The 142545-nt window shown below is 51.7% G+C and overlaps 2 protein-coding genes across 3 annotated transcripts; both read left to right on the forward strand.

Annotated features, from left to right (window-relative positions):
* Window positions 1-400: 400 nt before the first annotated feature.
* On the forward strand, window positions 401-36483 carry LOC127225333 (nuclear factor of activated T-cells, cytoplasmic 2-like). The gene is made up of 7 exons (XM_051188754.1): window positions 401-666; window positions 20170-21205; window positions 23948-24186; window positions 27414-27457; window positions 27800-27907; window positions 28477-28549; window positions 36239-36483. The coding sequence occupies exons 1-7, from the start codon at window positions 537-539 to the stop codon at window positions 36481-36483; spliced, it is 1875 nt and encodes a 624-aa protein (XP_051044711.1). The 5' UTR covers window positions 401-536.
* A 17469-nt stretch (window positions 36484-53952) lies between these two features.
* Window positions 53953-110620, forward strand: LOC127223216 (nuclear factor of activated T-cells, cytoplasmic 2). Of its 2 annotated transcripts, XM_051185722.1 has the most exons (8): window positions 53953-54145; window positions 55084-55256; window positions 66769-66909; window positions 80323-80378; window positions 80795-80921; window positions 82689-83384; window positions 100501-100586; window positions 106638-110620. In XM_051185722.1, exons 1-7 carry the CDS (start codon window positions 53955-53957, stop codon window positions 100542-100544), a joined length of 1428 nt encoding a protein of 475 aa, XP_051041679.1. In that variant the 5' UTR covers window positions 53953-53954; the 3' UTR covers window positions 100545-100586; window positions 106638-110620. The 2 variants fall into 2 exon arrangements, with proteins under 2 accessions (XP_051041679.1, XP_051041676.1); XM_051185719.1 differs by lacking the exon at window positions 100501-100586.
* The last annotated feature ends 31925 nt before the right edge of the window (window positions 110621-142545 follow it).

Consider the following 142545-nt stretch of genomic DNA (forward strand, 5'->3'; position numbering starts at 1 on the left):
GTTCCCACATGGCTACAGTGGCTGCTATGCAATGGGTGGCATGTGGTAGGTGGCCCAGGCCTGGTAAATTGAGGTAGGGGCTTGCAAATTAGAGACTTGGAACAGCACCACAGCTGTGGGCATGCCAGAGAAGACCGGGCACCCCTCCCCAGCGATGGAGGGGAAACCGGAAAACCTTAGTGAGTGGTCCCTAAAGTAGAGCTCTCCAGCCGCAGCTTCTGGTGGGACCGCTGGTCAGACAGTGGCAGGTGAAGCAGAAGTTGTCTGGGCCTGTCGCTCAGGCCAGACCGGGCTGTGCCCCTCCCCGTCCGGGTGGCGCCCCGCCCCTCCAGCCACCGCCGTCCCGCCCCCCCCGCCCCCTCCAGGCTGCAACAGGTGCCTTGAGCAGGAAGCTCGCGCCGCCACCCGCTCCCCGGACGCGTCCAGGACCCACTGCGCCGTGAGCCATCCCTGGCCCCGGCGTGCGCCCCAGACACGGTGACCCTGGTCCACGCGAACCTCCTCCCCTCACCGCGACCCTACCAGGCCCCGCAGCCATGGACGCCCCGGAGCCGCAGCCTGACCCCGACGGTGGGGACGGTCCAGGCCACGAGCACGGGGGCAGTCCCCAGGACGAGTTGGACTTTTCCATCCTCTTCGATTATGACTATCTGAACCCCATCGAAGGTCGGTGGAGGCTCTCCCCTGCCTGGCCCTCGAGCCCTGGCGGGGACAAGGGCCTGGGGACCCAGCGCAGGGCTGCATCAGGGACTGCCCCTGCCCTGGTGACAGGGAGGTTAGCGGGAGACAGGGGCTGCACAATCGCGAGGGGGCGGTTTCCAGTTCCTCCTGAGGGTCGCTGTTAGCATAACAAAGAATGGTCAGGTTCCCAGGACACTCCGAGGTAGTGGAAACGATGTCTTTGCCCTCTGAGAGAGGATTTGGTGGAGGGGCGTGTGCCCAAGGATGCCAGCTACACAGTCCGACAATGTTACCTCCGAGTCTGTGAGAAAGTGGCCCTGAGGCATCCTGGAAGCCGGTTGTTGGGGACTTTGTGTTGAAACTAAGGAAGAAGCTGTGTGTCTCATGCTAGAGGGTGGTTTGCCTGGGTGTCAGGAGGCTGGCCCATTTCCTCTTTGAGTTTACAGACACCGCAGGTGGACCAGCACAACTTACTAAGTGATCTTCTACCGGGCCCTCAACCTTGCTGTAGTGGATGGGGCGCCTGGGCAGGAGGACACCGGCTGTTTCTGTCTAAGTTCAGTCTGTGCCTTCATTCGCTCTCTTGCTGGGGGCTGGGCAGTGTCAGCAGCCTTCTGTCAGAAGTAGGAGGAGGCTCTAAGCCCAGCCTCACGTTTTCTGGTTAGAAAGCTTGTTGTCTGGGAGCAAACAAGAACCTAACCAGGTTTCCTGATTTTAACAGCCCAGCCCATGCTTGCACCAGGCTCATGGGCAAGCCTGTTGGCCGCTTCCAGATGCCCCGATGGCTCCAGGCTTGCTGGCATCTGGTGCCTGGTGCGTAGGAAGGGCTGAGTTGTTGGCTGGGGAAGATGTCGGTTTGCAGAGTCCTGGTGGCATTAACCCTTTCCCCCAGCCGGGTCCTAGTGGGCAACCTTTGGGAAGAGACTTGCTTGGTGACAATTTTGTGCTTTGGCTAGAGATGATGGCAATAGTGGAAGAGCCAGCTTTTGTGTTTTGAGTTCCATTCTGGGGACAGCCTTCCATTGAGAGGGCACAATTAGTAATCTGTAAGCCATCCACACAGACCAGTGGTCTCCATGTTCATTAAGATTAAAGTCACAGACCCCTGCCAGGTTCATAGTCTCTCTCTCTCTCTCTCCCCCTCCCAGTGAGGGTGGAGGGTGAGGATTTCCGGGGAAATAGTTTCCAAGCCAAATCTGGTGGGAGGTGCTTTTTATAGTTTTTCTTGGCAAGCCAGGCTCGGTGGCCGGCAGATGGGTAGCTTAATGACCATGGGAAAGCCTAGTAACCTGTGTTGTTGTTTTAATAATAACCTTTATTTTAGGGGTTCCAGCTTCCCATTTAGAGAGGCACTGTGACAGTAACCCAGAACTCCCATGTACCCAGCACCCCATTTCCCCTTGTTAGGGGCCCGGGGTGTTAGCATGGCATTATCTATTCAATATTGATGTTGGGCATTAAGAAAAGTCCGTGCTTTTTTAGTGTAGTGTGTGTGTGTGTGTGTGTGTGTGTGTGTGTGTGTTAAAAGCCTTGAAGTACTGTGTTAGAAATAGGTGGTATAGCTATGTTATTTACAGTCTATTTAATTCATGTCTGTGACAGGGTATCACGTAGCATAGGCTGTCCTGGAACTACACAGCTTCCTCGCCACAGCATCTTCAGTGCCGGGGTCACAGGCCTATGCCACCATGTTTTAATTTAGGTTTATATGATCACAGGAGTGTGGGCCTGTGCTCTTCTTATGTTAAGGCCACACGCTGTCAGCCCAAGTCATTGCTGTTGACCTGACCTCCCCTGCAGGGAAGGACCTGTGAGTTTCCTTCCGATGACTCCTTTCCAAACTGTGTTCTTAGGAGAGTAACTGTGTGACAGAGACCCTTGCTCACAAGGGCAAGTGATGCTCTAGGAACAAAGCTGTTGGGAAAGGGTGTGGGGCGGGCAAGCATCAGGGACGGGACTTCCTGAGTCTTGAGAGGCAGAAGTGAGGTCACCTCTGGGTGCTACCCCTCTCTATTTCTTCTTGGTAGGACTCCCTGAGAGCTAAGCTGACCTTTATCCTGATAGGAGGCTTTGGTCTAGGTTGATCGTGTCCTAATGATGTGTCTTAGGTTAGCTGGACACAAGGCTGGCCAAATGCATGGCAGGAAAAGTGTCAACATGAGACAGAGACTGTATGGGAACTGGTGAAGGCCATAGAGGGGTTCTGGGAGGTCGGATGGTTGGCAGCAGTGGGTTATGGGCTGGTCCATGTGATATAAAACTCTCTCACCCTAGCATGCGGGCACAGTTTTTGACAGAGGAAAACTCAAAGTCACAGAGAGGTGGAGTAAGTTTCTAGAAAAAGCAGAGCTAGTCAATGGCAGAGCTGAAGTCTGAGCCTAGGCGCTGAAGCACTGTGGGAGGGTTGTCATTCCTCCACAGGATGGGAGACACTTGGTCCATGGGCCCATGGCAAGCAAGGGACCAAAGACAGGATGAGTGGGCTAGGGCAAGACATTTCACAGTATTTTGGACCCTTGTTTGCTTATTTGTAAATGGCTAAAATAATAGTTCTATCTTACCGTGCACTTTGAGGAAGCTAATCCACTGAAGTTAAGCACAGTGGGGTTTGTCTCTACCATTTATTAAACCCTTTCTTTTACAGTCAGCATGAGTCAGTCACCCAACTAATTTCCTAAGCAGCTACCCTGTTAGGTCCTGGGGTCACCCCAAGGCAACACCCAGCTGTGCCCATGCTTAACTAGTGTCCCCAAACAGGCCCCTCGTTTTGTCTTTTCTTGGCTGGTGCCTGACATGAAAGATTACATCAATGTGGAGGTTGTAGGCATCTTTTGTTGTTCTCAGAAGGGACTTGATCGGTATAAAAGACATGTGAATGTCTATGAGAGAAATATGATTTTATTGGTTTATACGGTAAGAGGTCATCTAAGTATACACGTATATGCTGTAAGTAAAGTCACCGCTCCCAGTGTATGCTCTACTTGGCCACTATGTGTATTTTCTTGTGGTGGTGCTGTCAGTTGGTTCATGTCTTTCCCGGCAACACTCCTAAGTGATGCTTTTCGGTGTTACTCTCATGTGTGCAGTTGGCCTTTACTTCCCCTCCTTTCTACGCTGAGGAACTTGTGGGGGTCTGTTCTCTCCCTTCGCCACATGGGTGTCAGGAACCAAACTCAGGGCGCTGGTTTTGGTGGCAAGCTCCTTTGCCGGCAGAGCCATCTCACCAGCCCTATTTATACCCGCTGTTTCCACAGGAGTCGGTTTTGGTAAACTGTATCTAACCGGGTTTCCAAGTTTATTTGCCTGGAGCTGTGTCAAGAGCACTCTCCTTTCTCTCGAAGTGGGTGAGCTGTCCAAGTTTATCCCACATAGAAGATAGGACTGGGGTTATAGGCCCTGGCAGCTGCTGATCACACCCCAGAGGGAGGGGAAACATCTTGCTGGTGGTGACCCCTTACGTTGGAGAGGCCCCGGGCATGCTTGGGCTCAGTGGATCCTTCCTCCTTCCAATTTGGGATTCCCCTGGAGTCTGTGGTCACCTCCAGAAGTATCATATCACCCGGGTGCTGTGTTGGGGACAAGATATGCCGGCGGGCTTACTAACAGTTTTGCCTCAGTGGGTCTGATGCATTCCCTCTCTTGAGCCCCTTTTGGCCCAAGACCCCTTACTGAGGTCAAACAGAGGTTTCTGATCATCACTTGCCGCTTTTCAGTCTGCTTCCGCCAATCTTATACTGCTGTGCTCACACTCTTTGAAAAGCTGATGAAAACCACAGAGACCACACATACACACACGTATGCATTAAGTGGCTCCATGAACAACACATGTATGTCCTGAGCACAGAGTACACAATGCACACATGCACACACACACACACACACACACACACACACACACACACACACACGCACTCGCATGCATGGTACCTACCAGCATCCCCCAGGACACCAACCCCCACCGCCATGTGGACCAATCCCTGATATCACCTGCACTTCAGCTCGAGAACACCTGCTCCATTTGTGGGAGACAATGAAAACCTCACCCTTCCAGCAAACACATGGCATTCTGGTTTTGTGCCAGGCCAAGTGGGTGTGGAGATCAATGAGACTTGGTCCCTGCTTTTGCCTGCATCCCCGGGAGCCAGTATGGGACACAGCCTGGTAAACAAATGGGGACAAATGAGGTGCTGTGATATAGTAACTGGCTTTTTTTTTTTGTGCTACTAAAAATAGGACTGTATACTAAGTAACCTGGCTTGTTGCTGGATGCACATGACATTCAGAGATGCAGAGATGTTGCCCTTTGGGTCAAGTTAAGGACAAGCCATAATTCACCTACTTCAGACAAATAAAGGTCTCCAGGTGCCCCAGGAAAAGTGGGCAGAGGCCAGGTCAGAGAGGAAGTGGGGCTGGAGTGGCCCCCGTCACCCTAGCTTGAAAGGCTCACTGTCCCTTATGGTTCTGCTCTGACCTGGAGTAGAGACACACACAGCCTGAAAACAGTGGCTCTCAGATGGGCTCGGGCTCTGTAGCCCCAGCGGGTGGTGAGCCAGGTACAGAGGCAATGGCAGGCCTCTCTGGAGTCTGGGCACCTGAGGCCCTAGTCTTCCTTCAGCCTTACAGTACACCAGAGCGTCACACCCAGAGCTGCAGGCGCCAGCTGTGTGAGCAGGCCTCATGCATGGCAGCACCTGTATGTGACTCCTCTCTTGGGCCCACACAACAGCAAAACAGGATTGGCGAAAGTACAGGACATAAGGGGGAGTTTGCTCCCTGCCTTTTTTTTTTTTTAAACCTCTTTCTTTTCTCTTCCTCTCTCTTTCCTCCTCTCTCATCTCATAGAGCCCAGGTTGGCCGCAAACCTCCTCTGTAGCCAAGGATGACCTTGAACTCCCAATGCCTCTGTCCCCACTTTGCAAGTGCTGGGACTACACGCATGTGCCACTACACCCAGTTTAGGAGGTACTAGGGACAGAAGCCTGAGCTTTGTGTAAGCCAGGCCAGCCAGCACTCTATGGAGATCAGCCATGTCCTCCAGCCTCTGCTTGCTTCTTTCTCTGTCACGGATACTTCCTGGGGGCACCTGAGTCCTTCCCGCTGACTGTGCAAGTCAGAGCATCCTGTATAAAACTAGAAGTCCTGGTGTGGCTTGCTGGCTATCTGGAGACTGGACAGAGCGGAACTGCCAGGCCTGCGGCCAGCAGATCAGTGCCTGTCGCTCAGATGGATGCAAAGTTGCTAAGGCCCCTTCAAGGGCTGCTGGAGGTCACATGATTTTGGTTCCTGGCTCTTGTTTCTTATCTGTGCCATGGGCTGGTGAGGACAATGGACCTCGCTGGGGCAGAAGTAAGGGTTCAATGAGGTGTGGTATTCTTGCCCTAGCAGTCCCGACTCTGTGACTGTGAACGGGCCCTGATAAATCAGGGTGTCCTAAGCATGCCGGCTCCTGGGGAACAGAGAGCCTTCCTTGGGCCTTGATGTATTCTGAACTAGGAAAGCAGATGGGCCATGAGGGGTGTGGTGTCTGTTGGCTGCCCGGCTGCACCCGGAGCAACTCAGCTAACACAGAGGTCTGTTTGCTTCTGACTCTAAGCCCCTGTCCACTCTGCTCATCCCTGGAGCCCTGCTGGTTGCAATTCCTTCCTTAGTTGTTCACATTCTGTGGCTGGAAAGTTCTGGAGGCCACTTTCTGGGTGGTGCAGGCTGCTCCCAGGTGTTGTGTGTTGAGCCAGGCCTGGAAAGGAACAGCATTGATAATGTACCTCCATGATGGGTGCCCTGTGGCTTTCCCCTAGAGGGGACTTCCTCCCTCTCTAGCACAGGAAATAGCCTCAGGCTCCCAGAGAGCTCATGGCCAACTCATTTCCCTGGCTGCTACACCCTTAGAGTTAGGGTTTTGCTGACAGTTTCCAAACTGAGTCAGGGCATCAGGTAGGCCTGGAGCCTGTGCCGTTCTGGGATGGGTCAGGCTGCCTGCCCTCCACCCAGAGAAGAGAGGAACTGCCTTTCGCTTTCCCTCTGACCTTCTGTTACTAAACTTCCCCCCAAATATGCAAAAGTAGGGACGATGGTACAATGGGCTGGCACGTTGTTAATGCAAAGCCACTTCATCTACATCTCCCATGCTGTGGCATCTCCCCTCAGGGCTGTGAGTCTAATCCGGCTAGTGTTTTATAGTCAATAGATTAGAAGATGTCAGTCAAAGATATGGAGCCCTGAGAAAAATTCAACAGTGGCTGCTCTCAGGGAACCTCAGGCATTGGTCCTTGGGGCCACCAATAGCAAAACCCTTGTGTAGTGCACACACTTTAATCTTCAGTAAAGATTAAAAGCTAATGCCTCCAGGGCCAGAGAGATGGTACAGCAGGGAAAGGTGGCCCCTTGCTAGCAACATGAGCTCAGTCCCCAGGAGCCACGAGATAAAAGGAAAGAAATGACTCCCTCAAGTTGGCCTTTGACCTCCACGTGCATATCAGAGCACACACACTAATAATAAATTAAAAGCGGCACTAGCAAGATGGCTCAGTCGATAAAGGTGCTTGCTCCCGAGCAGGACAACCTGAGTCGATCCTAGGAACCCACGTGGTAGGAGAAAACGAACTCCTGCAGGTTGTCCTCGGGCCGCCACGTGTCTATGTGCGTCCTGCACAAACATGCATGCACATACGTATGCGAGTGTAAGATGGTGTAAAGAATCTCTTTTAAAGGAATTTATTTTTGAAAAGTAAAAATGATGTTTTCAGGGTTTAGCACAGGTTTTTGTTTCTTTGTTTTTGAAACAGGGCCTTGTGTGGCCCAGGCTGGCCTCAAGGTTATTGAGGAAGACTTTCAGCTTCAGATCCTGTTGCTTTGATCTCCCAGGTACTGGCATATAGGAATGCACCTCACAACCGGTGTTCTAGTTTTTGGTTTTTTTTTTTTTTTGTTTTTCTTTTGCTGTGATAAAAACGCGGACCGGAGCCAGCTTGGGGAGGAAGGGCTTTATTTGTTGGGCTTGGTGTGCCAAGTACAGCCCACCACTGAGGGAAGTCAGGGTGCTGGCCCAGGAGCTGAAGCTTTGGAGGAAGGAAGGCCCCCTTCCTCTGGCCTGCTCTGCTACCTTTCTTACACAGTCCAGGACTACCTGGCTAGAGGTAGCTCCTTCCACAGAGACCAGGCCCTCCCACATCAATTAGCAACCCCACAGACCAATCTGATGGAGGCAGATTTCCGTAGCTGGTTCTCTTCCCAGGTGAGTCAGATTTGCAGCCCAGATCATCCACCACGCAGGGAAAGCTGCTGATGAAACTCGGGCCACTGCATGACAGGGCCACACTGGCTAAGTGAGTCACATCCCCAGCCCCTAGGTGTTGTCCACCCAAGGCTTCTGATGCACAGTTGGTTGAGTCTACAGACAGACAAGGCAAGAATACGGACAGCCAATGCACAGAATTGATGCTAAGCCTCAAACAGTTAACACCAGCTCTGCAGCCTTCAAGCCTCACTGTTTGTTTCCCAGGGGTTTTTGCCGTTAATTTGTTTGTATCCAGACCTAAAGACCCTTGCATTGTGAGTGGCCGACTCAACCATTGCTCCCTTTACCCTTTGATAAAGTCATTTTTCCTAATGCTTATCTAATGAAGAAATAAGGTCATTATTGTCACACACCCCCCAGCCCCAATTCCAGAGCTGTCCTCCCTGCCCTAGATATTGCTAGATATATCACCCCTGTGATTTTTTTTTTATTTTCCTTATAGGTCAGCATGTAGTTTGTATGTGTATGCATGCATTTGCGTGTGCGTTTGCCTGTGTGTGCACGCGAGTGTGAGCCTGCATGTGAAGGTCAGAGGGCAACTTTGGGTGACTTTCCTGAGTTGCTGACTTGGTTTATTTTTGAGGCAGGGTCTGTCACTGACCTGGAACACACAGGCTAGCTGCTCAGCTAGGCTCCGCCTGGCTTTGCTTTCCAGTGCTAGGATTACGAGAGTGCTCTGCCACCATACCTGACTGTTTTTTTTTGTTTTTTGTTTTTTAAATGTGGTGCTGGGCTCAGCCCTGCAAGCACTTTACCAACCGAGCCATCTCCACATCCCTTGGCATTTACTTCCAAAGCCCAGTGCCCTAGACTTTTAATGTGTTTTCTCATCACCTTTTAGCAGGCTGAGCTGGAGGAGAGCGGGGAGAGTTCCTTTTCCTGAGCGGGCGCTGGGGCCCAGACTGCCTTCTAATCTAAGGATTTGGAAAAGGGCCTGTTTTAGTTAATAAAGTACATTTCTCCCAGCCAGCCCTGCCCTGTGAATTTTAATTGAGCTATGCCTGATCGAGCTTTCGGAAGGCAGGAAAGTGGCCTGCAAAGCATGGGATTTGTCAGGGCCTTATCCAAACAGAACTGCTGGAGTGTGCTTGCAGAAGGGGCTGCTCTGTGAGGGGAAACCTTAAAGCCTGAAATGCTGGAACTAGCTGTCTCCTGAAAGGCCCAGGGAAGCTGGTGTCTGCCTAATCCTCAGAAGGTGGGCTACAGGTTTGGAATCCACAGGGGTGATGTCACCTCTGCTGGGTGGATTGGGAGGAGTGTCTTAATGACCAGGTGTGTGTGCAAACATGAGTGTATGTGTGTGTGTGTGTTCGCTGATTAAGCATGCCCACCTCTGCAAACATGGCACCCATGTTATATGCAGGGGGAGGGGTATAGATAAGACACATCCCATCCGTAAGGTGTTGCTGTCTGGTCTGAGTCCCTGGTAGAGGGTTCCATGGCCTCATGGTCATCACAGGGGAGTTTTGCACGCAGGGGACAGGCTTTTGAAGGCCTGGGTATGAGTGAGGGGGCTCAGCTCCTGGAGGAGGCTAGGGTGGGCAGAGGCTTCAGGGAAGCCAGTGACTGTCTAGGCCCAGCCCTTCCTCCTGGCTGCCATGGAGTGGCTGGGCTCTGTCGTGGCAAGTCCCATTTCTGTGGGGGGATTATCTGAAGGCTATTTTTGGTGAATTCTTCTGACCAGATCTTCCCTTCTTTTGCTGAGGAAGCTCTCTCACTGGCTCTGCACATTGCTCTCCAGGGCCCGTGGAGGGAGGGTGGCCAATGAGGAAATGGAGGGGTATTCACACGAAGCAGTACCCCCACCCCCCACTTCTGAGAAAGAAACATACTGAGCCATACAGGAGAATCTTAGACTTAATGCTGAGCAAAAGAAGCGAGGCAGTGTGTGTGTGTGTGTGTGTGTGTGTGTGTGTGTGTGTGTGTGTGTGTGTAAAGCATGAGGCAGCTATTCAGTATGACTGTGACACCACATCATCCATGTCTATTTTTTGCATGTGTGACCTTGGGGGATTCCCTGCACACGAGCCTCAAGTTTCTGCATCCCTCGAAGAGAGGTGTTAGTAGTACCCGTTTCCTGGCTTGTTTTAAACTGCCGAACTGGGACACATGCAGGCTGGCGACTTAGTGGACAGCAAGCAGGAAGGTGACTAGGATTCCTGAAGGCGGGAAGACCTAAAAATGCCTCAACTGCCAAAGGGCTCCTGGCCCTCTCTCTGTTCAAGGGAGGCCTTGAGGCTTGCAGGGCATGTATGATGTTCGCATGTTCGTCATCTTCCAGAGCAGCCCAGGACACCATGCTTTTGCAAGCACCCCAGCTGCTGCTCTGCTAGACTCCTTGCTCTGGGATCATCCCCTCCTGTGCCAGCATTGTGGGTGCTGGCGCCTGGCTTGGTGGCAGACTGCCGGATGTGAGGCAGTACCGAAGCGGCCTCTGTCTGTCTGGTGAAGGCAGACGGCTGTCTTCCCTGAGACAAGGTCAGAAAAGACAGAGGGTGCCAGGAGGCCTCTGCCAGCACCTCCATGCTGGTGAGACAAGCGGGTAAACGTCCCCTAGCCTTCTCCGGTGTTCTTGGATCCACTGATCTGGGTGGAATTTCTCAACTTTCAGGGCCTGTCTGTGTGTGTCACCTCCGAATAGAGGGTGTGACAACCTGGGTCCTCTCCTTCACACACATGACTCATTTACGGGGAATGCTGCCACGGCTGCCCTCTGTGTGCAGTGAGGGACAGGGGACTGGGGGTTTGGGGGACGTTGAGAGTCCCCTTCATTACTTAAAGGCCATTGGGGACTGTTGAAAATGCCTCTCTCTGTAGGCTGTGAAGGCAGGCATATGGGGAACACGCCGCCTTCCTGCCCTGCTGTGGGGCTCCTGCAGTTTAGGGGAATCACAGGCCTCTGTCCCTTCTCTTTGCTGTCAGTCTGTGTTGCCTGGCTGTGGTATCTGGGCACTGCCATGGCAGCAGACTGTGGAGCCTCAGAGCCAGACCTCAGCTGTGAGCTCAAGGAGTAGCCTGGACAGGGACCCCCGCCAGATGCCAGATCTGCAACACATGATGCCGTGTCTCACCCCCCACAGGCACTTGCTATAGGCTCCCTAGTGAAGTTTCTATTTTGGTCATTCTGTTCCACTTCCTAAAAATTCTGCCTGCCTGTACTTTTAGACACTTGAAAGATTGTTTCCGCAATGCAATGTCCCTCCCTGTCTGTCTGTGTGTGTGTGTGGTGTGTATGGTGTGCTGGATGTGTGTGTGTGTGTGTGTGTACGTGTGTGTGCTGGATGTGTGTGTGTGTGTGTGTACGTGTGTGTCTGTGCTGGATGTGTGTGTGTGTGTATTCTGTGTGTGTTGTATGTGGTGCATGTTGTGCGTGGTGTGTGTGTGTGTATGTGCTGTGTGTGTGTATGTTGTATATGTATGTCTGTGAGTATGTGGTGTGTGTGTGTGTGTGTGGTGTGTGTATGTGCTGTGTGTTCGTGTGTGTATGTGGTGTGTGTGTGTTGTATATGTATGTGTATATGTGTTGTGTGTTGTGTGTGTTGTATATATATGTCTGTGTGTATGTGGTGTGTGGTATGTGTGTCTGTGTGTGTATGTGATGTGTATATGTGTGTGTTTGTGTGTGTTGTGTGTGTTGTATATGTATGTCTGTGTGTATGTGGTGTGTGTGTGTATGTGAGGTGTGTATGTGTGTGTTTGTGTGTGGTGTATATGTGGTGTGTGTATGTGTTGTGTGTGTTGTATATGTATGTCTGTGTGTATGTGGTGTGTGTGTGTATGTGGTGTGTATGTGGTGTGTGTGTATATGTGTTGTGTGTGTGGTGTGTGTGTGTATGTGGTGTTTGTGTTTGTGCTGTGTGACTGTGTGCATGTGTGTTGTATTTATGTGTTTGTGTGTGGTGTGTGTATGTATACATGTATTGGGGCATATGTCTGTTCATGGTGTGTGTCTGTGTGTTGTATGTGTGGTGTGTGTATGTTGTGTATGTTTGTATGTGTGGTTTTCTTTTGGGGCAGGGTCTCAGGTTGACCTGGAGTTCACTATGTAACCCAGGCTGGTCTCAAACCCCTCCCCCCCCCCCCCCCAAACCCCGGGGCCGTGGGGGGCCCCCTTTCCCCCTTTTTCCCCCGGGCCCCCCCCCGCCCGGGCCCCGGGGGGCCCCCCCCCCCCCCCCCCCCCCCCCCCCCCCCCCCCCCGGGGGGGGGGGCCCCAGAGGAGGGGGGGGGGGGGGCCCCCGCGCGACTGGCGGTTGATAACCCCCCCCCCCCCCCGGGGAAACAGAAGGACTGAGAACATTCTAGGAGAAAAGAGTTGGGATCTTAGGTTGTCAGGCTGACAGGTTTTGTCCGGGGGAGGGGGGTTCTTTTCTCTGTGTCGTAGTTAAGGTGTTACCATTCCATAAATAGTCTCTTTCACGAGAAGCAGGGCTCGGAACTGGTTGCGGGGGTGGCTGAAAAGAGCGAGGTTGCCTCAGACAGTCTTGGCTCTGCAGTTTAAAAGCTGTGTGACTTTGGGCAGATTACTCACTTTCTCTGACCCTCATTCTCCCCCTCTGTAAACCTGGGAAAGCTACATTAGCTGTTTCCTAGTGTTCTTGTGAGAACACCCTGCTGATCTATCTGGGCTGTGTGTGGTGGTCTTTGGTATAACGCAGACTGGGGCAGGTGTGTTGACTCTTAACACTTCTGTTATGACAAGTGGCTTATTGAGTCACTAACACTTTGGCTAGAGTTAGTGGCTGCACTCCCAGGCAGCTGGGGGATGGGGGTGAGGGGCACACATCCCAGGAGGCTTTCTCTAGCTACTTCACACACTTCCAGAGGTCAGCGCAGTCTGGGATGCCAAGAGAATTCTTGAAGTGCTGACCAGTCTGTTTTATTTATTTATTTATTTTTTTGAAATTCCTTCCTCTTTTACAAAATGCGTTTGAAGAGGTTGGGGCTAGCGTGAGCCACACTGTCAAATCAAATAGAGAAACCATCATAAGGAGGTCAGAACTATTGCTTAGAAGATCTCCCTAGTGTCTGATGTGTAATGTTTGGGGCTTTGTGTGGAGTAGAGGAGCTGCCCTGTGTGTTACCGACGAGGACAGTGTACTCAGGTCTCATGTCAGGGGTGAGGCTGGGTCCCCTCTGTGAACTAAGAGGTGCCGAATTTCCTGTGAGGAGCCTCCCACTCGTGGTAGGCTGTCTAGGCTGCTGGCAAGCAGTCTTGTCCTGCAGGTCCAGGGAAATTGGCAGAGGCTCCCAAGTCTTCTCAGGGCCCAGATGCTGAATGAGCCCTGGAACCCAGTGAGAGGCAGCTTCAGGTGTCAGACACAGAACCAAATGGCCAGCAGAAGCGAGCAAGGTGTGCAGCTCCTGGAGGTGGCTGAGCAGCTGAGGATGCTTCCTCAGGCTCCAGGGTGTGGCCCACTTCAGGCAGACTCCACCTCTGCAGAGCCCAGGAAGTGTGGGTTGGAGCTGCAAAGCCCAGAGCCATGGGCCTCAGTCTCAGTTGGTCTCAAAAGGCTAGGGGGCAGTTGGGTGGCCAGCTGTTGGAGTGGGTGGGGCAGCTGCTCAGCGCCACACCAGCTCCCGCTACAGAGTATAGTTAGGTGTAGGGATCCAGAATCCCCAGCCCAGGGGAGGTATGCACGGTCGGGTCCCCTAAAGACTCAGGATGGTTGAAGACAGCTCGCTGTACTCCATTTCCTTGTCTGTAGCAGGCAAACGGAAGTCCCTGCGCTCCTGCACATGTGAGGGTTAAATGCTGTGCTATGTTCGATGTGCTGACTCCAATGGCTGGTGGGTCCACGCCCAGTGCTTTAGCTACCCCACCGCTGCATTTTTTGTCATTAGTATAATGACGATGATGATATAATGAGCTTCACAAAGCTCACCTTCTTGGGTTGACTGACAAATTGGTGACTCTTTAGCAGTGGAACTTAGAAGCTACTGTGGCCCAGCCTGTCTAGTCAGGCAGCTCTGTCTTAATAGACAGTCGGTGGTATAAAAGAAGGGAGCTGGAGGAAGGGAGGGAATTCTGGGCAAGAGTAACATTGAATGTAGTGTGTGTGTGTGTGTGTGTGTGTGTGTGTGTGTGTGTGTGTGTGTTGGGGAAAAGGACACGTTGAGGACCCAGAGCAGCCATGGCTTCTGCCTTCTTCCTTCCTTTGGGGACAGACATCTCAAGCATAGGCCAGGCATCTCTCTTGGCAGGTGGCATGGAGGTAGCCCACAATGGGTGCACGGCGCATAGAGCTGTCTCCTCTTTAAAAAAATATTTATGTTCTGCCTGTGTGCCACGTGTGTGCCTGGTGCCCTCGGAGATCAGAAGAGGGTGTCAGATCCCCTGGAACTGGAGTTCCAGAAGGTTGTGTGATGCCATGTGGGTGCTGGGAATTGAACCTGGGTCCTCTGGAAGAGCAGCCAGTGTTTTTGGCTCTGCAGCCCCAAGCTCTCTCCTTCCAGATACTGCTTCCTCTTTGAGTTGGGAGGAATGGCGTCACAGTGCTGTGCTACCAAGTCTTGAGAGCCTTCCTAACCTGTAGGTTCCCCTCTGCTGCCAGCACACCTGCACGCGGGCTCACTTGGCAGGGTCACAGACAACTGTGCCGTCTTGATGGCGCTGGCAAAACAAGATGCTTAGTGCTTGACAAAACCCAGCCACCTCTGCCTGCCACACAGATTATACCTCAAAGAAGAGGCATGTGGGAGGGAAGAGGCTTAGAGCCTCTGTCCACATGGCTGCTTGAATGAAGTCACCTTTTGGGGGGTGGGGGGTGGTGTGGTGTGGTGTGGTGTGGCGTGGGGTGGTGTGGCGTGGTGTGGTGTGGCGTGGGGTGGTGTGGCGTGGGGTGGTGTGGCGTGGTGTGGCGTGGGGTGGTGTGGCGTGGTGTGGCGTGGGATGGTGTGGTGTGGCGTGGTGTGGTGTGGCGTGGGGTGGTGTGGCGTGGGGTGGTGTGGCGTGGGGTGGTGTGGCGTGGGGTGGTGTGGCGTGGGGTGGTGTGGCGTGGTGTGGTGTGGCGTGGGGTGGTGTGGCGTGCTACAGATTAAACAGCCTCACATATACCGGGCAAGTGTTCCATCACTGAGCCACACCCGTAGCCCTCTTTACAGGGTCTCACTAAATTGTCCATGCTGGCCATGAACTCACTCTGTAGCTCAGGCAGGTCCTGAACTAGGCAATTGCCCCTGCCTCAGCCTCCTGGAGTGGAGTGAACATTCCTTTCAAAATAGAAGTTTAGATGTGGGGCTGAACAGATGGCTCAGTGGTTAAAAGCACGTGCTGCTCTTCCAGGGGACCAGAGCATTCACGGCAGCTAGCTCACAACCATTTGTAACTCCAGCTTCAGGGAGCTCAGCTGCCCCCCCCCCCCGGCCTCTGTGAGCACTTGCGCTCACATCTACACACACACACACACACACACACACACACACACACACACACGAAGAAAGTGGAGTTGAGCAGACATAGTAAGTACACAATACACATCGACAATGCCACCTACAGCTGAGATCATGCAAAGAAGCTGTACGGAAGCCCCCCTGAGAAAATCGGCAGCAAGGTGTGCCGATATGCTGAGACACGCTGGCTTCCCATCTGGGCTATGGGCAGGGGAGAGCAGTGAGACCCAGCTGTTTCCAAAGAGCCCAAGAGTGGGGATCCCAGCCGCTCACAGAAAGACTTTAATGGCTTGCCTTTTGTGAGATTTGCTGTCAAATCCCACAGAAGGCAAAGGCTATTCATTACCTTCACACCGTGTTTGCTGTTAAACATTTATAGACTTGGGGAGAAGGGGGAGGGGAGGAAACTGCCACCAAGATGGATGAAACCAGTATAATAAACACTGCAATAGTAGGCTCAGTGGGGCAGGTCGCTCCTCAGAGCTCCTGGGCAGTGTGTGTGTGTGGGGGGCGTGTGTGTGTGTGTGTGGTGTGTGGGGCGTGTGTGTGTGTGTGTGTGGTGTGTGTGTGTGTGTGGTGTGTGTGTGTGGTGTGTGGGGCGTGTGTGTGTGTGTGTGTGTGGTGTGTGTGTGTGGTGTGTGTGTGTGTGGTGTGTGTGTGTGTGGTGTGTGTGTGTGGTGTGTGTGTAGTGTGTGTGTATGTATATGTGTGTGTGTGTGTGTGTGTGTGTGTGTGTATGTGTGTGTGTGTGGTGTGTGTGTGTGTGTGGTGTGTGTATGTGTGTGTGTGTGGTGTGTGTGTGTGGTGTGTGTGTGTGTGTGTATGTGTGTGTGTGTGTGGTGTGTGTGTGTTTGAGTTGTCTTCTTGAGACAAGGTCCTATTCTGTAGACCAGGCTGTCTCTGAGCTCACAGCATTTCTCCTGCCTCAGTCTCCCGAGTGCTGAGATTGTGGGCACTACCACACCCCATGAGAGAGGTGTGTCCACACTGGCTCTAGTTACAAATTGTTCACAACATCCTGAGCCATGGTTTGAGGCAGAGAGTTCTAATATGGACGGAATTTCTGTGCAGGGCTGGATTCTTGGTTTGGTCTGTTTGTAGGGAATGGGTTCTCAGATAATCATTGAACATGGATTTGATGCTGATTGGCCCATAGATTAGACATCTGTGCTGTGCGCTATGTGCCAGGAAGAAGGTAGGTAGTTAGGGGTGTGTGTGTGTGTGTGTGTGCGCACAGTATCAGCTCAAGTTCAGATGCACCTTCACCCTGGCTGTGCATCATATAAACTCCAGCCCTGCAGACCTGAGCTGGAAAAATCAAAGCCTCGAAGATGACGTGCTTTCCTGAGGCTCTAAGTGAGGCTGTGGGGGCCTGGAGTGGGTGGGGACTTTTCTTCCGCCACTAGCCAGTTAGTGGCGGAGCAGGGCTAGGTTCTGTTTCCCTCCCTGTCAGCAGAGTTTCATCGTCACATGTTATGTTCCATGTCACCCCCACCTCCCGCCACCTGCTCCACAGAAGCTAATTATGTTTGGGAAATTTAAGTTTGTTTTCTCTGAATAATACAGAAATCACAAAGTTTCCTTTTTACTGGGCTGGGAGATGGCTCACTGGTTAAGCGTGAGGACCTGAGTTTGGAACCTAGCACCCACATGAAAGACTTGGGCACGCTGCACGCCCCTGCAACCCCAGTGGTGCTTGGTGGCCAGCAGCTGAGTTCGAAGTTCAGTGAGATGCCCTGCCTCAAAGGGGGCAAGGTGGTGACAGAGAAGGGACACCTGATGTCTCCCTCTGGCCTCTGCATGAGCGTAGGTGTGCACACATACACATGTGTGCAAGCCCCCCACAGATGTGCCCCTCCTTCTTACACAAGCCACCCTGTGTTCATCTTGTCCTTTCTTCAACACTGGGTCTCAGTGGTCACTGCTGCACGGCACAGAAGGACTTTTTCTGGTCACTGTTGCAATGGACCAGAGCCTCCCCTAGCCCCAGAGCTGCAGACACTACCCAACCGCTTACACCTTCCTCACCAGATGCGAGTGTCCACATAGGATGCGATTCTGAGAATGATGTTAAGGGCCCTGGGACACATTTGGGATTTTGATGGATGCTTCCTACCCAGTGACTGCCAATTCCCAGGTGGCTTTTACGGGGAGGTGTCCCTTTACTGGGGAATGCTGGCATTCCTCTCTGTTGAGGGCCCACCATGTACCAGCTCCCATTCAGGTGGCAGCGGCTCAGTGTGCCTCAGGAGAGTCCTCATGGCACCTCTGGTTAGGAGAGAGGCACCTGCTGGTCAGTAGCTGGTGCTACAGTTTCTTCACTAGAATTGGGAGACATCCGGGCTTAGGGTGGGCGCCCCTGGGAAGATAAGCTGTGGGAGCACAGAGTCAGTGGCAGAGCCTGTGAGCACGAATGAGCTTCAGTCCCACAGAGATGAGTGAATGGAGCTGTTGAGACAGAGGGAGCAGCAACTGCGTAGTCCTGAGGCCAGAAGGAAGTGTGTGCTTCCCCCAAACCCCATTTTACCTGCAGCCCCAAGAGGGGAGAGGCTGAGTGAGGGTGGACAGACAGACCCTGGCCATGCTGGCCCAAGTCCTCATGTTAAGAGCAGTGGGCAGCCCTTTGGGAGCACCCACTCATCTGGGATGGGAGCACTCATCTGGGATGGGAGGAGCATCTGGGCATTTTGAGGTCAGTTCAGCCAAGCCGTGAGTACACTTTCATTATTGTGGCTCAGAAAAAAGGGACAGAAAGGTCAAGGATCACCACGATGTCTACCCTAGCTCCCCAAAACAGGAGACCCCATTCCTGGCTTACAGGACCCTGGACATGATTCATTTATTAATTCTCCCAGTCACTCCACAAACGTTGTGGAGGCCCGTAAGTGCCAGGTACTGTGGCGAAAACAATACTAACCCACAGAGCATGTGGACCCGACCTCGGCAGAGCTTACAGTGGAGAGTAGAAGTACCAACTTCCATAAAGGGCCAGAGAGTGAAGATTTGAAGACAGACCCTGCCAAAACTCTCAGCTCTCCTGTTCCCGCAAGGAAGCAAGCCCTAGGCCCTATGCGAACAGACATGGTTGCGTTATCAGCAGACAGAATGTGGGTCCTTGGGGGCGTGTTTTGCTTGACCCTGGTTTATCAGGACAAGTTCACTGAACACATATGTATCAGAAAGGGCGGGAGATGGTAGTGGGTGTGAAGGAGAAGGGGCGGGAGGGGGATTGCAGGTGATTTTTTGGGGGCAGTCTGCGGAGGCGCTGCCAGAGCAGATACGTGGACTAAGGGAGAAGAGGCAGCGCTCAAAGACTCTGAGCAGGATGTGCCGAGGAGAGGTCAGCGGGGCTGTCTGGGGGCATTGGGCACAGGTGGAGTGGTGAGATGGGAGGGTGACAGGGACAGACTGGGCCCATGATGACCTCAGGACCAATATAAAGGACCAGAGGAAGCACTGACAGACGGGTTGTAGAGTGGGCATTGGACAGAGGGGACTTGGGGGTTTGGCTGAAGATGGACATGCACAGGGCACACTGAGGCTGGTCTGTGTGCCGAGAGGTCAGGATGTGTGTTGGCTGGGATAGGAGGTGTAAGGATCAGGCATGGAGATCAAGGGACAGAGTGAGGTGACTGAACAACGTGATCTGCTGGAGTGACAGGTCCTTGAGATGGGACAGCAGAAACCCAAGATGGCTGCTGCTGTTAAAGAGTGTTTAGGTCACCTGTACCCCCTCCTACTAACATTTGGGGGGCGCTGTAGCCATGATCCTGACTTTTGGGGATTGAGGGATCCTCTGAGAGGGTTCTGAGTCTGTTAATTCCACATATTTGGGGATTCTTGTCCCCTCTTGGGGCCACATCTGTAAAGGGCCGTGAAGGAGCAGGGAACCCTTGCTCTAGAAAGCCTCTCATACTTGGGTGTGGACACCTCAGACAAACATAGTCCCCATAGATCCTAGAGTCCATGTTGTCTTGCTCTGTGTCCTGTGTCCGCATCATACATGTTCATACATGTGAAGTGATGAGGCCAGCTGCCGCCCTGGAGAGAGCAAACTGTAGTAATGGGGTTGTAATCCACACTCACATGAAATAATACCTCAGTTGGGAGGGAGGCTCAGAGCGTAGGAGAGTGAGCTGGAGTGCTCTCTGTTCAGCTGTGGGTCTGGTACCGTGAGCTATGGGAGATACCAAGTTCACTTTAACAGCTTTCACGGTGTCTGTGTGCATAGACACAGTCATGCAGGTGTGCCTATACATATTCATGCATGCGTACAGAGGCCAGATATCGATCCCTTCCTCAAATGCTCTCCCCTTATTGCTTATGACAGGGTCTCTCCCTGAACCTGTAATTAGTTGATTTGGCTACACTACTAGGCCAATGAGCTCCTGGGATCCCTTCTCAGCCTCCCAAGTACTGTCATACCTGACTCTTATGTAGGCTCTGGGGATCAAACTTGGCTTCTCATAGTCGCATGGCAGGCAATTTACGGAAAACCATCTCTCCAGCCTCTAAAATGCACTTCTGAGGGGGTGGTTTGAAGTCTCAGCTCGGAGGCTACTAGGCCAGCCTGCCTTCCATACTGCAGCCAGCTACACGGCTGGTGTAGCCAACATTTGTCTTCTGGACTCTAGAGGGAATCTGGGACAAAGGAGCCTTCATTTTACTTGTGGCAAGCTCAGGGTTTGGCACAGCAGGGTATTAAGACCAATCAGTGACAGGATAACCACGTCCACCCATGACTGACTCTGCACCCCAGTTCTACTTTAGAGGCTTAAAGACCCCCTCCCCCCTTCTCTTTCCAGAAGAACCGAACGCACATAAGGCCATCAGCTCACCCTCCGGACTCGCATACCCGGATGATGTCCCGGACTATGGCCTCAAGCCAATCAACCCCCTCGCCAGTCTCTCTGGCGAGCCCCCAGGCCGGTTCGGAGAGCCGGATAGGATAGGGTTCCAGAACTTTCTGAGTCCGGCCAAGCCAGCAGGGGCTTCGGGCCCGAGCCCTCGGATCGAGATCACTCCATCCCACGAACTGATGCAGGCAGGGGGGGCCCTCCGTGGGAGAGATGCCGGCCTGCCCCCGGAGCAGCCGGCCCTGGCCCTGGCCGGCGTGGCCGCCAGTCCGAGGTTCACCCTGCCCGTGCCCGGCTTCGAGGGTTACCGCGAGCCGCTTTGCTTGAGCCCTGCTAGCAGCGGTTCCTCTGCCAGCTTCATTTCTGACACCTTCTCCCCCTACACCTCGCCCTGCGTCTCGCCCAATAACGCCGGGCCCGACGACCTGTGTCCCCAGTTTCAAAACATCCCTGCTCATTATTCCCCCAGAACCTCTCCAATAATGTCACCTCGAACCAGCCTCGCCGAGGACAGCTGCCTGGGCCGACACTCGCCCGTGCCCCGTCCTGCATCCCGCTCCTCCTCACCCGGTGCCAAGCGGAGGCATTCGTGCGCAGAGGCCTTGGTTGCCCCTCTGCCCGCAGCCTCACCCCAGCGCTCCCGGAGCCCCTCGCCACAGCCCTCGCCTCACGTGGCACCCCAGGACGACGGCATCCCCGCTGGGTACCCCCCCACGGCTGGCTCTGCTGTTCTCATGGATGCCCTCAACAGCCTGGCCACCGACTCGCCCTGCGGGATCCCCTCCAAGATATGGAAGACCAGTCCTGACCCGACTCCAGTGTCCACTGCCCCGTCCAAAGCGGGCCTGGCCCGCCACATCTACCCTGCTGTGGAGTTCCTGGGGCCTTGTGAGCAGGAGGAGAGGAGGAATTCTGCTCCCGAGTCCATCCTGCTGGTACCACCCACCTGGCCCAAGCAGCTGGTGCCGGCCATTCCCATCTGCAGGTGAGTGGGGCTTTGAGAGCTGTGTGCGCACGCCCCAGTGCGCGCTAAGAGCCGGCTTTTTTTTTATTTACACGGAAGAAGAGCTGTGTGGAGGCACCTGTGAGCTGTGCTCGGTGATAAGGAGCCCCAAAGAACAACCACCAGCACAGGGCTCCATTCTCAAACAGCTCAAGAGCCTGGAAGGTGGAAGCAGAGTTTGGCCCACGGGGTCGAGGCTTTGGGGTGTGTGCAGACTGAGTGTGTCCTGGCTCTGCTGTTGGTTGCCTGTGTGAGTGTGGGCACTGTGCTGACCTCCTGTTGCTGTGCCAGTGACAGACATGGATAAACAATTACGATTCTCTCATGGAGCACAGGCTTTCAAAGGCTGGCCGGTACAAATGCCTAAATGCCAGCATTCTTCCCTTTTTATGTATCGCTGGGGTTCTGACAGGATACGTCCTCAGCTGCTGCCACTAAGAGCACCATCTGTGCATATTCACTATGTTCTCTTCTAAAAGGGCCCTGCCCACTTCCCATCCCCCTTCTTCTCTCCTCCCCTCTCTCTCTCCCTCCCTCCCCCTCCCTCCCTCCTCTCTGTCTCTCTCTCTCATCTTGATAAAGCATTGGGTTGAATCGAGCAGGTGAAGCCTGGATGAGCCTGTCAGAACCTCACAGGCTGAGCTGAGCGGGAAAGAATACACTTGATGGATGGATGGGCTCTGCCATAAGTGTAAATCAGGATGTGTCATAGGGACCAAGCATGTGCATTTTAGAGAACCTTTGAATGAGTCAGTCTTTGAAATAAATTTCTTGTCTGCCTATCCACCCACCTATTCATCCATCCATCTACCTGCCCATCTCTCCATCTATCTACCCACCCATCTCTCCAACCATCCATTCATGCATGCATGCATCCATTCATTTATCCACCAGCCTATCTATCCATCCATCCACCTATCTCTCCATCCATTCATCCATCTACCCACCTATCTCTCTATCCATTCATCTATCTATATCACCCACCCATGTATCTATCTTGTCTAACCATCCACCTTCTCTCCCATCCACCCATTAAATATTTTCTGAGATCCTACCCAATGTTAGAGCTGCTCTAAGTCACTCCGTGGTGAGACTTGTCTCAGGCCCATTTAAAAATAAGTTGGTAAGACAGGAGCCGTGTGGAGATGAGAGCGGGTCTTAGACTTGGAGTCAAGGGGCTAGAGCTGGAGCCTGGCCTCTGTCTCACCCTGTGATCTTAGGTAACATTTTATATTTTCTGAGGAACAGAAGGATGATTCTGGGCAGATTTTCAAGACCTGGGCAGATATGTCAAGAATGGCATAATTCTAAGCCACGTTGTGTAGCTGTTGTATATATTGGGCAGTGTTGAGACTCCAGGAAAATGAAACTTAAAACCTGCCCTCAAAATGTGGTCTCAGCACCTGATACCATAGCCAAATCGGAGAATCCATAGAAAATGATGTGTCTGTCTGTGTGTGTGTGGGTGGGGGTAAGTGTATGTGCATATGTATGTATGACACATGTGTGCGTATGTTTATATATGTGTGTGCATGAACGTGTGTGTGGTGTGTATATGTATAAGTGTGTGCACGTGTACATATGTTGTGTATTTATGTATGTGGTGTGTATAGTGTGTCCATGTACATGTGGTATGTATATGTGTGTGTATACGTATGTCCATTTACATGCATGTGTAGTGGTACGTGTATATGTACATGTGTAATGTATATATATGTGTGTGGTATGTGTCTGTATATGTGTGTGGTATGTGTACATGTACACATGTGTATATGCATGTGTGTATGTACATATGCATGTGTGTACATGCATGTATATGTAAGTATGTGGTGTGTATATGTGTGTGCCTGTACATGTATATGCATTTTCCAAGTAAAACCGTTAGTGCTAATGTTTATTGACTACTCTCATGCTAAGATCCTCATAGAATTTCAGTATGCCTACTTCACAATCGAGGAAACTGAGGTCTAAGGAGTTACAGGTATCTGCTCAAAGTCACAGGGGAGTAGGTGTTAGGGCTGCTTGAACTTTGGTATGGAACTCTAGTCATGATATTGATTGTCCCTTTATACTTTACATTGGGGTCATATGGTTTGCTTCACTCATACTCAGGCTAGATTCCTCTCTGTGCTTCTAGGATCCATGCCCAGTGGCCCATCAATCAGGAATTGTGAGTGGACCTGAACTCACTTCCAAACGCACTGCTAATTAAGAGAATCACATATAGAAACTCTCTCACTTGTCCCCTGGTCTCTTTGCTATGTGACTGTAGCAGACTGTGCCTAAGAGAGGTGAAGTACTTAAGTCCACAGTGAAGTAGTGACATGATCCGGGTTGCCACTGAAGCATTCCTGCACTCACATTTGTCCTCTGGAAAAGGAAGTGTTCTGCTAGAGGATGTTTTGAGAGATTGATGCTATGTTCTTCACAATTTCTAGAGGAGAAGCCATAAATAGCCATTGGAAACATGTAGGAACCAACACATAATGAAATTAGCTTCATTGCCCATGAATCCAGCCACACTGCCTTATCAGGATGAAAGTGAAAGCAAGGGGGAGGTCTGCTCCCTCATGAAGAACTCCCCCATCATGTCTAAGCAATTTGTGGCCCTCAGCACTCAGCATTTTATTCCTCCACCCCTAGAAAAGGGACCATTTGCATTTTAGTGTACAGATGGACTGATTTGGTTTTATGTCCTCATGACCCGGTCTTTTCTTCGTACAGCATCCCTGTGACTGCATCCCTCCCTCCACTAGAGTGGCCACTGTCCAGTCAGTCAGGCTCCTATGAGCTGCGGATCGAGGTCCAGCCCAAGCCTCATCACCGGGCCCACTATGAGACGGAGGGCAGCCGTGGTGCGGTCAAGGCCCCAACAGGAGGCCACCCTGTGGTGCAGGTATGGACCCAAATTCTCTTATTTCTGTGCCCTACACTGGTCACTAGGAGATTCACTCTGCCTTGCTGTTGCCTGTGTCCAAGGACATCTCATCTCTTTACTCCTTGAAAGGAGAGAAACCTGAGATGATGTGATGAGTGTCAAGAGCCTCCTGGAGAATTAGAGTCTGGGGGAAGTCTCCAGAGCAGGGCGAGGAAACATGGTGTCATGTGGAAGATGGTCCTTTTCTTTATGATGGAGAGATTGCTAGGACTCAGCAGCGCTGTTAGAACAGCGTTTCTGCTTGCTTTTTTCCTCATCAACATTCTTTATAACAGTGTCTTGGAGGTAAACCAGAGATTTGTTCAAGGACAGACGTGCGATTTTTCTCCCCTCCAAAATAGGTGATTTGAAACATCCTTCAAATTATATCATCTGGTTAACGCAGAAGTTCTACGGATTCTGGCTGGTGAAGCCACACAGTTCAGTTAACCAGAATCTTCTGAACATTTAAGTTATTGTAACTACAGGGGCCTGGACATGGTGTTCATAAGCACCCTTGGGGGTGGGGATTCTTAAAAATGCAGATTTTGCCAGGTTTGGTGGTTCAGGAGACAGAGGCAGGTGGATCTCTGAATTCCAGGCTGGCCAAGGCTACCCTGCATTAAAAACAACCACAAAAAACAAAAACAAAAACAAACAAACAAAAAACAAAACAAAGACACTTCCTTAGAAAGTATGAAACAGGAGTAGAGACAAGATGAACAGAACCCCCAAACGCTAACATTTTCCCAAAGTTCAATGGGTGTGTTCCCTTAGTTCAGAACTCCCCGAATATGATCAAAGCACTCGATACACAGGCGTGACAGAGCCATAATTAAGCTATTGTTCTGTACAATTAATGTATTATGTGCCAAAAGAAAGGAAAAACAAAAGGAAAGAAAAAATCCCAGCACAGCCTGTGCTCTGACCTGGCTGCCATGGAGCCAGTTTGTTTCTGTCCCCAGACCCTGACCTCACCTCCCGGTTTCTTTACATCTTGTTACTTCTGCTCTGATGTGATGCAGACATGCAGACTAGTGCACACTGGGTTTTTTTTTCTTTTCCTCTAAAGGTGGTCAGCCCAAGTAGGGGCTGAGCATGTGTTGCGATTGCATAGCTGGCTGGTTAGGGGCTGTCATCTGTGGGAAGCCTGTGTTGTTTCTCAATGCCTGGGGTCCACCCTGTTCGATCTGCTCCCAGTGGGTCTGGATGAGCACTGGCTTTGGGTAGGGAGCATTGAAGATGCTGACTTCAAGGCCTGACCTCTGGATGATTGATAGGTCACACTCCACCCTAAGCTGGGCTGCCCCTTAAGTCCCCAACTGTCCCAGTCACAGTCACCCTCTGTGCTTGCACAGCCCTTGGCCAAGGCCTTGAGGCTCCTGAGAGACAGCCTTCTGTCCTACATCCCTCCCATGGATTCCAGCTGCAGCAGACAGGGAGGCTGAAGTCTATCCCATCATCTTGGGGGGGGGCTCCACACTGTTTGATCTCTAGCCTCCCCTAGCCTGGAGGGGAAGCAAACATGTATTGGCCTGCTTCATGGGCAACCCTGCCCTGAGGTCCACAGTCTGCTTGCGATGTGCTGTCATCTCTCAGTCATTGCTCCTGTGACCTTTCATCTTGAGTCTCTGTGGTGGGAGGCTGCTCAGCTATTTCAATACACCTAAGACAACTTTATTATTATTATTATTATTATTATTATTATTATTATTATTCTGTTATTATTGACAAGGCTTAGCCGTTAGGGGAAAGGACCAAGGCTTGATGGTTGCTAGGAGACTGGGTCCTGATAGAGAACCTCACTGAAGGGAGATGAGGAGAAGGGACAGTCAGAGGCGGTTTCCAGGCACTGCAGAGGAGGACAGGAGGGTTGACTCCAGAGTGCCTGATGCCTGATGGGAAGCAAGGGGATTCACAGCTCAAGTGTTTGTGATGCTTACCCTGCATCCGTACCATCTGCTGGCTTTGGCTCTGAAAACAGGAAGTTGGGTGCTTCTTTTGTGAAGGGGAGATGTGTGTAAAATAGGAGTGAATGTGGACGAGGTCAATGGAGTTCTCTGGGGATGGGGCTGGGCTGAGGACACAGGGCACTGCGGCTCGGGGACAGCTTGTGCCCAGGAGGAAGGGCACTTGAGAGAATAGAAATGGGCTGGTAAACTGGAGCATGAGGGGCCGGGGCAGGGGAGGGCCAGGCTGTGGTGTGGGGGTGAGGGGCTGGGGTGGAGGGGGCAGGAAGGAGACTCAGGAGACTCAGGTTCTCACTGTCCATGTGGAGCGAGAGCTGAGAGGCAGAAGGGAGCTGGGAGACTCCATCGAAGGCTCTGTGCTTTCTGGCACCTGATCTCTGTTCACTCACTGGTCCCTTACTGCGCATTTATTGAGCACCTTCTGTGGACCAGGCAAGGTTCTGGGTTCCAATTGTGACAGAAACCCAACAGCCAAATTTTACAGTTAACACGACGACGGACATTGCAGAATCATTCACCATGCATGAGACCTCATTACATTTTTTATCAGCGTGAGGTCTCAAAGCTTGTTCAAGGTCACTGCTCTTTGAGGACAGAGTTCTAGTTGTCTCAGGCCTTTTTTTCAGCCATGTGTCCATGGATGGCCCAGCCTGACTCCCCACTCCTGGAGGAAGCTGGTACCTTGCTTCACTCTATTCTAGTAGCATCACCTACTCTCCCGCCTCTGACCCTCTTGCCGCTCACTGGAGCCCAAGTCCTGCTCCCCTGAGAATTCTGACTGATTCTGGCCAGAGGCTCACACTACCACTGAATCAGTTGTCTGAGGCTGTGGCCAAGAGAGAGAGAGACCACGTGAGAAGCTGACCAACCTCAGAAATAAGCAGATATGACAGTGGCCGAGATCAAGGGACAGACAGAGGAAGCCTCTGGCGCTGCCACTCTTCTGGGGTCACAGAGGGCTCCACTCTAGCTCCTAGGGAGACTTTCTCACCATTCATCTAGGGCTGGGCCACGGAAAATTCCAGAAAGGGACCGGGCTGGATATTGAGTCCAGAGGAAGCCTGCCATTCTGCACCCAAAGTTCACATCCCTCTTCTGGCCTGTGGCTTTCAAAGCCCAATGTGAACGTTGCGGAGGCTGTAGCCTGTTCATTTTCTTCAAAAGACACTAGGTGGATCATTATTTAAAACTATATGGAATGGACCGTGATCACTGTAGTATGAAATGTGGAACACCCTGGGTTTTAGCACGGGAAGCAGACCTTAGCTGGGGTCTCTGTAGCTGGGGTGTGGTCCCTTTGTAGGTGGGAAGCTCAGGCTCCAGCCTCGGTGCCGCATCCGTGGGCAGGTGCTGCACGCCCCAATCCTAGCACATCTGTTGGATCTAGATTCAAGAATTCTGAAGGAGGCATGGGGCTCTCTCCGGGCTTCGTCATATAGCCCTGGCTGCCCCCTACATTTCCCAAGCGCCTGTCTAGGTGGCTAGGGAAGCCAGCGAGCTGTCAGTGTCCGGACTCCTGGAAGCCTCTAGGGTCATCTGTTGAATTTCAGCCTGTCTCTCACTCTGAAGCCAGCTGGGTTCCCTTCCCGGTGCGCGAGGTTAGGGAACAGTGCCCCTCGGGCAGCCGACCGACTGTGTGGTCTTCTCTGATAACTCTGTGAGCTCAGGGCCTCCCCGCTTCCTTTTTAGATGCAGGACAGGAAGTGGGTCTTGCTGATGGGCATTTGTCGGGGTAGGACTGGTGTGTTGGTGTCTACGGAGGCTCGTGGGGCCCTGGGTGTGGGGGGAGGGGAGGAGGTGGGCTCAGCTGGGACGGGGGGGGGGGGAGTGGATGGGCTCCCCTGACTGAGACTTCAGGAAAGGAAGATCCTGGGGGCGGAGGGGGGTGTCCTGAGGTGGCTGGGGACTATTTGTTCAGAAGTTCCTTAATCTCTGTCCCCACAGAGATGACCCAAATGACAACCCTGATAAAAAGAAAAGTGTTGAGATGGTTTGGCAGGTGCTTGCAGCCAAACCTGACAGCCCGAGTTCCTTTTCTCCTTAGAGTCATGTGTTGGGAGGAAAGGAATGATTTCCAGAAGCTGTCCTCTGTCCCCCATATGCACCGCATGGCACGTTTTCCTGGTTGGGCTGACTGGAGCTGAGATCCTTGATTGCCATTTGACTGTGTAGGACGATGTCATCCTGTCCATCCATGCAGGCTCCCCTTTATCTTCTGTGTATGTGGGAAGCAGCTTGTTATGTGACTTGATCCAACCCTTATATCAGAAGATAAGGATGGGCTAAGGTAGGGTGGGGCGGTGTGTGAACAAAGTGTCCCTGTTAGAAGCCACCTCCCATGTCCCGCCCTCTGTCCTCTCCTACAGTTCACAGCCCAAGCCAGGGGCATCGGGGCATCTGTGGGCACCTGTGGCTGTGTGACCCGCCAGGGGGCTTCAGGTGAGCAGAAGAGGGAGGGACACAACAGAGCCCAGCTGCAGACACCAAAGAGATGGAGTCGTGGTGCTGGCTCAGTTTCTCCCTCCCCAAAACACCCAAGGAGGAGGCTGTGCCCCGAGTGCCCGGTGAGACATTTCCTTCAGCTCCAGGCAGAGCATAGGGGCTTCTAGCATGTTGGAGAAGCCAGTTTCCCAGAGTGCGGAAGTGGAAGGCAATGCTCCCAGGCTCTCTCTGAGCACCTGTGTTATCCTAAGAGTGACACTGTGCTCTTTCCTCAGTGACCCATTTAGTCCGCAGCGACACCCAGGAACATAGGTGGTAGGATTACTATACTCATTTTACAGACACCAGAACTGGGCCACGGTACACAGGGCAACGTGACTGATGCCAGCCAGGCTGGGAGCATGTGTGATCAGAAACCTAGAGCTGTGCTGTTGACTGGAAGGCTAAAGGGGGCAGGGTGGGCGGGGGTAGGGATTCTAGCTCTTGCTGGACCTGGGGTGCTGGGTATAACTTATGGGGGGCTTCATCTTTTAGACTTGTTTTGTCTTATGTGAGGATGTGGGGCCAGGATGTGGCTCAGTGTCAGAGTGCATGCCTGGAGGATGAGAGGCCCTTAGTTTGGTTCCCAGTACCACATGCACACACCCAAGATAGGTGAAGGCCAGAAGATGGCTCATTGGTCAAGTGTTTGCCACGTAAGCCTGAATTGGATCTCCAGTGCCCACAGGAGAACAGGATGGTGTTGTGGGAGCTTGCCATCCCGGTGCCCGGGCTGGGCAGATGGGAGGGTCTCTGAGGCTTGCTGGACATGCAGACTAGTGTAATCAATGAGCCAGGGCCTGGACACTGCTGGGTCTTTCTGAGTGCTGCTTGGCTGTCTGTGTCTGGCTGTCTCTGATTGCACAGGGGATGAGGCTCCACCCTTACCGGGACGAGGAGACTCGATCCCAATTTGCAGATGCAGCAAGCAGCTCTGGGACGTGAAGTGATCTTGAAACCCAATCCAAGCCCCAGAGCCTGGCCATGGCTTTTTTTTTTTTTTAATCAGTCTCCTCAGCTGTCAGTCATCCACGTGGTACCTGTCAGTCTCCTCAGCTGTCAGTCATGTGGTGTCTGCTGCTCCCTCATGGCTCTGAAGTGATCTAGGCACAGAAGAGAAACATGGAGTGGCCTCTGGTTACTTATGGGAGCTCCAGTTGGGGGTGAGGCTGACATGAGTGAGTTGGAACAGAATTCTAGCAGGTTCTTCTACAGCAGCTTACAGGGGTGCTGTGCTGGCTGTGGTAGTGGGCAGTGTAGCAGGAGCTGGGTGTCGGTCTCTGCCCTTTCCTCTGTTTTCCCCATGTGGAGTCCCCAGGGAGCCTGTGGAAAAGGTGCCTGTGGTTATGTAGTTCTTCAAAAGAGAGTGGCCACTGGCTGGGGAGATGGCTCGATGGAAAGAACGCATTTGTTTTGCAGACACAAGGACTTGAGTTCAAATCCCTAGCAGCCGTATAAAAAGCTGGGGATATCTGTGCATGCCTGTAGCCTCAGGGCTGGGGAGCAGAGACAGAGACAGAGGGATCCTGAGAGCTTGCTGACCAGCCAGCCCAGCCAAATCTCTGAGCTTCCAATTCCGTGACAGACTGTCTCAAGGTAGCAAGGTAGAGAGTAATAGCGGAAGACAACTGAAGCTATCTATGTATGGCCTTTGCATGCACACACGTGGAGTGTACACCCATGTACTCAGGTGCATGCAGCACACACACACACAATTGCACACACACATTTGCATACATATACACAATGCACTCTCGAATAAACACATGCATGCATAATACACAAGCACACACACATCATTGCACATACACATTTGCACACACATACACACATGCACTCATGCACAGACACATGCATGTACACATACACACACAAGCACACACACACAAGTACACACACACACACACACACACACACACACACACACACACACACGGATGGTGACCCTATCTGCAAATCCAGCTCCCTGTCCCCATGTTGCCTTTGTGAACCTCTTGGGTTTAGTGGGTGTGGGGCTGAGGCCTGGGCTGAACAGGCATCATTTTCTAATGGTGCCATGAATGAGGCTCCAAGCTGACTTGGGTGGTGCCAGCTCTGTCAACAACTCTTATTAACCGGACAGTGGGAGTTGGGTGTGTCAGTGGGAGTGATGGCTTCTTGGGGTTCTGGGATAATCGTGGATGTATGGATGTCACAAATGCTCTCTTTGAGTCCCTGGCAGATCCTAGCAGCCTCATGTCTGTGCACTGGCTCAGGCAGGATTGCTCTCTCTTCTCTATAACTGAAGAAATCAGTTGAGCTTAGAGGGACTTCCCCGTGGAGTACCTTATCTGGAACAGCACGCTGGGCCAGAGCCTCACCCCAGCTGGTGAGCACCCTGTCCACGCCACACCCCAGCCCAGTAGCTGTCGCTGGCCGTGTTTACAGGTGAGGATGCAGGAGCTCTCAGGGGTCTGTGCTCTCTGCTGATGCTGGCCTCCTTGGGGTGACAGTGGTACTGTCTTCATAGGGTCCCTGCAGAACTTAAATGATGATATGACACAGTACCAGAGCATGTAGAATGCTCCCCACCCAACACTGGGACACACGAGACTCAGAGGTGACACAGATGTGAGCCCTGTACTAAGGTTGTGCTCTGAGGTACACTTGTCCCAAAATGATGTTGCGACCCCGCTGTCCCCATCCCAGGCTCCCTTAGATAAGAACCCTACCTCAGGATGTCAGCGGACATGCAGCCTCAACTTGAGGGTGCTGACTTTGGAGCCTTGGCTCTAGGTTCCCGTGCCCACTGTGTAGGGTAGGAAAGGATTGTGAACATATACACATGGGCATAAACAGCACAGAAATGGTATGTTTTGTTTGTAAACACACATGTGCATACATGTACCTGTACCCACATAAATAAGTGTGTACACATATGAATGTTTTCTTTGTAACCATGTCCATATATGTGCACACACATGTTCCTTACCCCCTGCTTTGTTGGTGTAGAGCTTGAACCCAGGGGCTCCTGTGTGGTTAGCGGGTACAAACATCGCTAGGCTCGGTCCCTAGCCCTCATTCTTTCTTGTTGTACATAGGAGGACAAGAAGGGCTGCAGGGCACCCATCCTAACTGGAGGGGCTGCTGATGTCCCTGTCCCAGAATCCCTGTGTTTGCGCTTAGTGCCTGGCTGTCTGCTTGACCTCAGCTTCCTCGGGGTATTTGATAATACTGTGGGGAGGAGATGATCGTGGATCAATAAGGCTGGGCATTTCTCAGAGACCTCCCCCCTGTGTAGATGGGTAGAAGCCCCTGTGTAGATGGGTAGAAGCCCCTGTGTAGATGGGTATGTCTAGGTAGGACCTGAAGGCACAGAGAGGTTAGGAAACGTGCTAAGGTCATACAGGAAGTGGGTGAGCCACAAGCCGAACCCTGGGTGGTCTAGCTCAGAAGCCAGGAGCCAGCTTTCTTAGACCACAGAGAAGAAATAGAAATCTGTAAAGCCCCAGAGAGAATTTCCCAGGGCTTCAGTATTTGAAAAGTTCAGTAAAGAAGCTAGCCCACTCCAATCATACTTGGTCCTTGGCAGGATGTTGGGATGGAGGCTGCTGACCCCCGATTCCTGCTTCCTTCTCTGACTGTATCGGGTGATCTGCCAGAGGCTGCTCCCAAGTGTAGGTGTATGTCTTAGGTTTATACTGCTGTGATGAAGCACCAGCCCAAACCAGCTTGGTGTGTGTGTGTGGGGATTATCTCATTTCACAGATTGTAGTCTGTCATTTATGGGACTCAGGGCAGAGACCTGGCGGCAGGCTCTGAGGAGACACCGCGAAGCCTCTCTGCTGACTGCCTTGCTCCACTGTTTTCTTATAGAACTCAGGACCACCTGTACAGTGGTGGCTCCGCCCACAGTGAGCTGGTCCCTCCCACATCCAACATTAATCAAGAAAATTCCCCACAGACAAACATGGCCAGGGGCTAATCTGATGGAGGCATTTTCTCAAGAGTGCCTTTTCCGGGGTACATCTAGGTTTGCATCAAATTGACAAACACCAGCCAGCGTAGTGGGACAATACGGAACCTCGAGGCAATGCAGGCTCCTGGGTGTGGGTGGCAGGGTTGCTCCTGGCATGTCTAGGTCTGGGAACAGAACATGGGGACTCTGCACAGCCAGTGCTTGGCTCTGAAATTCCCACCTTCCTCTGGTATGGTGTCCCAATTTCAAATGGTTATCACAGACCTGTGCCTTAACACGTGTGGGGTTGCCAATGATGACAGCCCACTGTGGTATGGTGAGGAGAATCAGGCCTCTTGTGGCCTCAGTTTCCCCAACAGCTAGTTAGAGAGAATGAATCTAGAGTCACATGGGGCTCACTAAGCACAGGCCACTCTGGTTTCTATGCAAAAGCATCACATGACCATGGTGATAATCTCAGTACTGAGGGTTCAGCACAAGGCAGCTTCCCCTGCAACTTGGGTAACTGCCCTCTTCGGAGGTCTTGGCTGTGACCTTCTAGAACATTCCCTACCCTGAGGTTGAATCCATAGTCTTTACCATCATCATCAGAGGCATCATCATCAAGGTGTCTAAAGGACTCGGCAGGAAGCCCAGAAGCTTCACATTCCTCATGACTCTTCTGCTGGAGGCCCATCTTTGCACCTAATAGCCATGGTGGGGCATGCATGCCGCCGGACGAAGGCATGCACCAGGAGCATTCAGGAGAAACAGCCGCTGCCCGTTCCCAGGCCGAGCCATATCAACCAAGCCCTCCACACATGCCTGCTCCTCTCCTCTCCTTTGTCAGGAAGTGCCACAGGGACACAGAGTTACCAGAGGGTGGTGTGTGGGTGCAGTGTAGCAACTCACCATTGTGCAGGGCAAGGACTGTTTCCTTGCCAACTTCTGCTACTTATCAGTGTTGTTTCTGTCCGAGCATGTCCCCAGCCTTGTGCTAGATACTCGGTGTGCTCACAATAGGTGGGGCTCGGGCATTCCCTGAGAGCTTGGTAGAGGTGCGGGCTGCAGAGGGAGGGCCCAGGGTCCCCGAGTGCCCATGTGCATGTCAGAGCCTGAGATGTGTCCTTAAGCAGATTTTCACTTCTGATGGAAGGAGATGTCTGTCAGTGTGAAAAACAAAGAAGAAAAAATGGGGGAGGGGTGACTGTGGGCTTGTGAGGATGCTGCTTGGCAGCTTCCTGCCATGTTGACATTTAGGTAGAATTGGAGCGTGGCGAGGGACTAATTGGTGCCGTTATCTTGAAAGAAAGCACACTGTTGAAAAGAAAAGAGTCAGCCCAGAGGCCCAAAGGCCACTCCTTACTTGGTGTCCACCTCGGACAGAGATCGGAGCCTCTTCCCCGCCTCTGAGGCGGACTTAGGGTTTTGGTTCCATGTGGATTCGGCTGTGGTGTTTCAGAGATTTTCCTAAGACCCGTCCGGAAGAGTGATGTTCCCAGCAGCCTGAGAAACTCCTCAGTGTACCTGCGCCTCTGGGTTCACAGTTGCACGGCTTGTGCCTCGTCATTTGGGAGTCTGGCCTATTTGTGAACGTTAAGACGGTGCTCTGGCTGGTGCTTGCTGCACTCATGGAGAAAGGCATTTTGGCTGGCACAAAGGTGGAGACAGGCTAGCAGCGATTATGCTGGGCAATGACTTAAGAGGCACAAAATCGTATGTGTTCTTAATGCGCGTAGATGAGGGACCCAGCTGCTGTATAACTTCATGTCACCACCCAACCGGCAGAGAAGGAGACACGCATCCCAGTCCTTGTCTGCACCTTTCAGTGGAGTCGTTGGCTCCCTCTGTCAGCAGCCACCCTTTCCCTGTCTCCCTCTGTGTCTTTGTGTACTTCTTCTTTGCAGGCTGGCCCTCCCTTCTACCCACCTGTCACAGACAGAGCGAGGGTCCCCATTGTTTCTTTGGGGCCCTGGGGAGGTCCACTAGCCTTGGCCTCACAGAAGCACCATGCCCTGGGCTTTGGGCAGTGGCGATGCTGGCTGCCCCTCGGTGGCTTTCCTGAGCTGAAGGAAACGGAGGAAGGAAGCAGCGATGATTCACAGAGGGCACTTCGGGTCACCAGGCCGTACCCACGCTTTGCAGGGACCTTGTCTCCATGGCCAGTATGCCTCGGGCTGGCCTAAGGGTAATAGAAGTTGTGACTTCATGGAGTAAGCAGAAGTTAGTTTTCTATGATGAAGAAGACGGAAGAAAACCTTCTTTTTCACTTTCCTTTTTTAATCGAGAAGTATGCCGTGGGTGTTCCTTTGCGGCTCGCAGTCAAAGAGAGCATTGTCTTTGAGCTCCGAGTTCCCCTTGGGGCTTCGATGTTGCGTGTGGCTAACTTTAACTTTGAACTGATGCTTTTAGGGCTGGGCTCGGGTTGGGGTCCCAAGCCTGGCTCTAAACAAGGGAGCAGGCTTGTTCATTGTGTCAAGTGAGCAGCTGCCCCATCTCATCTCTCCTCCCTGCTCTGAGACGCCCTCTCCTCTCCACTCTCCTCTTTTCCTCTGTGAACGCAGGGCAGAATGAAGCTGGCCATAGTGACTGTCCGTAGGGAACAGGGTTGTGGGCTGGTGACTAGGGACCAAGAGGAAGGACAGGGGCCAGGTCAGGGATTTTCAGCAGGAATCTTGGGGAGGAAACATCACAGTCTCTTATTATGCTGACATGGTGTGCTCAACTCTGATGCAATACATGGGAGATTGAGGCAGGAGGATTGCTGTGAGTCTGAGGCTCATCTGGACTACATAGTAATAGTGTATTTCAGAAAACCAAAGCAAAGCGAAGTCTGAGTGTTCTCAGAGCAACTCTCCCATGCGCGCACACCATCTTGGCTGCGGCCTTCTTCTCCATTGCGTTTTCTCTTTGGATCCATTTTTCTGTGGGTTTGTCAGGTTTCTTGTTGAGGGCTGGATTGCCCTGCCTTGGACCCTAGGAAGTGCTGTGTAGGATGCTGTGTCTTGGGAAGCGTAGCAGTCAAGGAGGAAGTTGATACGACTTGTTAGGGACCTGGTTGTGGATCTTGGCATTCCCTGTGGGAGCTGGGCTGGAATGATGCTTCTCAGTGGGAGACCCTTCACCTTTAACTGTAGCCAAGCTGCAGAGGACCGTGATGCTACTCTCCTTCCACTCCATGGTCTTCCCATCCCAGGTCAGGCTGGGGCAGCAACAATTATTTAGTCAGAGGAGCATTTACCAGTGACCAGCTGCGTGCAGGAGCTTGCGGGCCACTTGAGGAAGAAATGGGGTGAGTGAGGTCACATGGGTAGTTTAGTGAAAAAGTTGGCAGCCGAGGCGGTCTTCCTGGGGGTTGATTTCCACTGCTAAGGAGGAGGAGAACCCCCACACTGGGCATGCAGAAGAAGCTGTAGCAGCATCAATGACCGGACTTGCCCTCGACAGCTGGATTGCTCATTGATCCCTTGTGTGGGGTGTCTCAGGCAGCTCCCTCAGCCTCTCTGGGCTATGGTAGAAATGTGGTATGTAGCATAGGGCTCATCCTGGGTGTGGGAGGGGAGCAGTGGCCTTGGGCTTCTTCTGTGTCAAAATGCCAGGACCTACAGCAGGACTGGTGGGGACACGGAGGGACATTGGTGGTTTGCAGGAGTTTAAATTGATGATAGTTATGGGGATGAAGATGACTGAGTTTTGGAATTCTCTCCAAGAGTCCCTGCTAGCCGTCTCCACTCCCCACAAGGCAGAGTCTGTGTTATCCTCATATACTCGCAGTCCGGTGGTATGGCTGGTGTTTGCTAGCCTTGTAAATCTGAGGACTGAGGTGTGGATCAGGCCTGACATTGCCAGCAGCCGGATGCAGTGTGCCCTGGGTCCACTCTGTACCAATCTCTCCTACGGTGGGGAGATTCCTGCAGGGGGCCTGGGGCTGAGGTCATTGCGGGTGACAGAATGATACATGAGCAGTACTGTCCTATCTCAGACACTCCGGGAGAAGCAGCCTGGACAGCCTTCTGGTTGGTGGTGGCATTGGGCCTGGAGACCACTGCTCTGCACAGCCTGGGCTGTGGCTGCCTGTGCCAGTGGGGTATCGTCACCCGATAGGGAGCTGCTGGAGTGGTGAGAGGCCTGTCACTCCAAGAGGACAAGAGAAATGCCACATTCCCCCCAGGAACTCTCAGGTCCCCATCTGCAAAGACAAAGCCATTTTTTCCCGACTCTTCCCTGTTTCATATGTCTGACATGACCGGATGCCACGGTGTCCCAAGCGGAGCAGGGGTGGCAATGCAGAGGGTGGAGAGCACTTATTGAGCACCTTTGGTATGCGAGCATTGGTTGTGCAAGCCATGTCTGCACAGGTGCACTGAATCCTGGTTACTGGGAATAGAACACTGTGCTCCTCAACTGACACGCAAGCAGCCTGAGCACCCATGTGATGGCCCAGGCCCGCAGCCCGAGCCGCTGTTTTGCAGCTGGGATATGCATGCATGTGTGGTGCGCTATGCTCCCATTGGGTTCTCTTCTAGTTTCAAGGTGACAAAGCTGGGCCCGGATGAGTTCAGGGCTTCAGGAAAATTGAGTGGGTTACCAGAGGCCCAGCAGCCCACACCCTGTGTGACCAGAGTGCTAGGCTGCAACCTCCAGCATGGGTGCTGCAATGCCATGCATGCTAGGCACTGTGGAAGGTGTGTGTGTGTGTGTGTGTGTGTGTGTGTGTGTGTGTGTGTGTGGTGGGGACATGAAAGGCGCTCCCTGGCCTTGACAGGCAGCTAGCTGACAGTGCGGATGCCACTTGGAGCCGGTTAAAAGCAAGCCTCCCAAGGAAGCAGATCGCCCTCTGGCCAGGCACTTCCTCCCTGGGTTGCGTGATTTTACTGAGTTTAAAGCTCTTCCAAGTGTCTGGCCCGGCCCTTGGGCTCTGGGTGCCTTTGAAACCCTCTGCTACCATGGTCCCTTATCTTGGCCTGTGCCTGGTTCCCGGCCGGAAAAGGGAAACACGGGTAGAGGAAGGCTCTGTGCTGGGCTTTGTGTTTGGTTCTCGTTAACAGGGTCGGCCTGGCTCTGTTGTTTGTTTCCCCGCTTTTCAACGAGAAGGGTGATGGATGACTGTGTCTCCGGCGTCTGCCACATGCCAGGGCTCACTCACGCACACTCACCCTTTCATTGGCCCCTACTCAGGGTTGTGGACTGATCCACGGGTCTGAGTCTGCACTGGTAATGAGAGGGGAATCAGAGCCAGGCCTGGCTCCTGGGGGCGGGGATTGTAAGGAGCACTGATCTGGGTGGCTCCGTAAACAGTAGCCACCTTTCTTGTTCTTTTCAGACTGGGTCTTGTGCTGTAGCTCAGGCTGAACTTGAACTTGCAGCAATCCTCCTGTCTCAGCTCTTCCAACCCAGGACTGGGATTGCAGATGTGAATGACAGTGGGAACAGGTGTTCGGAAGGTCAGCGACACCAATGTGGCAGATGGGGAGGGGGATCAGGCTACAGTAGGTCCCTCCCACACGCCGGGCCGTGTCCACTGTCTGGATACCTTCTGTGTCTCACCATCTCTGAACTACAGAGCCAGTCCCCGTCCACAGTGTAATCAGAGACGGCAGTGACAGCCATGCTCCACTTCCGCCTCCACAGGTAGGGCAGTGACTCAAGCCTCACAGAAGCAGGCAAGCTCCTCCACATCTCAGCCCTGCCCCGGCCCCCGGTGTCCACCCCACGGACACACCCTGTGGCAGAGAAGACCCCAGACAGGCAGGCAGGCAGCCAGGAGGGATACTCCATCAACTTCTGAAGAGTGTATTAACTGTTCTGTCGAGTGTATTTCCTCTTCTCGCCCCTCTTACCCCTCCTCCCAGTCCATATTGGATCATGTGCTCCCATTTTTTGCAGTCACAGCCAAGTGGCAGAGCCTTCTAGCTCCCTGCACAGGTTTGCCACGCACCCCAGTGTGAGGTGCAGGCTGGGCAGGTTTCTTAACTTTCTTGGCGACTGATGGTGGCTTCCTACCGTGTAGCCCTACAACCCGGATGCACTGAAATGAAGCACCTTCTCAGACACATGTCCAACTCAGTATTCTACAAGTTGAGTAGAGCTGATGCTAGTTAAACCGCCAGTCAACATTTTTACCCATTATAATCCATGACACCTTTATCGTTGTTTTTTTAAAGTGTGTTACTTTTTTATTTGGTGCACATGTATATATATTTGTGGGCGTGCACACATGCCTCAGCACATGTGTGGAGGTCAGAGCACAGCTTATAGAAGATGGTTTTCTCCTTTTATCATCTGGGTTCTGGGGATCAAACTTGGGTCTTCAAGCTTGGCTGCAAGCTCCTTTACCGGCTGAGCCATCTTGCTGGCCCTGGCACCTCTGTTTGTAGACACCTTTGATTTTGTGTGTGTGTGTGTGTGTGTGTGTGTGTGTGTGTGTGTGTGTTTGTTTGTTTTTGTTTTCTGAGACAGGGTTTCTCAGTGGCTTTGGAGGCTGGAATTAGTTCTTGTAGACTGGGCTGGTCTCAAACTCACAGAGATCCGCCTGCCTCTGCCTCCGAGTGCTGGGATTAAGGGCCTGGGCCACCACTGTCCAGGTGACACCTTTGATTTGTGAAATAATTTCTTTGACCAGGCCTTCAGAACGTGACGAACTGTTGCTGTTATTATGGTTAATTATAGACTCCCCTCCCCCCCCCCCGTTGTACACATTTTCCCCCAGCATGGCTCTTCTGTTGGCGAGACGCTGCTCAGCAAACATTAGTTGCCCTGAATTTTAAATCGGCACAAAGCTGCCAGGCTTGGCACTGTAGGACCAGGAAAAAGCAATTCGGAAACCAGACAGAAAGTAAGCAGGGATTTTATTTCCAGTGAGTGGCACTGTCACCCCTGCGAGGGCCAGACAGCCACCTTCTCCCACGTCGCACCCCTGTGGGAAGAGTTCTAGTAAGTAAGACAGCAGGGAGACAGGGTCAGCTCCCCCTGCGGTTCTGGGCCCAGGCTCAGGTATGATGCTGTTTATGGCAGTTTTTTAGAGGAAGCAATTTTAAAAAGCTCTTTGTGGGCTTGTGGCTCAGTTGGTAGAGAACTGGCCTAGCGAGCTCGAGGCTCCGGGTTCCATCCCCAGCAGTGTGAAAGCTAGGGATGGTGCTCCATACCCCTGTAATCATAGCGCTTGGGAGGTAGAGGCAGGAGGATCAGGGGTTCAAAGTCAGCCTCAGCTACATAGTGAGTTTGAGGCCAGCCTGGGCTACATGAGACCCTTTCTCAAAATCAAAAGCGAAATGAAATTAAAAGCCATTTGCGGAGCAGGCAGTTATGCACGGGCATTGCTGGCCTGTATAGACCCGGCATTCAGGTGTATGCTCTGTGTGCATGGGAAGTCTTTAAGCACAAGCTCCCCTCAGCATGGAGGACATGTTGCCATGGTGATAGAGGGCTTAGGTTTAGCTGCATCAACCAGAAGCCACAAATAACAGCTGGCTCAATGCCCAAGAAGACATAGCAAGCCTAGAGCTGGGTAGTCCAAAGTACTATGAAGTTGTCAGGAACCCTGTTCTACCAATGGTTGCCTCACAGGACCAAAACAACTGCTGCGGCTGTAGCCATCACAATCGTATTCCAAGTAATGGAAGGGAGATAGACAAAGAGTTCTACTCCCAAGTTTGGCCTGCTTCCTTTGACAAGTCATCCGTGCATGTCTGCTAAGCAGCTTGGGCCTCCTTCATCTACAAAGAAAGCTGAGCAGTGTAGGTTCGTAGCTTGGCTCTGGACACCTGGGTTATGCAGAATGCTATTGTCAGGAGGGAGGAAGAACAAGCGATAAGAGACAGGAGATGACCAGCACAGTGGGTGATCTTAATGGTACAGGTGCCAATGCCTCTGTTAGACTGAAGTATTATTGTTTTTCCACCGTTCAGAGTCTAGAGAGGGCCTTGTTAAGCATGCAGGATAGGCTCGGGGAAAGACCCTGGTGATGGATGGCCCCTGGCCATCATGGTATGGGCACGGTAATCAAGGAAGTATCAGAGCTGAGCCCTGGCCTCCTCCTCTGTACAGCCCACAGGGGAAGGGCTCTTTTCCCTCTGCACTTTGCAGGTGGAGTGGAAGCTGGGGAACCACAGGATAAAGATTTGAGGCTCTTGAGGTTGGTGGCCCAAGAGCCCGGGAGGTGCCTGGGTTGCTTTTCAGATTTTCATATGATGAAGGGAAGTGCACATTGTTTGTAGCATTTTAGAAAACATGAGGTGTCGATTTTTCTCGTGGTCCTTTGGAGAATCTCTGCCAGGGATGTGTTCACTTAGGGAGATGATGACGAGAAATCAGGCTGGGGTTGGCCCAGACAGTAGGCACCGTGAATGCAATGACCCTGAGGCAGGGGACAAGGATGTTTTAGAAATAGCTAGGAGATGCACAAAGCTGCCTTTGGGAGGAACAGAGAAGGAGCAGTGGTAGGCAGATCTGGAGAGAGGTGACGCCAGCAGGGCTTTGCTGGGCATGGGATTCGAACTGGATTCTCTGTTCTCAAGACAGCCATTGGCCAGTTTTAAGTAGGGAATCACACAATCTCATTTGCTTTAAGAAGATCCCTCTGGAGGCTGTGGAGACTCTCTTGAGGATGGAGGCATGGGAGGAGGCAGAGATATTCTCAGTGGGACCAGTGCAGCAGGGCCCAGGAGTGCGGGTGGGTGGCCAAGTCAGGGAGAAGGTAGGCAGTATAGCGTAAGGGCTCTGTCGGTGGGCTATGGCTGTGGCTCCAGCAGTGTCCTGTCCTCCCCCACACATTAGCTCTCACTAGGATGGCTTTGTCCCCCTAAGGACATTTGGCAGCATCTGGAGATATTTTGTTTGTCATAGCTGGGGAAGACTTATTGGCACCTCAAGTGTCAAGAACTTGGACCTGTGCCCCACAACAGAGGGTGGTTGGTCCCCAGTGATGAGGTGGCGGAGTCTTTCCAGGCCCTAAATGCAAACGTGATAATCTGCCATGCTTTAATGCGCTCCTCAAGGCTCCATGCTGGATGCTGGATCTTCCATGTTACCCTGTTGCGAAATAACACTTTGATGAAGGAATTCCTCCCGCTGGGATTCATGCGGATCTCTTAGGAGTGTGTGGTATATTTCTGGAGTGGGTTCCTGTGGAAAGCATGCCCTTTCCCTGTCTCCCCTTGCTCAGTTGCCTTCTGCCAGGGGGTTAGCAACCAGAGATGGGACTTGACAGCCCCTTGGCCATGAACTTCCCAGGCGACAGAGCAGCACGGATTTCAGCATAAAATGGCCTGGGGACCCTCTCACCCCCAAAGGCCTTGTGAATCACCTGGCAGTGCAGCAGTTGGTCCCTTCCTCTCTCTGTCTGCCTCTGCTGAATGAAGGAATGAGTGAATGGACTGAGCTGCCTCCAGTAGAGCAGTGACTCACACCAGCCAGACCCAGACCCCAGCCTCCATCCCTGGTGAAGGAGTGCCAGGCCACAGGGCTGTATAAGAACCAGCGCCTTGTTCCAGGCTGATGCGATCTGTTGATCTTCCAGGGGCCCCGCCTTGCCAGGTCTGTAACACAAGCGTCTCAGCCTGTCTAGCCAGCTCCAGAGAGGAGCTGTGTCCTGTGCAGAGCCCTCCAAAAACCCACCCTTTGCAACCCAAGAAATTGGATCTTAAAATCCCAAAATAGAGTACAGAAAGTTACACATCACGTCTGCCTTCCCCCCCCTCCTGTGGCAAAAATGAGTCAGAGCTCTTGGTCCAGCTCCAGAGAGACCTGCCTGGTCGCTTGGTGGGAGCAAGGGGCAAGGGATGGGAATAGCTCACCTTAGTGTAGGGGAGGGGGCACCAGCTAGTTCAGCCCTGGCTTGCATTTCACGAGTCCTGCCCTCTGCTACTCCAGCAGCTTGGGAGGAATCTTCCAGCTTTCGTTGCAATGAAAGATGATAGGCCAGCTCTTATGGCTCACCCAGATGTCTGTCTTTGCTGAAGTGTTTATGTGGTATTGGGGGGGAGTGCTATGCCATTGGGGTGGGGAGATACAGAGCTGCCATAGGACACCCTGCAGGTACTCAGTCCTTCTCATTACAGCGTGCTCAGATTATTGTGTGCCGTTCTTTTTGTGTCTTTGAAGGGAAAGAGATTGAGAAAGGGTCTGGCTGTGTAGCCCAGGTTGGTTTTGAACTCCTGCTTCGGCTTCCCAGGGAGCTGGATTTATGGGCGTGTCTGGCTTTCATGGGTTCCCGAAGCTCTCTTCATTCCTCAGTTTCCCCTCCTGGGATGCATTCTTCTTAGCTCTCAGAGCCCAGGCCACTTACGCAGATAGTTGTCACCTTGTCCTTTGATGCCAGGCCTGTGCAGGAGACCACCAGAGAGCTGCGTTTGAAGCGTACATCCCCCACCTGTCTGGCTTTCTGGTGACTATGTGGGCCACATACTTGGGTTTCCCTTTCCCTCGCCACTTCCACGGGGCTGCCAAACTGCTGTCTTTTCAACTCAGGCTCAAGGTTGTAAAGTTCATTTTTCCAGTCTCAAGTTTGACTCCTCTCCTGACTCCTGGTGTAATTGGCTTGGTATGATAGTCTCTTTCACCGGGAGAGACACATTCCTGCAGACCGGCCTGAAGAGCAGGGAATTTCGTTAGCGAGTTTGCAAACGTGGGGACTATCCCAGACGTGAATAAGCCTCTCTTCTCAGGGCTTTGGGAAGATGAGTCACTCCCTGTATTAGTCAAGAATAGCCACCACAGGCCCAATACATGGCTCCACATAGGGTCCATCTGCTCAGTCACTCAGCTGTTGCCTAGTGCATATCTACATGTCTCAGATGCCACTCAAGGTGCTGGGACCTAGGGAAGAGAGTGAATGCATGATTGACAGTTGCTGCTGTCAGGAAGGGACTATCCTGTGAGATGCCGACACTGGCAGCTTTAGCCGGGCTCCTCCGAGAAGGCCCCGTGCTCTGGCTAGCTTTAACTGGTAACTTGACACAGCTTAGAGTTGTCTTCGGGGAGAGCTTCCGTTGAGGAATTGTCTCTATAAGACTGGCCTGTGGGTATGTCTGTTGGAGACGGCCTTGATGGTTAGTTGATATAGGCCCTGGCCCATTGTTGGTGGCATCCTTCCCTAGGTTGGTGGTCCTGAGCTGTTTAAGAAAGCTAGCTGAGCTGTGGACCAACAGCAACACCCTGCGTGGTTTCTACTGTGCTTCCCTGGCTGTGAGTGAGTTCCTTGGACAGACACAGTGCTGGGTGGAAGCAAGCAGGGACCTGCCTCCAGGTACCTGCCAGACTTCCTCTGGTGACAGACGGTGTAAACCAATGGGCCCTTTTCTTCCCTTGTCAGAGCATTTTTTTTTTATCACAGCAACAGAAAGGAAGCAAGGAATCTCTGCGTTTGGGTGGATCCTGAAGGATGCAGGAAAGGGGTGGGGGACAGCCATGGGGAGAGACAGAGGAAGAATACACCAGGCTGTGAGAAGAATGTGTACAATGGCCCTAAGGTAGGACAAGTTCAACCTGTTGAAGGAGCCTCAAAGAAATCACGTGGGCCAGAACACAGGGAGCTGAAGCTGGGGATGGCTGCCATGACCGAGTCACATAGGCGTCTATAGTACCCAGGTCTTGGAATTTCTTCCAAATGCACCGGAAGAGTAGTGTGCTTTAGAACTGAGGGATGATCTTCAAGTTGTCAGAGACCAGAGAAGATGAAATTTGATGACTCATGGTTTTCCATTAGCGGTGGGGGGAGTTTGAACAGGGTTTGAGCAGAACATCGCATGTGTTGCGTGTCGGGTAGGAGCTTCTTGTGGACCTCGCCAGCTCCTCCCTGAGCCCTTATATCATCCCCCTCACCGGTGAAGAAACTGAGCCCAGGAGACGGAAACCGACTTTCTGATCTCAGCAGTCAGGTGCTTGGCAGTAAACCAATGCACATGGCTAGGCACAGTTGACGCTTCCCTGACCACTGTGGGCTCTGTGCAAGGAGAGGCACAGGCACGGAGTGCAGTGTGGAAGAGCATGGCTTTGCCTTAAAAGCAGCACAAGCCCAAGGGCACCCGGAGGTTGGTTGCAGAATATGCCACCTCCTGGCCTGGAGGGCAGCTGGACAAGAGGACGCTGGAGGGAAGGGTACAGCCCGCGCCCCCACCTGGGGCTTTACCCAGAGGCCCCTGGGAGCTGTGTACAGTGGGGCAAGGGAACAGTCCACGGATTGTGGACTTGGTGATTGGAAGCCAATCTGGCCACCTCGGCCTCCTGCCCCTGTGCAGCGGAGTCTGCTTCTAATTTCTGCCAGTGTGAGAAATGTAGAAGAACTTGACTCTTAATTCAGAATATGAACAGAAACTGACAGGGACTGTTTTCAAGCCCATATGGACGATCTCATTCTCCCTTTCACATTCCTGGTTTCAAAATGGATCCCGTCCGGAGGCCACCAGCCCCCAGGGTCTCCTGCCAGCTTCAGCCAGTCCATGGTCTGTGACATCCATTGTGGATTGGGGTGGACACAGTTCCTGTTTTCATTGTACTCTGGACATGCTGTCACCCCTGCTAGGAACAGGGCAGGTCAGGTACCAGCCGTCCAACTAGCCTGGTTCTGTCCATGCTGAGCAAGATGCACTGTGGGACACAATGGTGGCTGTGGCAGGCCCAGCTATTGTTTACGGAAAGGGGGGGGCGGGAAGCAGTTACCACCTGCACCCACCTGCTACCCTGGTCACACCTGACCTCAGAGGATCAGACAGAGACAGCTAAGCCGCCACCCTCGGGGATAACTTCCTTGTGGGGGAGGCAAGGACATGAAATGAACACGCCCTGCCTTGTGGAGTGATGATAGACGCAGGTGGGTGGTGGGTGAGGAGACGCCAAGCAGGCAGGTAGAGAGAGGGTGTGGTGCCTTGTGGGGCGAGGTCGAGAGCAGTGAGGGACAGCCCTTGCCCGTAAGGACAGCCATCCAGCGGAGGCACAGGTTACTGTGGAGGTCCTGGGCGGGAGTGTGCCTGGCTTGCTCCAAGATCACTGTGACCGTGGGGAAAGAGGGAGGGTATGAGGGAGAGGGTCTTGCATAACCCTGGATCACAATGAAGATTTGGTCCGCCCCACCCACCGCTCCCCACCCCACCCCACCTCTCCCCTGTATGTGTATATTCTCGTGTACATGGGGTGTGTGTCTGCATCCGGATGTGCGTGTTCCTGTGTAGGCAGGTGAACATTTAAGCCTGAGGACAAAAATAAAAGGATGTCCCCTGTTTGAGACAGGTCTTTCACTGTCCTGGAGGGTCCCGGGATCTGCTCTGTGCCTCTCTGGCACTGGGCTCTCCAGCACTTAGCACTGTGCCTGGATTTTTTTTTTTAAATGGTGAATAATTCTTGTTATTACACTCAGATCCTCAGGTTTATATGCAGCCCAGGACTTTGGTTTTCCAAGGGAATGAGTTTTCCGCTCTTCAAAGATCCAAGTGGTAGCGTAGCAGGTTCTGCCCAAAAGGTAGGGGAGGTCATTCTAGCCACCATGTAGTAGCTAAGATGGAAGGAAGGTGGCCAGGCAGCATCTTTGATTGGAGAACCAGGTGGCAGATTTGAGTGGCATTTAGGAAACGATGGGCAAACGATGGGACTGAAGCGGAAGAGGCTTCATAGAAGTTAGAATAGTGGGCATTAAATGAGCATGCAGGGCTCGTTGGGAGGTAGGGGGAAGAGTGCTCGGTGTGTGTGTGTGTACACTGAGTATGTGCGTGAGTGTGTGTTCGTGTGAGTGTGTCTGTGCGCACATGTGTGCGTGAGTGTGTGCACGTGTGTACACACACGTGAGTGTGTGAGTGTGTGTCCACCCGTGAATGTGTGTGTGCGCACACCCGCGTGCGTGTGCATGCATGCATTCGTGCCTGCCTGTCTGTTCTAATGTGTGCTTGTGAGCTGAGAGTGGAGTGCGGTTAGGGTGGCAGATAAGAGCTTCCATATCCAAAATGAAATTCAGAACTGGGGTCTGCCTGTGCTGGCAAAAATCTCCTGCCCACATGCCCTGTGGCTGAGAACTGCAATAAAACAACCCAGGGGCCTCTCTTCATGCGTGCAAGCTTTGAGGACGATACCATTTTCCTAATCGTCCAGATTCAACACACACACACAAAACGCTACTTAATGTTGTTCACGTTTGATTGGAGGCAAATTCAAACCAGTCCCTTTGGCTGGTTGCCAGTTTGCAAACCAACCCCACACTTCAGGGCTGAGTCACCCAGATCCCAGCACAGAAGTGGGGCCCGATGTCCCAGCTCCGGCCACAACGCCTCAGCCTGATGGGACCATAAAAGCAATATGAAGACCCTCGATGGGGGACCTTGGGCTTGAACATGAATCTTTCCTCAGTCTGCCAGTGTGTGCTCTTACCCTCCCTTGATGTCGGGCAGCAATGGTGGGGTGCAGGTTCCAGCTGCACCCTGGCTTCGCACATGCTATGCGGCTGAGCTGGGGGCTGGGTGGGGTGGACGTCCCCAATGCATCTGCCCATCATAGTCACTCCATTTTCTCGGACTACCTGTTAGACATCCACTCTACACTGCCATTTGGCTCCTCATGAAATGAGGCCCAATGATGAGAGGGAATGGGCATGCTATATCATTAGACAAAACGATATATAAAACATAACCCCACCCCCAAAGTAGATCTGTGTACCTAGGAGAAAGGACCAGAAGGGCACACATCTTCAGCTAGGCAAGAGTCTTTAGACTCTGCTGAGCTGAGTGGCGACTGATTGATAAAACATTGTACGTTTTAAAGTTGCCAGGAGGCTGGGTGTGGTGGTACATGTCTGCCCTTCCAGCACTTGGCAGGTGGAGATGGGAGGATTAAGAGTTCAAAGCTAGCCTCAGCCGCAGAGCCAGTGTGGATTATAGGAGACCCAGTCTTGCTGTGTAGTAGTGGGGGACTCCCCAACACGTGGCTTCTGCTCCCCAGGATTGCGGGCTGGTCCCTCATTACCACTTTCATCAATAGCAGGGTCACTGCTTTCCCCCAAGCACTGTTCAACCAGCAGCTCCTGCAAGCATGTGCAGAACGACTATCGTCCAATGTAACACTGAGTTTCCTTGGCTTGAGCTGGGCTGGTTCGTCTAGGAGCTGCTACAGGGAACAGGTGGAGGGCAGTCCAGTCTCTGAAAACCCTCCTTCCTTTGGTCCGATTGTCAAGTGGCTGAGTGAGCAAGGCCAGGGTGGGACAGATTGTCGATCCCGAGTGCCTTCCCCTGGAGTTTGCTGGTCCTGTCATTTTAATGGGAAAGTGCATTATGGAGACACACCAGGCTGCGTCCCAGGCAAGTGTCACCATATGCCTTGTGAAGTGTGCATGGACACACTCCCTCCCAGAGCTGGCATCCCCTGGGGTACCACATGCAGTAGAAATATCGGCTGTAGGGAGTGGCTCTTCCTTTCCCACCAAGGCCCCCAGAGCTTTCCATCCAGCGAGTTAGAGGTGGCCTTGCCGCCTTGGGCCACCCATGAGACCTCAGCTTTGGAGAAGCCGGGGATGGCCTCTGTAGAAGTATATGATGGAAGTCTTCACGTGATGCGAGCAGCAAGGAGTTTGAAATATGGTCAGAAAAGACGAACTTGGGTTTGTGAGACCTCCCCTCCCCCAATTACTCCTGTTGGGAGAAGCAGATGGCACCCCACACCACCCTTCTCAGTCCCACAGAGAGCTAGTGGGAAAGCCGTTGCTCCAAGGCGAGCTATGCGGACGGGAGGGCCCTGGGCGTTTGCGAGGAAACGGCTATGTTTTCGTGTAAGGCAGACTTTCTCACCTGGCTTACTTCTCTCGCTATGACCCCTTGCCTGTGGCTGTTGAGCCACCCTGGGGTACCGGGGTCAGTGTACCACATTTGGCCACCCAGCTTGTTCGTGGTCAGCTGCTGTGCCTATCTTTTGGCTCCTCCGTTGGGGTCTGTAATTGAGCCATCAGTGCCATCCTCTACAGACTCCAAGAATTATCCATTCATGGTACCTGTGTGAGTTTGGGTACCTGTGAAGGCCATCAGTGGACCTTTAGAAGGGATATAGGGAGTGAGCACACCCCTCACTCATTTGAGCATTGAGTCACTATTGTATAGTCTCACGCTCTAAGAGTGGGCTGGGATTGATACCCATTTGGTTTTGACACCATGGATATCCTGCTCTGTCTGTTGTAACGGCCTTCCCACCACCAACGTGCAGGTCCCAGCTCAGCCAGAGGGCTTCTCTTCATGCCTAGAGCTTTCCATGGCTTCCTAAAAGGAGAGGGATATATCTCTCTTGTGCCTGTGGAAGGAAGGGTCCATGTGTTTGCTCAGGGGTGTGAAGGTCAGAGGTCAACCCTGTATGTCCTCTTCAGTTGCTCTCGTTTCTTTTGAGACAGGTCTCTCCTATATCTGAAGCTCTCCAATTCAGTTACACTGGCTAGCCAGGGATTCCCGGGGACCTTCCTGTCTCTGCTTCCCTGGGCTGGGATTACACATGCATGTATGCCACTGCACATGGTTCGGGGATTGCGCATGCATGCTGTTGCACATGGTGCCGTGATTACACACACATGCCGCACACACGGTGTGGGGGATTGCACTTCCTCAGGTCCTCAGGTCTGTACAGCAGGTACTTTACCAACTGAGCCATCTCCCAGCCTCTTTTTTTTTTTTTTTAAAGTGGTATACCTCTAGGCAGCCCAGGCTAGCCTCAAGTTTTGATCCCCATTCCCTCTGAGTGCAGGGATCATAGGCAATGGTTTCTGTGCCCTGCTCAGCTGCCTCTCTCTTAAGGAGCAACTATTTGAGCCCTTCTGGCTGCTTTGGTCCCTGCCTTCTGCTTGAATCTCCCTTCACTCCCTTGCCACCTCCTCTCCGTAGACAAGGAGCTCACAATTGATGATGTCACTGGCGCCCACTTGTGTCTGCCTTGAGGACCTGTGCTCCTCCTTGGAGCCTTACATGAGAGAATGAGTCCACCAGAAGCCACTGTGTGGAGAGTTTGGCTGGTGGGGAGGGAGCTGTGGGGCCAGAGATGCACATTCACACTGTTGACTAGGCGCACGCTGACCAACTTTAGCAAGCCTCGGTTTCTTCATTTGCAAAGTAGGTGATGATCGACCAACTTCAGTAGAGACATATGATGTGTGAGAGACACTGAGTGCCATGTCTGGTATGAGGGAGGTGGCCATGCCATTGTCATTGCTGAAGGTGAAAACCCCACTGACAAACATTTGCTAGCCAGGGTGTTGTGAGGTCCCACTACTGTGGGATACAGGCTCCGATGTGTGAGCCAAATGGGGGGATGAATGGGCAGATGAGTGTGTGACTGAAGGGGACAATGGTAAAGATGGTCACTGTTTGGGGGATGAGAAGTGTGTAATCTCTGGTTCTTTAAAAAAAAAAAGTATCTCTTGGGGGCTGAGGAGATGGCTTAGTGGGTAAGGTATGCTTTGTGTGCAAGAAGACCTGGCTTTGATCCCCAGAGCCCATGAAAAATGAAATCAGGGTATAGCAGCACCCACTTATAAACACACACACACACACACACACACACACTTCCAATTAGCATGTGCCAATTTTGTTGTGAAACTCTCCCTTATCAAGGCTGGAGACGCATGTTGCCAACTGGCTTCTGAAATCCTGAGCGTTTGGTGGTTGCTTTTCACAAGGCTGAATGAGCCCTGGGCATGGGACAACTTATGGTTTATATGGAAAAGGCGGTGGAAATCTGCATCCAGACAGACATTGGCTTTGCAAAGGCCCAGAGGTCAGCATGAACTTGGTGTGTTGAGCTAAGGGAGGGACCAAAAGCCTAGCAGGATGGAAAGAGAAGGCAGGGGCTGGGCTGAGGCTGGGCTTGGGGGAAATGCAGTGACTACAGGCGGCAGCTAAGTTGGGAGGCCACAGGAAGTCTTCAGAGGGGTTGTAAGCAGGGGAGTGCCCGGATCTGATTTGCATTTTTAAAAGATTACTCAACCAGTCTCTGAAAGACTGAAAGAGGGAAGCAGCATGTTGACAGCCGCCCAAATGAGAGGCAATGCAATGGCAGCTTGGTTTGGAATGCCAACAAGGGAGGGATGGAGTGGCTGGCCTTGATTAGCACATGTCCTCCAGCTGCTCCCCATGTGTCCTTCACTGTGCACTCTGCTCTTGTCACGGGAGGAGGAAGCAGCCTGGCGTTAACTCTCACGGCAGCCCTGCCCGCCTTTCTTCTGGCACCGTGGACCATGTTTACCACCTCCCATGAACCAGGGAATCCAATTAGGAAATACACGTATCTTGGGTCCCCACGCTAAGCCTTCACGACAAGAAGACAGTGTCCTCTCGATGCAGCCCTCTGCCTGTTTGATCTGTGCCACCGAGAGCAGTGGGTGACCTTCAGATGAGTGGCTTTGACTTGGGTGTCACCTTTGCTTGAGGCTGCCACTCCTGTGAGTGCTGTGGGTGTCAGCCTGGCAGGCAGGTCATCCTCCAGCTCAGCTCTCATGTCCAGCCTGTCTCTGTGTGGCTTCTAACAGGGGCACTCAATAGACTGCTCTGGGAAGATGGATGGAAACCGATGGTTACACTGTCCACTGTGGTGGCTGCTAGCCACGTGTGGCCAGAGAACATTTAACATATGCTGAGTGGGACTCAGAAACTCTTCCAGTTCTACTAGCTTGCTGTGATAAAATGCTCTGACCAAAAGCAAGATAGGGGTTTCTTTCTCAGCCTCCGGGTCACATGGCCCGTTATTGAGGGAAGCCAGGGCAGGAACTTGAAGCAGAAACTTTGGAGGAACATTGCTTGCTGGCTCACAGGCTCGTGCTTACCCAGCTTTCCTATATAGTCCAGTCACCTGCCTAGGGAATGGTGGTATTCATAGGAGGCTGAGTCCTCCTGCAGCAGTTAACAATAAAGCTACCCCCATCCCTACCAGACTTGCCCACAGGACAAAATTAGATCCGGGCAACCCCTCAGTTGAGACTCCCTTCTCAGGTGACTCGAGGCCATGCCCATTGCCATAGTGCATGCGTGAGGCTGGCGGCTCTGCACTGAGCAGGGCTATTCTAGGCCATGCCCATCACCCCAGAGCCTTCCTTTGTTTTTTGTTTTTTGTTGGTTTGGTTTGGTTTGGTTGGAAAGTGACAGGAGATCCTGCTGCAGTTCTATGGAACTTGTCCCTTGTCATAGGCCTCTTCAGTTTGCAAATCTAGGAATGGAAGGACAGAAGGATCGGAGAGGATGCCGGGAAGTGGCTGGAACTCAGGATCGGAGTCTCAGTTCAACATGTCTGTGTCTTTTGTTATTTGGTTTATAGTTGATATATTCCTCTCGTGCCGTGAGGTTTGAAGTCAGCACCCTCTTCCGTCACCTCTGCCGTCTTGGACCCCTCTTCCCCCTCCATGGGGTCACAGTGCAGTCTGTGTGGAGTATCCTTTCCACACCCTTTTCTCTTCAGTCTGTGAACGTGGGAATAGAAATGTCTGTATCGTTTTATAAATTGGAGGTCTTGACACTTTTTTCCTTAAAACAACAACAAACCTCCCAATACATTTATTTACAAACCACAGCTTGCTTGTTAATGTTGGGGGAAGTCGTGAGAATTGTGGGTCCTGGGGCACAAACAGATCATCAGGGTTGGTATTAAGTGCCTTCACTCACAGAGCCCTCTCTCTGGTCTTACCCCCCACCCCAACAACATAAATTTGGGAGTCGGTCTGTGGGATGTATACTCTTTGAACTCTGTGTAGAGTTGTGTGTCTGGGCCCATCGCTTTCATCCAGTGCATGCTTTGTGTGTCTGGGTGAGGCTTCTCCAGGCTGCATATTGATGGATGCATGACTGGGTCATGGGTGTCTGTTGTCAAAGTTGTGTGCTGCAACTCCAAAGCTTCTTTTATTTTTAATTTATTATTATTATTATTTGATACAGGGTTTCTCTATGTAGCCCTGGCTGTCCTGGAACTTGCTCTGTAGACCAGGCTGGCCTTAAACTCACAAAATTCTGCCTGTCTCTGCCTCCTGGGATTACAGGTGTGTGCCACCATCACCCAGTGTAACTCCAAGCTCTTATGGTAGTAGCATGAAGGTAGGGTGTCTGTTAGAGGTGGGCCTCCACCTCAGCACCCTTCCTTGTGGACACGGGCTGACCGTTTGCCCGCTAAGCATGATGTGTATTTTCTTCTGGGCCTTAATTAATTTTGACTTGATTGATTGCACTGTTGAGTTGCTCTTTCCTTTTAAACGTATAAAATCAATCTGTGTAAACTAGGATATTGTCCTGTGGAAAGTGAGTTCTGTCTACAGACCTTCTTAGTTGACCTTGGTCAAAAAGAGCTGTGTGAGTGTGTTTCCAGGCCCCTCCCTCCCTGCTTTCTCTCTTACTTCCTCTCTCTGCCTCTTGGAGACAGGGTTTCTCTGTATAGCTCTGACTGTTCTGGAACTCACTCTATAGACTAGGACAGCCTCAAACTCACAGAGATCCATCTCCCTCCCAAGTGCTGGAATTAAAGGCGTACACCACCACCACCTCTCTCAATAATCATTGGAGTTGTGCTTTCCCCTCTGTCTGTCTGTCTCTCTGTCTGTCTGTCTCTCATCTCTGGAGTTGTGCTTTTCATCTGTCTCTCTCATCACTGGAGTTGTGCTTTTGCTCTGTCTGTCTGTCTGATTATTGGAGTTGTGCTGTTTGTCTGTCTGTCTCTCTGTCTCTCATCACTGGAGTTGTGCTTTTGCTCTGTCTGTCTGTCTGTCTGACATGGGCACCTTATAGCGTCTGCAATGATGAAGAAGTGTTTCTCCTCTCACAACTACCATTAACCTCCTACAGATTCTCAAAGAAGGACCTGAGCTCATGAGTCCCTCCCACACAGCTGCTGTTACCTGGATCCTGAGGGTGGTTGGTGGGAGGGTCTTCAAGTTGTTTTCTGTCCTCACTTTCCCAACCCTTTGCCAGTGACTGAGTTCTGATCTATATTGCATATTGTTTCTTGTGGCTGCTTAAAGGGTGTGTGTGTGTGTGTGTGTGTGTGTGTGTGTGTACATATGTCTGTATATACACACACACATATATAAAAGTTTATGTATATGAGTATTTTGCCTGTGTCTACCACATGTGTACCTGGTATCTGTGGAGGCTAGAAGAGGGCATGGATCCTCTAGAACTGGAGTTACAGATGGTTGAGAGCCTCCATGTGGTGCTGGGACTCTAACCTGGGTCCTCTGGAAGAGCAGCCAGTGCCCTTAACTGCTGAGCTCTCTCTCCAGCCCCTCGGCATCCGTTTTAGAGGCCATCCCTCATTTGAACAGTCCTTCTGGTTGTACAACAAGGCTGCTTCTGGTCATGCATCCGTCCAGGCCACACAGCAACCCCACACTTTTTCACTGTCTACACGTTTCTCTGATCTTCTCTGGTGGTCAGACTAGAGTGTCTCACAAATAAATAAATAATAAAGTTTTCCCCCCTCCTCCCTTAGCTCCATGGCTACATGGAGAACAAGCCCCTGGGGCTTCAGATCTTCATTGGAACAGCTGATGAGAGGATCCTTAAGCCGCATGCCTTCTACCAAGTACACAGGATCACGGGCAAAACCGTCACCACCACCAGCTATGAGAAGATTGTGGGCAACACCAAGGTCCTGGAGATCCCCCTGGAGCCAAAGAACAACATGCGGGCCACGTAAGGCTGGGAGGGGCAGGGCTTCCTGGGGAAGTGAGCAGGGCCTGAGTGACAGGATTGGGGACATCCCAACGTGGGTACCACAACAGCCATTGCTGGTACTGCCCCGTCTTGGAGCCACCCATCTTTTTCTTTTCAAGAAGTAGTACATGAAGCTGGGCATGGTGGCACACACTGTAATCCGAACACTTGTTGAGTGTGGATGGAGGCAGGAAGCTCTGGAGTTTGTAGATAAAACCAGACCAGCCTGGGCTACATGAGGCCCTGTCTCAAAAAGTAAAACAAAAACAAAGACCGATGGGACCTAAAGAACTTTTTCAGTGACAACACTGAAGGTCACTCATGTAGCACTTCCACCCATGGCTAAAGCTGGCCACGTGTCACATATGTGTCCTCATCAAAGAACCTTTCATGAGGAAATAAAGTCAGGCCTCCAGGAAGGCTGTGGGAGAGAGGGTGCAAGATCTCCGAGTGTCCACATTCCTTCCTCTCTCCTGTGCCCCTCACCATAGCCCCGAGTCCTTTGAGAGATGGTCCATCATTCCGTGGCTTTTACATACCCCGGTGTGCATTTCCAAAGAGCAAGGGTGCTTTCTTGTTTGTTGAATTCAAGAAACCTTGATATTCTGATATTGGTGAACAAGCCCTGGGTAGTTTTTCTTGATTTCCTGGTGCTTTTGAGAATGGAAACGTAGATGAGGAAAATTTCCCTAGAGAATCAGTCTCCACTCAGGAGATGATCTAAGTACCCTATAATTTCTTTCTTTTTCTTTATAAAAATCGAGCCTCTTGGTTCTGGTTATAATACCCACCAGGTATATGCAATTCCCCAGTGGCTGTCAGGAGGATGCATTTGGTTGGTCACCTTAGGCAGGTTTGTGGGTGATCTTTTTTGCTCAGTGAGACAGTTCTTATGACCCGGGCTGTTCCCCGTGCAGCATCGACTGCGCAGGCATCCTGAAGCTTCGAAATGCTGACATCGAGCTGCGGAAGGGCGAGACAGACATCGGCAGGAAGAACACGCGAGTGCGCCTGGTGTTCCGTGTGCATGTCCCAGAACCCAGTGGCCGAATCATTTCCCTGCAGGCAGCGTCCAACCCCATTGAGTGCTGTAAGTCAGGCCTCAGGGCTGTGTCTTTCTGGGGAAAGGGGCCACACATGAGCATCCACCCTGGGCAGGTGGCCTGCGAGAATCCATGGGACTTGCAAGGACATTCAGTTGGTCTGTGGTGACCAGAAGGGTAGGAACTATACCCAGGGAGCTATTGGTTTTTGCTTCTATTTGCTTTTGTGGAGACTTCTGTGGCCTCATGGGAAATAAAATCTAAGGACAGCTAATGGGAGCTGAGAGGGGCTGTTGGCTTAGAAGATTCGAAAAGTTTAACTATCGCTTTGGTCTTCGGAAGTGCAGGCGCATTTGCAATTAAGTTCCTGGAACACACACCCTCTTCTTTCTGTTCACCCTCTTGCCACTCCACTCTCAATTGTGAGCTGTGACCCTGCAGGTGCTGTGGCAAGCACCTAGCCATGTGCTCACAGCAGCCTCGGGTCACGGGCTGGGGCCATTATACCCGTTTCACAGGTTGGAAGACTGAGTTTCCAGTGCCTGTGCCCGGAAGAGGTGGGGCTGGGACTGGAACTCCAGAGCCTTGCAGTCAGTCGTGGTGTTCATCTTCCTCCCGCCTCTGCCTGATGACTGAGGTCTGTCTGGAGTCGAGGTTGGGGTCATTCCAAGTGCCGGGCATCCATTGAACAGTAAGATATTCTCTGTGCCCAAGAAGCTTGTTATAGTCTAGTGAGGATGAAGGCCCTGCCTCCAAAGATGGTTGTAAAGTTAGGGAAAAATTTCAAGCCTGGTATGAAGTTTTTAAGAACTTTCCCTGGGAAAGTTACTGAGCATGGCACATGGCTGGGTCCTGCCAGCCTTCACATGTGCATGTATGTCTACACGTGTGTAGTACTGGCTGTTGAACCCAGAGCCTCGTGCATTCTAGGCAACTGCTCTATTTCCAAGCTACCTTTCCAACAGGGTTTTTCCCCTTTGAGCCTTGGCTGCTCTGGAACTTGCTTTATAGACATGGGTGGCCTTGAACTCACAGAGATCCACCTGCTTCTGCCTCCCTAGAACTGAGATCAAGCATGTGCGCCACTACCACCTGGCTCATCCCCAACAGTTTTAAAACATTTTTTTTAAATGAAGAGAGGGTTTTGCTAAGTTGCCCAGTCTGGATTTGAACTCTAACCCTCTTGCCTTAGGCTTCTGAGCAGCTGGGGTTATAGGCCTATGACATGCACGGGGTCAGATATGTGTTTCGTTTTTGAAAGTTTAGTCATTTTTTTTTATAAAAGAATAAAGGAGAGGAAAGCAAACATTGTTTCAGGGATAAAAACTGTTTATTCGGCTCTTCCAGTCTGTCTTTAAGGTAATTTTATGTTATAAACATGTTTCACATTAAATTGCTTTCAAGACCATCTCATTTGTTATTTTACTGGGCGTGGTAGAGGCTGACTTTGCTGCTATATGTCAGTTTCCTCCAGGAACAAGAGTAGCAGATGAGTAGGAGAAGACAGTAGGGTGGAGACCAGGGACCAGAGGGTCCCCTAACCTTCTCAGTAGGCAGCTATGGACTGACAGTAGCCCGTGTTCCCATGTGGAAACATGGTCTGTATGGTCAAAGCTGATTTTAGAAGATTAAACAGGAACAAAAAATTTCAGGCTTAAAAACGGCAATTGAGGAAGGCTTAGGCTCAGAGGTAGAGCCTGCCCTTAGCATGCATCCTGGAACATTCACCTGCAGTGCTGATAAAAGTGGCAATAAATCCAAGAGACTCAGAGAGCCAGGCAAAACTTCCGAGGGGCTTCTGCTTATCTGCATGGCCGTGAGCCATGAATACAGAGTGGGAGAGAGGGAAGAACCGTGTGCTATAAGAAGGGCTGACCACCAGGACTGGAAGCAAGGTCAGAGGGCATGGGCAGTGCTAATGGAAACCAGCAAAGGGCCAGCGGGAGCTTAGGGCTGGGCCGGGCAAAGCTGAGGTGCTGTAGTCAGAGTTGGGCGGCCAGAGTCACCCAACAGGGAAGGAGAGACACAGGGAGACAGCCACCTTCTCTGCCCTGTTCTCTGGCCTCAGCGGAGCCCCTGTCCTGTTTGGTTTTGAATGCCTCAGGATTGTTCTAGAAGGAAACACAGACTCCTCCTTTGTGATTTTTGGAGGTACTGAGCAGACAGGGCTCTCCTCTTTGAGGCAGGCAGGGTGGTACTGTGGTTGGCTGCAGGGTAGGGGCAGAGGATGTCTGTCAGTTCCCGTCAGCTTCCCTGGGACCCTCAAGCCAGTGTGCCCAATGTCACCCTGAAGTCTTCTGGAGCCTTGGTGAACCATGTGTGCCTTCAGCAAAGTTGTCAGTGCATCTGAAAATCCTTTGAACCTTGCAAATCTGTTGGTTCCCCGCCCCTCCTGGCCACCGCATCTTCTCTTTTTGACAGATAAGGAGAGCAGCCTTTCTTGGTAAAGTGATTCACCATTTTACTCAGTAGCAAAGCTGGAGTCCCAAACTTTCCAGTTCCGTGAAATGCCTTCTTTCGGCTTCTATAATGCAGTTTTTCTGGGCCACCCTCAGCTGCTGGCCAGTCACTGTCCCTCACTTCTAGTCCTCTGTTGGTTTTTATTGCCCACTTTGTTCTGTTCTAGACCCAAGCAAGGACACTCCATACGTGTTAGTTTGGGTGGTTGGCTTGGTTTATAGCCTGTAGGGAGATAATGAATACATATTGACAATTAGTGACTCAGACCTGTGGACACAGAAGGGGAGGATAAATATTTATTGTCTAATTGACTTTACACGGTTTGGGAGGATGAGTTGGTAAGAAAAACAGAGTGGGCTGGCCCATATTTACAAGGCTAGCTTATTTATTTTGGAACGGTGCCCCTGTGCCCCAGCTTGGGGAACAAGAACATGTCCGTGAACCTACCGATGGACAGCGCTGTTTGGATAGTGGTGGTGTTGCCTGTTGTCTCTTCCTGCTGGACCCCAGCCTTAGGGGCCACAGCTCCCTGCTGCACAGCCTGGCAACCGTGTTTCTCAGCATCTAGGCATTTCCCAGGCTCCTGCTCAATGATCTCAGCTGTGACTGCACCTCTGCATAAGGGAAAGCTCGGCTTCACCTTTGACTAGTTCCTTGGGCTGTCTGAGCAGTTGCCACACAGCAGCTTAAGCCTCTGACATTTCTGCTTCTCTAGGTGTGGGGCCAGAAGCCTGCCATGAGGTAATTGCCCTGTTGGAGGGACACACCTCACACATGTCTCTGCATTCGCCTCTGTGTGGGCATGGCTGAGGTTTCTGCCTCCATCTTCTTGGGGTCTGCTGATGTCCCCCTCAGTTCTGTTATTGATGAGGACGTAAGCCTCACCCCAGCCCTGGAGCTGGTCCCACCCCAGTTTTAACTTGCTCACACCCAAAGCACCTACTTGAGCATAAGGGCATTCTGGGTTGTCAGGTGAGGCCTGGGGTGGGGTAAGGTGGTCACCGTTAGCCACAGCCCTTTCTGATGTACTCCTCTACTTCCAGATGCTGCTCAGTTCCCAAGGGGCTGGGTCTTCCTCCTCTTCCCTCTCGGTTTGTTTGCTGACTGCCACACATAGGAGGCAGGTGCTCAGGCCTGACTGAACCCTAAGAATCGTGTGTGTCAAAAACACATGTACACATGCATGCATACACATAAACAACATATGCATGCACAAACAACACACATAACATGTGTAAATAGCACATGTGCACATACATCTACACTATAAACAATACCAATGCACACACATGTATAAAAACCTAATTGTACTTGATATACATATGTGCATATACATACATAACAATGCATGCTTGTACACATGTGCATATACATATAAATGCATGTTTAAAATATGCACACACATATACATTCACATACATAATATACATATACACATGCTTACTATACATATATACATACACACATAAACACACATACATATATACATGTCTATATACACTCACACACATAAGTACTTACATATATACATGTACATGTACACACATATTCACACACAAACATATATACATATACATATACATGTGTATACATGCATAAATACACACATTTACATGTACACATATGCACATAAGCATATACATGTGCACATGTACACACAAGCACACATCAATACGTATATGTACATATGTACACACATACACATAGGCACACACAAGCACACACATACACTCTGTCTCCATTTAGGGTGTGGTCTTGGAATGGAGACTTTTAGGGAGGCCCCAGAGTGTCTGAAGTAGGCCGTAGAGAACTTGTGGCCTGGCTCCCTCCCTCCCTGCCCATTGCGTGGTTGGCTAACTCCTTATGCACAGGCTCCTGCTAGAGAAAGTGTCCCACAAGGCCTCAGGTCCCTCTTTGGGCACTGAGTACCAAGTCCTTTATGTAAGGCCAAGGTAGGTGTTTTGGTGCTTGTCACTAGGACTGGTCTGGGACTTTGAGGAAGAGAGGGGAAGATGTCTTCAGAGGCTTCCCAGTGGGCCATGAAAGAGAGTGGTGCTGGCAGCTGGGACACAAGTCCCTGCAGAGCCTCCTATCTGTGACCCAGCGCAGCCCTACACAAGCCCTGTGGGTTCTCTCTGTGACTGGCAGAAGCATCAACCACATTTCAGGAACCGCCTAAAGCAATTATACACTAAGTCCTGCCCACCCAGGGCGCTACATGCATTCACTGTGTTCCTTCTGCAGACTGGAGGGAGGTGTGGGCGTCTGTCTGACACATGTACTTCCATTGAGGTGTAGTTAAGAAACAGTGGTTACACAGAGGTGTCATATAGTCCAGTGACTTTTGGCAGTGGCAGATGCCCATGCCAGCGCCATCTCAGCCAAGACACAGAGCACTTGGCCCCGTCAGGTCTCTCACAGACCCTCAGCTGAAGCAGTCACCGATTGGCTAGCTGTCACTAATGACGGACATTCCCAGCTCTGCAACTTCATAGAACAGAGTGAATGTGCAGACTGTGCATCAGGGTCCTGCTGTTTTCTCCCAGGGTTTCGTTTCTGACCCTCTTCCTGCTGCCTGATTCCCATGGTTTACCCTTAAGGAAGGCTGAGTGGTATTCAACTGTAAGAACACAATGGCTCAGTTATCAGCAATGGGTGCTGGTCTGTCCCACAGTCTAGGTGTTAGGGTGAGGACATCAGCATTCTTTTGTGGACAAAGGCTTTCAGTTTTCCCGGTATATACGCTGAGAAGGTATTTCTGGGTCATCAGTTGTCACACATTCTTGCTTATGTATTTTTTATTACCCATTGCAGGGTGCTTGAGTGCCTCCTTTGAGACCCTGTATATAAAGAAAAATTTTACACCCTGGGAGAGGATACACAGACAAGATCTATGTCATCCTCTGCTGCCCAAAAGACTGAGTGACCCAAGGCCACTTTGAGTGACGCCAGAGGCCACAGAAGGCTGAGAAGAGTTTGGAATGATGGTTAGGAGTGTATTCAGGACCCAGAGGCCCAGAGGTTCAAATGCAGCAAATGCCACTTACTGACCATTTAGTCCCAGAGAAGTTACTTAATGACCCATGCCTCAGTTTTCCTATCTGTAAAATAGGAGTAATTATACCCCCCCACTTGCTTGTGTGTGGTTAAGTGCATGTCTATGACATAATAGCACGGCTGTGATTACAGTTGTTACCCTCTCCCAGCCTGTGATGGTCCAGGGTGATTAGGTCACCTGTGACAGGCCCTGTAGCTCTGCAAAGCAGACTTAACCATGCCTTTGGCTGTTGCCACATCATCACCGGAGACCACAGCCTAGGAAACGGCAGGTACGTGTGAGCCTTCAGCAGGCACAGATTGTCACAGGGAAGCACAGTGGGCCACACACCTTGCCACTCAGGAGAAACCAGGTTACCAGCAGAGAAGGAGTGGGCAACCTGGCAGAAGTTACCAAGAGAACTGTTGTGCTGAGAGCCTGGACCCAGGGGCCTTCACACACACACACACACACACACACACACACACACACACACACACGCACTCGCACATACACACAGACACACATACACACAGACACAGACACACACACACACAGACACAGACACACACACGCACAGACACACACACAGACACACACGCACAGTCACACACAGACATAGACACACACTCGCACATACACACAGACACACACGCACAGACACACACACAGACACACACATGCATAGACACACACACAGACACACACACACGCACAGACACACACACACAGACACACACACACAGACATAGACACACACACAGACACACACACACAGACACACACAGACACACACACACACAAGCGCGTGCTCTTTTCTGATCCAGCCACCTGACAACAGGCGGGCAGAACCCATCCTTGACAGGCTGCCCACAGTGTGTGCCCACGGACTTGCCCCCTCCAGCCTCATCACCACATGGGCCCCTTGCTTCCTCATCCAGGAATATTTGCTGAGTACCGGGACATAATTGCTGAGCACCGACATGTACCAGTGAGCCAAGCATGCCTGATCCTCAAAGGCTGAGTGAGGTTCAGGAAGACTGGCTGCGTACTGCACCCCTAGCTCTCTGTTTCAGTAGCCTGGGCCCCTCAGTGACTGGGGAACCCATCAATCAGATGAGGTTCATGCAGCCTCTAGGGAGAATCTTGTCAAATGTAGAGATGTTTGAGAATGTCCATGGCACTGGAAGGAGAAAAATCAAGGTCAGGCCAGGAGGAAAGAAAAAGAACAGCGTGGTCTGTGGCTGGTGCCATGTGGATGGGACCAATCTGGTCAGGTAGCAACCTCCCTACTGGGTAAGTGCTGTCCTGCTTTCTACATGAGGAGGCTGAGACCGCCAAGTTCACATGATAGCACAGTCCCCATTAGAGGAAACCCTTCAGTAGTGAGAGGTTAGTGAGCCTGGGGCTGGATACAACAGCTCCTTCTGGCCCAGCCTGGATCTACTATGAGGATACCATTTGAAGACGAGGCCCTGGGGTCCCGTAGTCAGGGGAGGTCAGTTTGGGCCAGCTGACCATCGCTGGGGAGGCACCTCCGGCCTGAGCTTGGTGACAGCTTCCCAGAGGGCCCTTCTCCCAGTTGGTCAGTCTGAGTCTTTTAATTGGGGTCCAAACCCTCTTCACCTGCCCCTCTTACTGACAAGCTTTCAAGTGTGTCCCTTGACACAGTGTCCCCAACTCTGCTCTTTGGACTCATGACATTCAGCAACAGAAATAAATGCAGTTAACACCCATGGAAAGAAATGCTCAGAGAGATGGAGTGATTTTCTGGGACCCCAATACTAGATGTCATCAAGCTAAACTCGGAAGTCTGTAGGCACATTGCAGGGGCCCTCATCTCTTAATGTTTTATATATATCATACAGTATAAAAACCGTGATTATGACATGCCAGAACCCGAGGTCCCCTCTGTGGTAGTAATTGTCCCTTTCTCACAGAAATCTGGCTCTGCAGAGACACCTTCCTCAGCCACCCTTTCCGGTCTCCCTCTGGAGGCTCCTGGGCAGGGCATGGTCTTGGCCACTCACCCCTGTAGGCGTGGGAATGGACCCGTGGCTTTTCCCTCAAGAGCTCCGATGTGTTCACTGCTTGGTCAGCTGCAGCTCAGCACCCACACTGAGAGGAGGGAGCCAGTGTGCCCCGTGGATTCAGGACTTGTAAAAATATGGAACCCCGAGACAGTTTGTGAGGTGCCAGAAATCAGAGGGAGCAGCATCGAGGCCTGGGGCCACCTGGAAGCTTAAGCAGGAGTCTGGGCCAGGATTGGTCCCAAGCTGGAGCCAGGCAGCGTTTGGTTATAGAACTATAGTTCTCCATAGTTTGGGATGGCTTGGAATCTGTACATAGCTGGACAGGAGCTTCAGGGGCCGATCAGAGCAACGGGAGAAAGCCCAGGAAACCCAGGACTTCTGAGAGCCCTCTCCGGTCCGCGTGTTGCCCTGCTTAGCAGTAGGAGCTGGTGGAAGTTGCATCAGGCAGAAGCGGTGCCTCAGGAGAGCTCTTCCAGCTGCCTCTCAGGACTGCTTTGCTTTGCTGAGGGGTTCTCCAAGGACTGGGGTTCTGCCTGGGAAGAGATCCCCCCGGCCTCAGGTGGCCTCTGCCACGTGGAACCAAGCCCTGAAGCATGTGTGAGAAGCCTTGTGGAAGGATGGGTAAAATGCACACTTCTGGCCTCTGCCTAAGGTATGCAGATGGATGCAGGGACCCCAGGGAGTGGCCGGACTTCACTGCATTTTTATTAAGCACTGCCTCAACCTTTCATCTCTGCAGATTCTGGGAAGCCCCTTTAAGGAGCCCTAGTGCTCAGAGTCAGCAAACCTGCCTTAGGAATGGGAGCCTCTGAGAAGCATCAGACCATTGGTGTGAACACATGGACCACACCACACTGGTGTCTGCTAGGAAGCTGCACCCTGAGCCCACACTAAGCTCAGCCCTGAACATCCCCGCGTGCTGAGCACACATTGAACAAATGTGGCCTACTCCGTAAGGGGACTCACTGTTCCACATAGTGGGCAGGAGTACACCCTCCAGCTTGTTAAGAGGTGACCGCGTACTGCCGAAGACCACATGTTTCTGGTCACATTAAATGTGTCCCTCTGTGCCCGATTCTTTTTATGTGGAATAGCACCGTCAAGGTGTTGGTACTCTGCTCCTTTTCCTGGCTGGGTAATATTCTGAAAGGGCGTGCCTTTTGTTTGCTCACAGATGCACTCTGGGCATTTCGGTTGAGATGAGAGAGTTTGCCAGCTGTGTTCTAACCATGCCTACTGTGTACATATGATCTGTAGGAAGCTTACCCGTGAAACAAACACTGTTATGATGCCACAGAATAGGCCTTTGAGGCTCAGAGAGATGAAATGACTTGTCCCCAGGGTCATTAAGCCAAAAAGCTGCAGATGCAGGGTCCCCCAGTCCTACACAGCAATGACTACTGTGGCCACCTGGGGGACCATTAAGATTGCCTTCCAAATAACCACAGCTGGGGTCTGCCCCCCACACCCCCCCAGACTCTGAGTCAGAATCTCTACAGCTGTCACTGCTAGCTAGGAGTGACTTTGTGCCCACTTCTTCCTTGGGGGACACAAGCCATGTGTGCAAACATTTTGGGGTATCATAAGTGGTAGGCGGGGCACTACTGGCATCCAGAGGGGAAAGGCCAGAACGCCCCAGAGTAAAGAAGGGTCAGACTCGAGAAGACACCGAGGCTGCGGGCCTAATTACAGAAGTCCGGTGGGCTGTCAGGCTGGTTTTCTGTTCGGCCTCCCTGTCGGCTTGCACACCTGTGTGCAGAGGGCATGGGAGGAGCAGAGGCTCACCTTTCCCATTCAATCCCATTGGGAAGGCTTGGCCACACCTTGGGTGTGACACAGAGGCCTCCAGGAAGCTGGCTTGCTCTCTTCACGTTTTCGTCAGACACCATCCCCTTCAGAGGAAAGCAGGTAGCACTGCAGATGTGGTGGCTGCTGCTGCCTGCAGGAGGCCTGGAGCTGTGCAGAGAGGAGGCTGCCCCAGCCTCCTGTGTTTGCACAGTAAATGGTGATTCATGACAAGGCTCCCACCCCTCGGAGAGCTCGCCCAGCCTGGCCCGGGCCTGGCTGGCTGCAAGCCCTTGGCTGGCCTCCCCGGTAGCCATGACTCAGGTTTTCCACCTGTAAAATGGGAGGGGTGTCTCTTGCTTGCATCCCCAACACTAGCAGCCCCTACCACACCCCCCCCCTCCTACTCCATCAAAGGCAAGTCTGAGAAGCCGCCTCTGTGGCTGCTGTTTTCGCTGCTAGTAAACCTGCCTTAGCAGTAGCTCAATTAAAAACCAAGGGGCTTCCACACTGAATGTCAGGCTTAATAATGTGCCCATGTGGGAGGAATTAGCAGTTTTATCCCTGGCTCCTCAACACGTCCTGGAGCCCACAGGCAGTGGGGTGTGGTGGTGCCTTTGAGCACCAAGCCAGGCATCGGGACCACAGGGCTGGCCAGGTCACTGGGAAGTGGGTGGAAGCTTTGGAAGTCCCTAAGTGCACCTGCTACTCAGTAAGGCTCTCCAGCCCTGGGGACAGAGGAAGACAGTGATATGTACCATGACATGGAAGGAAAGGGTTAAGCCTGGGCCTCACAAGGCTGCTGCTCAGGCTCCTGGCTCCCGGATGGGGAGGGGATGGGGAGGTCTGGGGGCCCTGGCATGGGAAAGACCTGGCCTTGTGCCCAGCCCCAAGCTCTAGGACAAGAGCCAGAAGCTCAAGCTGACTCACCAGGAAGGCAGGGCTGTGGAGGGAGGGAAGAAGGAAGGGAGGGGCCTATGGGACTGGGAGGGACCGGACTGCAGCTAGAATTCTCTTGTCACTTAGCTGGTGGTGCACCTGTCTCTGTTCATTGTCTCCTTCAGCCTGCCTTCTGTGAAGGGCTGAGGGGTGGCTTGGGGTGCTGGGCCCACTGAGGAGGGTTGCTATCTCAGCCAGGTGGGGACCAGTCCATAGATGAATGTGAATTTCTGCTGGCCACGTGCTCTGAAGGCTGCTGGCAGGGAATGTAGAGCAGGTCTGCCCTGCCTCAGCTTTCAGTCACTGTGCACGGAGAAGCACAGAGATAGGACACACCCTCCTGCCCGAACTCAGCCACCTCAGCACCTCTCTCCCGGGGCTGAGGGCAGCTCCTATACGGCATCTGAAAGTGAGCCTTTCTCCAGAGAAGGGCTAAACAGGAGGGAGCAGGAGAGACAATGGAGTGGGAGGGAGCAAAGAAGAGGGAGTTTGGCCTAGGCACCCTCCCAGAGGAGGCCAGGCTGAGTGGGACCTGAGGTGATGGGGGGTGGGGAGAGCCAAGGAAAGCACAGATGATCAAAGGTGGGAGCATGCAAGGGCTGGGCGCTTAGAAGTACAGTGCTTACCCAGCACGCCTGGGGACCTGGGTTCCACCCTCAGCACTGCAAAATGTGCACATGCATGCATACACTATTATCTATGTCTTTATTCATGCATCCATGCATGTACACGTTCACCTACCCATCTGTCTACCTATTATGTATCTATCATCCATCTATGTGTATAGCTATCATTCTATCTATTTATTATCTATCTATCTATCTATCATCTATCTATATCTAAGAGAGAAAGACAGGGAGAAATAGAATGTTCTAGAAGTTCTAGAAATATGATGGGGAATATAGTGAGTGATGGAGGGGGACCTCTGGAAAATGGAGCCTTGGGGGCAGATCCTGGTGCGTGCAGCTTACAGTAAGAATTGCCTACAAGCTTCAGTTGGCTGCGCCCCAAGCTCACACGGGGCTGTGAGTCTGGGTCGAAAAGTGTAAATAAAAAATTAAGCAATTTGAGTACCGGAGACCATGTTTAGGGTGTGGGCTGCACAAAGGCTGCCTCTCCTGCAGGGAAGACAGCCTGGGTTCAAGCAAATGGTGCATCATGAGGACAAATTGGCTTGAGTGGCTTGCAGCTCTTCCAAGGGTGTGATGTTTGGAGGTCCCGCTTGGGCCTCCATTCCCACCCTTTCTGCTGCGTCTCTGGAACAGATTTCTCTGGGTCACGGTGTTCTTTTCCTCTTGCCCTCAGCTCAGCGCTCTGCCCACGAGCTGCCCATGGTGGAGAGACAAGATGTGGACAGCTGCCTGGTCTACGGGGGCCAGCAGATGATCCTCACGGGCCAGAACTTTACGGCTGAGTCTAAGGTTGTGTTCATGGAGAAGACCACAGGTCAGTTGCTTCTTCGCTTTCTCTTGCTTCTCTGAGCCAGACAGAAGTGAGCCGCACACCACACTCGGCCTGTTGGGTAACTTCCTGTTCTGGCTGACTCTCCAGTGACCCACAGCCACACAGGTCACCATTGATGTGGCTGACATGCTTGAATTGGTCCTTGGATGTTTCCGTGGAGACTAAACGTGTCTCTGCTTTAATCACCCTTGTTTTTGCTTTGATATATTTTCCTCACACAGGCAAACAGTTTAAAAAATACCTTCTCCTATTTCTAAGAGGAGAAACCAAGAGCTTTGCTGCACTGAAGTGGGCGGTGGGGTCTCTAAGGCCATTGCAAAGTGGGCACTTTGCCACTGAGGTTTGTTGCATAGGAAGAGCATCTTGGGAGGAGGCTGAGTTGGAGTGTGGGTCCCCTTTTGGAAAGGCGAGTGTTGGGTCAGGTGGACTCTGGACCTCCTTAGACAAACCGAGTCTCATCTGTCGAAGGGAAGGTGTCTAGGAGTGGACAGCCATGGGCCTAGATGGAGTGGCAGAGCCGCGCTAAGGTAGCATTGAGGTCTCTGTTATAATCTTGTGATTAGATGACTCATGGGATAGCTTCCAGTGGGGACACGGATAGCAGCAAACAGATGCGGGAAGCCCTGTTGCTATCACAGCAGAAGGGGACACAGAGCAAATTCCGTGAAAAGCCTCGGGTTTGGGCAATGGGTGTGCCTGCCCTAGGCACCTGTGTCTAGGTGGTCCTGGGGACAGAAGACACCCTGGGGTGAAGTGAAAGTAAAAGTGACAACATGGCCTGCCCCCAGGTGGGAGGGGCTTACGGTCAAGTCCTTTCCCAGACACAGCTGGAGGATAGTGGTGCAGCCCTCTGTGAGCGGAGCGGAGCTTGTTCCCAGCGTCCCGGCTCCCCCACCTGGTGCTCTGAGCTCTGCCCTAATCCTGATGACTGAAATGCCTACTGTCACTGTCCAGTTTGTCCTGATAGGCAGAACTGACCCTGGTGGCAAATCAGCAACATGGCTTAGAGGTCCCTGGGGAGGTAGGAAAAGAACAGAAGTGAGTGTTAGGGCATATGACCTGCTGCCTATCACACACACACACACACACACACACACACACACACACACACACACACACGCACGCGCACACACACACGCACGCGCACACACACACGCGCACACACACACACACACACACACGCATGAGCCCTACTGGAGTGCTCTTTCAGAGCAGGGGGCAGGTGGGAGGCCGGGGCTGACCCACAGGACTCCGCTGGTCAAGTCTCTCTGCATTTCCGTGTCCCTATTTTCATCCATGGTTTTTTGCTGCATGGACGTTTGTGCCGATGTTCCTGGCCTCTCGGAACCTGGCTATAAGCAGATGGGGTACATCTTATAGTGTGTTATCAGCCCATTTCCTTTATATGGAGATTGTGTAACCCAGGCAGAGACATGGTTCTATTTGGTCTGGGCCCAAGGCTTAGTTCCTTTCCCCTTTGCAGTGATGGCTTCCTTAACAAAAACAACTGAAGGATGGGCTTGCTTTGGCTCACAGTTAAAGGGTCCAGCCTGTCACAAGCAGCTCGCCACACTGCATCTGCAGTCAGGAAATGGTGCTCAGCCTGGTCTTCTCTTAATCTGGTCAGGCAGTTAAGTGGATCTCCCATCCCATTTAGCCTTGTCTAGATCGCCCCTCACAGACACAGCTGGAGACTTGCCCCTTAGTTGATTCTAGGTCTTGTCAAGCTGACAATATTAACCATCACAGCACAGTGAGGTGATAGGCTGCCTGAGTGGATGCAAGTAACCCGAGGCGTAAACACCCAGGTAACCGCGTATCCCCAGGTTGGAAGCATCTCCAGGATCAGGATGCTATTCTCAGGCCGGTTGTGAATATCGACAACACGAACACTCTAAGGGGGAGAAAGCTAATAAGACACAAACGTTTGTTTCTCATGTTCAGAGTGACAGACCCTCTGTGGTGACAGGAACATCTAAGAAAGGACCGGATGTTGGGACCTCTTGCTGGGGGCTGCCAGCAAATTCCAGGTGTCTGGGCCAATAGCTTTGATAAACTGCTTCCAGAATGAGTGAGCCAGTACTGACTGAGTGTCACTAGCTGTAAATGGACTTCCAGCTTCCAAATAATGACACAAAGATTATTTATTAATTATGAAAGCTTGCCCTTAACTTGGGCTTGTTCCCAACTAGCTCTCATAACTTAAATTCGCCTACTTCTGTTAATCTATATTCTGCCACATGGCTTGTTACCTCTCCTCCATACTGTACATCGCACTTTCTCTGTGTCTAGCTGGCAAATCAGATTCTACCCTGAGTTCCTTTTTCTTCCTGGAAGAGATGCCTATCCTCTCCTGCCTAGCTATTGGCCATTCAGCTCTTTATTAAACCAATCAGAAGGTGCCTTGGCAAATGAAGTTAAACAGAGACACATCTTCACAGTGTACTAAAGTACTATCCAACAACAGTTGGCTGCTGTGCAACCCTCTTGGTTTCCAGAGCCAGCCACACCTTGACCTCACCATGGGAAGCATTTGGCCTTGAAAAGTCAAGTCGAGCCAGTGGGAACAATCATAATGGCACATTTCCCATCTAACTCAGCATGCTGAGTTATTATTATGCCGTTATTATTAAGCTGACAGTCAAAGGTCGGGTCCGTCACCCATAGACCGTATATAGCCTCCGCCTGTGGTTTGGCCTCCCTCTGTAAACTGGCACATCACTCTTGCCCCTGGAGTAGGGGGGCAAATGGAAGTCATGTGCCCTGAGATCACAGCTTGTGGACATTGAACACCTGTGGTTGTCTTTGTGGCCCTCCAGCCTCCTCAGAGCTCTGGCGACATGCCTCGTGTGAGACACATGTTGTCTGTGTGTGGGTTTGAGTTGGACAGGCTTGGGAGATGGGGGTGGGGCTGTCATGTGCATGGACCCAAGCCCAGGCTTTGAGGTCAGACTGTGTGATGGTTAGTTTTTAGTGTCACCCTGTCACAAGCTAGAATCACCTGGGAAGAGGGTTTTTGTTTGTTTGGTTTGGTTTTTCAAGACAGGTTTTCACTCTGTAGCCCTGGCTGTCCTGGAACTCACTCTGCGGACCAGGCTGTCCTCGAACTCAGAGTTCTACCTGCCTCTGCCTCCTGAGTGCTGGGATTAAAGACCCGTGCCACCATGGCCAGGCAGAAAGAGAGTTTTAATGAGGACTTCTCTAGATCAGGCTGAGTGACATGTCTGTGGAATACCATCCTAATGTGGAAGGAGGCAAACGTCGTGAGTAGCACAGGAGTGAAATAAAAACAGCTGCCTGCACGTAAGAAACAAACGGCAGCATGGTGCACTTACTTCTTTCCTCTTGGTTACGGGTGCTGGCTGACCAGCTGCCTCAGGTTCCTGCCTCTGTGCCCTCCATGAAAGGACGGGCTCTGACCCGTGATTGGAAGCCGAAGAAACCGTTCTTTCGTTTTGTTATTACATGTTGCAAGGGAAGACCGAAGAGTTCCCCCAGAGAGCCAGGAGACTTTCAAAAGCAACATTCCCTAGTCCTGAGCCAAGCTCTGGTCTAAGCATTTGCCAAGGCTAGCCAATCTGATTCCCATGATAGCCCTCCAAGTGAGCTACTCTTCCCCAAGTTCTACAGTGAGACCAAGCACAGAAACATCAGATAAAGGCCACACATGTGGTACCAGGCAGTGTGGATCCAGGGTCTATAAAAACCCAGACCTGGGGTGATTTGTCTGAGATCTTTGTCTCCCGGAGCATGGACTTGAACCGGGTTGTAGAGATGGAGAGCCCTGAGTTCTGCAGAGTTGTTGGTATGATATCATTGCCCAGAGTTTCCCACACCATCTTCAGGATCCCAGGGACCAGGGAGGGTATCCCCCAAGAAGTGGGCTTCCCTGAGAGGGCTGTGTGGCTCCTGTCATCCCTGGCACGGGGACCTTGATAATTTGCAAGGTGCAAAGCTTGCTCTTTTGACCCCGAGGGTTCACTGCCTGCAAGGGAGATCCATGTAACTGAAGTTGGTTTTTCCAAAACTGGTCCTGTGTCCATCTCCATGGACACTTGGCCAGTAGGCACAGCATACAGGGTGGACGGCTGAAGTTTTCCAAGGCAGGGGAATCCCAGCTGCTGTTCTCATTAGGAAAGGTGACAGCTTCGGGCTAATCTTAGCAGCAGGGTTTGGTCATCGGCACCGGGAACCTCAGCATGCTTTTTATAGCTGTCCGCTAAAACAGGCTTGGCACTTTCCACTCCATCAAGAGGGACGAGCTGAGGAGGTGGAAAAACAGCGAGCAGAGGGGCTGTGGGGTGCTGGAGTTAGGAGAGCCCCATGTTTTGGAAAGTGTGGTTCTATTTATAGCGGCAGTCTTAATAAGGATTATTATGAGTTTTGTACTATTTTTAATTCCTCATAGGACTTGCAGGGACCCGTGAGACTGCATTTGCCCATCCCTCTGATCCCAGCTGATCACCTCTCCCCCTGGTTTTCCTGGCTGCAGAGAAACCCTCTTCATTCTGTCTCCGGATGCTCCATGCTTCTTCATGTCCCAGGACCTTGGCATGTGCTGTTGGCTTTGTAATATTCTTCCCCTGTTCCTTTACCCGTGGTGTCTCCTATTACTTACTTAGAAGCCCCTTTCCTTGAGAAGCGTTTTTTGCTCAAACCTTCATGGCTCAAACCCTCGTCCTGATCCAATGATATGCTTTGACCCCCAGTGGTACCCAGTGTGTTTCCTTTGTCTCTGCTGTCTCTGAGATCCAGTGGTCCCCACACTAGACTGGCTCCTTGGGGGCAGGCACTCACTGTTTCCCGCTGCTCTCTCAACTTCTAGAATAGTCTCTGTGAATACTAAGTGTGTGTGTATGTCATGCTGAAGGAACAGTGCCCGAGCTATGCCCATTTTACAGACAAGGTGACTGAGGCTCAAAGATATCAAATTGGGGACCCTGGGTTAGCCAAGTGGGGAAAGATCTGGAACCCTAGAGTGGTATTTACCTGCTCTCTGGAGTGATTTCTCCTGTCATGTCAAAGAGAAGTCAAGAGATTGACCAGGGGCAGTTCTGTTCCCATGCACTCTGCAAAATAAAAGACGCACAGCCTTCCAGGGAAGTCCAGGCTGTTCCTGCCCTCAGTAGGAACCCTGGCCCCTGGCCCCTGGCCTTGGGCAGAGCCGGGGGTCCCAGCAAAACATTGCAAAACAGGAAAAAATCTAAGGACACAAAAACACAAATGGTCCTGGTTGAGGAGACAGGGTTACCATGGCTCCCAGTGACTCTCAAGGCTGGCGCGGTCCAGTGTTTTGGAAGGTTCCTCCATGTGACACAGGGTTTTGGAATTCTTTAGCTGGTAGGTCCTTCTTAATTCAGGCCCCTGGCCCCAGCCAAGCCACTCCCGGACTCTCTGTGTCCTGCGGGGGTGTAGGCTGGACAGGATCCCACATTGAATTACTCAGCTCTACAACTAAAATTTTTTGAAATGGGTTTCTTGTTTTGTTGGATGGTTTTCTTGGCGCAGTCTGATGGCAGAGACTCCCGTCACCTGTCGAGAAGGCAAATTATTGGTTTTTTTTTTTTTTTCAAGAGGAGGCGTAGGCGGTGGAATCCCCTCGTTCCCACTGAGTCACCAAAGCCAGCGTGACTCACTTTATTGCTCCCAGGTTCCCAAAGGCTCTGTCGTTTGGGCTTTGTTTAATAAATAGAATTATGTATGTGCTTAAAATACATTCTGAAACATTTTTGCTCAGAAAATATTTTTTCTGGGAATGAGCATGATGAGAGAATTCGAGGTAGTTTATCAACAACCCTTTGCGCACCTGTTCTCCCTGGAGTGTAGGCTGGGGCCTGGGTGGGCTTCTCTGAACAGTACTGAGCCCAGGCTGGGAGGAAACCGGACTCCAAGCTGGATGTCATGACTAAGGCTCAGGAGACCTTTGCCCTCGGTGATTCACTCATGGCCAGTGTCAAACACTCTCTCAACCCCCTCCAAAGACAGAGGCCAGACAGCAGTTCTGAAGCCTCGCTGGAGACAGAAAAGGCTTTTCAGACAGCTGCATGTGTGCCCGCGCCTCCTGTCTCCCTGTGCAGATCAGCCTCTTGTCCCTTCTCCTACTTGGGCCACTTTCCCTGAGATGCGTCCTGACTCGCGCACCCTCAGCCTGTGTGGAATCTTGGAAAGAGGCTACAAAGGAAGGAGTTTCCTGGTTAACTTGAGTTGAAGGGTACATGCCTCTTGTCCCAGTGCTTGGGAAGAGGGAACTGGATGTGGCTGAGTTGGTAGAGCACTTGCCTAACATGCATGGAGCACTGTGTTCCATCCCCAGAGCTGGCTAATCACTAATTCAGGCATGTTGGTACACACATGTAATGCTAGTCCTTTGAAGGTAAACGTGGGAAGATCAGAAGTTCAAGGTTACTCTTAGCTATGAAACAAGTTCTAGGCTTTTTGGGCTCCATAATACCCTACCCAAAAATGTCAAAAAATGGAAAACACATAATAAGAAAAAAAAAACCAAAGACAAAACAAACAAACAAACAAAAAACCATCCTTGATGCCAACCATCTCTGCATCTCTGTGAGCCTCCCTGCTGGTCAGTGGCTTAGCTTTTAGAGTGTCTATCAAAATATGTCCTCTTCTGTGTCCTTGGGATTCAGTTTCCCAAACTCTAAAATGGGGTTAATAGTGTTTTACCATAATCAGGAGATAGATTGCAAGTACAGGTACACCATGGATGCTCTGAAGGCATCGGCTGCCCTCCTGGAGTTCTGACCTCTCCACGTGGAGTCTATGAGGCAGCACCCATTGCTTTCTTGGCTATCAGAATCATCTCTCCTGACACAGTGGACATTCTCTCCGTTTCACATGGAGAGCCTTCAGATTCTGTCATCCTTGCCCAGCAGAGCTGGGGTGATGGCAGCTCCCTCCCTTCCCCCTCCACGGATGGGGGTGCTGAGTCACATAGCTGTCCACAGACTTCCTTGAGGTATCAGAACTTAGCAGTGGAGGGCAGGGCCCCAAACCCCAATTTCCTGGTTCCCAAAGGGCCTGGCAACTGCAATCTGCAGAGTTGTTAGTAGATGATGCTCAGCCCTGAGGACAGCGGCTGCAGGAGGGTGGGGGCAAGCCAAAGCTCAAAGGGCCTCTGTGGAAGGCAGGCTTCTCTACTCACTTGGCCCTGGGGCTTTCTCATCCACCCTTGGGTATTTATTGAACACCTATTGTGTGTCAAAGACAGTACAACAGATAAGGTGTGTGTGTGTGTGTGTGTGTGTGTGTGTGTGTGTGTGTGTGTGTAACACTTCAGGCTTGTTTGTAAACATGGCATGGAGTCTGCAGAAGGGCTGGGGGTGCAGGGAACCTGCTTGCTGTGACCCTCAGCCAAGCGTTGAGCTGCTCTCATACCTGCATCCCGGGCAGCAACAAGAGAGGGTCATGCATGGTCGTGGAAGGTGGAACTTGATGTTCTGAAGTCCGTGTGACCCTTCACCCCTGCTTTCATTGGTGCCGGCTGGCAACTCTGGGCAGAGAAGTCAGAAAGGAACTTTCCAGAAGAGATAGCTCTGAGCAGAGCCCTAAAAGAGGGAGAGGAGGCTGCCTAGACCCTGATGGGGAGAGTCACAGGCCAGAGGATCTGTCCAGGAGCCCAGACTGCCATGGGGATCGGCCCTGTGGATGATGGGGTGAGGAGCACCCGAGAGAGTCGCCTCTTCTGGGGCCTGTAGGCATGGAGAGGAGTCCCCCAAACACGGTCCAAAGACCATGTCCTTTATTTCATCTCAGGGCTGCAGGTATGCATGTGGATCTCTCAGGTCTGTTCCACAGGCTCAGGTACACAGAGCCCCAGGCTTGCAGTGGGGTTGGGAACTGGAGAGTTCAAGACGCTGGCCCGAGGCCCCATAGAGTACCCTGGTGATTAAGTCACATGAAGTATGGTTTCTCATCTGCCCCCATGTCCCCTGCCCCTTCCCCAGCTTCTGTTCCGTGGCAGGAGCTACAACAGCTGTGACATGAAAGCCTGGGGAAGGCTGGGTGGCTCTGAGAGTCATGGAGAGCAGGGGCAGGGTGAAGTGGCTATGAGCTCGAGGAGGGACAAGGGGCAGAGTCAGAGTCCCCTTTCCAGGAGAATGAGGACCTTTGAGACTCTGTCATGATTTCTGGTAAGATCCCAGGGGCTGCCTCTCAGTCTGAGTAACCCCTGGAGGGCAGGAGGATATTTTCCCTGTCCCTAGCCCTGAACGGACCAGAACCAGAATCTATGCCGAGCACCCAGCTATGACTGTGGCCCTCAGGGTGCCTGTGGACAGGCAGGCCAGCAGATAGCTGCTGTATACATTTTTCTTAGGAAAAGTTTTTAGGTTAAAGAAAAAAATAAAAGGTTAAGGGACTGGGAATGCAGCTCAGTTGGTAGAGAGCTCATCAGCGTGGATGAGACCTTGATTTCACCTCCAGCGAAGCATAGATTGCTCATGGTGGCATATGCCTGCAACCCTGTCATTGGAGGAAACAGGAGAGCCGGGAGTTCAAGGCCGTCTTCATTTACATACAGAGTTGGAAGCCAGCCAGGTTACATGAGTACTTACTTGTCTCAGTTTAAAAAAAAAAAAAAAAAGATTAAAATGCAAGTAGGCTAAAGCCAGCATCACAATCCCACATGTGTTGAATGACAGGACCCAGACAGGTGTCACTATAATCTCCCCTCAGCTAGCACCGTTAGAAGTGTGACGTGGGAGCCCAGGCGCCCTTCTTTTTAGGGTTTTGCTTTTGAGACAGGGTCCAGCTATATATATATGTGTGTGTGTGTGTGTGTGTGTGTGTGTGTGTGTGTGTGTGTGTGTGTGAGCCTGTTCTGGAACCCACCATCTTCCTGCCTCTATCTGCCAAGCACTGGGATCACAGGTCAGCACACACCCCATTACCTGTAGTTGCCGATATCCAAACAGCCATGTTTATATATAGACTCATAAGATGGTCTGTAGGTACTGAGCCAGGTTGCTTCTTAATAAAATCAGGGTGTATTTTCCAGTTAGGAAAATATAAACCTACCTTATTCTAAGGGCTTCCCAGTACTGGCATAGCTGATGTTTACCTTCCCATCTATCCATCCACCCATCCATTCATCTCTCCACCCATCTGTCCAATCAACCAACCATTCATTTATCCACCCACCCATCCTCCCGTCTGTTCATTCACTGACCCATCCATCTGTCCATCCACCATCCACCCATCTGTCCGTCCACCCATCCATTCACCTACTCACTCACACACCCACCCATCTGTTTACTCACCCATCCAAATATTTACCCATCATTTACCACATTCACATTTATCCACCCATCCATCCACCCGCCCACATCTCCATTTTCTACCCACTCACTCACCCTTCCTTACCCATCCATCTACTTATCCATTCATGTATCCATCATCCACCCATAATCTGTCCCTCAATCCATCCTCCTACTTACTCATCCACACACCCATCCATCCATCCACCTGTCTATCCACTCACTTGTCTGACCTTCCTTCCTTTATTGGTTACAGCCTGCCGTATTGGATCCAGCCAGTCCTTATCTGTGAGTTCCACTATTCATTGAGAAAAGAATGCAGCATAATAAGACCCCACTCCCAAAAACCTGAGATAGGAATCCAGCCAATTCTCTTTCTCTGGAGGCTAGTGTGAGAACCCGAATTCTAATGTAGAGTGGTGGTGACACCCATGGTGGCCTGAGCTTTTGACTGAACATTTTTTTAGAACTGCCTGTTTTAATACTCAACCCGATTCTTGGAGGAAACTAAAGCACAGAGAGATTTACCTACCACTCGAGGGCCACACGGCAGGACATGAACCTGGAGAGTGAGGTGAGCCTGTGGAAGCTCGTTCCCTTGGGCTCCACTGTCCAATAGCTTGTATCTTTACACATGTTTCCCGCGTGCCTTAGGTTCCCCTTCTGATGGCGTTGAGTGGACTCACTTCCAGGCTGTACTCCAGCTCCTTGGGTAGTCATGCCCATTAGTGAAGGGTGAGGCCTCTGTCCTTTCTCCTGGGTCCATAAAGAACTCACCAGTCATAACCTATGTGATACCGTTCCGTGAACACTGCCGCCTTCTGGGTCAGTGTTTCCTCTGCCACAGATGCAGGGGCAGTCCAACTCTTGACAGTTCTTCCAGGAATTCCGTCTGTACCTCCCAAGGGTGAGCTCTGAAACCCAGCCAACGGCGTCCCTCCCCTTCTTCCTTGCCTCTCTGTCCGTTTTGTCTTTTCTGAGAGTCACTCTGTAGCCTGGGCTAGCCCCTATCTCAGACTCCCCAGTGCTCATCCAAGCAGTGATGCTCATGTGTGATTGAGCTCATGGAGTGAGAGGCTGGACGAGAGGGACACCCCTTACTGGGTCCCACGCGGCCCTCTGGCTCAGCATTCACGCTGCAGTCAGTGACCAAGGTTGGGACCCACAGAGCCTGGCTGTGCAGCCTAGGTCTCTGTCAATGACCTTGGGCCCGTCTTTGGCATAAACTTGAGGATAACCCCTGACTAGTTCTGTCTGGACCTTCGCACACTGCAGAGCTGAGTATTGATAGCTTCTGGCCAGGTGCCTTTGGTGTCTGTTTGGTCACCATTTCTCCTGGAGTGACTTCTCCTGGTCTCTCAGCAGTCATTACACATAATAATATTTTTGTATATACCATTATGGCTATTGTTTTCCTTTATAGTGTGGTAAATAGACAGCCAAGACTTGTCACCTGGTCCCTTGCTTTGGGATCTAAGACCAGGAAGAATGGCTATACTCACCTTCCTCTGTTACCTGTGTGTGTGTGTGTGTGTGTGTGTGTGTGTGTGTGTGTGTGTGTGTGTGTGTGTGTGCGCCATGGTAGCAGCCAGAGGACGACTTTGGGTGACCTGATTATCACATTCTACCTTATTGTTTTGTCTGGGGCGTCTCACTGAGCCTAGAGCTGGACTGGCAGCTGGTGAGCCTCAGAGACCGCCCTGTATTCTTTCCTACAGCACTGGGGTGACAGGCACAAGTGTGGCCATACCTGCCCTTTCATGTGGCTGCTAGAGTCCAAGTTCAGAATTGTACCTCATTGAACCACAAAGCCAAGACCGAACCCCTGCTGCTACCTAGCACTCCAGCTTATCCCTTGCTGCAAGAACCTCCAATCACACCTGCTTTGTAGCAATTGTTAGGTTGTGGGGTTTTTTTTTGTTTTTTTTTGTTTTTTTTGCTTGGGGGGGGGGGAGTGTTCCTAGTCCAGTAAGTTCAAAGTTCAAACGTTGCTCACAGCCCACATCTTTCTGGCCAACCCTCAGAGTTGGGGGCCCTAAGTGATTACAGCAGACACTGACAGCTTGCTCCAGCAAGAAGGCCAGATGTTAGGGTGTGCTCTGTCTCGCAGCCCACTGTAGTGAGCATGCTGGACCCTCTGCCATGTCAAGGAAACCTTGCACTTTGACTCAGCATTTTCCTAGCGTTTACTAGCTCCGAGAATGTTCCCTTTCTCATAAAACTATTTAATATCCTTCAGCATTCACGCTCCACAAACACCCTGGAAGCCCTCATGGAAATGTTTTGTTTCAGTGAAGACTGCCCAGCGGTCAGTGGAGGTGGTCAGGAGAGAAGTCTATAGTTTGAAAATAAAGAGTTTTGTTTGCTGGCGGAATCATCGGCCCTCTGCCCCTGAGGAGAGGCCACTGCTGAGCAAAGTGGTCTCGTTGCTGTCGTGACTCACATGGGAGCATGGAGTGGGCTTAGGGTTCCCTCCCCTCCTGGTGACCCATGAGGCAGGCACCCTCAAGCCACCTGTCCTGTCCTGATTTAGAGTGGGTTCTTAGACGAGGGGACATTGGTGACAAGCCAGGACCATAACGAGGCTTCAGAGACAGCCACGGGACTGGGGACCTTTTGGAAATAGACAAATGTGATTAGGTGCCATGGAGGACAGAGACTTGATTCTAAGAAAGAGAAATGGCCGTTTGGAGTAGATTATGGTGGTGGAGTGTGTGGTCCCTCCAAGTTGTTTTGGCTTGTTTACACCTAAGTTTTCTCCTGTAAAAACCATTTGAATGTGTGGATGCACACACTCCCCCACCCCATCCCCGCTCTCTCAAACACACATAACACGCACCTCTCAAGCACACACTATCTCTCACACACTGTCTCTCACACACACAACTCTCTCACACACAACTCACACACACAACTCTCTCATACACAACTCACACACAACTCACACACACAACTCTCTCTCACACACAACTCTCTCATACACAACTCACACACAACTCACACACACAACTCTCTCACACACAACTCTCACACACAACTCTCACACACAACTCACACACACAACTCACACACAACTCTCACACACACAACTCTCACACACAACTCACACACAACTCACACACACAACTCTCTCACACACAACTCTCTCACACACACAACTCTCTCACACACAACTCACACACAACTCACACACACAACTCTCTCTCACACACACAACTCTCTCTCACACACAACTCTCACACACAACTCTCTCATACACAACTCTCTCACACACAACTCACACACACACAACTCTCACACACACAACTCTCTCTCACACACAACTCACACACAACTCACACACACAACTCTCTCACACACAACTCTCTCACACACAACTCTCTCATACACAACTCTCTCACACACAACTCTCACACACAACTCACACACAACTCACACACACAACTCTCTCACACACAACTCTCACACACAACTCTCTCTCACACACAACTCTCACACACAACTCTCTCTCACACACAACTCTCTCACACACACAACTCTCACACACAACTCTCATACACAACTCACACACACAACTCTCTCACACACACAACTCACACACAACTCTCGCACACACAACTCACACACAACTCTCACACACAACTCTCTCTCACACACAACTCACACACACACAACTCACACACGCACAACTCTCACACACAACTCACACACACAACTCTCTCACATACACAACTCACACACACAACTCTCACACACACAACTCTCTCATACACACAACTCACACACAACTCTCACATACAACTCTCTCTCACACACAACTCTCACACACACAACTCTCTCATACACATAACTGTGTCACACACACAACTCTCACACACACTACTCTCTCACACACATAACTGTGTCACACATACACAACTCTTTTCACACACACAATCCTCTCTCGCATATACACATCCTCACACATGTACATACATTCCCTCCCTCCCTATCCCTCACCACACGCATGCCTGCACACGGACACACCTGACTAAAGGGATATGAAGGAGAGTGTGGGTCATGGCTCTGTCTTACGTTGTTGACTTCTGGTTCCTTCAAAGGCTGTTGTTTTTGTATTTTCCAGATGGGCAGCAGGTTTGGGAGATGGAAGCCACAGTGGATAAAGACAAGAGCCAGCCTGTAAGCCCCCAAGATGCCCCCAGAGCTCAGAGTCCCTGATGAGGTCTTTGTCCCCTGTCCCTCCTCCCTCCCCCCTCTGTCTCTCCTTCCCACTCTCCCTCCTCCCCCCTCCTGCCCTCGCCCCCACAGTGAACTTCTTAGTTACTCAGCAAGTACAAACTGCACTTAGTGAGCTGGCCACCTAGGGAGCCCTGGGCCCTCTGGTTTGTGACCATGACATCTTCACAGTCTTTTCTAGACCAACTTTCCTTGCTGGGATAAAAAGCTAAATTCCCTTCGATCATATTGCTCTGTAAATGTGGGGAACAAAGCCAGATGGCCTGCTATGGGTGGGCCTGGGCAGATTTGGTTGGGATCTGGGTAGGAATCCTGTGTTGCTGTATGTGGTCAAGTTCACGACAACTGCTTCCTTCTAGAACATGCTTTTTGTTGAGATCCCTGAGTATCAGAACAAGCACATCCGAGTACCCGTGAAAGTGAACTTCTACGTCATCAACGGGAAGAGAAAACGAAGTCAGCCACAGCACTTTACCTACCACCCAGGTGAGACATTCTCCCTGACTCCCCAGGTTCACAGACAGCACTGGCCAGGGCTCTGGATGCCCAAGGTCTGCTCCCAGCTGGGTTACCCCTCTGAGCCTCGGCTTTCTCTTGTGTTGGAAGGCACGTCCCTGTGTGAGCCACTGATGCCAGGTGCCAGCTGCCATTGTCAGCCACGTTGTCCTTGGTACTGGGTACAGACATTTGCAGACAGACAACAAGCAGACATCTCTTGCTGCTCCTCCCTGTCTTAGGTTTGAGCACATTCAGGGTCAAGGAGGACATGCTCTGGAACTCCCAGGGTCCTTGACTGTCCCCACACGGATGCAGCCACCTGAGTGAGGCACACCCAGGCACACCCAGACCAGAAGGTCTCATTCATGAAATTCTATATGCCCGAGAAAGCGGAACTATCCTCATAGAGTGCTTCCAGTGACAACTCCAAGACAACTGATAGATTAAGTAACTCTAGCAGAATAAATTGACTCACCCTTGGGAAAGCCCCCACCTACACACCCCTTCAGGCTAGGGAAGGCCCACTGGCGTATAAACCCGTAATCCCTGCCCTGAAACCTCCAGTGCCACACTGTCCCTGACTGGTCCACACATGTGGCCTTGATGGACTCAATTTCAGCGGGGTGCATGGTAGAGGTGTGTGGTTCCTATGAGGGTGCCACCGTGGGGACTGATGTGACATGCTGTCAGGAGCAGAGGGGCATTCCATGGGTCCCAGTGCTGCAGGGGGAACCTCGTACAAGCTCTGCATGCGTAGCAGCTCCTTCCGCAGGGAGGCGGTTGTCTCCCCTCGTCTGCAGTAGTGAGACCTCCCCGGGCTGAGCATCAGCCTTCCGCTGGTGGAATGGAGCCCCAGCAAGGTCCACCCCTCAGGCCTCTAGCTGTCCAGAACTGAGGCGCTGCCCTTTGAATGGCATTTGCAGAAGTGGTCTTGGGGACCTGGAGTCGGAATTGTAGTCCTGCTGGCTTCCTCCAGCCCTGACTCTCGGGAGGCTGTTCCATTCACTCTTGGTGACAGTGGTCTCTCTCATTTGAGTAGCTGTCCCCCCTCCCTAACCTGGTGACGCTTAGGGAGGATGTTTGGAAGGTGTCACCTGCTTTTCTCCTTGCTATGAACGGTGCCTGACAAAAGCAATATAAAGGGCAAAGGTTTTATTTTGACATTTAGAGGGGGTACCACCTTTCCCGGAGGTATGACAGCAGGGGCCGGAGGTGGCTGGTCACATGTATCACAGCCAGGAAAGAGCGAGATGGATGCTTTTTCTTCAGTCTAGGACCCAGCCCATGGGATGTTGCTGCCTCGTCCAGGGTGGGCCTTCACGCTCACCCCATGTAGAAACTCCTTCAGACACACCCAGAGGCGTGTCTCCCAGGTGACTCTAGATCCTGCCAAGAAGGCAGTGAAAATTGAACATCACTGACTGTGTGGACGGAGGAAACACAGCAGGGAGATGATGGGGACACGTGGGTCGAGGGGAGGGGGTCACCACACACTTTCTCCTCTCAGCTCCCGCCTTGGGGGATAAGGCTGCGCAGCTTCCTCTCCCCATCCACAGCTGGGAAGGGCTGTATTTCAAGGGCAATGCCAAGGTCAGCTTTCACAATTGCAGGGGGGCATCTGGTGGCCCAAGGCTAACGAGTGACAGACCAGCCATGCCCCCACCCTCTGGGCCCCAAAGCCAGGCTTCCAGCCGCTGTTCTCCTCGACACACACTCAAGGGTAGCCATGATTGCCGCAGCTTTTCTCTCCCACAGTCCCTGCCATCAAGACGGAGCCCAATGACGAGTATGACCCATCTCTGATCTGCAGCCCTGCCCATGGAGGCCTGGGGCCCCAGCCATATTACCCACAGCACCCAATGCTGGCCGAGTCCCCCTCCTGCCTTGTGGCTACCATGGCCCCCTGCCAACAGTTCCGCTCAGGGCTCTCATCCCCTGATGCCCGCTACCAGCAGCAGAGCCCTGCGGCAGCTCTCTACCAGAGGAACAAGAGCCTGAGCCCGGGTCTACTGGGCTACCAGCAGCCGGCCCTCCTGGCAGCGCCCTTGGGTCTGGCTGACGCCCACCGCTCTGTGCTGGTGCATGCCGGATCTCAGGGCCAGGGCCAGGGCTCCACCCTGCCACACACATCCTCGGCCAGCCAGCAGGCCTCCCCCGTGATTCACTACTCACCCACCAACCAGCAGCTTCGTGGCGGGGGGCACCAGGAGTTTCAGCATATCATGTACTGTGAGAACTTTGGCCCCAGCTCTGCCAGGCCTGGCCCTCCTCCCGTCAACCAAGGCCAGAGGCTGAGCCCAGGCTCCTACCCCACAGTCATCCAACAACAGACTGCCCTGAGCCAAAGAGCTACCAAAAACGGACCCCCAGTCAGTGACCAGAAGGACGCTGTGCCCACTGGAGTGACAGTCAAACAGGAACAGAATCTGGACCAGACCTACCTGGATGACGGTAAGAAGCTGTGCCTGCTCAGGGTCCCCATTCCGAAAGACCCCCCCTCCCCAGACAGCCCAGTGCACCCTGCCACCTCCTTGGGCCTTAGTATTTCCATTTTAAGTTGCGGGCTGATAGAAGATAACCTTTAGTATCACACATGCCCCGTGTCCCTGCGGGAGCTTGGGAGTGAGTGCCAGCAGCCACAGGTGTCCTCTCCCACCCCTCTAATAGAAAAGGCCAGTGAAGGGAGTTCTGGCCCCTGGAGTGTCCCCTGAGGTCATGAACTGGGTCCGTTTCACCGCTTCCATAGTCTTTTAGTGGCCAGAGTTAGATGGACGACAGGAAAGCAGAAGGGTGGGAGACTCCTTCCTTTCCTGTGGAGGAAAGCCCCACTTTGTGGCCCTCTTCTGCGCATGGGGGAGGGGCCGAGAGTGAGGAGGGAGCATAGCTTTGAAAGGGGCTCTATCCGGAGCATGAATGGGGGCTGCTGGCGGCTCTGGCACGTGCTGCCTGGACACAGAGACCATTGATGGGGGGTAGCCATGGGTTTCCGCTGGGACGAGCTCTGCTGATGGCAAGGAGGGGATGGAAGGAGGCTTTGTGTGAAGGTACCCGCAGCTTGTGGGCACATGGCCTGCACAGAGACATGGCTTGTCAGAGCAGCTGAGGCAGGGGTTGGTTGGGCTCTCAGAGGAAGGCCACACTCACCTGAAGGCAGAGGGGCCGGAGCGGGTAGAAAAGACTTCTCTCCCCTTTGAGGCTCCAGGAGATCAGAAATCTGGGATGGTGGTTTCTAAAGTGGAGAAAGGAACACCAAATGGTGAGCTGCTCCCAACCCCCGGCCCCAGCTCGCAGTTCATGCACAGTAGCAACTGATACACAGTGGAGTGTCCCACACCCAGAGCATCCAGGACCAAAGGTGGTCTGGATTTGGGGATATCCTGTAACGCTGTATTGCCTCCCTAACCCCCTAATCTGAAATCTGGAGACATGCAGAATCTGAAACTTCCTGAGATCATTTTGACACTCAAGTTGGGATCTTAGAGCATTTTAGATTTTTGGATTGGGGATGTCCAACTTACCTACCCCTTAAAGTTGGCCCCAGGGGCCCAACAGGAAGGAAGGTGGGGAGCTCTAGAATAGGTGCTGTGGTTACCATGGAGACCCAGGACTGATTGCAGACACGTGGGTGACAGGAAATTATGCTGTTTGCCCAGAGTCTTTGAAGTCCTGTCCAGCCTGGCTACCCGGGTGTTCTGAGACTTCTGACAGCATCTGTCAGCAAAGATCTCATCTCTGCGATGGAATTATCACCCACAGTCAAACCTCTTCGAGCAAAGATCTTTTGGGACAATTAATAAAGTGTTGCCTTGCGTGCCTGGGCAGACCAACCTGCTAACAATGCGAAGGAGCCTGGGGGTCAAGTGCAGCAGGGAGGGACTGCTCTGAGATGGCCTGGGCACACTCCGTCCGTGAATGTTACACATTGGATGACTGCCAGTCTTGCTGATTGCTGTAAAGAGTTGTCAACAGAGCCAATGGTAGCAGTTCCCAGAGCCCTGAGTGTAACTGGCCTCACTCCACGTAGAGGCAGGTGACTGACCCCGTAGGAGGCAAGGTGCTTTAGGGATTCGTGTCTGAACAGGGCAGGTGTTTCCCAGCAGCCTCTGGGAAGGGTTGGTATGGTCTCTGGGAGCAGAGAGGTGTGGGCCCGTCCCATCCTACCATCATCTTGCATTAAAGACGAATGCTAGTCACCTCAGCTACAGAACTGCAGGTAGACGCCTCGGTGCGTCAGAGGAGGTCACCCGGTCCGCCACAGCCATACATGTACACATGGGGTGGCTCCTGTTACAGAGGAAGCAGCTGGGTTTGGGGGCCCTATGGGGCCTTTGGAGGTGGCTTTCTAGGTACAGGCAGGCTCACAGGTGTGTTGGGGTGAGCTCCCCTCACCCAACATGATCCAGCCCTCAGACGTGGAGAGATTTCAGCACAGATGGCTTCCACTGCAGCCTCTTCACAGTGTTTGTGACCACCCCTCCCCCACAACTGGGAAGGATCCTGTGTAGGAAGGGTTCTGTGGATTTCGAAGGTGAAAAGGTTGGGTTGTTGCAGAACTTCTCAGAGCCTTGACTGTCCTGGTTGACATTAAAAAAAAAAAAAAAAAAAAAAAAAAAAAAAAATCTGTAAGGCCAGGAGGTGCCCTAGCACTTCCTAGACAGCAATGCGCTACACACTTTGAGGACAGTCCTTCCGCCGTCTCTGTCCTCTGTCAGCCTAGAGGACACCCTGTCCTAGAGGTGTGGCCTGGCCCACAGCAGGTCTGGTCCTGCAGCCCAGCTGGTCCCTCAAATACTATGCTCAGGCTTCTCCATTTATGCCTTGTCTCCCTGGGTTGAGCCATGTGTCCCCAAGGCAGCAAGGTGTCCCTGGCCAGTTCATTTGGTGCTTGGCTTGCTGTGTACCCAAAGCTCTGCTTGGTGTGGCCTGCTGTGCTCCAGAGTGAACTCAGAAAATGTGGGTGCAGTTTGTCCCTTGGTTGCCAGGGCTTCGGGTCCTCGGGAGAGGCCTGGCTGGCCCTGTACGCAGGACCCTGCACACCTCCTCGGTGGTATGGGGTTCTTGATCTGTTGTTTGGGGTTTAAAGCAGACAGATAGACTCAAGACATGCTTCTATCTGCCTGAGGGTGACTGGGTTTCAGGTCCTTTCAGTTGTCATTAAAAAGGGTCCCTCTCCCTAAAGCCAGAGCTGGCACCCCAGAACATAGGCCACACACTGGCAATGTGTGAGCAGGAGACAGCAGACATGAGTCTCTGCACAAAGGCAAATATTGACCTTGGAAGTTTGCCCAGCCTCTCCCCTGGGTCCAAGGAGCTCCACACCCCAGTGTCTCCAAGCTTGTCGTGTGACCAAGTGCCTTGCTGTGTGTCCCTCTTCTGCATGCTCTTGCCTGTTTTGAGCCTGCTCCTTATAGGGCCTGTTCATCTGCTTTTCTTACTCTGGTGGTTAAAGATGCTGGCAAAAGTCTCCTTGAAAGGGGAAATGAGTGACATTCTGGGTGCGGCAGGTCCCCTTCCTCTGCGCTTGACATGTCGTCTGTGACACTGACCTGATTCGTCCTGGCTCATGGACCTACTGTCTCCCTAAAGCCTCAGATTGTACCTGGGCAGTTCAGGCTGCATAAGGCAGCTGGTCCAGCAACCGAGTCCCTCCCCCATCCCTTCTCCATGCCCTTGAGCTCCCCCTGCCTTTACACTTCATCCACCTTGGTCCTTGGCCTCTGATCTCCCCCACCGTTCATGCCCAGACCCCCAAGTATTTGCTGGCTGCTTCCTGAGCCAGGCACTGTCCTAGGCTTTTGTGGGAGGGATAAGAAACAAAGCCTTGGCTTGGGGCAGCTGGAGGATGGCACTGCCTCGGGAAGATCTGAAGGAAGAGCATTTGGGGGTGGGGTGGGGACAGCAGGTGATGGTGACTCTGAGGTCAGAGCAGCAGGTGGGGTTAGGGGTTCTCTGCAGCAATGCTCTGGGTATTTTTTGGAGAAGGTGGCTCTGGCTGCCTTTGAGAAACAGACGTGAGGGAGGCAAGAATTGGAAGGAGACAGTCAAGTTGTTTCCAGGGCAACCACAAGTTTATAGTTACCTCCCTTATCTTCAGTTTCAGGTTCTTCTGTTCAACTTCAGTCCAAAATATTAAGTGGAAAATTCTGGAAAGAAATAGTTTTACACAATCACAATTTTTCCTATAGTAGTTTTTTGGGGTTTTTTGTTTTTGTTTTTGTTTTGTTTTGTTTTATTGTTAGTGGTTTAGTTTTCATGGGTTTGTACACTTAGATAACACCCAGTATTCATAGGGCCCAGTAGGATCTGCAGTCTGAGAATCTCGGAGTGTGGGCCTGGGGATACTCACGCATTTTAGACACAGCTGGCTTTGGTGAAGGTGACTCTCTAGCAGGAAGGAGATGATGTAGCATCTTTCCCCAAGTTGGGTTGTTCGAGATGTGTCTAGAAGTGCCAAAGTAGGACAAGAGTGTTGTCACCTCCGCCACCTCCTTAGTGTGAATGCAGTGTGGCTGTGGTTGTGTGCCTGGATGCAGGCCCTTGGGAGTGATGCCAGAGAAGGGGGACTCAGAGGTGACTATCTGTCACCTGTGACTCTCACCATTGATGACTCCTCCTGGGAGCCATGTTGAGGCCACAGCTGAACTGTGGTTTGAGGGTCATCAGGCCAACTCACCACCAAGTCCGCCACAGGCCCTGGGGGCATGGGTGTGCCCTTGGGTCTCAGCCACAGGGAGACTGTGGGGGCGCAACTCAACAGGCATCCTAGATGTCTTTCTCCCTCCTGAGGAGAGAGGATGTGGTCTGGTGCCAGCTGGAGCCTGGAGGTGACCTGGGGGGACAGCCTACATTGTGCTTGCGTGTGAGCAAACGTCTATGGGTGTGGAAGCCCTGTTTTGAAAGCTGTTCAGCTCTTGTTCTTTATAGGAAATGCATGAACTGTCAACACTGCCTGGATGAAAACAGTATTCCCTGCTACATTTAAATATTGAGCTGTACTAACACCCACCCCCAAATCAATAGTGTAGTGTTACAAGTGGGCCACCCCCAAATTACAGCCTGGATCTTCACAGAATGCTCTGTGTGTGGGGGTGTGTACTGGGGCACGTGCTAGGCAAGTGCTCTACCCCTGGGCTATGTCCCCTGTCCCTCTTTCTACTTTTGATGTCGTTTTCTTAGTCTCAGACTGTGTTTATGTAGCACAGCCCGGCACAGTATGAGAACCTTCCCTTGAAAAGGGCATTGCCAGTGCCTCGGGGACAGTGTCGTTCACCTTGGGAACTTCTGCCTTGGGTCCTGGACCGTGAACCCAGCTAATCCGAGTCCCTCACCTTCTACAGAAGGAATAGCACACACACCCCTGTGCTCGGGCGCTGTGAGATCACTCGCTGTCATGAACATGGAGGACAGGGTGTCTTACACGTCTGCCCATGGCAAGCAGGGCCAGTTGTGGATCATGCTTCCAGTCTTGGTTTGGGGCCTATTGGGTCTGGAGGTTCTGATTGGGGTTCCTGCCTGGATATGTGTCCTCCATAACCTCTCTGTGATGAAAATGGCTTCTGATGCTCAAGATGATTCCAAAAGAGAAATGGGAGCTTTCCCAGGAAGGTGTGTGTGTGTGTGTGTGTGTGTGTGTGTACACCGTGTGTGGAGGTCAGAGGACATCCTTGGGTGTGCATCCTCACCTTCTACCTTACTGGAGATAGGGTCTCTGTTATTCTCAGCTGTGTAGTCCAGGCTACCTGCCCTCCAGCTTCTGGGGTGTGCCTCTCCCTTCCATCTCTGTAGGAATGCTGGGATCACAAGTATGCACTACCACTCCTTCTGTGGTTTTCTTTTTTTAGATTCGAACTCAGGTCCTCACACTTGCATGGCCAGCACGTTACCCAGTGCACCATCTGCCGGTACCCTGTAAGGTCTACGACAGGGACCTGCAAGCGTGGAAAGCAGTTAGCCACACTGGTCAGGTCCTTCTCCCTCACCCCCAGTAACAGCAGCATGGTCATAGGCCAATGGACTCTGGGCCGTGCAGCTATCAGGAGAGAAGCTGAGCTTTAAAGAAGGGCCTCGAGGTTGACTCAGCCTGAATCCCTCTCATCTTGCCAGGCTTTCTCTTGTCAGTCCAGCCAAGGCTCCTTAGAAAGTTCCAAAGTTCAGAAAACCCCACCTGTGCGTGGACAAACCCAGAGTTGGTGGGGTTCCTTTTTGGATCACTTAACTGAGCCTGTAGTGGCCCTGAATCTCCCCTTCCCGGCAGTGGCTCAGTTTTGTGCCTCCGTGTACCTCCACCCGGCCCCGTTAGTCCCCCATGCCCATGGTTGTGCCGCTTAGACCTTTCAGTCCATTCTCTGTGTACTCCGTGCTACTGGCTCACACGATGAAGCTGCCTTCCAGCTGCTGCTGCCAGACTTGGGCAAGCTCTACCTCTGTCTTGGATTCTGCAGGGTAGATGTTTTCGTAGGATGGGCTCTTGCCTTTGGAGGTGAAAAGACACCAGACCATAGAAGGTCTTTCCCAGAGCGGCTGTCCACTCAGTCTGCATGCCAGAGTAACAGGGCCTCCATGAGCAGATGGCGCCCAGCATGGAGAACCAAGACGGCCATTCCCCATACGCATCTGTGTCTCTCATTATGAGTCACGTGAGCCGCCTACCTCCCCACAGGCCATCTTCTTGCAGTCACAGTGGGAAAGGGGGGTCAGCTGGGCAAAAGGAATGGGTAGCTCATCATTTAGCAAATGTCACAGAGACCTCTCTACACTTCAGTTCCTATCAGGACAGATACAGAAAGGCCCAGATGCCTCTTTGTCTCCATGAACACCCTTGAGCAGTGGCTACAGCCACTCCGGGGGAAATTGGGGTGTCACTGCATATAGTGTTGTAGCTTGTGCCGGGCCTCTATCTCCCAGATCACAGCTGAAGTAATCTTGTGTGTTTATGTAACATGTAAATATCTATTTATTTCTGTCAGATATCTGCTCTAGCTGTAGCCTACTTCTCTACGGAAAAGCACACCCCCAAAAAGTGAGTTAATGGCCCAAGGCTAGGAACTGACTGGTCAGCAGTTAGCAGAATCTCTCTTCTATTCTTTCTCTGCTCTTTTTTTTTTTTTTTTTTTTTTTTTCCCCACCAGTAAATTCACTCTGGGCAGCTGGTGGAGTTTCGTTTTCCCAGGGGCTTAGCCCTCACCCTGTGCCTCTGTTGTGAAGAATGCGCAGTTTTTATCCATCCCATAGAGCTGCTGTTTGGGTTTGGGCTTTGGGCTTTGCCCTCTACCATGCTGTTGGACTTGCTTCTTGCCCTGGATGCACTGGACTTGATCTTAGCACCTGGAGAAGGGCTTGTGTCTTGGGAAATGACTAAACCATCAAGTTGGCTCCTTCCCACGGTGTTTTTGACACCTCTTTAATTTTTTATTGATCTGGGGATCCAGTCACATTGAGACCGTTTACAAAGGAAGAGGGCCCGGCCTGCTTTGCTCGTCTGCACCGTCCGTTCTGTGTCTGTAGGTAAAGCGGAAGACACTCAGGGTTGGGGGTACGGGGTGTCTGTTCTGGTCCTTAGTCACAAAGCCTGTTGGGCTTGGCCTGACGTCTGTTTTACCCCCTATACTCCCTGAAACTAGATCTCTGGGTAGGTGAGCTGAACAGGCAGCCCCTGGGTCACATTGCATCCAGTGTGGGGCAGCCAGCTTGGCTTGTGGCAGGACCCTTGGGTGCAGGCTCTTTGAACTAAAGAACCAGCTGTGAACTACCAAATGAGTTTCATCTGTGGCCTTTTGGTCCTGCTGTCCCAGAAAAGCTGGAAGGACACTCCCTGGCCACTGGTTTTCTAAAATTCTGGACAAAGTGGAGGTTCTGTTGCATAGATAGAGGAGCGTAGGGTGCCTGTTAAATGGCCAGCAGCTGGCGCTTGCAGATTTCTGGAGGTTGTTGGGGACTTTCGAATTCTCAGCTTTACTGATGAATTGATACCAAACTAATTAACTAGATCTCTCCCCGTCTTCCTAACTCATGGATTGCGTTGTAGTTAGCTCTTGGATGTGGGAAAGGGGTGGCCCGCTGATGTTCCCTGGGTGTAGTTAGCCTGAAAAATATGTTAAAGAAGTTGGGAATTGTACAGAAAATAGATTTCCAGGCCCCTTACAAAAGCCAATGATCTGGCTCCTTTCTGCCCACGTTCCATTCACTGCATCAGGAGTCAAAGGCAAAACCGAACCCAGGCAGAATAATATATAGACAGCAGCGGCTCACTACACCCACACGCCCATCGCTCTCCTTCTGCATATGGCGGGGGGCTGGGGCTGGGCTCCTTAGCTTCACACCATCTGTTGGTTGTCCTGTACTTGACTGGCCTTGGACACATCCCTTGGGGACCCATAGGCATTTAAATTTGTGATTCACTTCAGGGACATCACTGACCCCCTGTGGCTATCTAAGGCAGGACCTGCACAGGTCAGGACCTTGGATGCCCCCACGGCCTCTGTCAGCCTGCTGCCTTCCTCCTTATGGCTGGGGACCCCTTAGAAAGTTTCTCTCTCCCTCTCTGTGTATATGTGCTCTAGTGTCATGGAGGCCAGAGGGTCAACACCCAAGTCTTCTCCTCTCTCGCTTGTCATTTTTGACTCAGGGTCTCTCACTAAACCTAGAGCTCACTAATCTGGCTGGCGGGCAAACCCCAGGGACCCACCTGTCCTCCTAGGACTGGGGTGCTGATGTATGCTGGCGCGTCTAGACTTTCCGTGGGTTCTGGGTCCTCGTGCTTGTGCAGAGGAACTTACGCCGAACCATCTCCCAGCCCGTCTTGTTTGCTTTGGTGATTTTATCACATGTTTGCATTAGAATTAGCTGGAGAGTAGCTGCCTTTGTTCTCATAGCTCTATTGCTCCTCTATAAAATAGCCGCCGCCAAATGTGTCGTAAGGATGGGCCTATCCCAGCATTTAGTCAACCATTTTTACTGCAAGAAGCATGAATGTGGTGGCTTGTCCTGTAGAGTTTCTCCTGGCCCAGTTTATTTCTGCCTCTATTGTTCCACTGGGGAGGTTCGGCCTAGTCCTCTGCCTCTAGAAGTTGTTTGTGTTAGCAAGCAGTTTGAGAGGTATGGCCGGCTCCCCATAACCAAAAGGCTACCTATCACACAGGAGGTGGTGTGTCCTCATTGGGAGCTGTGTGACTTCAGGTGGCCTCATCCCAGCTTAGTAGAGCTTGCTAGGGAATGCTTCACCCCACACATCCCCAGGATGCTTATTGCTGCACTGAGTGATGCTCTGTTCCTATCCAGCCCCCACAGATCCCCCAGTACACTGACTGTGCTGGGTGACACTCTGTTCCCACCCAGCCATCCCTTCCTCTCCAGTAAGCTGGAAAACAGCTCTAAAGGGAAACTTCCCTGCGCCCACAATGGGAGAATTCAGATAGATGGGAAAGCCAGATGAATGCCCTAATTCTTCCCCATTATTCACTACTTTACAAATAATAGGTCAGTCTATTAACATCCTTCCCTGGTGATCAATTGGAGTTGTGTGAGTGCAACTTATTTGGAGCCATTATGAACTCATGGCCTTAACATAATTGATGTTTTAAGGTTTGAATGGCCGATTTGAGCAGGTCCTTTTGTTCCTGTCATCGGTTGGATCTAAATAAGGACTTCCTATCCTGTCTTCCTCTGCTTAGCCATGTGCCTGAGGCATCAGAGAGGAAAGAATCCTATGTGTAGACTAAGGCTTGCATGTTTTATTAATTTTATGAACAAATAAGAATCAAAATTACATACTCCCTATTGATACTCCTTGAGGGCAAATTTGAACTGGAGTTCCTCTGACCTTTGGGACCCTCTGATTGTTTAGAGAAGGCTGGCTGGCTAGAACCCCTTCAGCCATGACTCTAAAAGAGCCCGGGGATGTGGCTCAGTCAGCAGAGTGTGAGGAACCCTGGGTTCCGTCTCAGCACCATATGGCAAGCATGATGGGGCATGCCAATCATCCCAGCACTGGTGAGGTAGGGGCAGGTGAAGCAGGAGTTCAGCATCATCCTTGGTTTACAGAAGGAGCCTGAGGCTAGCCTGGGCTACCTGACCTAGTGTCCAAAAACTAAGGACTTAAAAAAAAAAATCCCTACTGTTACCATTGCCATCCCTAAAAGTGAGAAAATTTTAATCACATAAGATGCAGTGTTCACAGTTTCAATTGTTCTGTAAATGCTCGTTATAGATAAGACATTTATAGAATATATTATCTATCTACTCAAGGGTATGTATTTTATATATGTTAGTTCCATTGTAGTATGTGTGAAGTGTATTTCACCCTGGGTCCAAGCAGAGTGCGGACTCCAGCCACTTTCCATGCAGTCTCCACTCTGTCACACTCTGTGACGTCTCATGCTCTATAAGACGTAGCTGTGCTGTACAGTCTCCCAGGGTCTGCGTTTTGTTCCTAACTGGAGGATCTGTGTGTGGTATTATCAGTGAGTGGCTGTCTCCAATTCAGCCATGATGGTGTCCAGGGTGCCTCATCAGAGTGGCAGCTCCTGGGCTTCGGGCAAGCATGGTGCCTGGATTCTGTGTGTCTTCTTAAACACATGGCTCCCTGAATTCCATGCTAGTAGTTTCCTTTTGTTTCTAGTCAGCTGTCTGAACTGTGCACTTGGTTGTCCGCCTGAGAATACTCCTGCAAAGCTGGCTTTGCCTCAGAGTTTCCTGGAATTTGCTTTCGCTTTCCACCTTAGGTGACTATGGCTTACTTGTTGCTACAATCACCCCCTTTTTTTCCAACCTTGTAGTATTCCACCACAGTGCTTACTTACCTACTCTGCTGCTGTTCTTGTTGTCTGGGATTTTCTTTTCCTCCTGGCATGTGTGCCCGGAGTTATATCTCAGGTGGAACCTGCCTGTGGAGTTGCTGGGTTATGTGCAAGTTTCCAGCACTGGAAATAGGGTGTCTTGTGATGTGGTTGCATCAGTAATCCAAGTCATTCCCTGCTCTCCCCTGTCACAGAGGCCACCGATTTGCCTTTCCATTTCTTGTTGATACTTTGTGTCTATATGGGTTCGTTTGTGCACATGAGTGCAGGTACCCACAGGAGCCAGAAGAGGGCATCAGAATCCCTGGAGCTGGAGTTACAGGAGGTTGTGAGAGGCCCAAAGGGGGACTGGGAACCAAATGCAGGTCTTTTGGAAGAGCTGTACACACTCTGAACCGTTGAGCCACCTCTCCAGCCTCACACCTTTCCCTTTGTTTGCTTAACTGGTGTATGGGAAATAGTGTCTTTTGGCGAACGGTTCTGAGTTCTCTTTAGCTAAATTCATTTCTGAAAGATGTGCACTTAATGTGACTCTGATAATCCTCGCCACACTGTCACCAGCTGGCAGAAGAGTGTCACCCAGAGCTTAAAAGGCATGCAGGGTTTCACTCCGTCCTGCAGGGTCAGCACTGTTCGACTGCAGGCCATGCCTTTACAACCCCCCAGGGGTTCTGAGTTCTCCAGGTTTCAGGGCCAATGAAGGGGTCTTTGTCCCCTGACATTAAGAGGGTCCACTGTGCCACCCTCTGGGCATAGGAGCCCTGCCATCACCCTGCACAGTTTTACTTGGGATTGACTTTCAGGGCCATGGTTTTCTGAGTTAATCGCCCATAGTCCCACCTGCTGAGCTGCCAACTCTACCTCATGGGCCCATGGCCCACGAGGGCTGTCAGTGGCTTCCTCACACCAGAGCATGGCTCTTCCTGGGCTTTGTCCCCTGTCAGTTTCTGTCTTGCCATGACACACTTGTGTCAACTGTTTATGGGGTATGGTACATAAGCTGTGGTGATGTGTAGGTCCAGGAACCAGTTGGCCATCTTCTGTGCTCTTTTTGTGTATTGTAACCTTCTATTAAGTCAGCTCTCTGAATTTTAGGTCAAGCTTAGATCATGGACTCTAAGCACAGTTAAGGAAAAGATCTTGTCAGGCAGAGGAATGGTGCTCAAAGGTCAAGTCAATGTCCTTGCCTTATGACCAGGAGGCATCTAAGAAGGACAGCCCTGAGCATCAATGCCAGAGGTTCACCTCTGACCTCCACATGCACCTGCACGTGTGTGCACACACACATGCAAATACCCATTAGCACACATGTGCACCACACACACACACACACACACACACACACACACACACACACCACGAAGTCCCTGTGGGTGGAGACAACACTAGTAGGACCTACCTTCCAGAAGACTGTGTTACTAGCCATGTTCTCAGGGTCATCCAGAGTCAGGTGTCTGCACACTGGTTCCTGCCAATGTGTCTTGGATGGGACGAAGTGGGATGACATGTATCCAAGTATAAAACCTGCACAAGACCTGTATGCTGTGCTTCTGTAGGTACTCCAAAGGCAAGCTTGACTGGCCAGCCACCCATCTCCTGGTGGCATCTCCTGTGTACCCCTGACACACAGCCCCTGGACAGAGCTCTAGGTTATTGAAAACACTGCCCACTTAGGTGCCTGGTGGGCATGGGTAGGTAAGAGATGAGGGTACTGGGGTCAGAGGGTCGGTCCCACAGCACTGTCCTGTGTCACTTGGGCCTTGCTGATGAACTTCTCTCTAGGGCACAGCCGAAGGTAGGTGGTTTCTTCACCACCTTGGGGCTTGGTGCAAACTGCTCCACCCACCCCCACCCAGAAACTTGCCATTGCCTGGCTAGCACCTCTTCCTCGCTTGAAATTGGAGGCTCAGAACTGTTGGCTTTACTCATCCTGAGAACTGGGGACAGTTTGGAGCAAGGCACTTTTCTCAGAAGCCCTGAGGCCTTGCATTGCTGGCTGCTGGCTGCTGCTGGGGCTAGCTTCCCTGAGGTCTCTGGTTTGCAGCTCTGAGTGACTCAGAATTCTGTTCCACACGTAGTCAGCCTGAGGCAGCTGGTGCTCTGTGAGGGCAGGATGTGATTTGTGATTCTGACCCTCCCCCTCTGAAGGAAGAGGACCCACGTGAGACGGATGTAGGCTGAGAGGTGCCATCTTGTGCACAGGTTCCCGTGTTACTGGTGAGGAGACTGAGAAGATACCCCACCCCGTGACTGTGACAGCGTGCTGGCTGGGTCCCGGGTGCCACCACTGATGCCTCCAAAGCGTGAAGTTTGGGAGGACTGCTGTTACCTTTATAGAGGAGGCATGGGCTCTGCCCATGAAAGGACAGGGCAGAGCTTTGGACCCCAGCACACTGGCTGTAAACTGTATCTCCCTCTGATTCTTGTCCTAAATTACGTATCCCTTCCCCCTTCGTGTGGCCCTGTACTGAGCAGTTATTACCTTCCTGGGGGTATAATGGCTGAGTAGGAAGGGCAGCTGTGAAGGGAGGCAGCTAGCTGGAGAGACTTGGAGGCCTGTGAAGATGCCAGGGGCAGAGGAAGGGGGAGATGGGCAAGGATGCACACAGGTGATACGAGATGGCAGCAGCCCCTGCTCTTTGGATAAACCTTGTCACAGGCCAGCCCTGTGGTCTTGGGAGGGCAGTCCCTTCATCTTGATGCCTTTCAGAGAGCATGGCCAGGACATCATGGAGGAATTCCTTGGGCAAACCAGGTCTCTTGAGACTGTAGCAGTCAGTCAGGCTGTGTGACAAGACCTCACAGACATCTGTCTCCTCACAGTTCTGGAGTCTGAATGCTCGAGATCAGGATGCTGGTGTGGACAGCTCTGTGATGGGCTCTGTTAGCCGCAGATAAACTTTCCGCTGTGTCTGTAAGAAAGGCACACAGATGCCCCTGGAGCCCTTGGGAAGGCATTGCTCCCTCATGTCAGCCCCAACTTGTATTCTGAGGCTTCACATTGGACCTAGGGTCTTGTGTGTGTGAGGGAAGCTCTCGATCCCTTAACTTCATCCCCAGACCGTAGGATTACATCTTCAAACCCCATCACACAGGGGCTAAAGGCTCACAGTACCAACTTGGGAATCAGAGAGCATTCGGTCCACAGCGAGGACCGCAGGTTGGACTCTGAACAAAGCAAAGACATGTGTGCATACTGTACCGGCCACAGCAGGGGACCTCTGACTCATAAGTACTACAGCTGGGCCAACAGCTCTCCTTAGAGACTTGCGACAGGTCTGGGCCTTGCGTGGATCCTAAGGGTCTTCTTTCCAGGCAGGTAACGAGTCTGCAATGCAGGAGGGAGGCACATGTGCCTGGAGTCGTCTGGGGTAAGGGGAGACCGTAAATGCCCAGAACACAGAGCGGATGTGGTGGCAGAGAGTGCAGCACAGCCTGGGTGTCTGTGCACAGGACGTGGGCTTACCCTGGAAGTACACAGATACATGTGTAGGTTCCTGTGTTGGGGACTCTGAGAGCAAGTGGTGGCAATTGCGGCAGGACCTACAAGTGTCTAGAAGGGGAATTTATGGGAGGGTTAGAAACTACTCAGTTATTTGGCATACGATGGTAAGGCCTCTTGAAGTCTGGTCAGGAGTTGGGGAATCTCGTCCACAGTGAGGGTGGCATCATGTGACCTTTGATGTGAGAACAGGGGCTGTGGGGGAAGCCATCCTTGCTGCCTCTGTTCCCACCCGCTACTCCAGCGGGAGAGCTGATCTGCCCTCCATCCCACCTTGCAGGCACAGACAATCTCAGAAGTTGCAAAGTAGCCTTTGACTAAGCCTTTCGAGCCTAATGAGATTCATGGTTTCCCAAACAATTAGCTACTTCTTCATCTCATTTGTGGTCACAGCTGCTGTGGGTTTGGATGGCTGTTTCCTGAACTCCACTCACAGAGTCTCCCATCAGCCTTGATGTTAACCCTTGCTTTACAGCCTGTCTGGGGCAGGCCACCGTGAGCATGCAGAAGGGGGAGGAAGCTGGCACATGCTCACTGCTCTGTTCAGCAGCCTTTCCACTATGCTTGATTGACAGGAGAGGCGTGGCTCAGGAGACATTCTGCTGAGCAGGGGATAGAACCTTGCCGAGGGGGCCGCTCAGCCCAGGTCTTGACTTCATGGATGAATAGGCTACACTTTCTGGGATTTCTTCCAGGGCTTCAAGTCCATGTACAGAGCTCTGCATGTGGGATGTGCTGATATCCTAGCAGGCTCTTTACTGACCCACTGGAACACTAGGACCATCATGCCCTTGACCTGCCTCTGTGTCCCTTTGGCCCCACAACTCACAAACACACAGCACTTTCTAACATGCGCTGGGACTTCTACCCAGGTGTGCTTGTGACCTCAGGAGTCAAGAAGCCAGCCAGAGAGCAGATCCTGGACTCTGGTAACCCCTCATGTGTTCATGGTAATCAGTTCTTGGCCAATCACAGTGCCCATGGCAGAAGTGCGGTGTCCTGTTTAGGCTTCCAGCTGTGGCCTTGTAGGAGACCCCAAAGAGGGCAGTGAGTCTAGGACCAATGGCTCTGGGGCAGATGTGGAGGGTGCCTTAGCCTCAGCAGCATGGAGCTCTTACACAAGCCTCTTGATGTCCATCTCCACATTCCCAGCATCTGGCCAGAGCCCTCACAGGGGTCCACATAACCTACTTCCTGTTGGAGCATGCAGGGAGACAGAATGGTAGCCCAAGTTGTTAGAGGGTTTGAGACTCCCCCCTTCTCTTTGTTAGGAGACCATAGGTAGCAGTGCTGAGCACATGCCAATTGCCAAGCACATGCTACGTGCCACAGAGGTGTTCATATGAGAGGCCATGTGAGAATCTGGCTGCCATTGTGCTTTTATTCCAGAAGCTTCCAGAGGTGGTCAGCATCCTTACTCAGTGTTTCCTAAAGGTCTTTTATATTTGGGAAGGCCTAAATGGAAGTTGAGCCTCCGACTGAGAGAGGCCCTGCCTCTGGCTTCACGCCTCTGGCTTCCACCAAGAGCAGCTGAGGAACCTCATCACTGACAGGAAGAGGTGCAGCAGCTCTGCTCACACACAGGGGACGCTGCCTTTTTGCGTCACAGACTCCCCTTCTTTGGTACCAGCTTTTGAGTCCATGGAGGCAGGGCAGGCAGGACCTCTGACTACAGCACTCGGTGGTACAGTGCTCTGGCCTTGAACCCATGTGTGTGAGACTACTATCCCCTCAGGGCTGCTGAGTTTGGCGTTAATGGGGACACCCTGAAACCCTTAGCCACGTGGCATTTCTGAGCTGTTTTTCTGGGAGCAGCAAGTGAGGGAGGGGTACGTCATCCTGCTGACAGCAGGAACCTAAGCTAGAGGCTGAGGCCATGGAAGGGCAGTTAGACACAGAAGCATCTGTGTAGAGAGGGAACATAAGCCGTGAGAAGGTGTCGGCGAATGCTGGGGAGGCCATCTGTATTTACCACGGGGAACAAGGCTGGCCCCGTAGCTCAGGTGGTAGTATGCTTGCTTGGCAAGCCGTGGGTTAGGCTTCACATATACCAGACATGTTGGTACATGCCTGTAGGTGGATCAGAAGTTCAGGGTCATCCTTAGCTATATGACAGTCTGAAAAGAAAAAGAAAGTAAATGGGAATCATATATGGGGAATGATGGGAATTGGAGATTTTGGAGAAGTGCCAGCTTTTGGGTCCATGGAAACTAATTTGAGCCATGTAAAGTTTGAGCATTACAGTAGACCTCTTAACTGCAGTTCAGGGGTGCTGGCCTGAGGTTAAAACCCTAATGTGGCTGTTGCTGCAGAAGGACTGGCCTGACCACCCCTGCTCTGGATTTTGGAGGCGCTGACAGAGTGCAGAGCCAGACAGCTGCCTTGAGGACTGATGTTCTTGGAACACCGGAGAGCAGCCATGTGTGTCTCCGGAGAGACTAGGAAAGGCAGGGCCCCCACATCTTACTGTCACCGTGAGAGCAGGTAGACAACATGTGCCTTATAGTCCCAGGTCAGCCTGAGACCAACCCCAGCCTGGCCAGAAGTTCAGGCCTGGCGTGTACAAGCTGAGAACAACACCCTCCCCCGGGATGAGAGGGCTGTCCTGACTCTCCTTGAGATTGGATTCAAGTTCCCCTGTCCCACCCCCAACTGAAGACCAGCATCAAAGGAAGCTCAGGCCTTCTGTACCCTCCAGAGGGGACATGACGAGGGCTCTGAAAGCTTGAGCGGCAAGAAGCTCCATCCAAGTGGAAGAGAAAAGACAACCGATGGGTTTTTATAATGACACCCCCTCATGACACCCTTCAGGTGTCTTCATTGCTGAGGGGCAAGAGGCTTTCAAGAGAGTTAACTTTGGGGGAACTTTTTAGGAAAGCACATGACCTCTGAGGGGTTATGTCATAGTAGATGGGTCCCTCCCGGGATTCCTCTTCTTTAGGATCTAGGGGAACTTTATCTCCATGGTGGCCACAGAGACTGGGGAGAGGCCTTCGGGGCTGCTTAGACACATACATAGCCCTCATCTTGCTGATGGATTTTTGCCTCAGGGACCACCCCCTCTCTGCATGAAGTCCCACGGCTCAGTGGTCCTGACCCCAGTTGTTGGGTTCACTCAAGCCAGGAAGTTAATACAGAGTTGGCCTGACACTCTAGTCTGAGGGTGAAGTTCTGTTCTGGGTTGTGTAGCTAGAAACAAATTCGAAGTATGATAGAGTTCAAAGGTAACTTTTCCTTTCTTCTCAAAAATGGTTTTGCACGTCTTTTTCAGAGCTGATAGACACACACCTTAGCTGGATACAAAACATATTATGAGACCGAGTGACTGGTCTTTGATCCGAGAAATCAAAGTGAAAGGTAACGGATTCTTCTACTTCTCCCTGGGGTCACCAGCTGTGTTTGCTTACCTCCAGTTCATGGTTAAGTCAGAGAATGTGCCAACCCCAAGGCCCTCTGCTTCTTGGCCAACCGTCCTTGTGGATCCCACTCTCAAGGGCTAGACAGCCTCAAGATTCTCAGTCTGTGAGGTGGGGGTGGATGCAAGGGTTTGCATGCTGTCTGGGGGACCCTGTACCCTACAGGAGTTGGGGTTCTGTATTGAGTAGAGCCCTAGGAAACTGACCAGGAGACCCCATGACCAGGAGAGTGTGTGTGGCTCTCTATAGTATACAAATGCCCTCTCTTGGCTTCCCCCTCTGCATCCAACTTAGCTTGCTTTGATCTCTGGGGCCAATAGAAGGGTCGGGTGGCCGGTGACCAAATCAGACTGGATAGGGCAAGCTTGGGAGGCTCTTTGACAATACAGTCCCCATGGGTTAAGAAGGCAGTGATGACTTTCCCATGTCTCTGCCATGTGATTAGCCTGACTTTGCAGCTGGCCCACTGAGCTCTCTGGGACAGAAATTAAGTTGACATTGTTGGGGTGCTGGGCCATGGCTCAGTGAAAGCAGCCAGCTGCCTTACTGTCTGCCCTTGGCAGAATCACACTAAAAATCCCAGTAAAAAACAGTGAGAAAAAGCCATGCCTGCAGTATGTACAAATGAGCTGGCAGCTTAGAACCCCTACTTCTCCCAAAACAAGGGATAAAAGCATCCCTACACTACAATGCACCCTTCCTGGGAAGGCCAGGTACTCAGCTCATCCAACAACAGGGATTCAAACTTTGCTGTGGTCAAGGGCTGATCCACTGCTGAGCATTTGCCATGGCCCAGGAATTGGGCTGATAAAATGTTTCATGTGGAGAGCCAAGTCCCTGTCAGGCCCCCAAAGATACATGGTGGTTCTTGGGCCTGGGAATTTGGCAAATGTCCCAGTCATCAGCCTCCTTCTGACCCAGACTGACCGATCGTGGGATTTTGTCTTTTCTACTGAGCCTGTATAGATGGCCTGGCTATGGCCTAGAAAGTCCTTTAGTGGTCTTAGGTATCCAGAGCTCAGGAAGGGGGCCAAGAAAAGATGCAAGGAGATTTCTACACAAAGCCAGCCCCATAATTACATCCTCAGGTGACATCTGAGGGAAAGCCCAGTCCTTGGGTGTGGAGCTGGTCCTTGGCCCTAGAGGACACTCTCCCAGGAGCTTCTCCTACATCAGCAGATGTGATGCCCACCTGACCTGGTCAGCAGAGGATCCAGGGTGGGGGCATTCCAGGCCTGTCCTGGCTATGGGGGGAGGGGGGACTCTGGCTGTGGCCAGACAGCAGAAAACACAGTTGAGGTTAGAAAGAGAAGCAGCGAGGCCTGTTAGCTCCTCCCTGCAGCTGCCGTTCTGGGGTCAGCAGCTAAGGTGGGGGGGGGCTGTAGGAAGAACCCCTGAGAGTCCCTTGTCTAACAAGTCCCCAGGACAAGTCCATTTTAGCCACTAGGGTGTTACCGCTAAACAAACCCAGACCAATTCTTAAGTAATAATAGTTGAGTCTCTGGCTTCCCCAGATTGATGAACCCCAAAGTTGGCAAAGAAAATACCCTTTACCTCTCTGCCATTGGCAAACTATGATGGTGAGGCTTGATCTAATCCCCTGTCCTGTTTTGTCAATAAAGTTTTATTGAGACACATTCATGTTGATTTGTCTATAGTGTCTCAAAAACTGAGGCCCCAGCACCCACAAATCTGAAAGTAGTACCTAGTTTTTAACCAAAAGAGCCTGTTGGTCCCTGGCATTGCCCTTTCAATATGGTCTGTAACCATTTTCATTGATTCATATTCTCAGAGCTATAGTACCTCTTATATGAATAATTGCCTCTAATAATGAAAGATGCTATAATTTTGATGCATTTACAATCTGAACATCTTCTGTTTCCCCGTGGCAACCTTGGGGGGTCACACTGAAGTTAGAGACACATTCATCCTCAGCCCTGTCCCTAATGGGGTTGGCAGCACTGTGGCAAGGTGGTCCCTCACCCTGTCCTAGGCTTAGATCAAATATAACACAGAAAATACGTCCTTTTCCTGCACAAAACAGTGATGGTTCTGGGTCTCCAGAAACAAAACGTGGTAAATATTGAACCTCACGGAACAATTTCTTGGCCAGCATGTAGTCTGCAGACTGCCGGCTGCAACAAGAGACCTCCAGTCTCTACAGCATCTATCAACAGCATAACCACGTTACTAGGGCTGAGGCGGGAATAGTCCCGTCATCCTCAGAAACCCTGCATGGGCCATTCTTTTATAGGTAAAATTTCTAGGCCGATAATAGCCACCCCAAACACCAGCTGTGCGTATGGTCCTACACACGGCACAATTCTGTGAGACTTATGGATTCCACACTGACTGCTGGGGTGTTGTGTGGGGGTGGGAACAGGTACTGTTGGAACCAGGGTAGACAGGAAGTTAGAGTTGAAAGTGGATGGGGTTTATGGAGACTCATGAACCAAGGCAGGAAGAGAAGCTGGCAGATATTCAGAGGAATTACGGGATGAATAAAAGGGGCCGGGTCAGGCTCAGACCTCTGTGTCACCCTGGGAGCCATACCCAGCTGACATGGAATCTGCAGTGTGTCTAGCTCTTTCTGAGATCTGTGTCCCCATGTCATTACCGGGTACTGCCTACGTCTGGGGCACAGGATGCAGCCAGGCACGTGAGCACGCACCGAGAGGAAGGGTACAGAAGAGCCGGCACAGCCAGCTGGTGGGAGCCTATGTATGAGCCGTGGCTATCATGGGCAGAAGACACAAACGTTAGACGAGGCAGGGATGGCATTGGCCTGGTGGGGACACGGGGTCAGGGGTTTGCTGGTGGCGTGAATAGGAAGGTGGAAGCCAGGGTCGTGTGTGCTCAGAGAGCAGAAGTGAGTACACAGGGTCGGGGGGGGGGGGAGCTCCAGAGAGCAAAGCAGGTAGGGCATTGGCCCAGAGCAGGAGTCGGTTTTGGGTACAGATGGAAGAGAGTGAGAAAGGTGGATAGGAAAGGAAGGAGAGAGTGATAGGAGCCGAGTTGGACTCCCTCCTCATGGGGGAAGACAAAGGGCAGATAGCCACGGTGGGCATTATGGGCTCCATTCAGAGGGTAGTAGCCCGTCACCGAGCCTAGCGGCCTGCAAGGGGACACCTGGGTGGACAGGTAGAGCAGAGCCCCTCAGAACTTGAAGCCTGACTTTTAGCCTGACACAGAATAATGCAATTGCCATCATCTGGTTGGTATGTGTTCTAGAACTTTCTCCCCTGCAAACAGGGGTACAAGTAGGATTTCAGAAAGGGGGGAGAGAAAAAAAGTTGCCACCATAGAAGTTGCTGGATGTGGTTCAATCTGGCAACAGCCTCACCCACCATCACCGAGTGTTCCACATGTGGTTGGAAGGTAGTTTTCAGCTAGTAGGAAACACTCAACTCAGAGGGCCACACCGCCTCTCTCTGGCTCCTGAGAGATCATCTAGCCTCCCAGGCCTGTGTTCCTCAGAGGGAGATGACCCTGTGTGAGGGCCTGTGGTACCCAGTGCGGTATCTATCAGCTATTTTAGCAAACCCGGCTTGTGGGAAGTTTCCATGAGGGGTGGATCACTCCTACCTCAGAGGCCGAGCAGACAAGGAAGGCCTATAGGATTGCAACTTTGAAAAGCTTCCTGGGAGCTGCTGGTCCCTGTTCTGCTTCTAGTTTCCGTTCCATCCCCCAGAGGGGGATGACAGCACTGTTGAGGTTGGCATCCTTCCTTCAGTTTCCCGTTTTGGGCCCCAGTGAGTGAGCTGGTACCTGGAACATGGTTTACAGTACATGGTGCACACGTGGTCCCAGTCAGCTAACCGTAGGAGTCCAGCCCCGAGACCCCGTTAACAGCTATTTATCATCTCAGAAGAGTTTGTTGCGATGGGCTCCAGGGCTCACGCTTGGGCATACCTGGCATCTAGTGCTCTGCTCTGCAGGCCCACACATGTTCTGTCCTGGGCGCTGTGGCCACTAACTTGATGATGTCGTGCTCACAGCACTAGGAAATAGTAATATTTTTGGACCAAGTTACAGGTTGAGAAACTGAGGCACAGAATGGTTTTATCAGTAAAGCCACTATCAAGTCACATCAGAAATGATATTCTGACCCTCTGACTCTAGCACGTGCCTGACAACAGTGCTGAGCCCAACCTTCTCATGCAAAGCACTGTGGGTACACCAGTGTGCTCCTGACTGTGACTGTTGATGGCTGTCAACTACCACGCAGCAGGCTTGGTGCTATTACCCACCCCACAGTTGACATCCTCACAGCCATGCATAGCAGTGCATGCCTATGGTCTCAGCACTGGGGAGACAGAGGCAGGAGGATTGAGGATTGCCTGTCAGTTCAGGGCCAGCCTGGTCTACATCATGTGGCCTAGACTACATGTCAAGACCCCGCCTCAAAAGTACTTTTTTTTTTTTTTAAAGCAAAAGCAGCCAGTGAGATGGCTCAGTGGGTGAAGATACTTGGTTTATCTTTGAGAACCGCATGGTGGAAGGAGAGGACAGACCAGGTTGTCCTCTGACCTCCACTTACATGCCTTGACACATCCATTACCTCACCCCAACACACCAGTTAAAGGAAGCAGACGGATCCTAAAGGGAATGTACGTCTGTGATTCCCACTCTAGAGAGAGCCCAAATCACAGAGCCAGTCGAGTCACATGGCCAATTCAGCTCAGAGACAATTCTGGGTTAACCCGTTCGTTAAAACTCTACCTTTCCCCATTCCTGTTGACATGGGGTCACAGACTCACCCAGGCAGGGGCTTCCCAGGACAAAGCACATCCAGACTGCGGAGAGTCTGGAATGAGGAAGGTCTCCACTCTGCAGTTCCTCTGCTCCCCCACCCCCAACCCCTCCCCATCCCAGTTTCCATCTCTACCACTCAGAAAACAGTTCAGACCAGAAACCAGGGAGGCTGAGGGGAGGCCGAGGGGAGGCTGAGAGGAGGCTGAAGGGAGAAGTCTCCTTTCCACCCTGGGTTCAGCTGACAAAATGTTGCTGAAGGTGTACACTGTTGTGGGGACTGGCTCTGCAGCCTCCTGTGTGTGTGCTGGTGATGAGAGCCGCTGATCTCTGGGGATAGCTAAGGGAAGCCTGTGGCTAGATCATCCCACCCCAGTCCAGTAACTCACACCTCAGATGAGCTGCACAGCTGCCACAGGGCAGATAGCTTCTACATGGCAGTGGCTGTGCCACACCCACAGTTCCTGTTGGAACCACACATTTACAGGGAAGGTGACTGATTCCCAAGCTCCTGCAAGGACCCCTTCCACTCCTGGAGCCTTGAAACACAATCCTCAAGACCCCTGGTGGTGCTTATTTTTAAAAAGAAAGAAAGAAAGAGGAAGGAAGGAAGGAAGGAAGGAAGGAAGGAAGGAAGGAAGGAAGGAAGGAAGGAAGGATTGTGGCCAAACAGTGGTGGCACATGCCTTTAATCCCAGCACTCAGGAAGCAGAGGCAGGCGGATCTTTGAGTTTGAGGCCAGCCTGGTCCACAGAGAGTGTTCCTAGTTGGAGGACAGCCAAGGCTACATAAAGAAACCCTGTCTTTAAAACCCAAAAAGGAAATTTTATTTAAGTGGGCAGCCAGTGAGCTATGACTATGAACCTACCCCCTCCCCCTCCCCCAGCACCCTGTTGTCTTTTTAAGGGGCCCTGAGTTTGGGGTTCTAAGGGTTTTGTTTTTTGGATCACATTCTAGGTACTTTGAGGACACGATAGTCCCAGAGGCGGCTTGGTAGACACACAGTGGCTTAAGTACACCAGCTAAAGGACAGAAAAGGGGCAGCAGAACACATTACCATGTGGGCAGTCAGCCTGGGGAACTTGGGTAGGGGCAGTGACATTGGCGGGCATTTATGTCAAAGTGGTTAAACGACCTCCACAAGGAAAAGCACAGAAAGTAGCATCTAACCGGATGCCTGGTTTGGGTGACATCTCATTTTGGGTGACATGTGTCTTTTTCATTCTGTCTCCCTTTCTAGTTAATGAAATCATCAGGAAAGAGTTTTCAGGACCTCCCCCACAAAATCAGACCTAGAAACAGCCATTATCGCAAGACACCTTCTACCTTGGACCCCTTCTGTCTCCCCCTGCCTTCTCTGACTGGAATACTGTGTGCACGCAGCACAGGCCGTTGGTGTAGGAGCCTGCTGTCTCTCAAAGATCATCTCAGCTGAGGTCCATGGTGATTGGATGAAAAAGCAACTGCCTGCTGACCAAAGTCCCATTCTCAACTCACCAGGAAGCTGAGCTTGTCGGAGACCCAGAGGCTGGGCTGGGGGAGAGAACTGGGGAGCTTCGATAGAACCCCAGCCCACAGGCATGACTCCTAACTCGCTCGAAGAGTGTTTAGACAGATCAACCAAAAGAACATGGCCCAAGAGCCCAACTTGTGGGCTCTCAAACTCCAGGTCTCTGTAGGATCATCATCTCTGTCCCAGCTGGGCCGGGGCTGGGCTGTATTTTAAGTTTTCTTTCCAAAGCCAAACTGCCTTGCCCTGACAGGACCACCTGTTCCAGCTTCTCAGCCTTAAGTTATAACATGTGTACTTGCCTGCCTGCTTCTGGGGCTTGGTTTTGTTTTTCTCTGCTTCAAAGAGCCAACCAAGGAGTCCGCAGGCTGGGCCCTCTCAGCCAGCTGCTCCCTAAGCCTGCTGCCAGCACCAGACCTCTGGTGGGGTCCAGCCCCCGGCTGCCTGTTGAGAGCATCACTTGCTTCCAAAGGCTCCTCTCCACCCTCCTCCCAGATAGAGCCTCCTCCACCCAGGAGCTGGGAGAGCCTTCCAGGACTTCGCATTGACTGTTATGGAGCTGAAGCCACTCACCCCAATCAAACCCTGCTGGTGTTTGTCATGACTGCCACCAAACAGAACAAAGGAGTTGAAATCTCCCCCACCCCAAACACCGAGCAGGAAAGCGCTGACATAGCCTGTGGTTCTTACCTGGATGTGTGTAAAGTCCGTGTAGAATCCAAGGCGCTGCCACATGAGCTGCACATGAAACTCAGGCAGATGTGCCCCAGCATGTGCTTGGTGGGATCTAGCCCTGCTTGGCCGGCTTGTGTGTCCCGTGGAGTTCTCCACACTTGTTCATTGCGGCCCTCCACAGTCTTCCTCCCCTGGGGCAATTATGTCGCTCTTCCTTTGTTTTGTGTTTTCCGTTCTCGCAGAGTTCTCATCATGAGCAAGGTCGCTTTCTCCACGTTCGTCCGCCACAGGTGACCCTGTACACGTTGGGCAGGCACGTCAGGTGACTTTCTTAACTCTGTCTGCTAGGCAGAGGGCTCGAGTAGCAAGCCACAACGGCTACATACCAATCATGGGTTTCTTACATTCTGGCTTTGTCAAGGCCATCCGAAGGTAAATCTTTGGGAGCTGGGCCAGCTTTGGCTAGACAGAGACCCCATGCCCAGTGTTTAGCTTGAGCACAAAAAGAGTGACTTTTTTGCTGATGTCTAGTATTTCTTTCCCCTATCAGTAGTACCTGGCTTCCCCCCACGACCTACCCAAGCGTAGACCTGAGCAGAATTCTCCTTTGAACCCAGAATGTCCACAAGCAGCCCCTGGTTCTGAGTACTTCCTACTAATCAAAGCGAGCTTCCCTGCTGGCCCGTTCACTGGTGCAGTACCGGCTTCTCTGGGGAAGGGTGACAAGGGTTTAGTGACAGATAGTTCTCACTTGCCCTGGCTGGAAGCCACTGTTTGCACATGAGGAATCGGTCCCTTCCTCGGGTTATCTCAATGTTTTACCCAAGTGCCTTCCTGCAATTGTAGTGAGTAGTTCAGTTGCATTGTCTACAGGGTGAAAAAGGGCTAACTCATTTCCCATTAATCTTCTGTGTCAGCAAGAGGGTTTCCCATAGTTCAGAATCCTGTACCTTGGTGTGTGCGTGCGTGTGTGTGTGTGTGCGCGCGCACACACACGCGCACACACACACACACACACACACACACACGCTTGAGCATGCATGCTAGCACATACAATATCCTTCCCTTTAGACTATCTTAGCTGGATAGTCTAAGAAGCCTTCTCATGAACAAGTAGACCAGGAAGCCAAGGAGAGAAAGTATCATTTGTTCCCAGACAGGCCAGAGAAAGTGCATGAGCAGCAGAGAGCTGTCAAGGAGGTTTGGTCAGGCACAGAGGTTAGGAGGAAACTTCGCTGGGAGCGATTGCTATAAACTGTTTTCAGAGTGGGAAGATGCTGTCTGATCTAAGTCAAGGAGAAAAAGATGCCTGAGTAGTGAAGGTGGGTGTGTCTGTTACACGTGGATCAGGAGGGTCGAAGCAGAAAAGTGTCCTTGTTAAATCCATGGTGACATTAGTGTGGCACTCTGACAGTTCCATCTTGCTGACTGTGGTACTTAACTCTCCAAACTCCGCACATCTTGCTCACTGTACAAAGACAAAGTTGCTGGAGAGTAGACATATCCACCCAGATTCCTATGGTATTAAATTTAATTTTCTTTCCTGGATTTTGATGCGTTTTATCTGCCCTCAAAGTATCCCTGTTGGAGTTAGAACATATTTATAAATGGCCAGATGTCGTCTTAAGGGTTTTTTTTTTTAAACATATATATCTTGATTTTCTGTAAGAGAAATGGTGTGTTCTTGAAATTTATTTTCATTCCAGAAAAACAAATCCAAAGACTCACCTTGGGCCCCTGTCAGGACCTGGGGACAAGAGGGAGGAGGACTGGGAGGAGGGCACATCTTTTTCTTGCTTGAGAAAGATACCTACTCCTTCATCCTCAAGCCTGGGTCATCCCTGAGAATTGTACACAAAGGGTTTAGTGGGTGATTTTGATTTAAAGCCACAGAACCCTGTCTTTTCATGGACTGACAAGACCCTACAGGCAGGCTGATCTTGACACAACCATGTGGAGTATCACAGGTGACCCCTCGTGCAGCATCCGAAGGATGCCACCTTTTATCGTAGCCATGGACGCAGTGAGCTGGGTCCTCCCAAGACCTGGGATAGTTTGTTCACATCCGATAGTCTTGCCATCTACCGTCCACCACCATCAGCCACCCTCAGCCACCAGTGGCACCATCACACAGGCAGGTCAGAAGCGATGTGTTTTGATTGTCACTCAGAACCAAAGAGAGGCTGAGTTGGTTGGTTCTTGCACTGCAGTGCTCAGCATTGACAGACTGTGGAGGGGAGCTAATTAACAACAGTGTTCGTTAGGCACACCAGACAAGACACAGGGGTGGCCAGGCTAGGATAAGTATTCCTGAACTCTTTGCTGGAAGGGCAACCTTGAGGAACCTGAAACACCCTCACCGTGGCCGGCACCCCCCAACCTTGGCCATCAAACTCCATGGACCCAAACCAGCCCCCTGCAGAGCGGAAGAGTTTCCCTGCAGTTCAGCCAGCTGCTAAAACGAGGCAACAGCACCTTCACCTATGACCAGCTTACCCGTGCCTTGACATCCAGCCGCCATCCTTGTCTTAACCCAGTTTGTTTACAGCTAACTCTAGTGATGGACGAGTGCCGTGGAGTGCTTCCCTGAGCAGGCCCCTCTGGGATCCCAGAGTGGTGCTGGGTGTCAAAAGGTTGCTGCTGTCTCTGTGCAGCCCCTGGGGCAGACAGGAATAAATCCCCCTGCCCTTTCAGACTTTAGATGGGCTGGGTGCAGTTGGTGCTCTGGCTGTGTGACTAGGAGCCCCAGCATTCGGGTCTGTGGGAGCAACCCAGTCATCTTATCAGAGAACCTCTGTCACCGCTCAGCCCTCACAGGGCATCTCACAATCCTCCAGCTCCCAGAGGTTGCCCCAGTGATGCCTGAAGACCAGGGTTTGGGAAGAATACCGGTGGGCTTGAGGAGTGGGCATATATCGCATTCCTATGCAAAACGATTTTAATCTCCAGTTTCATGTAGTTTATTTTTGCTATATGTAAAGTATTTTTATACGGCTTGTATGATGACAGCTTAGCAATAAACAGTTGAGAGCAACTTTTCCCTGCGTACAATCTGCTTCTTTGGGGGGGGCGGGGGGTTGCAGCAGCCTTAGAAGTGGGGTTCAGATAGCAAGGAAGGGTTTGTCCGTGCACAAAGTTACCGGCTCAGAAGAGCCTGCTGCCTACTTGCCGAGATGACAGAGCCATGAGGTGGCCAGCTCAGATCTGACCTACCCTCTTTACCCAAGGCTCTGCTGTAATCTGCCTCTGGGTCCCTTCTTTTGGGGGTCACAGGCAGGGACAGATTTATGAGTCAGCCTTGGGCCAGCTTCCAAAAAGTCCCAGAGTCCCAGAGTGCCAGTAGCCGTTTGGAAACAGTGGGGTGACTCTTGGGGCTTTGTGTTTGAGCATCTAAAAAATTACCAGAGAAGAGAGGGGGGACCTTTTACCAACCCTGAAAGCATAAATTCCAGAAAGTTCCAGGACTTTCCACCTGCCTTCCTCCTCAGAATGGCTTTTCTCCTCTCAGTTAAAGCGTCCAAAGGAGGTAGAAGAAACTGCTATTTCTTAAATCTTAAAGTCTTCTACCCTCGAAAGCTTTGCTCTAAGGTTGTGGACTGGTGCCTCAGAGAGTCTTCACTCAACTGTGATCTGCCCTTGGAATGTTCTAGACTCCATCCCTGCCCTGACAGGAACTTGTATGGGTCCTTGTGGCTGCAAACACCTACCCTAAAAGGCCTCAGGCCCCTCTAGTGGCTTGGATCAGAAGCCCCAAAGAGTTGCCCAACCTTGGGGGTCCAGATTCCAGAAGTTTCCCAGTGAGCGCATGGTGGTAGCTGGTGTGGATTCCACTTTTGTAGGACCCTGTGAGGCAGGATCTACAGAGTGCCACTTAAATGCACTCATGTGACTTGAATGGGTAGGACCCCCGCCCTCACCCCACACACAATCAGTACCTGCCCAGCACCACACACAAGCAGGCCCTGCCCGTTATGATGTTTGTGTAACTGTGGGCAACTGGTGTTCCTTTCCTCGCTTCTGAAGCTCTTCCGTGCATTTCCTAAAGGCCAGCAGCAGCAGCCAAAGACGAGGGCAGGACTATACACCCATCCGCAGCAGACCTGTCTTCTACGGCTCTGAATGAAAAGGGACAGGACAGCCAGACGCAGGGACACAGCCAGACGCAGGGACATCGGGAAGAGTGAACCTGACCCTGAGCAGGGCCATGTGAGGAGATGGGGAGGGGAGAGCCAGAACAAGGGGCCAGGATTGGAGGGGGGACCACAAAGGGCCTGATAACCAACATGGTTGGATTACATAGGGAAGGGCAGCTCAGCCCCGGGCTGGAGAAGTTTGGGTAGGGGCAGGGTATGCCAGTCATACCCTGTAATAGGTGAGGACTCAAGGATACTGGGAAAACCAGGTCCTCCCGGTTTGATATGTTAAGTGGGCATCTCAGTTACCATTTGTCCTGGATTTGAGACCTAAGGATCGCCATGCAAACTTCATTTGGTAAACATAAATTTGGCCCATTCCTCCAGATACAAAATGCTGACAATAGTTGCCACCTCCCGGGTATCGGGAACTTAATAGATACTGGTTTATATTTGCCATTGGTTCCCTGTAGCATCACCAAACAGATTTTGTACTTTGGTGTTGAGCCTTGAGCTCCTGCTAGGACCTCATCTAACCGGTGAGGTCTGGAAAAGCATAATAGAAGTTTGGGTTTGTTTTTTAACTAGACCATAAGAGCCAGAAATGAGTCTATCCACTTTTCAAAAATTCCCCAATGTAAAGTACACGTTGGGACATACGGGGGTGACAGGAGTCTGCAAAGGTCCCTTGCTACATGCAGCAGCCGGCTGCAGTTCTACAGTCGGGGAAAGCGTAACTCTGGGTTGGTGATAAGTGGGTACTTCAGAAGACCTAGCGGAGAGAGTAGGACAGACGCCAGCACAGCCTCTTTGGGGTCATAAACGAGAAGGAGTACAGGGCCTGGCTTGAGTCTCAAACATCGAGAAGGGCTGAGACCACAAGAGTCACTAATAAATGAAAGTGAAGGCCACAGACAGACAGACAGACAGACACACATGGTGAGGCAGAGAGGACCAGCCTGCAAACTTCATGACATTTTGTGGTACAAACGTGAATCAGTTTGAACAAAACTTTCCTCCCAGAAGGCCACTCTCTCAGCCCACCTGCCGCCACCTCCTGGTAATGATCAGAAGTGCATACCCCCCACCCCCACCCCCACCCCCACCCCACTGCCAAGGAGACTGCCCTGTCCCACCCTCTCCAAGAATGCCTTCTTGCAAATTCTATACTCTGAAATTGCACAGCACGTCATAACCATCAGAGTACTGCTGGGCCATCCGTACTGTCTGGTCCTTAGCCAGATTTCAGGGAAGGACGGCGAACCGCAGCCTCTATGCAGATTTCTCAAGTTCCCTCAATGGCCCACCAGGAGCAGAGTAAACCCACAAGGTTAAGGTTCTGTTTCATGGCCTTTGCTCCTAATGACACGAGGCCACACAAGGCCAGGCTTCCCAGGATCATCTTGGACAGGGTTGCACAGAACCCCCCCCCCCCTTCCCCTCACAGATTCCTGATGATGGTACATCGGCGGGACTTTACTATGCCAACCACAAGGCATTTCTAGTTAACATGCCAGAGATTCCCCAATGCCCAGTCTCCACCCCTCGCTTCCCCAGCAGCCTGCAGCAACACGGTCTAAGCAGTTAAGGAACAATGTGGCAGTCACCCTGAGTCTCCCACAGCCCCATTTCCCACACGTCACCAGGTTCTGTGATCTGTCCCTGAAGTGTTTGTCACCCTCTCCCTTTGTGCCCATGGGCCTTCCCTCTTCTGCCTAGATGCTGCACAGGATCCTTGAGTTCGCCTGACATTCCTCACCCACCTTGCACACAGCAGAGTCAGACTGTCACATCATATCCCATTCTGCCCCTGGGCAAAGCATCTCAGTGGCTCTCCACATTTAAGTCTGGATTCCAGGCAGCCTCCTTCCCTGCCTGCCATCTCCACTCACAGCGTTTCTCCCTTGCTCTCAGACCCCCCCCCCCCAGTTCAGTGTCTGCTTTCTTAGTGCCAGAAGTGCTCGCCTCCTAATTCCGGAAGCACTTTAAAGACCTGGCTCTTCCTACCTGACTACCTGGAACCACGGGAAGCCCACCAAGCTGAGCCCACTGTTTGTGGAAACAACTAGTGGTTGTCCCAGGAGAGAAGGACAATGCTTGCCTTGGCTTAGGGCTAACATCCCCAAGCCCAGCACACAGTAGGTCCCTGGGAGACGGGGTGTGTGAATGAACAGACACCACCAGCTCTGACATGCACAAGAGGCAGACAGCTACGGGAAAATTAATAACTTCCTAATATTTAACCCATTTTTTCAAACCAAACAGTGGACTCCAGAGAGGCCTTCTCCCGGCCCCACAGGGCTTGGTGTATTCATTTCTGGTTACACAGCGGTTGTTTTCTGGCAAGAGCCAGCTCCCTTCACTGCAGAAAGCAATAATGACATGACTCCCTCGGGTCCCCCAGCTGCCAAGTCGTCATCTGCTCCCGGCAGCCTGTAAGTCACCTGTGGCCCTCCTGCCTGTAAAGCTCTCTCTGCTGTAGCTCAATGACTCCTAGGGGACAGGTAAACGAAGGGCGGGCAGCCAGCTGCTGTTTACTAGACAAATGTGAAACTGGAACTTCCCCAAGGAGGACTTTTGATAAGGTGAGAGATGAGACTGCTGCGGGGCTCCACAGCGCCCACTGCAGGCCATTTGAGGAAAGGTGTGAGGCCACAAAACCTCCAGGACTCCCTCTTGCTGCCAATGGTCTGAGTACCATGGGGTCTTCTGTGTGATCCCGGCCCTTCCTGAGGCCCAACCTGCCAAAACTAGGTCAGGCTGTCCTTTAAGAGCCTAAATGTGAGGTCCTGGATACCGTGGCCTCCCATCTCCTCACAGTCTGGCCCTGTTTCTTTACTTTTTATTCTGTTCATAGTGGGCTATCAAGTTCCGCTTTCTGGCTTCCACGAGTCCCTTAGAGCCCACTATCTGCACCTCTTCTCTCCAGTCTCATACAGCCCACACTCTCCCCTCTGTAACTGAAGCCCACCGGCTCCCAAGGCCACCCCACCCCACCCACCCCCATCCTTACAGACCTCAAGTGTAGGAAATTTAATGCTTAAAGCCTCAAAAATTTACAGCCACGCAGAGGTCAGAAGTCCAAAGTGGGGTTCGCGGGGATGGTCAGCAGACTGGGGTGCTCCTGGAACCTCCCTGGAGGATTCTTCCCAGCCTCTTCCAGCTTAGGCCCCCAGCCTACTCCATCTGCCAAGCCAGCACTACAGCTCATTAGCTGGTCTTCGTGGAACCTCCTTTGCTGATACTGTCTTATGATCACACAGGGCTCACCTGGGCAGCCTAGGTACCCACCCCCACTCACCTGCAATCAGTAGTCATCCTTACTAACCCTTGATATGGAGGGTCGTGGATCCACAGGTTTCAGGGATTATGGGGGACATCTTTGTGTGTGTGGGGGTCATCTTTGCCAGCTCAGAAGTGTTCCAGGGTGGCTGGGGCTCTGAGGGGTGGTTGTCTCCCATTCCTTTCTGGACTGCAGTCTGTTCCCACTGGGCCTCTGCTCTTATTTCCTAATGATTCTCACGTGGGTCCGTCCTCCAGCTCCGTTCTTGCTTGATGCTTGGTGATCCCATCATCAGAGTGCTCCCCTCCCACACACACCCCACCCGACTCTCCATTTCTCGTCTTCCTCAGAACGCCTGTGCTCAGATCTCAGCCAGAAGACGACATAGGGGTCTCCCCGTTCATTGTGCGCCAAGGTCACTTTGGAGGCTTCAGAGGATTCTTCCCAGAGCTCGCAATGTCAGCAGAAAGTCTAGGGAGGCCAGAGGAGTTTGTTTCCATCTTCTCCGTTTGGAGCTCCAACTCTTGACGGTGTTCTGTCCACCGTCCAGATCCAGTGTCCACACGGCCTTGGGGCTGGTGATGCTCTGACCTTCCGCCCTTCCTGACTCAGTGCTTCTCTGGACCTCTGTCTCCCAGGAGAACCTGCAGGCTTCAGGGCTGTCATGTGACCCCAACTGCTTACATCTCCCGGTGTGCTGTCCCTTCCTGCTCCAAGCCCTGGAAGCTACAGAGAAGCATTGCCTTCAAACTCCTGACCAGGCTGCAAAACTACAGGCCGCTCCTCCTTGTCCTCTGCTCTGGAGTCTTCCAGAGGCTCTCCCCTCCCTTCTCCTCCTCTCTCCCCCCCTACTCTCCCCTTCCCTCCTCACCTCACTCGGCCCTGCCCTCTTTTAACTACACCTGTGTTCCATAAGAAACTGGCTGGAAGGTGCCAAAAGCAGTCTGCCAGATGAACTAACTGTCTCCCACAACCCTCCACCCCCAGCAAGTCCTCTCTCCCCAACCCTCTCATGTTCTCAGAGGACAAGCAAGCAGCTACTTCTGCCTTCAAAAGCAGTGTGGGTTGCAATCCCCTTAATTGCCTTGTTGCCTTCCTGCAGAATACTACGCGCTGCCGCGCCCACCTGCTCCAATGGCCCACCTCTTATTCCCCTTTTTTTCTTTTTGAGCTAGCATCCTGTAGCCCAGGCTAGCCTCAAACTCACTGTGTAGCTAAGGATGGTCTCGAACTCCTGATCCTTTTACCTTCAGTTCTGGGATTGTAGATATGTAACACCACAACCATCACACAGTCCTAAGGGGCGAACCTGGGCTTCATGCATGCTGGGCAGACACTCCACCGGCTGAGTCCCAGCCCCAAGTGTCTCCAATGGCTGTACAAATATTAATATTTGAGGATTGGCTGTTTCACCACACAGGGATGTTTAAGGGTACAGGAGAAACAGTGGTCAGCCTACCCAAGCCTCAGTCTCCCTGCCCCTGGTGCCCAGGCCAGCCCACATGAGCATGCAGGGCAGGTACTTCCTCCCTGAGCCAAGCCACCAAGCCCCTGTCTATGCCCAGACTGCTGACAGAGAGACACCTGACACCGGATCAGGGATACCAAAGAGGAAAGGACAAGGCAGAAGAGTCAGCTGCCTGAGCCAATGGGGCCTTGGGAGGGGGATAAAGGCCGGTCTAACTTCCCTAACTGAGTCTGCAGCATGCTCACTGACTCTGGTGCCTGAGTCCTGAGTCGTTGGGGCTGCGTCTTCTCACCCCCTCCCCCAAGAGGAGTCCAAGCTGGGTCAGGGCAACATAAGGGAACAAGTTTGTGGATCAATTGTCTTTGGAAGGAATGAGCTCAAAGTAGCTCCCAACCCCCAAGCAAGGCTTCTCAGATTGGTACTGCTGACCACAAGGGAATGTTGGCTGGACAGTACTGTCCTGCCCGGTCCCCCAGCCCTTCGGGCTCAAATAAGTACACAGAGGCTTATATTATAAACTGCTTGGCCATTATGAAGATGGGTTTCTAAGGAGGGACAGGGAAGTTGAAGGGGGGTGGGGAAGTGGGGGAGCAGAATATAACTGCACACAATGAATAGAAAATGCCATAATGACACCCATCACTACACGTTTACTTAAAAATAACAGCAGAGACAGCATCACCCATTGATCTATGTGACCATTTGGAGAAGTATGTGGTTTAGGACTAACGTTGGAGATGCACACTTTGCAATGTCACACCTGATGACCATCAAAAAGGACCAGCATGCTGTGGCCACAGCCCCCATTGGCAGGTCCTGAGCTGACCCACAGTTTGTAAGGAAGGGGCAGGCAGCCTCAACCAGTAACCCTGAGTTCCTGTATTCACAGCCCAGATCACTTTTATCTTGAGGGTTCCGAGGTCTGGAGTGTCCATCCGTTCATGAGTTCAGCAGGGAGGGTATGGATGTCTTGTGTGTGTGTGTGTGTGTGTGTGTGTGTGTGTGTGTATGTGTGGTGTGTGTGTATGGTATGTGTGTGGTGTGTGGTGTGTGTGGTGTGTGTGTATGTGTATATGTGTGTGTAGGTGTGTGTGTGGTGTGTGTATGTGTATGGGTGTATGTGTGTGTATATGTGTGTGTGGTATGTATATGTGTGTGTGTATGTGTATATGTGTGTGTAGGTGTGTGTGGTGTGTGTATGTGTATGTGTGTGTGGTGTGTGTATGTGTATATGTGTGTGTATGTGTATGTGTGTATGTGGGTTGTATGTGTGTGGTGTGTTGTATGGTATGTGTGTGTGGTGTGTGTGTGTGGTGTGAGTGTGGTGTGTGTGTGTGTGGTGTGTGTGGTGTGTGTGTGTGTGTGTGTATGGTATGTGTGTGTGGTGTGTGTGTGTGTGTGTGTGTGTGTGTGTGTGTGTGTGTGTGTGTGTGTGTTGGGGGGATGCTACCATACTCCAACCGTAGATTCACTCTGTAGGAAACTGAGGCTGGAAGGTGAGACATCCATCACCTGACCACAGCTCACTAGGGGTGACACATAAGCAGACAGAACTCAGCTGCCCACCACTCATGGCCATCACAGGGGCCCTGTCACCCACAAGGGCCACCTCTCCCCTGGAGTCTTGCAGCCCTGCTGATTCACTTAGAACACCTGGGCCAGCCCAAACCTCGCCTCACCAGACACACAGGAGACTGCCTCCATGGCCCAGCCTGGGAAGCTCGTCTGTGAGTGTGGAAGCCCTGATGAGCTGCAGTCCTCAAACCTGAACCTGAAGCAGCTTCCGGCTGGTTGCCCTATAGTTTGTGCGGCATCGGGGCAGGGGGCTAGCTATCCCGATGGCCTTGTAAAGCTGATTTTAACTTTGAGCCTCACCTGAAAGGGAATCTGCCACAATCTATTGCCTGGGCAGGAACACTCTGGCCCCTTGTGTTCAGATCATTCATTCGAAGTTATCTCTGAGGGAAAATAACATTTTTTTTTTTTTAATGCTAGGAATTGAACTCTGGGCCTCAAGAAGTGAACTACCTCCCTAGCACCATTTGTACTGTTTTGTGGGGGGGGGATTTCAAGACGGGGGTTTCTCTGTGTAGCCCTGGCTGTTCTGGATCTCACTCTGTAGATAGACCAGGCTGGCCTTGAACTCAGAGATCCACCTGCCTTTGCATCCCTCCTCTCCCTGTGTGCTGGGATTAAAGGCATGTGCCACTGTGCAACTGTACTCTTAATTTTGAGAAAAAGTCTCAGTAAGTTGCCGAGGCTAGCCTTGACCTTACTCTACAGCCTGAGCAGGCCTTGTACTCTGTATTTTCCTGCCTCAGACTTACAGTGTCTGGGATGGCAGATCTGCGTCACCAGGTCCACCTAAGACTTTTTTTTAAAAGTATATGAGAACTCTATCTGCATGTTTGCTTGCCCGACAGAAGAGGGCATTAAATTCCACCACAGGTAGTTGTGAGCCACCACCTGGTTGCCCAGAATTGAACTCAGGACCTCTGGAAGAGCAGCCTTTGCTCTTAACCTGTGAGTCATCCCTCCAGCCCACCTGAGACCCTTAATAGCAATTAGGGAAACTGAGGTCCAGAGAATGACAATGCAAGCACAGATGCATCTATTCATGTACACCACAGATACTGACTAATTATAACCAGGTGTGTTATGAGCGCCTTCCCACCAGTCTGGACCCACAGCCACGTCAGTTCCAAAATAACACACAGAGACTCTATTAGTTATAAAGCTGTTGGCCAATGGCTCGAGCTTCTTATTGGCTAGCTCTGTCTTAAATATTAACCCATTTATATCAATCTGTTTCCACATGGTCTTATCTTACCTGAGAGAGGGTCTGGACCTTTATTTCTCTCACAATCTACATATTGACTCCTCTCTACTACATCTCCCAGAATCCTCTTTGTCTCCTAGTCCCGCCTATCCTGCTTTCCTATAGGCCAACAGGGCTTTATTCATTAACCAATAAGAGAAACTTATTCACAGATTGACATCTCCCGGCACAGGTGCCTAGAACTGTGAGGCTAGCCTTTGCAGGGTGGTGCAGGAGGCATGGAGATGAGCAGCAGGGGCCATGGAAGAAAGAGTAGCGGGGGTGGTGGTGGGTACAGTCGACACCAGTCTCGGCTGGTCCACGGGCCTGTCACTGAGGCTAATAGACAACCTGAAGGAAGATGCGTTTCTCACTATACAGGTAAGCAGGTGGCTTAGGGGACACAGCCCATGACCACACAGATAGCTGGGAAGTGTCACCAAATTTGCTGTGCCACCTCCTCACCCTACCCACACTGGGGAATACAGAGCCATAGGGGGAGTGGCCTGGGAGTTTCGGGCATCCTTAAGGTCTACCTGAAGCACAACCAGGGGCTTTCTTTTTAACTACATAAGAATTAAGAGGAAGAAGCTGCATGTGGGGGGCACAGGCCTATCATCCCAGGTCCACAGAGGCAAAGACAGGAAGATTAGAAGTGCAAAGCCAGCCTGAGCTACAGAGTGACTTCATGCCATCATGGGAAACTTAGTGAGACCCTGTCTCAAAAATAAGAAGGGTAAGAATGGCTCAGTGGTAGAGCTCTTGCTTAACACGTGCTAAGCCTTAGGCTGTATCTCCAGTACCCCCCCCAATCCTAGGGGATGGGCGAGACAAAAGCTCAAGGGGACCGGGGACCTCTAACACCTGACTCCGGCAGAGCACAAGAGTGACTGGAAAGGACCTGGTCAGCACAAGACACCGCAAGACCAAGTTCTTACAACAGAGGAGATTCATTTACCCCAGAGGGACAGAGGGCAGGGGGCCAGAGACAAAGACAGGAGATAGAGAATGGGAAAGGAACAGGGAGGGCGGAGGACATCTGTCCCTGAGAGACAAAGGACTACCTCCGGATGGAGAGGAAACAGACATGGCACATAGGTAAATGGTGGTTTATAAAGGTAAAAAGGGAAATCCTGTGTCAGGATGAGGTGTTTCATTTTAATTAGGCATGTTTAACTTAATTAGGTGAACTAAAAAGGGCTTTGGGTTGCTGTTTGTTTTTGTTTTTGTTTGTTTGTTTTTAACCACAGGGCTTCTCTCTGTAACAGCCCTGGCTGTCCTGGAACTCGCTCTGTAGACCAGGCTGGCCTCGAACGCACAGAGATCCATATGCCTCTGCCTCCCGAGTACTGGGATTAAGGAAGTCCTACCTTTCTTTAAAGCCACACATGGCTCAAAGCGGGCTTTTGCATGCTAGACTTCAACACTGAGCTAGCTGAGCCTTGACAGTCAGCCTCAGGAGGAGAAAGTGGCCATATACGTGAGCAGACCTTGTGGCTAGTTTTAGGGGCGTAATCTAAGGTTTTCGAAAGGCAGAGGGACTGTGGGAGAAGGGTGAGGGCTACCAAATACCAGAGCCACGCTCACTGCACTCAGACTGCCAGAGCCCTTCGTGACCTTAGAAGCCTGACCTCCTTCCAGGCTTAGTTGTGTCTGTGGGGACACCCGTGTGCCCAAGCACATGTAACTGTCAGGCCTTATGATCAGTCCACAGTGGCAGCAGCCCTGCCTCCCTGCGAGTGTCCGCACACACCAGTGTGGGAGATACATCCCTGGGCTCCAGTCTAGGATGAGAAGTGACAACTGGCTTCTGGGGACTGGAGGACCACTTACAGTGGAGTTCCACTGCCCCCTAGAGGATGCAGCCGGGGACACAAGCAGAGACGTGCACAGCCACCTCAAGCTCCAGGACAATCTTTCAGGACCCCATCTCCCTCTGTACCTCCAGGGTTGCATGCTCTGTCCCCCCAACCCCGCACCCTGCACTGTGGGTCACAGATCAGGCACTCTGCAAATATCTGTTCAGTAAAGGAACACACTGGAAAGAAAAAAATAACTGGGGTGTTCTGAGAACTGTGGCCCCATCTTGGTGGAGCAAGGGGTCCCAGGACAATGGGTGAAGAAATGCCATTGGAGCCAGAGATGAGACACACAGAGGGCTGTGGAAGGCCCTGTGGGGACAGCGGGGACGGCTTAGGTACACAGAATTGCAGTTGTCACTACTCTCTCCCAGCATCGCCCTGCTCTGACTTCAGACTCACACCAGAGTTTCCTGTTTCCCAGCTGTCACCCCAGCCTCTATCACCCCCACTCCCATCCACTGCCCAGAGGGCTGTGATTTGATCCTACCCAGCCTGCACTGGCCTCACAGGCCTGTTTTTTTGTTTTGTTTTGTTTTTTGTTTGTTTGTTTTTTTGGTCTTTCCTCCTTTTTACAAACAATAAATTTTTTTAAAAAAAAATATGGATTAAGCCTTTTAGATTTTCACATTGTTTTAAAGGGCATGGATGATTTTATCCAATGCCTCTGGATCTCTGTTGATGACAGGGAGTCACAACTGAGGAGGGACAGCCCCTTAGAGAGGGGCACAAGGTATCCAAATAGCCACTGTCCACCATCTCTGTTCTGTTGTTCCTGTCCACTTCATCACGGCCCCGTGGGCAGTGCGGTGTGGGGACACCTCCATACACATGTCCGTGGGCACCAGCATGCACACGGGAAGTGCACGGAGCAGATTGTTATCAAGGCTTCTCCTATTCAGCCCTCAGGATACAGCCTGTCTATCTCCTCAGAAAGCAGGGCCCTGCCCTCCCCAGCTGGAGGCCACCACACTGCTCCAGCTCCTCTAGGCTTCCTCTGCAGCTGCATCCGCATTACACCACCAAGCTCATCTCCCCCAAGAGCCTCCCACTGTGCGTGGGAAATGATATGAGTTCCATCGGTATGTGTAGGATGAATGGGTGAAGGTAAATGAGTGAGTGAAGATGAACAAACGGGCGAGAGTGGATAAGTGATGATAAATGTATGGATGGATAAATGAAGATGAATGCATGAGTGAGCGAAAGTGAATGAAGATGGATAGGTGAATGAATAAGTACAGATGAATGCATGGATAGATGAATGGCTGAATTCGAGAATGAAGATAGATAGTGCATGGCTGAATGCGTGAAGAGATGAATGACTGAATGAGCGAATGAAGGTAGATAGATGAATGACTCAATGACACAGTAGCTGTTCTCAGGAAGCCCCCACTTAGGAGAATGCACAGCATCCGATGAAGTGGGTCAGATGATGGTGATGACCCCCTACTCCCCACACTCCCTTGGGATCTATGAAGATGACTTGTCAGAGATCTCAGAAGAGGCCATCCTGATCATTCAGACAAACTAAATCCCACAAGTGTCCCTATGAGGACAGGGACACAGCCAGAAGCTAGTGAGGTCCAGGCTTGGTGATACAGGCTCTCACGACAGCTCCTCTGACACTAAGACACAAAGATGAAAAGTTCAAGGCCTGCCTGGGCTATAAAGTGAGTTCAAGGCCAACTGGGGCAGCCTGGTGAGACCATATCTCAAAATTAAGAATAAAAGGAGGTACCTTTAGTTTAAGTGGTAGAGTATGTGCCTAGTTTTCATGAGGCCCTCCCTGAAGTCCATCTTTATGTAATGCTAGAGAGACAAAGAGGTGGACACACACACACATATACACACAAAGGAAGCATTCTCCTGTGAAGGGAGCATGGTTTGGAATAGCTTGATTTGAGGGTCCCGGCTTCCAGCAGGGAGAATCTTAGGCACCTTGGTTGGTGGGGGCTTGTAATGGCAACCCTGAAATAAACACGCATTGAGTATCCCCTTCACTATCTTCACTATCTTCTGGGGATCTGGGACATTTGCGTATTCATAATGAGGTCTCTTGGGAAGTGGGCTTCCGTCTAAGCCTAAAGGGTGTGCTTCTTATACACACATTTGCACACCCAACGGGAAGGGGATTTGTGTGTAAATGTTTAGTGCTATGGGATTTTCCACAAGGATGTATTGCATCATGGTTCTGGTTTGGGGACATTTTGGACTTTCTGTTTTCAAATGGAGGGGTCCTCAACCTGTACTTTGGCCAACCACAGGTAATTTGTCAGCACCCAGACACCTCACAGAGGGCTACGAGTCACCGGTGCTATGAGACACTATCTCCTGGTAGGCTCTGGCTGAGCATGGGGCAGCAGAGTCCTCCTGCCTGCTGGAAAAGCCACCACTCTGACAGCAGACATCAGATGTCACACTCCCTACAAGCACGGCCACCTTCGTCTATCACATCTCCTTAGCTCCCCACTCAATATGTACTTCTGCCAAATGGGCCACTGACCCCCTTCCCAGAGCACTGGAGCTCTGTCCCCTGTGAAGGTCCCCTGGTGTCCAACCCTCATCACCTGAATAGACTTTGTGTCTATCTCAAGGTGGAATGTATCTATCGCATAGCCTATGGGTCTTGGGACACTGATGATCCCTGCTGTCACAGTCATAGTCAAGCTGTAAGCTGGGAAACAGATAACAGCACTCTCCACAAACCACACCTTTATACCCTCCTCTCCATGTAGACAGCTGCCCAACACCTGCTCTACCTTTTCCCAAGAACTACTGACCATATACCCAACTCATGCCTGTTGACAACCTCCACTCTCCCTCCCTATCCTCCATGGGTTCATGCTTTCTATCTCAGGCCTGAACATGGCTCCTGGTGCAACCACTCATATCCCCAACTCCAGTGACAACTCCAGAAGCTGTCAGAATACGATGAGGTCACTTAATGCAGCTGCATTAGGGACTATGTTGTCCAAAGCGAGTGCTTGGTGATGACGGTCAATGCTGATAATGAGGATGATGGGGATGGTAATGATGGCTGTCACTGTCATCATCATCGTAATCACTGTCCTCATTGTTATCATTGTCATTATTGCCACCACCACATTCATCATCTTTATCTTCATCGCACCATCACCATCCTCCTCCTCATCTTTGTTACCACCACCACCATCATCATCACCATCACCATCATCACCACCATCATCATCACCATCATCATCACAATCATGCCCAATGCTGTATCCCAAGGTGTGACAAGGATGATGTCCTCACTCCTATTCAGGCCATCAGTCTCTGCAAGCTCAGGAGAAGGACTGTGCCCCCAGGCAGTGGTAGAGCACGCCCCCTGCCCTGGCTGGCTACCATTCCCTCGCTATCCTATCCCCATCAGAGCCGAGTTCTGCGGTGCTGGAGGATGTTTCCAAAGTGATGCGAGCATATTTTTGAGGTCAATGTCTAATCAAAAACACGACTCCCGGATGGTGGCCTGGTTTAGAGGGAGAAGCCGGGTGAGTCACCGTCCCAGCCATTTGAATGAAACAAAGACACAACAAACCAGGCTTTCCTCCTATGCCAGAGCGGATGACCTCAGCCTTACAGAGACACAGCTGGAGTGAATTAGGGGATGGAGCTTGGGTTCCCCAGATATCGAAGGCAGCTCAGCATGATTCACCAAGGGGACCACAGAGATGCTGAGGGAGGCTCACTGGGGCCCCAGGCAGGCCGGGCAGCAGGGGTGACAGCCAGAACACCAGGTGCCAGGAGACAGAAGGATTGCAGACCAGAGGGACAATCAAAGTGGGGGCTTTGGAAAGTCCCCTCAGAATTGGAGGGGCTTGATGTCCATTACGTGTTCAGGGACCTGGAGGACACTGTCAGCCCAGGTGGATCTACAGGTGCCGGCAATGGTCATTGTCTGCAGTATCCGCAATCTTCGGACCCACCCTCCATCCCCATGCCCCTGGGAGAGGACAGGCAAACCCACCCGCTGCCCAGGCACCCTGCATTCCCCTTGTAACACAACATCTGCCAAGTTCCCCACTGCAAGGGCTCCTTGTCAGGCACACTGACCCTGGGACACAGCAGGGGGTGACCCGGCTAAGCAGCTGCCAGGGTGACTCCAGGCTTCCATGCTACCTTACCACAATACCTTTGCCAGAGTCCTCAGACCCAGCTCCAAGTCCCCCAGGGATGTCACGGCATGTATAATTAACTATTGTTTTTGAAAAGGGAGCCGTTTCCTAAAATGATGACAATAACACAGATATGCCCCAAGCATCTGATGTGTGTGATGCACTGCCTGTGTGCACACGCTCATGGGAAGATGATGTCATGTGTTGCGCTCTTGCCTCACACCATTCTCGGAGCAGAGCCTCGGATCCAAGGAGCAAATAAACCTTCTACCAACTATACATCTCAGTGCGCTGTTCTGGAACACAGAACTGAACCCTTGACTTGTCGGTAGATTGACTCTCAAAAAATTGACAACCAAAAAGTTGCACGAAGGGCCAAAGAAGCACTGTTCACTGATGGACATGGCTGTGAATGGAGCCGCGGGGAGGAAATGGGTCTCCTCACCGTGGAGGGCAGCTGACCCAGCCTGTGTTCCCTGCCTCTCCCATGGAGTCGCCACCCATAGCGTGTTCACCAGTGCCTCTGCAACTCTCCTTCCAAGGTGGCCTTTGGGGACATAAGCACACATGCTCAGGGAGTTCTCTCACAGAGTGCAGGGCTTGTGAGTTTCCAGATTCTTCAGAGTCTGATGAGTGTATCACCGTTTTGCTCCAGCAGGAACCCTCATAGAAAATGCTTTCCCCTCAGAACATGGAAGCTGCATCTTTGTTTTCCGGCATTCACGTTGAGGCAAATCTGGTGCGAGGCTCATTTTCAGTCCTGTACAGCTAACCGTTTATGAAAGAGCAGCTTCCAAATGGGTGGGGCTGGGGTGGGCTCTCCGCTCCCCATTGGCAGCCTGTGGAACAGAAAGCAGAAGACTTCAGCTTTGACATGGTGTGTGCGTGCGCGCGCGCGTGTGTGTGTGTGTGTGTGTGTGTGTGTGTGTGTGTGTGTGTGTGTGTAACATGGGTGCATGTGTGAATATCCATTTCTCCCATGGGCTCCCTTGATTCTTTCTCTGGAAATTCTCATTGTCCTAAGGTTGGGACTCATGGATTTATCATCTGTCTCTACTTTCTACTTTCCCAGTTCAACTTGCTCTCTCTCTACTCTGAGATCCTTCACCTTCTTCTTTCAGATGCCTAACTTTATCACCATCTCTCTTAATTTTCATGGAAAAGCTCTAAAGTGATTGTTTTTCTTGTTGTCAAGAACTTCTCCTTTTGCATAACAACCTGTTCTTGTTTGGTTGGTTTGAGTCTCTCAAATACTTCTTGGGATACAAACTGGGATGAAGACGTGCATGCGTGCGTGCGTGCGTGCGTGCGTGCGTGCGTGTGTGTGTGCGTGCGTGTGTGTGTGTGTGTGTGTGTGTGTGTGTGTGTGTGTGTGTGTTCACCTTCTTTTCCAAGACTGATCACTTCCATTCCAGAGAGCATTCAAATTGTTCATCTGCTTTGATCCTTCCATGATGGGATGCTGTTTCCTCCAACTGTCTTATGATCCATATTTACAATAAGGGAACCAGCTATCTGCTTTTGTAAGTAGCATGGTCTCCCCCTGACCTCCCTGGAAGGGCAAAGAAAATCTGGAACAGTGTTCACATGACAGGAACACCACCCATCAAGGTTTTCCAGAGGCCAGAGCGTATGCAGGCAGGCCAGGGAGATGGCCTTCCCAAGCAAAGGCTGACTTTTCTCACACAGAGGGATGTCTGTTGTGTTGCTGGGCTTTCTCTTTGCTCTGACCAAATGCCTGATAAAACAAGTCACTAAAGAGTCTAGAAGGTTCAGCTTGTAGTTTACAACAGCCCAGTGGCAGAATCCAATAGTGGAGGTAGGGTGTCACTTACTGGCCAACCAGAAGCAAGGTCTAGGAGCAATGTCCAAAAGCTCCTAATCCCTCCTAATTCCCACAACCTTCCCAATAGTGTTACCTCCAGGACATCAGCATTCACCACACAAGCCTGCACAGAACACTTCCCTTTCAGACCACACTATCCGCCTGTCCAAAGGGAGGGGACTAGGCAATGACATCAAGGACCCAGGCGCCTCTTGGTCACCCCTTTTCATGGAAGCAAAAGCCATGTCAGAACCTCGGGGATACATCTGTTATTGGCTCGTGGTCTCAAGGAAGACTGGGAGATGCAGTTGGTGTTTTGTTTTGTTTTGTTTTGAGGCCGGATGTCTCATTTTATAGTTCTGATGGTTATGGAACTCCCTACATAGCCCAGACTGGCCTCAACCCCACAGAGATCTGCCTGCCTCTGACTCCTGAGTGCTGCAATTAATGGCTAGCGCCATCGTGCCAAGCAAAATGGGGCTTTTTAATCAAAGGTTCTATGGCCCGGAGATGAACTACACTTTGGAAGTGCCCTTAGGTATGTGTCAGATGGGAGGAGGGACTTTTGTATCTTTGTGCCAGGAGGGGCTGCTCACTCTTCCTTACCAGCCTCACGTCTGTAGCAGAGATCTCCATTTCCTCCCCTCTTCCTGCCTGGGGCAGAGGGGGTGACCAGTCTCCACACAGGGCTCTTTCCCTCTCTTTGCAGTGACAGAATTCCCACTGTCAGCGTAAGGCAGCCCAGTGCCACGTGAGGGAAGCCTCTGCCTCATCCACGGGACCACATTTTAACCAATGGGAAAGATGCTGCAGACCATTCTGGGAGGTGGAGACAGAGGCAGGAGAGAGGGAGGGGGAGAGAGAGAGGGAGGGGGATGGGGAGAAAGAGAGAGACAAAGAGCACACGTGAATGTGTTATATGTGCGTATGTACAAACACGTTCACCTGTGCTTGCATGCAGAGGCCACAGGTGTCTTACTCTATCACATTCTTATTTCCTAGAGGCAGGGTCTTTCCCTGAACCTGGGGAGTCAATGAGCCCAAGCCATCCTCCTGTCTTTATCCTTCACAGTACTAGAGTTCAGGCATGACTGTTTTTTTTGTGTGTGTGCATGCCTGGGATTTGAACTCAGGACCTCGAGCTTGCACAGCAAGCCCTCTTTCCCAGTGAGCTCTCATTAGTCCTCCCTTCCCCTCCACTGCATCATGAAAACCTTACAAGGCCAGGAAGGGGGCAATGATGAGGAAAGCCCTGCCCAGCAAACAACCTGGGGGAGGATGCTGCGGCTTCCCCAGCCCTGCAGGCCACCAGGCTACTCCCCTACCCTTCTCCCTCCCGGTTAAAAATACCCCCCCCCATTGGTGGAACAGCTTTCCTGTGACATCACAGGCCTGAGTCAGGAGTCCTGATGGAGACCTTTGGGACAGCCTAGGCTGAGAGACTGCTAAGACACGCTGAGTCCAGGAACCTCTGGCAACAGGGTCCAGATGACTCAGCGGGGCCCCTGTCCCATCTCAAGGCACCCAGGACGTCTCCCTGTCAGGGTCCATCACACAGGAGGTGAGGGAGTAGTGACTACTACTCTACCTGTACACCCCTGGTCCCTCACACATGTGTCCTCTGTCTCCACAATGGGGCTGCCTCTGCTGCCACCAATGCTGTCATGGTTGGCCATGCTCAGAGGCGCAGGACTTGCCTTGTCCTGTGAGCACCATGATCTGTGACATATGAATCGTGTCAGAGGTCACCTGAGGGCCTCCAGTCCCCAGGGTTCGAACTGGGTTGAGCATGTCCTGGTTCAGGACTTAATGCTTTTATTTTTACATCATTTATTTGTGCGCATTTGCATCCACATGTGAACCCCACTTACAGGGAAGAAAACTGATCTCAGGGAGGTCAAAGCAGAGCTGGGGCTCAAGCTCATAGCAGAGAGGCCCAACCTCCCCTTGCCAGCGTGCTGATGCCCAGGCTGAAGGAAGCCTGGAAATGGCCTCTCAGGAAGCTGGATCCCTGGAAGGTACTGTACGGAACAGTCGGTGGCTGGAAAAGCCATTGTGGGTGCCTGGCTCTGTCCCCACCCATCAGCTCCCAAAGGTCCAAAGGTGGAAGGTGAAGAATCTTTAGAAGAGGAGAGATGGGGGTGGGGGCTTTGGGAGGTGCTAAGCCACCCAAGACCACCTGGAAGCCAAGTGCCAGAACATTAGCGGGACCCACAGGCGCTCTCTGCCAGGGAAAAGAGTCCAGCCCTTTCTAAATTGTGTTTAAAAACAAAGAACACAGCAGAGAGGGAATGGGCTTGGTTGCTTTTTAAAAACCAGAAAAACAAGCTTCCTTCATGGGGCACACCTCTACCAGGACCCCAGGGGACCCGGCAGGAGCCCGGGCCGCCATGCTAACATTGACCTTCAAGAGGAGGCAAGGAGCCAAAGAAAATGTTGGGATATGGTCTGTAATTGCCAGTACAGCCATCAGTGAGATTAACTGAATGAGCGCAAACAAATGCAGCTCCTTCCTGGGGCAAAGTGGGCCGGGCCTGCCACCTACCCTCGGGCCCTGTTCTGGGGCCCACTCTGGCCGTTAGGGTCTTGGGTGTGCACACGTCACGCTATCACTTCCCAGCCAATGGGAAGAGGAACACAAAGGGCCTTCTGGGCAATGCGGGACAAAATGTGCCATGCAGGGCACTGGCCTGAAAGTTCTGGTCTCTTCTGGTTTTGCCCGGCTTGGCAGCCTGCTTTCCTGCTCAGTAGTGAAACACTAAAATTTCGAAATTGCTCAAACTGATTTTTTCCCTGTTCACCTGCATGCTGAAGGCCCCTGGTGCTAAGCACCAAGCAGGAGCAATCTAACCCTGAGAGCTATCAAAAACAGTGAGCCTGAGCTATGTGTGATCACCTTCACAGGCAGGCATCAGGGACTCCGCTAAATGACCTCAGGGGAACTTTGGATCCACGAGAGTGCTACGAGAAAGGGCCCAGAGCCCCCTGCTGTCTTTCCCACCAAGTCCTTCCATTCTGGATTCTGAAGACTACACCAGGGGTGGTGGAGCTAAGTGTGGAGCCCACGTGAATGCCCCCTTGTCCCATCAGACCTCATTTATAGAGTCCAAGTTCAAAGAAAAGATGGTTGAGACTCTCTGGACAGAGAAAGGGGGCTATCAGAGTAGCTATATATATACACACACACACACACACAGCACACACACACACAGCACACTGCATGCACACATATACACACACAGCACACACACACAGCACACAGACACACACACACACTGCACGCACACATATACACACACAGCACACACACAGCACACAGACACACACATACACAGCACACATACAGCACGCACACATATACACATACAACAATACACACACAGCACACACACACAGCACACACACACACAGCATACACAACACACACAGTACACACATACATACATATAGCATGCACACACATACACACACAACACACACACACATGCGCACATATACACAGAACACACACAGCACAGAAAGCACACCTTCAAGGAAGATTCTGGAAGCCTGGCCATTTTTCTTACTGAAATTACATGCATACATGTAGCGGCCACTTCAGAAGCAATGATGGGTGAAGGCTGAAAGTTAGAAAGACAGCTGCCATTCATGTCAGCTACAAACTTCTGAAAAATTCTCGAGGCTCATGTCACAATCACCTATTAACACCCTCCCCTAACTCCTCTTGTGACTCCTGTCAGGATTAGACCAGTGTGTGTTTGTGTGTGTGTGTGGGGGGGGGGGGCTGGGGGGGGTGTCAAGTCATATGCCCAGGGGGAGGGGCATAATAAGCAGCCTGTAGTCACCCAGTGTGCACCACTGCATTCCTACTAGAAGAAATCCCAAAGTCCTGCCTGTAAAGCCAGCGGTGTTGGTGCAGCCTGGCAGCCCAGCACTAACCCTAACCCTACCCTACCCTACCCTACCCTAACCCTGACAGTCAGTGCAGATCAACAAGTTCTAAGCTAGACCTGGGGACTCAGAGTCACAATCCAGTGTCCTTTAGCATAGGTCACAGGCAGAGCTACTGGCCCAGGATGCTGAAGGCCATGTCTGGCTCCATGGCCTCCTGAGAACCATTCAGTGATACCTCTATGGCTCAGCTAGTGGCCAGGCACTGCCTGGACTCTGAACATTCATATTTTAAAATCACAAATTAAATAAATGAAACAAAAGCAGAAAGATGTGGCTTTGTGCTCATTCTAGTTTGGGGTCCGTGGATGTTTCTCAGTATTGGGGAAACAGATGGCTCAAAACAAACACAATTAAGATTGTTCCGGAAGCTAAAGTTCAGTAAAGAAAAGGACACGAGAGATATGGTGGTGTTGGGCTGAGGGGTGGAAAAGCTGTAGACCACAGACGAGGAAGCTGAGAAGTCATGGCTGGAGGGCCAGGGAGAAGAGCCCTTTCAGCCCATCCATCACCCACTCCTCCTCTATTCCCATCCCTTCAATGTACAGGCCTAGTCCTGTCCCCACCCCACCCCCAACCCGTGCTGCATTCAACTGTCTTAGTCAGCAACAGCTCTGCCTTAGTTAGGGTTTCTATTGCCATGAAGAGCACCATGACTACAGCAAGTCTTGCAAAGGAAAACATTTAATGGGTGGCTTACAGTTTCAGAGGTTTAATTCATCACCATCACGGTGGGACATGGCGTGCAGGCAGATGTGGTGCTGGAGAAGGAGCTGAGAGTCCTACATCTTGAGCTGCAGGCAACAGGAAGTGAACTGAGACATTGTGTGTAGCTTGAGCATAGGAGACCTCAAAGCCCACCCCCTTGGTGATACACTTCCTCCAACAAGGCCACACCTCCTAATAGTGCTCTCTGTATGAGCTTGTGGGGGCCAGTCATATTCTAACTACCACAAGTTCTATTTTTCTGTCAGTCAGGGCTGCCCAGATGAGAGACCACAACCCTAGCAGCTTACAGTCACAATTTTTTTTTTTGTTGTTGTTGTTTTTTGTTTTTTGAGACAGGGTTTCTCTGCTGTGGCTTTAGAAGCTGTTCGGGAACTAGCTCTTGTAGACCAGGCTGGCCTCAAACTCACAGAGATCTTCCCCATCTCATTTGCCATCCCAGGATGGGCAGTCTCCCAGCCTGATTGCTGTTCCTCAGTCTGTCCCTCAGCCTGTCCCTCACACAGCATCAGAATGACAGCTCAAGTCACGCAGGCCATGATCCCCTTCCCTCTTCTACCCAAGCCCCAGAAGCTTCCTGCATTAGCAGAAGCAGAAGACTCGAGGTTTTCCAAGGCCCAGGCTAGCCCTCCTCGCCATGGGCCCCTTCCTCCTCCATCTTTTTTCTCTCCCCCACCAAATTGTTTCCTTTGAACCACAGGGTCCCAGCCCCAATGCCACCGACACACCGTGGGCAGGATGGGAGGACCTCAGTGTCCCAGCCTCTATGTGGTTGGTGTAGAAACACTCTCATGCAGCATGACAACCAGAAATGTCTTGAGGGGCCCGAGAGATGGTTCCATGGTTAAGAGCACTGGCTATTCTTCCAGAGGACCTGGGTTCAGTCCCCAGCATGCAAATGGTGGCTCACACCGTCTGTAACTCCAGTTCCTGGAGATCCAATGCCCATTCTATCAAGTACACTACATCTCCTGCCCTGCCAGTCCTTAAAATCTGTTGTCTCCTTCAGAATGTGAGTCCGTGAGGGGACCTGGAGCGGGCCTCAGCATCTCACCCCATCCCCCTCTTCCTGGCACAGTGAGACCATAATGGAAAGTGCCAGAGTGTGCTCAGGAGACAAGCAACAGACCCTGAACAAGGGACTTCTCTGGGCACACAGGACTTGGGGTGACCCTTCTCTTGAGCATGCAAGCTGCTGTGTCAGATCTTTGACCTTTGCCTGACAGGGGAGGGCAATGCTACCTACATACCCCACCCCATATTGTCTTCAACTGGTCAATTGCCCCCCAGCTAAGGTTCACTGGTCTGGAGACTTGGAATGACACTACAGCTAAGTCACATCAGAACTGGCCACTCAGGAGCTTGAGTCCCGGTGACTGGCATGGGACATCGGACATACGAGATGGGTTAGTACCTACGTCAGGACTCTGAATACCAGTGACATGAGTGAGTGACTGAGCCCAATTGCAACATGATGACTCCAGCCCACAAGTATGCTACCAGCCTCTGCCCGATCCTCAAACCCAGAACCCATCCCCCTGCAGCGGCGAGACGGACACCAAAACCCCAAGTGATGTCATGATGCTCTGGCCACAACTTAATCAGTTCAAGAGGTGTCCTGTTTCAGGACTCTGTGGGAATGGGCAGAGGCCATCCCCGGGGCTGACTCTGATAGAAACCCTATGCCATCTGGCAGCCACAGCTGGCTTCAGAAGGACACCCAGCCTGAGCTTGCTTTCTTTGAGTGGTTTATTCTTTTCTGTGATATGACCAGAGAGAACTAGTCCCCAGAGCAGATACCTCCCCTGTGTTCAACTGTGCCAAGGATTGCCACCAGGATTTCAAAATAACACAGGTATAGGATAGAGATGACACATACGAACGATCCCGTGGAAGTCACTCACGACGCACAAATCACAGGTCTCAGTCATGTGTGGGCACACATCCTGCTTGTCTTGTTGGAGGTGTCTTCATGTGTTATCTCATTTAGCTGTCACAGTGGCCTCGACAGGGGTGTTTTACAGGTGCTGCCTTCCCGATGAAGATCACGGTGAGGTAAAGGATTTTCCTGGTATCTTATCCAGTATTTCTCATCACACACACACACACACACACACACACACACACACACACACACACACGAAGTCACCATCATCCATGTAGCCCTGGACTACAGTGGCAGGTGTCCCTGGATGCCATCTCTCCCCTCCCACTCACATCCTGTCCCTGGGCTGACCCCTTGGCTCTCCTAGGAGACCTCCCAGCTCTACCCACATGCCCCTGTCCCCAGGGCCTCCCTGATTCTTTAGCCTGTCTCCCAGGCCATGGGCAGCCTATTCTCAGCATCAGCTGATCTTACTCCTGAAATGTCAGTTGGGGCTCCTGGGGTTCTGAACACAGACTCTATGCCCTGTGAGAAGGGTGAGTCCCCCCTACCTGCTCCAAGAGCTCACAATTTCCCTCTTGCCACTTTTCCTTGGGAGGAGAGTACATTTCCCGCATGCCTAATGTGTGCATATCTCGAGCACCTACTGTGTGTCTGCTCTTCACATTCTAGACGCTCCCCAGTAGGCATTCAATCTGTGAGACAATGTTTTTGCCGTCATAGAGACCCAGAACCAGCAGTACTTTCTTCCCCTATGTTCTCTGCTGACACAGGCTAATCCTGCCTTTCTGTGTTGGTCGGCTAAGCATGGAAAACAAATTCCCCCTAGCACAGTAGCATTAAATTATTCATTTTGTTCCTCTGTATAGTCACAGGAGGAAGGTTCAGGAATGGCCCAGCTGTGTCTTCAGTCTCTGTGGGGTTTCCATGCACAGCGGAGCTTGATTTTTAGCAGAAGACACCAGAAACCCGAGCACAGGCTAAGAAAGTAAAGAACCTATAGAAGGCAATTCAGTTGCAACGTGACAGGACTGTGTGTCCCAAACTCATGCTCCACATACGGAAGCTCCATACTCAGTAACAAATCACAGCTCAAGATGAAGGCCGTAGCTCCAGGGATCATCTTAGTACACCAGACAGAAAGAAGGGACAAGTGAGCTAAGGGCTGGCAGGGGACACTCGACAGGGGCTTTCCCAAGGGCCCCCTCTGGTGACTTCCGCTCACACCTCACTGCCGCCCCCAGCTGCAAACAAGGCCGGTGTTCTGTATTTTCAACAATAGGCAACACACAATGAATACAATCAGGATTATTTTCAAAAAGGGACAGGACAATTAGCCCCTGTGTCTGGGTTTGAATGTGAAGTCTAGACAGCGCTGCCTTCCTCATCACAGCAGCCTGGACTTCCCAGAAGGGACCCTTCAGACCTGGCTGGTTGACCACCCCTCACAGGACAGGGCCATTAGACCCCCACCTGAGACCCTGGCCACTCCTTCCTGTACCTCCCTGTAGAGTTTCTTTCCAAGCTGCCTGTGGCCTCACAGTCTCATGGTCTTGGGAGGTGTAGATCACACAGAGCGCAGATGGTTAAGTGAATGTGGGTGTTGGGGGAGTGGGGTTCCATCTGTGCAGCTGCAGGAAAGACACCATCCATGTTGGGGTCGGCCTTTCCAATGGTGGGGCTGTCTGGGGGTTGCTGATCCTCTTACAATTGAGCCTTCGCTGGAGAAGTCATTGCTTTGGGAGCCAGTGGGGGACTTGTACTTTGAGCTGTCACCAGTGCCCTGTCTAGTAAGCAGATCTTTGTTTTAATCATTCCAGGAAAGTCATACAACAGAAGCAAGGCCCTAAAAGGCTTGTCGAAGTCTTGATGTCTGTCTGGGGAGATGTGGAGATGTGATGGGGTGATGAGATCATGGGGGTCTTGAACTCACCCCGGAATCCATCTAGTGATGAGTTCCAGCCTAGGGGGCTCTTAGGAGGTGGGTCTGGCTAGAGGAAGTAGGTCAGGGCTGGAGGTTTGAAAGGGATCGTGTTCCCAGCCCCTTCCTGTCTCTGCTTCCTGCCCACCACGATGTGAGCAGCTGTGCCCCTCAGCACTCTGCCGTCTTCATCACAGCCTATCACAGCAGAACCCGAAAACCTCTGCAACCCTGACCCACAGTAACTCCTTCCACCCTGCACGGCCACCCTCAGCATTTGTACTGACTCTAACGAGAGCCGGTTGATCGCCAAGATGGGTGCCCGGAAGGAAGGGGGCACCATGCCAAAGCAACGCCACTGCTCCTGGGAGTTTTGTCCACTGTGTGTGTGTAAGCCATTGGTGGGCCGGGACTCCCAGGTCTGCAATCCCAGCTGTTTGGGGGGTTGAGGCAGAGGATTGTTAGTTCAAGGCCTGCTTGGGCTTCAGGGCTGAAGGGAAAATTTAGGATCTGCTCTCCTAATGGTGGTCATGTTATTTAACCCTGTGGTGCCTCAGTTTCCCCACTAGGAAAGTGGACTAGCAAGAGCCATCATGGTTAAAATCAAGTGTGACAGCTGCAGCATCAGAACACCATGCCTGGCACCAAGAAGACACCCAAATGTCACCCAATACCTCTGTTTTTGTAGAACTCTCCTGCCAGGGCCTCGGGTTGCCCCAGAATGCTTTGCTGGCTTTTCAAAACCCACCTCCAGGATCCCATGAGACCCAGAGTGAATGTGGGCAGCACGCCGTTGTGCCAGAAGGACCTCCCTCAGCCCACTGCAGTTTTCCACTCGCTGGGTCTGGATAGCCACAAGTCATGATGGGGCTACAGACTGTGGTCCCCAAGGAACGACATGTCCCAGGCAGAGCATACCAGGCTGCCTGCGGTGACTCATGTGTGACTACGGGCAGCTAAGACCAAGGCTGCCACGCTCAGCTGCCAAGTGGGTCTCGGCTTTTCCTATGTTGCTGGGGGCCGGGCATCCCCGGTTGACCTCTGCTCTCAGAACCCTGGGCCTCTTCTGCATGGCAACCTGGGACGTCAGCCTTGCTCAGTGCTCAATCTAAACCCTGAAATACACACCCTCACCTACAGTGTGGACTCCTCGGGTCCTTATTCATACCCAGGATGGCATGGGGGTCCCCCCCAGAGGAAATAGCGCATGCTACCAAACTCCAGCTGGAATACCATGCACTCTGTCACATTCTGACTCCACGTCCTTGAGTTACCCATAGTGCCTCCCTGGGCCTCAGTTTAACTATCAAAATGGGATGGGCATTGTAACTTCCCTACTTGGTGAGGTCTGTGACCATCACTACATGAGATGGACCATGATCCTCTGCGACTGTCCTCTCTTCTGCCATTTCCTGGACCCCCGGCACAGCCCCTTACCCCCTCTCTGGCTTCCTCCCTTACATATGACCCCTTTGCCTATTCTGGCTATTTGGGCCTCTGCCCTCATCCTTGACACATGGGAATACCTGCCTCAGGACCCTCGCACCTGCTCATCCTTGGACACTGTAGGTGACCAGACAGAGCAAGAAGAAGCATTGAAAGCCCATGACTCACCCTTTCACCGTTACTCTTTCAGCTGGCCGTCCCTATGCTGAGAAGATTACGGCAGGTAGGGTGGCCAGGACTATCATGGAAGCTGGCCACCATGGGTGTCCTGGTTGGGTGTTTTGGTCAACTTGACACAAGCTCTGGGAGGATTCTCTGGAGACAGACAGATGGAGTGTGAACCACGAGAAATAAGGCTGTGGGGAAGCTGCTGTGGCTTCTTGCTATCAGGAAGATAAAAGAGAGGGCAATAGCTCTGAACACAAACTCACTGCTCACAACAGTTCCAGGATGTTTCACCCACCGTGCAAGGGGAGGTAGACATGGCAGGCGGTGCTGGGTTCAAGAGGGAAAGTACACGGCCCATGCTACTAAGGTTCACAGGACTGATATTTTATCCAGAGTGGTCCTACCAGAACTGTCTGGTCCCCCAGGGACAGAGACATTCACCCATGCACACATGCACGCATTTATCCATGATGGTCATCTGATAAGAGATCCAATGGCATAGGGCTCACAGCTTCGTGGGTGCCCTAGTGTACCCACACATTCATTTTTGGTGTGCAGCTGTGAGTGGGTATGGTGTACACCTCCAATGCATACATGTGGAAGCCAGATGTCAATGACATGGCCTCCTCTATCTCTCTACCATTTTTGCTTTGTTTTGAGACTGTGACTGTCTTAAGGTTTCTATTACTGTGAAGAGACACCATGACCATGGCAATTCTTATAAGGAAAACATTTAATTGAGGTAGCTTACAGTTTCAGAGGTTTAGTCCATCATCGTCATGGTGGGATGCAGGCAGACTTGGTGCTGAGAAGGAGCTGAGAGTAGAGAAGGAGCTACATCTTGATCCATCAGGCAACAGGAAATAGTCTGAGACGCTGGGAGTAGCTTGAGCATATACGACCTCAAAGCCCACCCCCACAATGACACACTTCCTCCAACAAGGCCACACCTACTCCAACCAAGCCACACCTCCTAATAGCACCACTCCCTATGAGCTTACGGGGTGGGAGGGAGGGAGGGCAATTACAGTCAAAATACTATGGAGTCTCTCACCAAACCTGGAGCTCAGCAATTAGCCAGGCTGACTGACTAACAAGCTCCAGGATTCTCCTGTCTCTACCTCCCAGGTCTGGGATTACAGGTATATGCTGCCGCACCTGGCTTTTTTCTGTAGATGGTATGGTCCTCACGATTTTCTGGGGAACACGTTGCCTGCCAAATCATGTCATCTCCTCAGCCGCACAGCTTAAAAACAATGCTACCTTATGTCATGACAAATTGCTGTTTAATTTTTTTCATGACTTATGACACAGTCACTGAGGTGAACTTACAAATCTTGCCCATATGCAGCGGGGTACTGTTTGTTTGTTTGTTTGTTTGTTTTGTCTTTGCAGTGCCGGGATTCGAACTTGGGGCCTTGTGCATGCTTGCCCATGTTCTAGCACTTACTGTGTGTCATTGGCACCTCCTGAAGCAGGCAGTTTCCATCCTATTATAAGTGAGGCTGAAGCCCCAGAGAGCTTAAGACGCGTGCTGCAGACCACACAGTGATTTGAATCTCAGTTTTCTGCCCTCTCCCGCAGCATGACCTTTTCTTACAGACACTGTGTCCACATTTAATGCGAGAGTTAAGAAGTCGGGTGTGACCTTCCCAACCCACTCCCCACCACTTACTTACCTGCCAGGGTATTAACTGGAGGATTTGGATGGTGTGGACTCAGTGGGGCTGGGATTCCCAGGACTCCCTTCTCTGCATAGTTTCTGGTTGGCATGGGGCAAGGGAACCTTTGGGACAGACTGGCAGGGACAGCTGTGAGTCAAAGTTTACAGCTGGTGCAATCCTTCAGCTTCTCAGAGTCCCTGTGACAAAGATGTCACTCTCTCCTGCAGACCCTGGAACAGAGGTGATGGCAGGAGATTAGGGAGGTTTCAGGGGCTGAGCCTCAAGGCTCTGTTAGCCCTGGCCCCTCCCACGCCTTCTCTCCCCGCAGGCCGCCCCTGCTGATCTGAGGACCCAGCCCCAGGTTCTCCCTCTCAGCCTCAGGACACAGCTCCTGCAGGCATAGGGGTTAGAGTCTGGTACTCGGTTCTTCCAATCCATTCTCCTGACCCCCGAACCCTGACAGGCTCTTGAAGGCTGACTCCCCCATCCCTGTGCTTCCAAGCGGAGCGGGCTCAGCCACTTCTCACTGGCCCACTGTTTTCGGATGCCTAATCACACATTTAAGCACGGAGGTTTAGAAACCACCTCTGAGACACAGGAGAGACAGTAGAGGGACTCCCTCTGCCTTTGACCAGACATCTTGGGTTTCCCAAGACACTTGGCAGTTCTCCACAGACCTGAACCAAGACTCAGAGAGCTGGGAGATCTCCGAGCTGGCCGCCAGGGAAGCGGACTGTCTAGTGGAAAATCCTGATGCCAGCTTGTGCCTGGTGTCGCAAGGCTGTGGCCGGCCTGGAGGGACGCGCCACACCACAGGAAGTTACGCGTCTGGCTGGGTACTGCTAGCACATACGATGAAATGGTTTTAAACTTTTCCAGATGCTCAGAATATGAGCAACTTCAATTGTTCAACCACAAGTATTGCATGCCGGAGCTTGTACGTGTGTGGGTGCGCATGCGCTAAGATGCCTGGATTAGAAACAACTCACAAAGCGGAAAGAGCAGTCAGTTAGTCCACGGTCAGGCTCCCATTGGCCTGAGGAGAATATGGAAACTATCAAGTGCCTCTGTATTCAGACTGACAAGAAACAACAAACAGTCAATGGCTGACTGAACGCTATTTCACAGCTATGGTGGCACAGATCTCATTCAAGCTCCTGGGGATTCTGAGGCAGGGGGATGGCATGCCGAAGGCCTACCTTAGCTACCAAGTGACTTCAAGACCAGGTTCAAAAGTAAAAAAAGAAGGCTTAGAAATATCAAGTAATAAACTTTATGACCACTGAAGCATGCTGTTACCACCCTGTTGCTTTCACAGAAACGGAGGCTCTGAGCCTCCACAGCAGAAGTCAATCCTGGAGTTAAGGACTGCCTTTTATTTTATTTATTTATTTTTCATTTTTATATATATATATATATATATATTTTTTTTTTTTTTAGTGTTTTTTTTCAGACAGTGTTTCTCTGTAGCTTTGGAGCCCTCCACAACAGAAGTCAATCCTGGAGTTAAGGACTGCCTTTTATTTTATTTATTTTTCATTATATATAATATATAATATATATATATATATATATTGTTTTAGTGTTTTTTTTTTTTTTCAGACAGTGTTTCTCTGTAGCTTTGGAGCCTGTCCTGGAACTAACTCTGTAGATCAGGCTGGCCTCAAACTCACAGAGATCCGCCTGCCTCTGCCTCCCAAATGCTGGGATTAAAGGTGTGTGCCACCCCCGCCCAGCTTCTGAACTGTCTTAGTCCAGTGTTTCTCAACATTTGGGTCACGACCTTTTTGGAGACTCGAACAACCCTTTGACAGGGGCCACCTAAGGAGGGCCATTAGAAAGCATAGATCTTCCCATTACAGTTCTTAACAGTAGCAAAAGTACAGTTATGAGGTAGCAACACAAATAATTTTATGGCTGGGGTTACCACAACAGGAGGCACTATGTTAAAGGGTCGCAGCATTGGAAAGGCTGAGAACCACTGTCAGCCTGAAGGGGGCCAGGCCTGCCCTGGTTCTCAATGCCACTTGGGGGCGCTGTCGAGCACAAGTCACTTCCAGTCTCCAGGTTCACTGAAGGCATAGAGCACAAGGTGTGTGTGTGTGTGTGTGTGTGTGTGTGTGTGTGTGTGTGTGTGTGGAGGGTGGCTGGGGTGGGGTGGGGTGAGGGGACAGGAGCAGCCCTCACACAGCTCCCCGGAGCTCTGGCCGGGCTCTGCTGCCTTCCTGATGACTCCCATGTGGCTTTGTCGCCCTTTTGGTCATGGATGGCCACAGAGATGGCCACAAGCCATGCCAACAGTTTTCCTGGCTGTCACAGATGCTGGCGACGAACAAGTAGATGGACTCAGCCCCCACAACCTCCCAGGCAGCTGCACTTGTCTGGTTGGTGCCAGGCTTCACCGGTCAGGCCAGAAAGGCTCCTGTCAGTGTACACTCCACGGCATGTCCCTCTTTTGTCCCCTGTCCACTTGGCCCTTTGACGGCTCACCAGGAGGACCAGGCAGCTGTGGGGCCTTGTCACCGTTCAAAGGGTGGGTGACCTGGGGCCTGTGTGGCTCAGTCTTGATTCACGTTTTTCCCTGCCTTTATAGGCAGCTTCTAGATAACTCTGCCTCCCTGCCAGGCTCCTGCCCCGACCCCACACCCCCACTTTGCCATCGAGAAGCTTCAACAACTGTTACCTGCAGACCTCTCACTCCGCCCTCATGCAGCCAGCCTGCCTGCTTCCTGCAGCAGTAGGTGGAACCCAGGGCTCCCTGCATGTGGGCAAGCACTTGACTGACCCGTGTCCCAGCTCAATCCTGCATTTTCCTAATCTGGGTCCCAGGACCTGGCTCAGGTTAGGTCCTCGATTGGTTTTGATTACGTACGTAGTGTGACGCCACAATGGTTCATACATTCTCTCCTGTGTCTTCCATGCCCCTCCCTCTTCTAGGCTCGAGGACACAGTGCTAAACGTTGAGACCAATGCTGTGTCCCAGATGGAGCTGACTTTCAGTGCAGATGGCCCCGGGTGAATAATCAAATATTCGAATAACCAAATACCATTCCAGGTGGCTACCGGTGTGGGCAGGGTGGCAGGGCAGGAGACAGAGAACGGAGTTTTAAGGGTGACATTTGAGAAGGGTGTCCACGGGGGCTTCCCTGAGGGATGGAGATCTGGGAACAGCATTTCTGGACAAAGGTACATCAAATACCAGGGCGTTGAGGCCTGAGCCCAACAGTAGCGAGAGCCTGGTGTGGCTCAGAGCTCCAGTGGGGGGACGTGGGCCCTCTAAGTGAACTCAGTGTTGCCTCGTTCCCCAAGGGCGGCTTCTTTGCCACAGACCCATCACAACATAGCTCTAGAGAGATGTGGGATTGGGGGAGGGGGTCACTCGCCTCAGGGCCTGACAGGGGACTTTGCATTTGTGTTTGCCATGTGCCTGTGAGCTCACAGAGTGCCACCTCAGGTACAAGACCACAAGTAGGATCATGCATAAACATCTTTTGTGCTTACAAAATTATGTCCCTCAGACAGTCACAGCTGAGCAAGCATGGCTTTCCTTATATGTTTATATAACTACATGCTGTGATGAGTGTGCATGCGTGTGTGCGTGTGCATGTGTGTGTGTGTGTGTGTGTGTGTTACGCTCAATCTGAGTCAAGTCTATTAAGAGAACACACCATGTCAGGTGCGCA

This window comes from Phodopus roborovskii, unplaced genomic scaffold, assembly GCF_943737965.1.
Source record: "Phodopus roborovskii unplaced genomic scaffold, PHOROB, whole genome shotgun sequence".
Classification (NCBI taxonomy): domain Eukaryota; kingdom Metazoa; phylum Chordata; class Mammalia; order Rodentia; family Cricetidae; genus Phodopus; species Phodopus roborovskii.

Bases quoted from the DNA above. Each gene is read 5' to 3' on its own strand.
- LOC127225333 (XM_051188754.1), top strand. From the start codon at position 537: ATGGACGCCCCGGAGCCGCAGCCTGACCCCGACGGTGGGGACGGTCCA. The intron at 667-20,169 runs GTCGGTGGAGGC...TTCTCTTTCCAG, and splicing joins CTATCTGAACCCCATCGAAG to AAGAACCGAACGCACATAAG. The intron at 24,187-27,413 runs GTTGCCTGTGTC...GTCCCTTTGTAG, and splicing joins GAGATTCACTCTGCCTTGCT to GTGGGAAGCTCAGGCTCCAG.
- LOC127223216 (XM_051185719.1), top strand. From the start codon at position 53,955: ATGGAGAACAAGCCCCTGGGGCTTCAGATCTTCATTGGAACAGCTGAT. The intron at 66,910-80,322 runs GTCAGTTGCTTC...TGTATTTTCCAG, and splicing joins GTTCATGGAGAAGACCACAG to ATGGGCAGCAGGTTTGGGAG. The intron at 80,379-80,794 runs GTAAGCCCCCAA...GCTTCCTTCTAG, and splicing joins ATAAAGACAAGAGCCAGCCT to AACATGCTTTTTGTTGAGAT.